Source organism: Molothrus aeneus, chromosome 20 (assembly GCF_037042795.1).
Source record: "Molothrus aeneus isolate 106 chromosome 20, BPBGC_Maene_1.0, whole genome shotgun sequence".
In the NCBI taxonomy this organism is placed as follows: domain Eukaryota; kingdom Metazoa; phylum Chordata; class Aves; order Passeriformes; family Icteridae; genus Molothrus; species Molothrus aeneus.
Genome location: NC_089665.1, coordinates 519,657 through 637,568, shown reverse-complemented (window position 1 = coordinate 637,568; position 117,912 = coordinate 519,657). Strand labels below are relative to the sequence as shown.

At 53.9% G+C, this 117,912-nt stretch overlaps 7 protein-coding genes across 11 annotated transcripts; 4 read left to right on the top strand and 3 right to left on the bottom strand.

Moving 5' to 3' along the window:
• The first annotated feature begins 25,864 nt into the window (after nucleotides 1-25,864).
• Nucleotides 25,865-28,635, top strand: METTL27 (methyltransferase like 27). Of its 2 annotated transcripts, XM_066563401.1 has the most exons (6): nucleotides 25,865-26,045; nucleotides 26,114-26,242; nucleotides 26,405-26,540; nucleotides 26,663-26,755; nucleotides 27,241-27,504; nucleotides 28,312-28,635. In XM_066563401.1, the coding sequence occupies exons 1-5, from the start codon at nucleotides 25,938-25,940 to the stop codon at nucleotides 27,477-27,479; spliced, it is 705 nt and encodes a 234-aa protein (XP_066419498.1). In that variant the 5' UTR covers nucleotides 25,865-25,937; the 3' UTR covers nucleotides 27,480-27,504; nucleotides 28,312-28,635. The 2 variants fall into 2 exon arrangements, with proteins under 2 accessions (XP_066419498.1, XP_066419497.1); XM_066563400.1 differs by having other exon boundaries at nucleotides 27,241-28,635.
• Nucleotides 28,636-29,032: 397 nt separating this feature from the next.
• On the bottom strand, nucleotides 29,033-36,877 carry LOC136565109 (claudin-4-like). Its single transcript, XM_066563551.1, has 2 exons — nucleotides 36,789-36,877; nucleotides 29,033-29,812 (listed from the first exon to the last, which is right to left on the bottom strand). Exon 2 carries the CDS (start codon nucleotides 29,801-29,803, stop codon nucleotides 29,159-29,161), a length of 645 nt encoding a protein of 214 aa, XP_066419648.1. The 5' UTR covers nucleotides 29,804-29,812; nucleotides 36,789-36,877; the 3' UTR covers nucleotides 29,033-29,158.
• Nucleotides 32,118-33,312, bottom strand: LOC136565075 (claudin-4-like). The gene has a single exon (XM_066563499.1). The coding sequence runs from the start codon at nucleotides 33,310-33,312 to the stop codon at nucleotides 32,683-32,685; it is 630 nt and encodes a 209-aa protein (XP_066419596.1). The 3' UTR covers nucleotides 32,118-32,682.
• A 3,949-nt stretch (nucleotides 36,878-40,826) lies between the features above and the next one.
• Nucleotides 40,827-41,471, top strand: CLDN3 (claudin 3). Its single transcript, XM_066563531.1, has one exon. It carries the CDS (start codon nucleotides 40,827-40,829, stop codon nucleotides 41,469-41,471), a length of 645 nt encoding a protein of 214 aa, XP_066419628.1.
• Nucleotides 41,472-42,589: 1,118 nt separating this feature from the next.
• ABHD11 (abhydrolase domain containing 11) lies at nucleotides 42,590-45,557 on the top strand. The gene is made up of 6 exons (XM_066563536.1): nucleotides 42,590-42,678; nucleotides 43,496-43,631; nucleotides 43,729-43,902; nucleotides 44,311-44,481; nucleotides 44,578-44,759; nucleotides 45,041-45,557. Exons 1-6 carry the CDS (start codon nucleotides 42,596-42,598, stop codon nucleotides 45,177-45,179), a joined length of 885 nt encoding a protein of 294 aa, XP_066419633.1. The 5' UTR covers nucleotides 42,590-42,595; the 3' UTR covers nucleotides 45,180-45,557.
• A 3,812-nt stretch (nucleotides 45,558-49,369) lies between these two features.
• LOC136565253 (basic salivary proline-rich protein 2-like) lies at nucleotides 49,370-55,167 on the bottom strand. Its single transcript, XM_066563754.1, has 3 exons — nucleotides 55,155-55,167; nucleotides 50,148-50,443; nucleotides 49,370-50,071 (listed from the first exon to the last, which is right to left on the bottom strand). The coding sequence occupies exons 1-3, from the start codon at nucleotides 55,165-55,167 to the stop codon at nucleotides 49,370-49,372; spliced, it is 1,011 nt and encodes a 336-aa protein (XP_066419851.1).
• MTMR4 (myotubularin related protein 4) lies at nucleotides 49,864-106,333 on the top strand. Of its 4 annotated transcripts, none has more exons than XM_066563389.1 (19): nucleotides 49,864-49,932; nucleotides 70,462-70,535; nucleotides 80,855-80,944; nucleotides 83,421-83,537; nucleotides 84,177-84,259; nucleotides 84,455-84,621; nucleotides 86,449-86,545; nucleotides 92,023-92,136; nucleotides 97,343-97,539; nucleotides 97,744-97,872; nucleotides 98,873-98,984; nucleotides 99,413-99,608; nucleotides 100,019-100,204; nucleotides 100,989-101,159; nucleotides 101,268-101,422; nucleotides 101,775-102,975; nucleotides 103,308-103,418; nucleotides 103,664-103,752; nucleotides 104,131-106,333. In XM_066563389.1, the coding sequence occupies exons 2-19, from the start codon at nucleotides 70,533-70,535 to the stop codon at nucleotides 104,306-104,308; spliced, it is 3,396 nt and encodes a 1,131-aa protein (XP_066419486.1). In that variant the 5' UTR covers nucleotides 49,864-49,932; nucleotides 70,462-70,532; the 3' UTR covers nucleotides 104,309-106,333. The 4 variants fall into 4 exon arrangements, with proteins under 4 accessions (XP_066419486.1, XP_066419487.1, XP_066419484.1 ...); XM_066563390.1 differs by lacking the exon at nucleotides 49,864-49,932 and adding an exon at nucleotides 51,344-51,362; XM_066563387.1 differs by lacking the exons at nucleotides 49,864-49,932; nucleotides 70,462-70,535 and adding an exon at nucleotides 78,408-78,549.
• The last annotated feature ends 11,579 nt before the right edge of the window (nucleotides 106,334-117,912 follow it).

The window sequence follows — 117,912 nt, the reverse complement described above, 5'->3', positions numbered from 1 at the left end:
AGGATGCTCGTCTCCTGCAGCCAATGCACTTTTCATGACATTCCTGCATAGTCCAAAGCAAGAAGCCAGGAAGATCCCAGGCAGGCTTTGGCGCATCTCCTGGAGATGGCGACCATAGGATGAGGGGCACCAGCAGAAGGAAGACATACCCCAGCCCCACTCCTGCCCAACAAATCCACCAGCAGCCCAGCAGAGAGTCTCAGCACAGCCCTTGTCTCCACCACCCCTCTTTAGGCACCCTGGCCTTTCCCCTTGCCAAGACGCCCGGCCAGGCAGGGTCTTCCCACAGCAGTCTCCACCAGAGGATGGAGCAGGTGGCACCTGGATGCTCTCCTGGAGCCTGGAGGGTCCATCAGCAGCTGTTGTCAGTGCCACATGCAGCACTTCAGTGTTAGACAGGCAAAGGCACCAGTTACACTGGAACATGGCACAGACCCCAAGGTGAAACCAGCCCCTCCCCTGCCCCTGAATTTTTCTCTCCAAGGAATGTCTGTCTGCTTTAAAGCGAAGGTTCTCCATCCAGGTGCTTTCTCCAAGCCACTCTGGGCAATTTCCATCCAGCTCCAGCCTAGAGAGGCTCCTGCCTGTGCACATGTTGGAGTTTGTGCTGTTCACAGCTGGAGCATCTCCAGAGCATCTGCTGAGCACCAGCCCCTCCCCAGCCAGGGGCAACCACCACTGCCCACCAACACTCTGGTGAGGAAAGGGGAGAGAGGGAGTGGTGTCCCAGGGCTGGAGTCAAAAACATCACTAATGAAGCATCAGTAGCTCATCAGGGGAAAACAAGGCTGTTCCCAATTAGTTCAGATCTAGATTAGGCAAGAGAGGTGAGTAACAGCGTGGGCTGGACCCATGTAAAGTTGTTGGCTCAACTAAACTAAAAAATAAACTGGGAAAAGGAAGAAAAAAAAGAAAGAGAAGAAATACCACATTCAGGTCTGGTTTGTTTATTCAGAAATAGAGAAAATTAAAACATAAGTACTAGGACAAAATACGCCAGCTCTAAATTCTGCCTGAGATGATGATTTTATTAGCAAAGAATCTGGATCTCAAGTTATGTCTCAAAACAACACAAAACCAGATGCAGAGGTCAATACTCTCCTCCCTAATAACAATGCTTTCAGTGACATCCTTAAGAAAGAGATCGACTCATCAGCATTGTAAGAGACTTGTAAAACAAATTTGGAGAGCAAAACAACAGGATTTCACTCTTAGAATCTGCAGTTCCAGTTGAGACAGATCATAATGGAAGCTCCATTCCAAATACAATCCCGTGACGTCACGAAGACTCAACAATTAACATCAACTGCTTCCCAAGTAGTTTGAAAAACAGAGGTGAAGTCATAACTCATCAACTAAAGCTATCCCGTAAGGAAAACCAGCAGTATTCTGAAAAAAGGGGGCTTGAAGTCTCAACCTAAAGCCATTTCCAAGGAGAATAATAGCAAAGCTAGTAGGAAATAAAATAGGTAGAGATAAGACAAATGTCAAAAAAATAAAACTATTGTAGCAAAATCAAGTCCTGTGGAGAAAACACTCTCGCTACCCACCAAGGAAAAGATATCCTGAAGGTCAGCAGGAGCAGAGCTCAAGTTTCCAGGTCTGGAAGAGATTACCCAGCTCCAGAGAATAATGTGGACATGGCAATAAGACAACAGAAACCGACAAAGCCCTGGGAAAGTGGTGGAGTTACCATCCCTGGAAATGTTCCAAAAAACTTGTGGATGTGGCACTGGGACATGGTTAGTGGTGGCCTTGGCAGTGTCTGGGGGAAAGGTTGGACTCAGTGATCTCAGAGGGCTTTTCCAACCTTAGCAACTCTATGATTTTATGATTAAAAGAAGATACTCAAACAATAAAGCACAAAGACTGTCACAGAAAAGGTTAAGAAATCCTGAAAAAAAACCCAAGTATGGGAGCACTGGGACCAGCTGGCATCTGTTATTTGTCTGAAAGTCCTCACTGCCCTGGTTTGTGTGCAAACCCCAAGTGTTTTGCATTTAATTGCAAAACATTCCAGGAAGTTGTACCAGGGGGTTGCAAAGTAACACCCAGGAATAAAAATGGGGACAGGGACATGAGACTCTGTGTCCATGGAGAGCAGTGGCTCCACACAGATGTGCCCTGGACAACTCCGTCATTGTCCTGAGGGGTGCGAGCAGCCCGCGAGCGCTGTCAGCAGTGCTGCAGCTTGCTTGAACCCAAAACAGCAATTCCAACCCAAAACTGTAGTCAGGACACAGCTCATGGCTGACAGAACATCTCCCAGGACTCCTTGGCTTTGTGTGCTGTTGTCTGTCCTGGAGGAAAAGTTGATGAGATTCCACCACAAAAAAATGCCATTATCAGTTCCTGGCATTTGAGATCCCAGAGCAACACGCCACATACCAAGATACCAAGACCTTTTGGAGTTTGGAACAGACAAATATGGCACTAAAACCATGATAAAGACTCCCAGAGGGAGTGGGAACAGAGTATCCAATGCCATGGGAAACCCTCTCTTATCTTTAAAGAAAGCTACAAGTACATGGCATTTGGCATTTTGGAGAGTGTTTATCAGCAATGCTGATGGCAGATAGAAGCTCTTTTAATTATTGAAAGACAAAAGTTAAAAAAACCCTGATTTGGACACTTTGTACTTCCAGTCATGTTTTACATGCTCAGCTCTTCCAGTCCAGCCCCTGTCCCAGGGGCCTGGCTTTGACAATGTCCTCTCTAATAGGAACACAAAACCCACAGAAACCTTTTCCCACCTTAAAAATACCCCCACTTTGCCTGGGGAGGGAAGGAGAGCCCAGAAGATGGGAGGTGACCCCTGTTCTGGAGGTACCAGGCAGCTGCAGGGCACTGATCTGTGCTTGGCACCTTTCAGATGCACCAAATTCTGGGCCATGAGACCTGAACATGACTTGGACATCAGAGGCCTGAGAGTGCTGTCCTGTGACCATCAAGCCAGGAATGATCCCTTGGCGTAAGCCCCTCTACTGGAAAGGCAGCCAGGCTTCCTACAGAGCAGAATCCAACCTCTGCTCTCTGCAATTAGTTCCAGTCATGGTCAGTGTTGAAATATGTGCTAATCCACACTTGAGCAGGCCTTGCTTTAACTCCCAGGCTTTGGGTCTCATTATTTTAATTCCTCTGCTAAATAAAAGAGCTCCCAAATACTTACTTGGTGTTTGGATTTTGCGAGGCTGATGCAATCTCGTGTCTGTCCCTCATCCCTTCCTGATGTGTGAAGCAGGGAAATTTGAATGACAGCTAGTGGCTTTCTGAGGGAGCTTTTAAGGATTTGGGCCAGGTCAGAAAGGGCTTGGAGCAACCTGGGCTAGTGGAAGGTGTCCCTGCCCATGGCAGGAGGTTGTAACAAGTTCATCTTTGTTCAGGCACCAGCTGTGAGTGAGGGTCCATAGTGACAGAGGTTCCCAGGCAGATGCAGAGCAGAGGGGTTTCATTGCAAAAACCAGGCTTTTTATCAGTTAGCTGGTTATCAGTTACATAGCTTTAAATCATAACAAATGTAATTCAACCAACGACCATACACCACGATGTGAACATGTAATGGTTATATAACTTGTTTTTCTACCCCTAATTCAATTTTCTCTTTCCCACAGTCCTTTTCTACTTAGCCAAAGTAACAAGCCTGAGTCAGGATTTTACAAGGGCTTCCCTTGTTAAGGTTTTACCTATATGCAATACATCTTTAAGGTTCCTTCCAATGCAAACCATTCTGTGCTTCTGTAATTTTTAATTTTTTTTAATTGGGCAAATATGTGTCACGAAATAAGCTCTACTTGTTTCTCTTCCTATCCATAAAATTTCTTCAGGGAAGGATGTGAAAAAAGTTTTCATTGGTGCCCACAGCTTTATAGAAGAGATGATCCTGGAGGAGATCAATTACTCAGACCTCCATTATCTCCATTAAAATACTGACCCAGCAGGAGACATGCACTTGGAACTTTGTGCATGGAACAGGACAGCCCTGTGAGTTCCCTATCACCTCTGATGCACCGTCCTGCTTCTCCCACCCAGCCAAGCCACCTGGATCCAGCTGCTGCCTCCTGCTCCTCTGTGCGTGGTCCCTCATGCCTTTTCCATCACAGGAGCCACTTGTACCCCAGGGATGGTCACTTGTACCCCAGGCTCTCTCTCTTCCCAGGACTCTGGTGCCAGTCTCCACTCCAGATCCATGCATGCATCACTGCTTTTGCAGAGGGGATTTCCAGGATAAACAGTTGGGATGAGCTCATGGAAATCTGGGGCTTGTTCACCCTGGTTAGCGACCCCTGGCACGAGCCCGGGCACTGGGAACCCCCTCAGGGACAGGGTGGGGTGGGGGAGGGCTGCTGGGCACAGGGGCTGCGCAGGTGACTGGGCAGAGAGGCTGGCAGGGCTGCACGTCCTGTTCTCCAGCCCAATTAACAGCACCTCGGAGAATGAGGTCATTGGAGTGGCCAGACAGTCTGGGAAAACACTTTCACAGCTCCAGGAGGATTTCCTTTTTCCTCTTTTCAATTGTTCCTCTGTGCTGCCTCCCTCTGCTCCCCCCTCTCCATCCATGTCCTCAGGCCTCCTTTGCACTCGGGCAGAGGCAGCTGTTGGATGCTGCTCACGCTGTTCCCCTGGGCAGGCAGGAGAGGAAGGGCCCTGCAGAAGCTGCTGGGGGACCCTGGCTGCTGCAGAGGGTTCTGCTCTGCCTTTGCTGGCACGTGGCTGTGGGAAGGAGGGGGCCACAGAGCTGCTCCTGGAAGCCTCTGGCCAGCCCCAAGCCTGTCCCACCCCATGGTGGGGTGACAGGGATGGCAGTCCCTTTCCTACTCTTGGTCACCTGTTTGGGACAGTGAAGTCTGCTCAGCATGGCAGGCAGGAGAACCTCTATATTTTGCCACCAAAAATATGGAAGTCTTTGAAGATGGAAGTCTTCAGAGTAAGTATTTATCCAAAAACATCTCTTGCACCAGCTTTTGCCAGGATTGCAATGAGGTTGCCTTTGCTTCCCCACTGTAGCTCTAGGTCCATCCGTGGGTCCCTCCTGAAGTCACCTCAGGAATCCTGTGACCACAGTTGCTGTTTTCCCCTGGGACCACACTCATCCTCCTGGCTCTCCACACACAGAGTCATGCTCCCACTCCTCTGCCATCCTCCCCAGCCCCAGCACAGCCCCGAGTCCTCCCTGCTTCACCAAAAGCTCCTGGGAGGGACCTCAGAGTTACTGTCCTGTGTGACAGTGACCACCACGTCCCCCATCACACAGGGCAGGGGGTCCCTGCCCTGAGCAGGTGATGGGCATGCAGGACCAGCCTGGAAGGGAAGGCTCTGGAGGACATAAATTTATCTCCCTCCCAGGAGAGAAATGGGGTGTTGGGAAGGAGGGAGGAAGGGTCAGGGTATGAGAGATGGACTGGGTTGTAGAGCAGTACAGCAAGGCTGCCCACGTCCCAAAGAAAGTTCCCTTTGCCCCAGCAGACCAGGATTGGGCACTTGGAAAGAATCCTTGCCTGATCCATCACAAACTTGTCCCTCAGGTTTGGGGCATGACACAGGACCCACAAAGTGTGGGCTGGCTGGTTTTGGGCACGGGAAGGACAATGTTTGGAGAGGCTGTGTGCTTGTGGCTTTCTGATGGATCAGTCTGGCTTCAGGGCACATCTTCCTTCAGACTTTTAAGGGGAACATTGGTTAAGCAAGACTCCGAATGAGAGGCACCCTCAGGACTTGGTGTCTGACACTGACCCTGGGCAGAGAATGCTCCAACACTCCTGGGCCAGGCTGCCCTCGGAGGGGGTTTGGGCCTGCAGGAAAATCCACTCCCCACAGTCACCAACTGATGCTCCATGAGGCATCCAGGGGAGGAAGGTCTCCAAATACACTTTTCCAAAGGAGCTGCCAGGCTTGTCCATGGCTCCACCATGGCCCCAGGCTGTTGCACTCCCAGGCCACCGCTGCCTTATCCTTTCAGTGCTGCAGTGTTTATTCCTGTCAGCACCCACCATCCCTCCTGGCTTTGGAAACTGCTCCCATGTGCAGCATCACCCTCCCTGGCCTTCTCCACACTCAGAGCAAGAATTCCAGAGGGACTTTGCCAGGCTGCTGTAGACATGACCTCAGGGCAATGTGCAACTTGCTCCAGAGGTGCCTGTTTTCCTCTGTGGGGAATCCACAGACCAGGGATACACAAACCCATCTGATATGTTCAAAGAATTACTGAGCATCTGCAAGGAGAGGGAAAGAAAAACAAACACATGGATAAAAGGATTCCTAGCACATGACAAAGAGGAAAGAAAAGGAGACAGGGATGAATAAGGCCACCCAGACAGGTCCCAGGCATTTCTGGGAGCCCACCATTTCCTTGATGAGAGGGACCTCAGCTCAAACTGTCCCTGCCTGCCTGTCCCCTTTGTTCCTCCTCCTGGGAACATGCAGTCAGACGGGACACATGGTGCAACTTCACAGAATCATGGAATGGTTTTGGTTGGAAGAGCCACAAAGGTCAACCCATTTTACCCCCTGCCATGGGCAGGGACACCTTCTACTGTCCCAGGTTGCTCCAAGCCCTGTTCAACCTGGCCTTGGATGCTTCCAGGGATGGGGCATCACCAGTGAAGAGCTCCTTTCTGCAAAGCATGGACACGGCTCCTTAACTCCCAACCTCTGCCCTGACCACTTGGTGCAGCTCATGGATCTGCAGTTCTAAAATGTGCCCCTTTTGCATCCACCCTGAGCAATTCCACTTTTGGGTTTTTTTGCATAAAACACAGCCCAGGGCAGGCTTTTCCTGCTATCCTTGGCATCAATTACATCAGTGCTCCAGGGCTCAATCCAGAATTCAGACATTCAGAAGTCTTCTACATCATGTTAGTCAGCTCCTTTTCCCTGCCCCAATATCAAGCACATGGTTTCATCCATCAAAAAAACAATGTGGGCAACCTGTGATCTTCCAGAATAACCAGAGGAGCTGCAGCTTTCACTCTGCCCAAGGGGAGGATGCTGAGACCAGCTCAGATCCCTCAGGAGATGTTCAGAACTGGTGTACACACTCCATGCTGTAATGCTGAGTGGCCAGGCAGGGATGACACCCAGTTCCTGAGCTGTGGTCCCCAGGAAGAAGCAGGGAAGGGCCTGCTGGTCTCCAGGAAAGCCGTGTTTGGCAGCCTGAAGTCCTGCTTGCCCTGGTGGATCTCCCGCTGCAGCTCTGTCTTTCCAGGGAGCACAAACCCTGCTGAGGGAGGGCTGGCTTGAGGAGTGTCACCTGCCCTCAGGTGTCCTTATCCCTGGGGTCTGAAGTCACTGCTGTTTGCTGCTGTGAGGATCAGGCCAGCAGAGAGGGATGTCTGGCTCACAGGAGAGAGGGATGAGGGAGGATGATCTCCTTGGTGCCCAAGACTGAACCAGCAGGAAGCTCTCAGGACTGGTTTTCACTCTGGGTGTGATGAGACAAGGAGGTGCAGTTGGGATGGATGGGAACCAGCAGGGAAATGAAGCTCTCCAGGGAAGAGAGAGAAGCAGACCTTTCCATGGCTTCAGCCTCTGGACAAATCACAACAGGCCTGAGAAGTGTCTGCTTGGGATCCTGTGGCAGATGGGATTACAGGACCAGCACAGGAATTAAATTAGGAATTAAATTGCAGGACCAGTGCAGGAATTAAAACAGGAAGGGAGCAGCACCAGAGGCTTTGGGACATGTGGAGAGCTCAGATGCCTATGTACCATCCCAGGCTAATGTCCTAATACAGATCCAGGCTCACGTCCATGCAAAGTTCCCCACACCCAGTTCCCTATGTCCAGGTCTCTGCCCAGGTCCAGATCTATGCCCATGTCCAGATCCATGCCCAGGTCCATGCCCAGTTCCCTATGTCCTGGTCCATGCCCGTGTCCAGCTACTTCGACCTCACGAAGGTGAGACCAGCCAGGGCCCTCTCCTGGGAGGGAGAGCAGGAGGAGGAATCCTGCCCTGAAGTGCCAGCACAGGGCACCCCAAGCACACCGGCCCTGGCTGGAATCAGGGCACAGCTGGCACAGGACAAGGACTGAAGCTCAGTGGCTCTTGCTGGGCTCCACAAACATTCTTGCTGCTGAGTCCCAGGCTGAGCTCTCGGGTCAGCAAGTGCCAGGACCATTAATAGTGCAGTGACAGTGTTTAAATTGGAGCTGCCACCAGTGCAGACACAATAACTCCTGGTGCCTGAGAAACTGATTAGCAATGGCCCCAGGCTGCATTTTCCATCACCCTCTGCAGAGCTGGGGGGGAGAAGGGTGAGAAGGGGACCTCTGGGACTTTGGTCCACACTGCCATCACCAGGCTCTTCCCTGAGGCTGTGCCCTGTCCCATCTCCCTCATGTCCAGCTGCTGGAGCCCCTAGTGCAGATCTCCAGGGCTGCACTGACACTTATTGTCGAGTGTTTACTGTCATTGCCGGGGAGACATTAGTTCAGATTATGTCAAAACAAAGTTATTCCAAGCTCAATCCTAGAGAAAAATATTATTGTAAGCACTGATTGGCGAGGGGCAGCATGTCCACCGCCAGCAGTCCCAAAGCCCAGGGGGTGGGGGGAGATAGGATCTTTGTTTTCCAGCCAGGCTCCCAGCCAAGAGCAGCCAAAGCCGAGGTAGAAGAGAGATGTTGTGAGGCAGCCAGGAATTCAGGTCAAAGCTTCATTTTCTCCAGAAAAAAAAAAATCCTTTAAACTGTAAGGAGAAAGTCTTGTTCCAGCCCCAGCCTTGGCCAGAGAGTGTATGTGCCATATTGTCCAGGAATTGAATGTAAGGAATCCAGATATGCCATGTTATCCAAGAATCACATGTAGGAAATCCAGGAGTGACTTGTTATCTAGGAATCACATGCTGGGAAGCCAGACACAGCCTGTTAGACAGTGATTGTATGCAAGGAATCCAGATGTGGCACATCAGCTGGGGGCTGGATGCAAGGAATCCAGATGTGCTGTGTTATCCCAGAGCTGCAGGGAGGGGTGAGAAACAGGCAAACACACAGAGGCTGCACCTACTTTGGGAGTGCAGGTACCCAGCAGACCCTGGCCTTAGCTCAGGAACAGATGAAAAGCCAAAAAGCAGGCTCAAAACCAAGGCTGCAGTTGGGGACAGGTCAGGGACAAGCCCACAGGGTGGGGGGACCTGGTGGCCAGCGAGGATCAAGGCAGGGAGGAACTGGCTGGAGGTGGAGGTGGGCCAGAGATCAGCTCTGGGGACAGGGGTCAGCAGAGAGGGGGTCATGTGGTGGGTGGCCCTTCTCACCCGTGCTGGACAATGGCCCCAGGGCCACCAAGAGAGGGACAGGAGGCGCCTTGAGCACAGTTGGCAGAGGGAAGGGGATGCACCAAGGGGAAGAGGAGAAGATGTAAGGGTATAAATGAGCCCAAAGAGGTGCAAGTAAGGACAGCAAAATGCAAACAAAGTCTCAGGAGAAATTCCCAGACAGTGAGATAGAGTGGACACCTCTCCCGAGGCTGGAAGGGGATGGATGGGATCTGCGGAGCAGCTCCCTGGGGAGCTGCAGGGGACAGAGCTGAGAGCCCCAGCTGGGCAGGGGCCCAGGGCTGCAGCCTGAACCCTGGGGAGCTCAGCCTCAGAGGGTGTCACCAAGACCACCCGGGGGCCCGTCCCAAGCATAGCTCCCTCATCCAGGGACAGGGGCAGGTGGGAAGCTGCCTCCACATGGGTGAGCCAGCACAGGTGCCACCACCCCCAGGAACCCTTCACAAACCTAGGAAGTGCTGGGAGTAAAGGAATCTTCCCCAACACTTGTCCCCTGGGGTGCCCCTACTTTAGAACTCTTCAGAGACACAGTCCTTTCCAATGCTGCCAGCACATCTTCCCACGAGCTGGGCAGAGCTTCGGAGCAGCTGGTACCATCTCCTGGCACTTGAGGCTCCTCTGGTCCCATCCCCAAGGGACAGAGGAAATAAGAAATAGGAAATAGGGAATAGGGAATAGGGAATAGGGAATAGGGAATGGGGAATAGGTCCATGACCACACTGCTGTGGTGATTCAGTGCCAGCCTGAGATCCAGTGCTGTAGATCTAATGCTTCCCATAAAGTGTGCCCTGGGGCTCAGGTGCACTGTTCTGACACATTCCCTCCCCTCCAGGATGTGGTTTCTCATCTGGTCTCCTCTCAGGGTCTATTTTCATCCTGCCCATTGAACAAGTGCCACGGAAACAAAGCTCTGGAGGGCTCTGGGGACTGGCCAAAGCATGAGCTGTGCAAATGGCACCAGGCAGAATGCCCAGCATTATTCCAGCATGGAAATGGCCTCTTCAGAGCCCCCCCCCTCCCCTTCCCCAGAGCTCCTGCAGGAAGAGGCACCCAGAAGGTGGCAGTGGAACATGCCCCAGCCATAGGGGTGCACAGAATCAGCACATTCTCCCTTGGGTTTGGGGAGGATGGATGCCTTGGAGCAGAGGAGGAGGGAGTGGGCTGTGGTGGGACTGCAAGGGTGCCCCCAGGCAGAAGGGCAGCAAGCATCCAAATTTATCCTGGGTTTTCTGGGAAAAGATCCTGATCCTACCCATGCCATCCTCTGGGTGACTCCGGGCAGGTGGGAGAACATTTCTCACACACAAAGTGAGCTCCTTCTGCAGACACATAGGTGGTGTCAGTGTCACCAGCTCTACCCTCGTCCCCTGCATCATCCACCCCTGTCTGTATGGGCACCCTTGGTGGCTGAGATCTCTATCCCAGCCTCCATTCCTCTGCACTGCCTTGTCCATCTCCTGTACCATATCCAGTGCCCACCCCCATGCTGGTTTCATGGTCCCCTGTGGGTGGCCTGTGGTCTGAGCAGCTCTTTGCTGCTGGACATGGAACTGGACCCACTTTCCTGTGAGGACTCTGCTCTTTCCTTAGTTTGGTGCCCCCTACCAAAGGGGAAAGCCCTGACAGAAGGGGGAAGTCCAGGGGTGGGGATCGGGCTCTGCTGCCAGGGAACAGGGACAGGACAAGAGGAAATGGCCTCAGGCTGGGCCAAGGGAGGGTCAGGCTGGATGCTGGGGAAAACTTCACAGAAACAGTGATCGGGCATTGGAACTGCCCAGGGCAGTGGGGGAGTCACCACCCCTGAAGGGGTTTAACAGATGTGTCAGTGTGACACTTGGGGACATGGGTTATGGTGGCCTTAGCACTGCTTGGGGAATGATTGGACTTGATGATCTCAGAGGGCTTTTCCAACCGGAATGAGTCAGTGATTCTGAGAGTTTAAGCAGCCGTACGCGCTCCTGCTGATTCTCCACAAGGGCCACAAAGGAATGGGAAGAGCACCTTGATTTGGTCTTTGCCAGCAAAGCTTACCTGGAGAATTTCTCCTACAAACTTGGCGCAGAGCCTGACTCACAGAAAAACCTTGTGCAGCAGAGCTCCAGGCAGTGGTGAATCCTCCGAAGATCCAGAATCTCCTCCAGTGCCTGGTGACCCTCAAAGAGTGGGAAACTGCAGCTTGTTTCGAGGCTGAGTTTGTCTAAATTAGATTTGCAGCCAGTGGGCCATGGTGTGCATTTGTCAACACTCCCCAAAGCGTCCCCCACCAGGAAATATCTTTATGTGCAATTACCTATAAAAATGGTGACATCACCGCCCAGGCTCCTTGGAGCAATCAGGACCAACCACGCCCTGCATCCTGCAGCTTATTCCCAGCCCCTGGGAGCAGGGTCCATGATGAGTGTCCGGCTCACCCTGTCTGGCTGCACAGCCCCCCCGGGCCATCCCTGCCCCTCCCTGGGCCATCAAGTCCTGGCTCATGGCAAGTGTCCAAGCCCTCAGCACTGTCCGGTTTTTCCAAGACTTGTTCAATGTCAGTGTCAGCATTTCAGGGACTCTTCCAGCAGCTCATTCCCAGCTCCAGGGTATCAGCGAACCAGGCCTGTTGGTCTGTGGTTGCGCAGCCTCCCTTGTTACAGATGTAATTGCTTTACCCTGGTCTCCCTCATTACAGATTTAATTACTTTACCCTGCCAGGATTGAACGTGTCTGCTTTGACCCAGCACAGGGTGGAGTCATTTGTTGAACACTGTTAGGATTAGGCCCCATTTGTTTTACGTAGGGCTGGGATTTGGGGTTGGCTTGGGTGTCCTAAATGTATGTTCTCAAAGGCTTCTCGCTGCCATCAGCCAGTGACAGCTCACTGATTTCTCTCCCCTCCTACCACCAGCAGTTCTGTACATCGCTGGAGGCCTCCCTGTTCCTCATCTCCCTGGGGTGCTCCTCCTTCTCCCGTCCATGCACAGGACCCTTGGGTTTTGACACATACCAGGCTCTCAGCAGAAACCTTCTCTCTGATGGAGTTGTCTCCTCCAGGACAGATGGAAGTGTCCCATGGGCCAGATGGACTCTGTTTGACTTGCCAGCCCTGGGTTTTCCATCACCACTCCTGCAGCCTTTTCCTGCCTCTGTCCACAATCTGCTGCAGCTGCTCCCAGGTGGACAGAGCAGCCCAGCCAGGACTCTGGGTGCTCTGCCGGGTCTAAGGCAGATCCTTCCCAAGGCCTTCACCAGGTGCCATCATCCTGCTGTCCCAGGATATGCCACCAACATCTCTTTTCCCATCCGATGGCCACTCAGCTCCACGCTACAACCTCCTCATCATGTGACACTGCCTGTCAGCATGAGTCACTCCTCCAGAAATCATGGCAGAGGCAGAAGGATGAGGAAGAGGGGAAGGCATGCTGCCCTCTCCAAGGCAGCAAAACAAAGTCAACACTTTGGCCTTCGTTCAGTTCCTTGCCTCTTCCCCAGATGCTGGCCAGGCCCCCGCCTGGTTCCCACCTGCTGCAGCACTTGGGCAGCGTGGTCCTCCCCCTGCAGCTGCAGGCCACCATATTTACATGTCCAAACCGCATCTGACAGCTTCTTCTCTGGGAGAATTATTTTGGGCTATGAAATCATGGCTTTTGGGGCACTGTTGAGATGTCCTTGAACGAGTCCCAGTTTTTGCTAACACCTCCCACTCTAAATTTACAGTCCCAGTCAGTCATGCCAGCAATTGTTTCGAATTTTAGCAAATTGACCTTTCAGATGTCCAAATAAACACTCAGTTCATTGATGGCCAAGACGGGCACAGCCGTGGTGCTCTCTGGTGCCTACAGATCCCCCATCCTGAGCCCAGGAATTCACCTGTCACCAGCAGAGCCACCTCACTCCTTACCCTGACAGTGCCCAGAGCTCTGTGCACAGGCCAGTTCTTGTCTGATTTTAGAAACTTTGGAGAAGTTGTGCTGCTGACTGCACATCACAGCCCTAAAAGCCTCTACCCAGCATCTCCAGGGAATGACTTTCCCTCCTAGAGCGTTTCCTGCAAGCTGAAATCATGTTTCACCTAAACAACCCTGTCTAATGAGAGAAGGGCTGCCTGCAGGGCTGTCTGTGGAATCCAGGACCATCAGTGATGTGTCAGCTCCTGTCCTGCCCCTGGGCTGAGCCACTGCATCTCCCTGGGCTGCTGCTGCCCAGGGTCACAGTGCTCATCCAGCCTCTCTTTCGGCTGTTCCGTTCTTGAACAGCCCCTCCTGGCAACAGCATTTCATTCATTCTTCATCCCATTCTCCCTCCTTGTGAGGCACTTAAAAACTTTACCTTTGAGGCTGGGCTGTTTTGTTCATTATTCACCTCAGAATCCTTCACCACATTTTTGGCAGCCTTGTGGCCCCAGTCCCTCCCAGCCACCTTCATTCCTGAAGCTGATTTGTTTGTCGAAACTCACGCTGTTTCTGGCCATAGTTTCACTGGACTCAGCTGCCACTACATTTGCAACAAGTGTTGGGCAACAGCACGAGCAGACTTCATGTTTTTAAACCCAGCTATTTTTGGGACTCGTGCATGGTGCTGCTGTGGCTGAGGTCACCACCCTACCTCATGCACACACTGGACACACCTCTGCTCCTTCCTATGTAGAGGCACACCTTCAGGTGGCCCAAACCTGTACCAAGGGGCTCAGCTCATCAGCACAGGTCACTCACAGCTGGCACCACCCAGCCTGGTGCCCTCTGCCCACACCATGCTCCAGGGCCTCCGTGGTCTTCAATGGTGGGATCACTTGTGGGAGGACCATTGACAAGGTTTGGGTGACACATTGGAGCTGGGCACACTTTGGAAGTCGTGTGGGTCATCCCTGCTTGTTGGTCACACCAAGATCTGCTGCTCCAGGAGGTGCCAGTCCAGCACTGCTGTGTCCCACACCCAGGTGACCCAACTGGCGCATCAGCAATGGTGTGAACCTGGCTCCAAGCACGTTCCACAGACCATTCCTTCTCAACACACCTCTCACAGCAATGGGATGCCTCCATGGGGATCAGCAGGGCAGGGGTGTAGGCACCTCCTCTCCACGGAACCACATCTCCAGAATGAGGGTCAACATCAAGCCAAGCTTCCTGCACCGTGTGGAAGGGGGTCAAATCCCATCACTCCAGATGGGTGTTGCTGACTGATGTTCCCACAGGTGGAAGGACAGAGGCCATAGCATCCTTTGGATCTCCTTCCCCCCGAGGCAGAGGGGATGGGAATGGCCACTGGCCCCATCTGGTCTCCTCCCGGAGAGCCCTTGTCCCATGGGACAGCCCCTGCCCATGGAAGATGCCGTCGGACTCAGGCCCTTGGAGGAAGAGCCAGGTCCAGAGGACAAGGTGACCAGGGCTGTCCAGGCTGCAGAGGTGTCCGGGGGGCTCGTGGATCTCGACAGACGCCGGTGCCAAGCTGAGCTCCCCATGGGTGTGGAGCAGCTCTGCTCCAGGTGCCCCGGCACGGAGCAGCCCCGGGCACCGCACGGGATCTCGGAGGTGCCGCCAGGCGCCGGTGACTCATGGAATGGGAACAGGCAGTTCCGCGGGACCGGGGAGCCCGGGGAGACGACAACAACATTCTGAGATTTATTCCACAAAGCAGCCTGAAAACAAACCCGAGGAATGTTTATTCTTTTTCCTTTGTGGCAGGGAAATAAAGCCTGATTGTCTCTCGCTTGGAAATGCTGGCACCCCGGCCGCGGCTCCTCCGCAGAGATCGCGGCGCAGCTGGACCCTCCCAGCCCTGAGTCAGGGCTGCACAGGACGGAGATTTATGGAGTGCCTGAATGCCTGGGCCGGAGCCCACTGGGAGAGGTCACAGCGAGCCGCGGCAGCACCTGCCACAGCGGCGGCCACCTGGGCCTTCCTTCCGCCCAGCACAGCCCCCGGGCTGCGAGCGATGGACACACACGGGAGGGAGCGGCCGTCCCCTCCCCAGAGCTGTTTGTCCCCTCCCCGTGGGGGTGCATCGGTGGCAGAGGAGGGCTGGGACCTGCTCTGAGGCCACTCATGTTGGGTCCACACCTTGCACAGCAGCTGCGCTCTCCCTTGACATTCTCCCCCAGAACCCCACCCTGCCCTCCCCAGCATCCCCAAACACCCTCCTGGCTCCAGAGAGGCCAGGCCAGGTAAACACCTGGGGTCTCAATGGTCAAAGAACACCCAGGCCAGCCCAGACCCTCTGTAAGAGCAGCCAGCAGTGCAGGAGTCACTGGGTGAGATGTCAGAGACCTTGAGGACTAGGACATACCCAGCACTGTGCCAGTCACCTCACAGAGAGCACAGAGGCACCCCAAAACCCGACACCACACCCCATCCAGATGCTCTCTTGTTCCTCCAACACTCCACTCCCAAGAGCTACCAGCCTCCCTGGGGAGCTGCTCCCGACAGAACCAGTGCTGAACCATTCCCCAGGGCTGCTCCCTTTCCTGGGAGCAGGAACACCAGCCCCGAGACTGGGGATGGGGCAAACACCGGCGGGAGCAGGGCCACGGGAAGGGCAGCACGAGGAGGAGCAGCTCCTCAGGATTCCAGCACATCCCGAGCAGCCTCAGCCGACCCAGGCTGGGAAAGCCGGGATGGGCTCCCCCGAAGGAGGAGTTGGAGCCACTAAAAGTGGATGGCAGGAAGGTGGAGCCACAAAGCCCTCAGGTGAGGGGACAAAGGACTGTGAGCCCCCCAGCAGCCTTAGGGTTCCCAGGGGTGGGCAGGGATGAGGGGGGACTGTGGGCAGTGCCAGCCCATGCCCCCACTGCAGCCACCCCCAGCTCATGTTTTCCACATGTCTGGCAGGGGCCTTGCTCTTTGATCGCGCCTTGCAAGTTTTTCCAGCTTTGACCTCAGTCCCACTGCAGAACACGCAGCCTCTGCAGGCTCGGGAGGGCTGGAGCCCATCCCATTCCCTGCCCTGTCTCACAGGCCCCAGCCCTTTACAATCAGGAATGTTTATTTAATTTTATTTTTTTAAATGAAACAAAAACCCCCTCACATACAGTTAGGGAAGCCCTGAGACAACAAACAAACATGAGTGTGATACTGAGCTTCAAAAGGGCAGGAAGAACCAGTCTGTGCCTCATAAAATAATGAGTATTAGGAAAAGATCCTTAAATACCACAGATAAAAAAAGCAAAAGCATCTGGCACAGACCATTTGCAAAGAACATCTCTTGCCTGAGAAACTTAATTGTTTTGTCAGGAAGAATTACTGGAAGAGGCCAATTAGAGCTGGATTTCAGTTCAGTGCCTGGCCTGATGGCCCCAAAGATTAGCACCCACACGCATCTCAGTGTCCCAAGCAGTGTCACACCAGCACTGGAGCAATGCCTGGGAACTGCCAGGGACACAGGGATGTGTCCTGGTTTGTGTAACAACCAGCCATCCTAGGAGGGGGTCAGGGTGCATTCCCAAACCCTGGGGACGCTGGAACCAGAGGGGCTGGGCTGCTGCTGAGCAGGGAGATGTGAGAGCAGCAGAGTGAAGCCTTTGAATCCTGGGATCCCAAGGCTGGTCTATGGGGAACACCCTCTGAAGGGTCTGAGAAATCAGACTGAGGGGATTGACCCTGAGACCAGGAGAGGACAGAGAGGGAAGAGGAGTCCTCACCATGACGGGCAGTGGGACCATCCCAAGGGCACCAGGCACCATCTCTGGTATCAGCCTGTCACGACCTGCTCTGGCACCTGGCAGAGGATGTGCAGCTCCATCCAGGAGCCAGGACCATCCTAGTGCCAGGTCGGGAGCCAGAGCCAGACCAGGGTCACATTCCAGGGAAATGTCCCAGCTCTGACCAGAGCCTGCAGTGAACAGCTCAGAGCTCGGGGAGGTCAAGGTCCCAGGGTAGAGCCATTCTTCATCTTGTGCCCTCCTCTTCTGCAAACCTCCTTCATGATTTGGACCTTCTTTTACAGGCCTGCTTGGTGCCATCTCCCAGAGCCTTCAGCCCCTCAGGGACTGTCACAAACATCGTTGTGCTCCATCAAGAACATTCCAGAGTGCCTGAGGTGGGCCAGGCCCTGCAGAGGTGTCTGGCCCAGCCCCGCTCCCCCAGCACAGCAGGTCCAAGGTGATAATGTTCCCTGGGGCCAGTCAAGTTCTGAACATGCCCAAGAGCAAAGCCCCACCAACTTCTCCATTCCCACATTTTGTGACTGTCATAGGGGAAAAAAATTCCACCAGGAGAAATTCAGGCATTCCCTGTGTCGCCAGCCATGGCTGTCACCTCCAGTCCTGCTGCAGCCCAGCGAGCCCAGGTGAAGCAGAGCAGCCTCCAGGGGCTCCTCCCTGCTGGGCCCAGCTCCCCCTCAGCCCACGGCCCTGCTCACCATCCCAGCAGGGTCCCATGCCCTGCTGAGGGGACAGTGGCTGCTGGGGCACTGAGGTTCAGGACTGCAGGTGCTTCCCAGGAACCTTTGCCCTGCAGGGCCTGGGGCTCAGGGCCAAGGGAAGTGCAGAGGTCAGCAAGGGCAGCGTGGGAAGTGGGAGAGGGCAGAGGCAGGGACAGCTTTGGAACAGCCCTAATGGAGACATCCATTCACTCACAGAGACCCCAAGCATGAGTGAAACCAGACCCTGGGGGAGAGATAACAGCACAATTACAGCCAAACTGGAATCCAGACCATGGCTTGCCTGCTCTTGCTGGGGAAAAAAAAAGATGAAAAAATAACAAAGTACCTGCCACAAGCACCAGGTCCTGCCTGCTGGACACAGCCCTGGGGAGCTGGTCCATGGCAGGAGCCAGGGGCACGGGGTTGTGCCTACAATTGGATGGGGCTGGAGGCACTCAGGGTGCTTTTGTGGGGTCCTTATGGCACCCGAGCTCTGCAGAACACTGCCAGCCTAGGATGGATCCCACAGACTGGGGAGAAGGGGCCTGGGGTCCCACACATCCCAGCACGTCCCAGAACAGCTGGGGACAGGATGAGATGTTATTGCAGCCACAGAGCCCTGGCAAGATCCACCCCTGGTGCTTCCCAGCTCTGGCCAGAGGAGGGGAGCTGAGGCAATTCCCCCTCTTGGGTTGTGTCCCATAAGTGCAGAGATCCCTGCCTGAGCAGGAGGCTGAAGGCCCAGCCAGGAGGGAACAGGACACCAAGCCTCTGTCACCAGGCACTGGCAGGATGGGATCTGGAGGCATGTGGAGAAACACCCTGTCCCTCATCCCACCCTCAGTCTTGAAGCACCCAGAGACACAGCTCTGCCTCCAGCCTGGCTTGGCCTTCCCATGGGATGTCTGGGCATGAAGAAACCACTGCTCCCACCAGCTCAAAATACCACCAAACCCAGTGGCCATCATGTCTCCAGCGCTTGCCTTGCCCCCACTGCCGTGTCCATTCCACACCTGCTGAGGGCAACAGGGACAGGCCCAGGGATGGCAAATCCCCCCAGGGACCATGGTCCTAGGGTAGGAGCAGAGCAGCTGCTGGGCTGTGCTGCCCTCAGCTGCACATCCCAGGGGGTTCAGGCTCTCAGGACCTGCTCTGGGCCCTGCAGCCAAGCCCAGCAGCCCCAGCTCAGCCCTAGGCAGCAAAGGTGCTGAGCAATGGCCAGCCTGGCACAGCCTGGCACAGCCTGGCAGCCCCCCCACAGGGCAGGACCCATCACACCAGCCTGGGAACAGGAAAGTAGAGGCTGCCAGTTTGGAATTATGGAGTGTAATCCTGGGATGTTGGACCCCTGGCACTCTCATCATGAGACAGAAAACAAAAAATCCCTGGGAAATGAGGGGTCCCTCCTCAGCCCAGATCCCGCTGGCAGCACTGGTGGGAGCTGCCCCTCTCTGCCAAGGTCAGGGCAGCTCCAGGGGACACGGGCAGCCCCAGACAGCCCCAGTCCCTCTCTCCAGGAGGTGCAAGAGCACAGCATCCCAGGATGTGCCTGTCAGGAGCAGGAATGCAGGCCATAAATCACTGGGGCTGTGATGGGAGCTGGCTCCAGGCCACGGCCATGGCAGCCCCTCGTGCTCCCCTTGCCAAAGGGAACAGGCAGGGCACGGGGTGCTGGCGGCGCTGCCACCACACGCAATCCGTCTGCAATGCTGCAGCCTGGATTTGTATCAAAAAGGTCCAAAGGTTGGATGATTTAATTTTTTCATTTTTCCTTGCAGCACAGCAGGAAATAGCTGGGATAGTTACATACCTGGCGAGATGGCCGAGGAGCCAGGGGCCAAGAAACACAGAGGATCTGGCATGGCCCAGAGCATCTGTGCTGCACACAGAGCCTGCAGGCACCTGGGGCTGAGGGGTCTGCACACCTGACCCGGGAGTGGGAGGTCACAGCAAGGACCCCCACACCAGCCAAGGCTTCAGGAACCGGTAGAGAGTGACCAGCATGACCTGGGTGGCTTAGAAGTACAGACTCATGGAATGGTTTGGGTTGGAAGAGACCTCAGAGCCCACCCAGGGACACCTTCCACTGTCCCAGGCTGCTCCAAGCCCTGTCCAGCCTGGCCTTGGGCACTGCCAGGGATCCAGGGGCAGCCCCAGCTGCTCTGGGCACCCTGTGCCAGGGCCTGCCCACCCTCACAGGGAACAATTCTTTCCCAATATCCCATCCATCCCTGCCCTCTGACAGTGGGAGCCATTCCCTGTGTCCTGGCATAGAAATCTTCTCTGACACTGGTACTTTGTGCCATCTTGACCCCCAAACCCTTGTTCTACCAGCAGAGCAATTGTCCTTCCCTTGCTGAGGGTGATCAGACCAGTTTCCTCCTGATCCTGATCATGACTCTGATCCTGATCCTGGTCCTGGTCCTGGTCCTGGTCCTGATCCTCCTTTCCAGCCTCTGTGGGGCTCCTCCAGCCCCTACTCTCCACCAGGATCAGCCTGATTTTCCTCTTAAGGCATCTCCCTTAGTAAGGTGGGTTGTGGGGGTGACTTTTTTAAAAATATCATTTCTTCAACAAGTCAGGCTCACTTTGAGTTGGTCCTTCAAGGTTTCTCACATGGCTGTGGATTCCAGGGTGTTGAGAATTGTGGGAACCACACCTGCACACACATTATAACAGTCCCAGGAAAGTCATGGTCCTGTGAAACAGCACCAAACCCCTTCCTGCACTCAAGGGTCAGACACATGTCCTTCCCAGCTGCCTTTCCAAGTGCTGGAGGAGGAGGTTCTCTGCCTTGCCCTGTTCTGAGAGGGTGGGGGAGCAGTGCCCAAAGCTCCCCTGCACTTCACCCCCAACAGCAGAAACCCAGCACCCACACAGGGTGACACAGCCTCGAATACTTTCCCAGCTTATAGCAGTTTTCATGGACATCCTGAGCCAGAGCTGAGCCTTTGGCTGTGATAATCCTTGAGGTATTTTTCTTCCATGAACTCGAGCTGAACCCACCCTCTGAACACACGTGAGCTCCTAGTTTAATTGTTACTTGAGATAATCCACAGATGAGATTTCTTCAGATAGTGTTCAAAGTGCCATAAGACAAAAGTCCATCACCAGGCTTTTGGAAATGTGGGATTTACCCAGGCTCCCTGTGCCTCCAGCCCAGCCTAGGCTAAGCTCAGCCCTGTGAGAGGACTTTACCTGCACTCCCCACTCAGTGTAGAAAAGGAAGGTGACCAAGCAGCCACCCCAGACCCAGCCATGGTCACACCTCCCCAGAAGCACAGGGACCACCCTGGGTCAGCAGGATCACCAGAGATCACCTTCCCTTCCCTCTGGACCCTGGGAAATCCATCAGCCACCCCAGCAGGCCATGCTGCCTCTGCTCACGCACTCCTGTTACCCTGTCTCGAATGATTTAAAGTTGTTTCCGCTGTCTGGGCTCCTCCTCCTTGTTCTTGAGATAATTCCCAAGATTTCCATTTTGCCGGATTCCTGGCCTCTCCCTGAACTTACTCCCTTGACTCTGTTTCTGCAGGAGCAGGACCCTCCCTGACTCGCGCTCCCAGGAACTCCAGCCCGCCGCCTTCGCTCCACCACTCTGCCTCCTCCAAGAGCCCCTGCACACCCTCCTCCAGCTGCACTGTCCCTTCAGAGACACCCACCACCAGCCTGCCTAGCCAGGTCATTCGGATCAACACAGGCTGGGGAGCGTTCAGAGGAGCAGCTCCAGCCACCAAACCCAAAGATGCAATCCTCCAGCAAAGTCCTGCGGAGCTGAAATGCTCGGCACAGGGAGGGCAAGCCTCAACAGCCAGCAGCGATTGGCTGGCATCATCTCCAAAACAAGCACAGATGCCATTGGGCTCTAGGATGGATGAACTCAGGGGTGGGGAGCAAGTTGGTCTTTAGGGTCACTTCCAACCCAAACCCTTCTAGGATTCTAGGAACTCTCAGTCCATGGTCATCATCACCCAACCCACTGACACCTTCCCACTCCATTGCTCTCACTCCAAATCCCTTGTGTAACTTCTCAGCTTGCTTTCCCTGCATGGGTGACATGGTCCAAGTCTGGTGATTTGGTTCCAGTTGGAATTGGCAAAGCTCAGCTCAGGTTAAGCTCAGCTCAAGACAGTGATAATGGTTTGACCTGTTTGGCTTCACTCCCACGGGGGCAACTCCTCATTTGGGCAGGATGGGCAAGGGATGAAGCAGCATAGGGATTCTCCATCTCTCCTGCCAGTGGCAATCTGTAGGGCCCACATCACAGCTGGGATTCAGGGATGTCCCTGAGAAAGGAAAGACTGCTCTCCAGAAGAGCCTGGGGATAAAACAAATAACAGCAATTGGGCACAGCAGCCCATCCTCCTTCCTGAATATCCATAGAGTTGGAAGTTGGTGGAGGAAGTAACAAACTGCTTTTTAGGATTCAGATACCCAAACACCACCTCAGCCCTTGTGCAGACAGAGTTGAGGTGGCTTGACATCACCAAAGGTCCAGAAGTGCTTTAGGACCATCAGGATGAGCCCAACAGATAAGGTCCAGACTGCCCTGGGATCACCGAGATCCCTTGGAGAGCAGCCAGCTTTCCCAAAAGCACTGAGTCATCTTTTACAAGTCACAAGAAATCCTTTGTTTATTTCTAGCCACTAGTCCACTCATTAATTCCTGCCCCAGTGAAAGTTTGTACCTTATTACTGAGCTGGGCTTCACTGCAACTTCCACCTCTGGCATCTCACCCAGCCTGTCCCTCGTTCTTCCCAGGAGGTGGCAGTCACTTCCCAAGATGCAGGGACCAAAGAGGGGAGTCCCGGGGAGGGGATCCGGAACGGGGCACAGGAGTCCTCTGGGTAGCCAGGCTGGTGGCAGGGCAGGTGGTCGGGGGGATCTGGGGACATGGTCGGGTGGGCTTGCATCGAGCCAGAGGACTGTGGGGCAGCCATACCTGGAATGACAGGAGTGGCAGGGATGTGACCAGTGAGTCACGTTGTGTCCCAGGGTTGGAACAGGGAGCTCCTGGGGTGGACCTGAGGACACTGAGTCACAAGGATGCTGTTCCACGAAGGACTCTGAGTCAGGAGGGTGCTGTTCCACGAAGGTGATGAGTTCCAGAGGTGCTGTCCCGGGAGGGACGCTGAGTCACTGGCCTGAGGTGTGCCAAGGTGTCAGTGATGTCATGGCACTGCCTGCGGGAATGGGAACAGGGAGGCAGCATCAGGGGAACTCAGCTGGCTGCAGGAAGGGCTGTGAGGGACAGAAGATGGGTCCAGGAGGTGATGGGGTGTGACAGAGAAACGGGAGACGTGTGGTGGGTGGAACCTGAGGTCTCTGGGTGTCTTGGATATGGTCAGGGTGGGAAGTCCCCAGTCAGGGGAAAGGAGCAGGTGACAATGGAGACAAGAGGGAACAAGGGGGAAGGGGAACAAGGAGTGAGGTCCATGAGTTGGGGGTGTGGATGTGGTTTGTGAGGCTGCTCAGAGGTGAGGAAGAAGCTGAGCTCAGCTAAGAACTGCAGCCAGAACACACACTGTGAATGAAGCCACTGGCATTTGGGATGGGGATAAGGAGAAATGGGAATACCACCAGTGTGGGAGCACCATGCCCCTATGAATGTGTGGAGCTGAGGGGCAGAGGAGGTGTGGAGCTCTGTGCAGCAGGAGCACAAAGGGAGGGTGGAGTCCATATGCTGGGAGTTCAGGGAAAAGGAGCATGAAGGATTTGGGGTGCAAGAAGGATCTGCAATGGGGTGCGGGAGGGAGGGAGGGCAGCATGGCCCACGGGGGCTGCAGGGAGGATGGGAGGCAGGCGACACACGTGCAGAGGCTGGCAGTGATGCAGGAGCACACTCAGGGAATAGCCGGGTCAGACACACTCAGGGAAGCTCAGCCCCTGCCTTGGGGGCACATGTTCCCCCAGGTCCCTTTCAGGGACTCCATCAGGGCAGCTGAGCTGAGCTCCAGTGTCCCAGCACCCCATCAGGGCACAGAGAGACCCGTGTCCCCAGGCAGGGGACAAGGACAGCACCCCAAGGAACTGCACCATCAGAGAGGAACATCCTGTGATCCAATGGGAGCCCGCCAGCACCAGGCCACGTGTCAGGACAAAGTCCAGCCTCACACCGGCACTGGCCATGGGACACTCCAGCCTGCCACTACCTGCTGCCACCTCTGTCCCCTGCCCTGAGCAGGGACAGCCCAGGCCATCCAACGCTGGCAACAGGCCCTGTGCAGACCCCAGCAGGGCCATGCTGGGTCTCAGCCAGCCCAGAGCTGTGGGGCTGGCACGGGGTGCAGATGTTTGCACAGCTGTGCTGTGACAGAGCCAGCCAGCCACGGGAAGGGGATGGAAAAAGCACCGGCAGATTCGGGGCTGGATCCGTACAGGTCAAGGCTGCAGAAGGCAAGGCCCGGTGGCCCCTGGGGCCAGCAGAGCAAGGACAGGGGGTGCTGGCACTGCTCCCTCAAGGAAGGTTCACTTAGTGGTGGGAACCATGGCGAGACTGAGAGAGCCCTTGCTGGAGGCCACAGCCCTCCCAAGGACGCCAAGCACGATGGACAGGATTGGGCCCACGCTGGTGGCAGGGGGGACAAAATGCCCATGGACAGTGACAGGAGCTGTCGCAGCACTGCAGCGCCAGCCCGGGAGCCATCCCTGTGCCCTGGGGTGGGTGGCACGGTCGCTGCTGTCCCGGCCCGAGCCCTGGCTGCCCCCAGCCCCGCTCTGTGCTCTGCCGCTCCGCCAGAAACCCCGAGCGCCTCCCGGGCGTGAGTGCGGAGCGCGGCGGGGCGCAGGGTCCGTCCCGCGGGCGGAGGGCTCCCTCTCGAGGGTCCCGGCCAGCACTGACCGGCCGCGGGCTGAGCTGTCCCCGCCTATGACACGGACAGGTCCCCAGGGAGGGACAGAGGAGGTGACGAGGCCACCAGCGCGGCCTCGGAGCGGCCACCGGCTCCGTCAGGGCACCGCATTTTCTTCCCGTCATTAATGAGCAGCTGAATCCGTCAGTAATTAGCGGCTGGATCCGTCTGTTTCGCTCTGGGAACAGCCGGAGGCGATGGGCACAGCTGTGGCTTGTCCCAGAGCTTGTCCCAGGCCCTCGCAGCGACACCAAAGGTTAACGGGGACTCCCGCAGTGACCTCGCAGGGAGAGCCCTTGGAGGGATAACGAAGCTGGATACGGAACCTCACAAACGTTGGGCACCTGGATCAGGCACTCCCGAGAATTGTGACCGGGAGGTGACATCCTGCCCCGCCCCGTGCATCGCGCGGGGTCTCAGGGCTGTTCTTGCTCTGAGCCAAACCCGAACCTCACCCAGGTCACACACTGATGGCACACTGCGAGCTGGAAGGACCCGGTAGCCATCATCAACCCCAGCTCCCCGCTCCTCGCAGGAGCCAGCCCGCGCCTCCTCCCTCCCAGCCGCGGCCCGCTCTTGTCCCCTGTCCCTTGTCCCCACGGGGCAGCGCAGAATGACCCCCGGCCCGAGGGGCGGCACGGGCCGGTCAGGACAAGCAGGAGCTGCCTGGTAGCGGGTGGCCTCCTCCCCGGGGGCAGTCCTGGGTTGTCACTGCCGCACGTGGTGCGACACGGCGGGCGCGGGTGGTGGCCACGCTGGGTGACGGTCGGAGTGGAGGAAGGAGATGCGAGGGCAGGATGGAGATGACAACGCAGCAGCGCTGGGGTCGTGTGGGGCTGGGGCCAGGGCCCGGGCACGAGGTGACCTGTCCAGGACACTGTCCCCGCGCCTGGGACATGAGTGACGCAATGGGCACTGACCCCTGCAGGTGACAGAGCAGCAGGAACAGTGGACACTGCTGGAGACAGGGGCCCTGGGGCCCCCGGTGCCGCTCCCCGCGGGGATTCGGTGTCACGGCCCTGGGGTATTTGAGGTCACCATTGCTGGACTTGGTCAGCTCCCCAGGACACCTGACGCCTCCCTGGGCCATTGGTCACCACTCGGACGCTTGGTCAGGTCTCAGGACACCGGGTCCTTCCCCCCCCGCTGCCCGGCGCACTTGGTCGCTCCCAACGCCCCGAGGGGCAGCTCCGGCGGCCAATGGAGCGCGGGGGCGTGGCCGGGGCGGGCGCCCCCAACCAATTGGCCGGGGCGGGGTCGCGTGTTCTGTGGGGCGGTCCTGGGCGGGGTCATTGTGGAAACGCGCTTGGGGGCGTGTCCTGGGCGAGCAGAGAAGCCAATGAGGCACTGGGGGCGCGTCGCGAGCGGGAGGCGGAGCCAGTGTTCCTTAGGGGCGTGTCCGGGGCGGAGCCTCCGGCTCAATCGGCGCGGGGGGGCGCCCGGCGCGGGTTAGTTGGCCCGGACGGTACCGAGCGGTACCGCTATGGGGCTGCCGGCTGCCGTGCGGGACCGCGTGGCTGCGGTGCACCGGGGCTCGGCGCTGCCCGAACGGCTGCGGCTCTACGACGGCTGGGCCGCCCTCTACGAGCAGGTACCGGGGACACAGAAGGAACGGGGCCGGGGCCGTGGGTGTCCCCGCTGACCGCCGTGTCCCCGCAGGATGTCGCGGCTCTGGAGTACCGGGCACCGTATCTCGCCGCCGCCTCGCTCGCCTTCGCCTTCCCCGCGCCGCGTGCGGAGGCGCGGCTGCTCGATGTGGCCTGTGGCACCGGGCTCGTAGCGCGGGAGGTACCGGCGGGACGGGCCGGGGGTAACGGGACGGGGCGGGCCGGGACGGGCCGGGGGTAACGGGACGGGACAGGGCGGGCCGGGCCGGGGGTAACGGAACGGGACGGGCCGGGGATAACGGGACGGGACGGGGCGGGAGTGACGGTGCCTCTGTCCCCGCAGCTCCACCGGCGCGGGTTCCGCTGCCTGGACGGCGTGGACGGCAGCGCGGGGATGCTGGAGCGGGCGCGGAGCACCGGGCTCTACCAGGAGCTGCGGCTCTGCGTCCTGGGCAGGGAGCCGCTGCCCGCGCCCGCAGGTAACGGGAGGGGGCGGACCCCCGGGACCCCTCGGTGACACCCACGTGTCCCACGGGTGACCGGCCGGCATCGGGCGGGGGAGCCCCGGACGGTCCCCCGGTGATGCCCCGTGTCCTCGCAGAGCACTACGACGCCGTGACGGTGGTGGGGGCCCTGGGCGAGGGGCAGGTGCCGAGCACGGTGCTGCCGGAGCTGCTGCGGGTCACCAAGCCGGGTAAGGGGGGGCCGTTTCCCCTCCGCGCCGGCACCTCCGGCGTGCTGGGATGGGACACCGAGCCCCGGTGGATGTGGGTCCCTCACTGAACGCTGGACCCGTGGCACAGCTGGAACACGGCCTTGTCCCTGCTGCCAGGGACGGGCGATTCACGGGGTCCCTGACCCTGCCCACTGCCAGGTCTGGGCAGCGGGACAAGGTAGGAGGTGGCAGTAAGGGTGTTGGTGTGTGACAGCCTGTGCTCAGGCGGGACATCCCACCCATCCCCTGCCGGCCCCCTGTGCTGCCCATCTCTGCCTGCTGTCCTGCCTATCCCCTGCCCACTGCCCTGTCCGTGCCCTGTCTGTGCCCGTTCCCTGCCCTGTCCGTCCCCTGCCCGCTGACTCCAGGCTCTCAGTGCCTCCCCGTGTCCCCACCCTTTCCGGGGGATGCGGTCCCCAGAGAGGGAAGCTCTGTGTCAGTGTTACCTGTCTCCTGTCCCGCAGGCGGCTTCCTGTGCCTGACGACGAGGAGCAACCCCTCGAACCTGCGGTACAAGGCGGAGCTGGAGGCAGCACTGGGGCAGCTGGAGCAGAGAGGAGCCTGGCAGAAGCTGCTGGCCCAGGAAGTGGAGTATTGGGAGAGGGCCACCTCCGAGGAGGAGAGCACCCAGGGCACTGGCTACATCTCCGGGGTGGTCTACATCTACCAGAAGTGCCCTGTTCCCAACCTCGAGGAGGGCTGAGAGCTAGCATGGCTCTGGAGGGGGGGTGAGCACTTGACCCTTTGTAAAACAGAGCCCAGTGGCCCCCTCCTGCAGCAGGGCAGCTGCTGGGGGTGACAATATTCTGGGGGAATTTCCCCATTCCCTTCCTTGGTTCCTTCTCACTAAGGTCTGGGCTTGGGGCCCTTGTCTGCTGCACAGCACGGGAAGGGTTTTCTGGATTCACCAGGGTCTCCTGGGTGCCACCTTTAGCTCTGACATTTAGGTATTGACCCAAACACCTCAGCGTTCACCGTGACATCTCACAGACCCACATGTCTTGTTCCAAGGCATGTCCAGTCTGGGATTTCTCCCCACCTCGCCCATCTCAGCACTCATGGTCAAAATCTGGATCCTTCTTCATCTCCTACCCCCAGAGTCTTTAGCTGGGGACTGCTGGAGGTGGGTCCACACTGCTGTGTCCTATGGCCTCTCATCCTCCCTAGGGACTGAGCCAGCCCTGAGGTGCAGGAGCCTCCACATCCAGAGTCAAAGCAGCAATGCCAAGGTGACTCCCAGCTGGAGAGGCTTTCCAAGTGCCACATCTGCCTTGCATCCCACAACAGCTGCTTGAATCTCATTTTCCCACAGCTTTGTAGTTAATGTTCAGGGAGGGGAAATGAGTTTGGAAGGGATTTGGGGAGCTGGCAGCTGCTCCCCACCCAGGAGCCATCCAGCACTGCCTGCCCAGCCTGTTCCCCCAGCCCCTTGCTGGGCTGCCTTCACAATTCCTCCTCCACTGCTCCCTTGGGAAGTTTTTTACCCAAATCTCTTCCTGGAATATTTGTTTTTTTTCATTTTTCCCTTCCCTCAGACCTGTTCCTGCTTATCCTGTTCCCATGTTCCTGGAGAAGAGGTTGCATCCTTCCCCTCAGGAGCTGTTCTCAGTGTGAGGCAATGGCTGTGTCTGTCCCTGTTCCTCACCCAGGGCATCCCACATCTTCCAGACTCGCCCTCCCCATGGCTCTTGTCACCCTTCTGCTTTGTCCCCCATGTTTTGAGGTCCCTGTGCCCATCAGTAGCTGTCCTACTGCTCCCTCCCCACTTGTCTCCAACACTGTCCCCTGGGCAGCTGGGGGTTGTGGCTGTCCCCAGCCCTACACTTGCCTGTTCAATAAAGCCCTGTCCCTGCTGTCTATCGGCTGTGTGTTGTTCCCAGAGCAATGGGAATGTGCACCCTCCAGGGTGGGTAGCCAGGAGCTTGGGAGGGGGGATTCAGGCTTTATCTGGGGTCCTCTCCCAGTCCATGGGGGCTCAGAGCACCTGGTGTCCCCCCCATGCCTCTCTTAGCTCTCAGCATCCTCTCCCTGCCTCTGTTTCCTGCTGCAAGGAATGCCAGGAGCTGGCTGACTGCTGCTGATCCCCTTGGGAAGATGGGGATGTTCTAGGTGCTGGAACACAGCAGCTGGCAGGGCACAGCACCCCCAGGACGCGTCACCATCCTCCCCACACCGCGCTGTTCAAAATGAGCCCAGGCAGCCTTGGTGGCACCAGGATGTTTATAGTCCCTGCCCTGGGGAAGGGCACATGTGGGGACCCTGCTGGGGGTCAGCCAGCATGGGGATGGGCAGGAGGAGGCAGTGCAGGGGCAGGGTGTGGGACGGGGATGCAGGACAGGGACAGTGGTGCTCTGCCTTGGGCTGGCACCTGGGCACAGTGGCTCACACATAGTCCTTCATGGCATAGCCCATTGGGCCACAGGTTTTCACTGCCCTGTACTTCTTGGGGTAGGGGTCCTGCTGGGACTGGGATCCTGAGCAGCACAGGACGCCCCCACCGAAGAGCTGCAGGGCACTGGAGGCCCAGCCGATGTAGAGGGCAGCCCCCAGCTCTCTCTTGAGGGCCTCAGGCACCATGGGGTTGTAGAAGTTGCTGACAATGCTGTTGGCAGACCAGGAAACAGGGATGAGCAGCATGATGCTGGCCATGATGAAGATGACACCTGCCACTGCAGAGATCCTGCTCTTGGTGCCATTGTCATCCACACAGCGGGTGCAGTCAGCTCCCGAGAGGGCGATGAAGAAGGCAAGGCAGGCCACGAAGATGGAGGTGACCACCAGGGCACGAGCAGCTTGCAGGTCAGAGGTGAGCTCCAGCAGCGAGTCATAGGCCTTGCACTGCATCTGCCCCGTGCTCTCATAGACGCAGTTCATCCACAGCCCTTCCCAGAACACCTGGGCCACCACAATGTTGGAGCCGATGAAGGCCGTCACCTTCCACATGGGCAGGGCACAGGTGAGGATGGAGCCCAGCCAGCCCAGTGCGGCCATCATCAGTCCTCCCGTCTGCATCGTCATCATCGCCATCAACAGCTCCTGCGGGGACAGGCACGGGTGTCACAGGCACAGCCCACAGCCAGGGACAGCATGAGCTTCGTCTGGTATGTCCTGCTCGCCCCCAGGATGGGAATGGCTGCAGGACAGCATGGGGACATGGGGGACACGGGGACTTGAAGGGCACAGGGACACGAGTGGCATGGGGGGGTGCTGCAGGACAGGATGGGGACACATGTGGTACTGAGGACCCAGGCCCCAAGCAGGCCAAGGTGCAGGAGCCCCCATGTGTCACACTGGCCCCTACACTGTCCCCACAGTGCAGCACAGCCTCTGCCATCACCCCTTTCCAGGCCATGGCAAGTGTCAGGGAAGGCATGGCTTTTGGGGGGCGGGATGGAGGGCTAGGTGGGCCCATCCCCCAGTGCTGCAGAGTGCAAACCCCCCACCTTACACTCATCCCATGTCCTGCCCTGGTGGCCACCCCCCGGTGCCCACCCCATGTCCCACTCCACCACGAGTGCTCAGCCTCCCTGGCCACAAGCCTCGTGCCAGGGGCACAGGGAAGGGCACAGGGCACGGCAGGGAAGGCAGCCCCCCACACCACTCAGCACTGCCTGCTCCCGTTCTGGCTTTGCCCTCACAGCCATCCTACGGTGCCCTTTGGACCCAGGATATCCTCTCCAGGAGAAAAGGGAAATGGGTCAGAGCTGAGCTGTGCCCCAATCCCAGGTCTGGGGCTCGGACCTTCTGCAATACCATCCCAGAGAAGCCCAAGGAGCAGTCCCAAAAGGGCAAACCCTGGTGAGGGGCTATGGGGTCACCACAAGTGGCATCCCTGGGAGAGGGGTGGTTGGTATAGGGACACATGCTGGGCACACTGGCAGCTCCACCATGGCCACGTGTGACTGCTGTGGCCCTGGCTCAGCCCACATCCAGCTCAGCCCCTCAAGGAGCAGAGTTCACCCCTGGGTGCCCGTGCTGTGCTTGGCAGCTGGGACCAGCTGGGGTTTTATGGCCCCGAGCTCAGCGGGTATCGGTTGTGCCTGGCACACCCTGTGGCTCCTGCCAGAGGTTTCACCATCATTTCCCCTGTCTCAGTTTTGGTTTCTCCAGCCTCTCCTCTCCCACTGTATCCCCACTCCTTACCCAGCACCTTTTATCCCTCAGGAGCCTGATGGACACCCAGCACTGGACTTGGCATCCTCCGGGCCATGAAAGACCCTTTGGGCCAAAATCACAGCCCCTTCCCCCATGCTGCAGGTAGGCAGGGGCCGGGATGGTGGGCACCATCCCAGGCACCCTTCCCCAGCCAGCGGGACCTGGCCACACAAGACATCCCAAATAGGGCCTACGACCGCCTGCAGGGGGACAAGTGAGCATCCACGGATCCTCAGGGATGCTCGACAGGGCATTGAGCTCACATTCTCACCTGCCCACCGGCACCACAGGGTTACAGGCATATTTTCCACCATTCCCGGGCCCAGTGAAGGGACTGAGGAGCTGGGAGCCTTCCAGCCCTCAGATCCAGAAGAGATACCCAGACCTAGGCGTAGTCACCCCCGTCCTCGCAAACCCCGAGGTGGGAAGGAAGGATGTTCCCAAGGCAGAGCAGCACTTGCCGTGCCGGAAGCGAGATAGGCAAAGCAGCCGGCGCTGCCCACGCCGGCCGCGGGGCGCTCCCAGCCGGGGCTGGGGGGTGGCACCGGGGCCAGCGCGCCCCGACCCGCCCCGGCCGGCGCCCGCCACCTTCTTCCCGTTCGGGTGGGGAGATCGCAGCGGGTCAGGCGTGGGACAGGCGTGGGACAGCCCTGCACCCCGTCCGGCGCCGCCAAGGCTCTGCGCCGCAGCAGCAGCCGCTGTCACCCCCGGAGCGGCCGGGGAGGGGCACGGGGAGGGAACGCCAGGGCTGGAACAGGCGGCGGGGATCTCAGGAGACTCCGAAGAACAGATTTGGGTGATCTCTCAGGAGGACGGGAGCCCAGGGCACAGGAGCACCGGGGCTGTCCCACCACCGAGGCGGGTGTTGGAGAGCGTAAAGAACACGAGGCACAGCGGGGTCTGAGCAGCTGCCGTTTAATGCGAGAAGGCTGAACACGGGCAGGGACGGCAGCACAGTCAGGGGTACCATGAGACTGCGCTCCCGGCCCCGGGCGTCCCACTCTGGGGCGATGGATGGGGTCGGGTCCGGGAGACGCCCCCCAAGACGCGGGGGCACAGCCCCGCTCCCGCCCTGCCTCCCCGACCGGTTTTCCCAGCACGGCCGCTGCCTTCCCACTCCCAGGATAATGATGCCCCCGCCCTGGGGAGCTGCCGCGAGAAATCACACTCTGTACGGCCGCTCCGAGCCCCGAAAGTAGGTCAAAGTCAAAATTTAGATAACAGGCAGGTGACAGCCCCTGTCACCCCTCAAGACCCTGCCGGGGTTTGCAGAACCACTACGTCCCTGTGACCACGTGGGACAGGTTCGCGGTCCCTATCAGCACCGACACCGCCACCCACCCCGAGGGACAGACACGTCCCGGGGAGCTTCACGCGGGGAAAGAGAGCCCTGTGCCACTCGTGGGACGGGCTCCTGGGAGCTGTGTCACCACATGGCACACCCCGATACCGGGAGCCAGGAAATGCTCGAGGAGGAGATCAGGTGATGTCTCGGAGAAGATGCCTCAGCTGGATGCTCCGGGGGGAGCAGAGCCCCCACCGCGGACAGCCAGGACAGGATCTCCTTGTCCCCTGTCTCAACCGCGATTAGAGAACCGGCTTCAACCCCGGTGGAACAAAGGCGGCTCTGTCTGCCTTCCCTCGCACCGCCCCGGCGCCCGGCCGGTCCCAGCCCAGCCGGGGAGGTTGCGTGTCCTGGGAGGTCCCTGTGCCCTGGAGCGGCCGGGGGGTCCAGGCAGGCGCGGCGCCTCCTACACGTAGTTGCTGGCTGGCAACGAGCGAGCAGCCGTGAACTTGGCCGAGTAGGGCTTCTCCCCGCGGGGGGGGCAGGTGCAGCACAGGATCCCCCCCCCAAGCAGCAGGAGCGCCGAGGCCGCCCAGCCCACGTAGAGGGACGAGCCCAGGTCCCGCTTCTGCGAGTCAGAGACCAGCGGGTTGTAGAAGTCCTGGATGATGCTGTTGGCTGACCACGAAATGGGGATGAGGATGAGGATACCGGCGACGATGAAGATGATGCCGGAGAGGATCATGACCTTGGCTTTGGCAGTGTCATCCTCCACACAATTAGTGCATTTGCCACCGGTGACGGCCAGCAGGGTGCCCAGGATGGCCAGGACGATGGCCACCACCACCATGGCACGGGCAGCTTGCAGGTCCTGTGGCAGGGCCAGCAGCGAGTCGTACACCTTGCACTGCATCTGCCCTGTGCTCTGCACCACGCAGCTCATCCACAGCCCTTCCCAGATGATCTGCGCCACCACGATGTTGTTCCCGACGAAGGCCGTCTCCCGCCACATGGGCAGCGCGCAGCAGAGAATGGAGGCCAGCCAGCCGATGACAGAGAGGGCGATGCCCAGCACCTGCATCCCCATGGAGGCCATCGCTCGCCGCCTGTTCCCTGCCCGCCTCCCGCCGCACAGTGCCGGCTGCCGGGACCACGGCAGGCATTTTATGCCTTTGCCGAGGGAGGAGCGCTGCCGCAGCCGCCAGCCTGCCGCCGGCACCGGACGGAGGGGTAGAACCAGTTTCCCGGGATTCTTCCACTTGTATTTCTCCCTGCAGTGATGACACTTAATATCCCAGCTGCTCCCACAGAGGAGGATGCAGGGGACTGGAACCAGGCCACCCAGGTGCAGGAGTGCATCCCATTGCTGTGGGCAGGCAGGACGTGCCCAGGGCAGCATTGGGGCTCAGCCCGGGATGCTAAAGGGGAAGAGCCAGTGTCCAGGCACCAGGATAGCTCTGCCATCCCTGCCAGAACCCTCTGCTCCATCACTTGGATGGGGTCCCTTCACGTCTTCATGCCTCAACTTCCCTCTAGCTCATAGCCCAGCCTCTGGCCCCCCATGGCCCCATGCCGGGGGAGGAGCACATTGTTCCCTCTGGCTGCTGGGCTCCATGCCCGGCAGGACACAAGCGGCTCTTGTTTGCTCCTTGGCATCCATACCAGCACTTGCAGCCCTCCAATAGGCCTCGGGCAGGAGGTGCCACTGCCCAGACCCACAAACCGGTTGGAGCGGCTGCCATTTCCCCACAAAGGAGAGACGGCACTGCCTGGGGCAACAGGGGGGGAGACCCCAAACCCAGCTGACCTGTGCTTCAGTTCCAAGCCAGGGTTCACACAGCCACCCTCAGCCCCAGCTCTGCCCATGTCCCACTGCCTGTGTGGTGGGGTTGGGTGGGTTGGGGCTACGAGGGGCAAATGCAGCCTCGAGCTGTCCCAGAGCCACACCCACTGATCCTAGTGCTGGTGCCAATACCAATGCCAACACTGATGCCCTGCTGCTGCTGACCTGTCCTCTTTTAATCCATGACTCCCACACGGGCTCCCTCCCTACTCCCTCCAAGCCCCTGCACAGGCACAGCACAACACCAGACAGACGGCACAGACAGACAGACGGACATTGCACTGTTTCATCACCCTAGCTTAATCCTGGGCCCCAGGAAAAGATAAGAGGCACTGAGATAATCTTAGTTTTCCTGAGCACTGGGTTACCATCACGATTCAATCATTTGTTCTTATTGCTTGGTGTGATGGACTCTGGAGCTGCTACTGCTCGTGCCAGGATGTCCCTGGGCATCATGCCCCAGTGTGGCGGGACAAGCCTGGTGGCCCATGCACTATGGTGCCAGGAGGATGCCTGGGGACACTCATGTCTCACAGCAGACCCCAGCCTAAGGAGATGTTCATGGTCCTGCCTGCCTGACTTGTGCCAGGGGAGCTGCCCAGGCTCTGTCCCTCTGTCCTGCTGGAGCGCCCGCATTGTTCACATACCAGTGTGTCTACCCTGCGGCCAGAACCTTGTGGTCAAGGGCTCCCTTTAATCTACAAGGCTCCGGAGCATCCCCGCCGGGGCCAGACTCTGCCTGAGGCTTTCACCTCCCAGCCGGCTGCTGTAACCACCGCAGTATTTGGGGTTGGAGAGAGGCACACGCTCACGTGTGTGTGTGTGGCTCACAGCGGCACAGTGTCCCCGCAGGCGCGTGGGGACATGTCTCTGGGCTGGGGACAAATGGCAAGGTGGGGACAGGGACTCCCCCGCGCACGGAGCATCAAAGCTTGAGCTGCTCATTCTCCCCCTCGGAGGCAGAGCAGGCGCCAGCACAGCCTCTGACAGCCAATTACTGTAATTAATGCTGGAACGTGACATATATTCCACCTGGCAGCTGCCACGCAGGGGCAGCCCCTGTGCCCTTCCCCACATTCCCAAGTGACACACCCACCCGGAGAGCACTGCTGGCCCCGTGTCCCCAGCACTACCGGACAGCAGGACTGACAGACACCGGCTTGGCATGGAGGAGCAGCAGCCGACCCCAGAGCCCTTGGAGCCTGAGGATGGTGGTGCAGCACAGGTGGGATCACCAAGCGCCTCAGGACATGCCATCCAGCACAACCACTCCACAGACACCAGCCCCACACGGACACCAGCCCCACAGCCTTATCCCAGTGCTCATTCCCAGTGCATCCTGTAGGACCCCAGTCCCAGATTTTCCCCAGTGTCACCTGCAAGAAGCCATGGCACAGGCACATGTCCTGCTGGGACCACAGCCCACTTGCTCAGCAGGAAGCTCCTCCACCCCAAAACAGGCTGCTCAACACACTCAACCCATCCTGAGCCTTCACCACCCAGCACTTGCCCCAGCATCTCCAGACAGCTGTGGATGCCCTGCTCCAAATGCAGTGGGATTTGAAGGACATGCAGGAGCCAGGGTTCCCATCCCTGTTACACTGCACTAACAGGGTTTGTGAGGGCAGAGCTCCCATTCTGGCACATCCATCAGGAAACACCTTCTGACACTTTTCTTGTGTTCACTAGCATGGGGACACACTACAGCTCCTCAGCTGGGCAGCGAGGCCATTCCCAGGCAGGAAGGTGACATTAAACACAGTGTCACCACAATGCCAGGCACTGCTGGGTGCACAGCAGAGCTGTGTCACCCTGGCCTTGCTCAGGGTGGAGGACACCCCACAGGGAGAGGGTTTGGGGCATGAATCTCCTGCCAAAAAGGTCTTGGGGACACCTCCACCCAGGACATGAGTGTCAGTCCCACCTCACATACCCCACACCACTGAGCCAAGATCCCCTCATCCCCCGGGACCCACACATGGACCCACCAACCTGGCTACCTCAAGGTCGCAAAGAGGCAGGTGAGACTTGCCAGCAAATGATGATCCACTGAGATCTCTGGTTTCACATCTGCCAAGCAAGGCACGGCCAACAACCCTCCCACTCAGGCTGTGAGGAGCGGGGCAGCTTCTCCCCGCTGGAGGCTGAGGATTAGTTACCGACAGCCCAGAGACTGAATGTTCCCAAAAAACATCCTTGCCCAACATAAATCCCTCCAACCGACTCAAAAATGCACAGTCAGGTTATTTATCGCTAGGGGAAAGCAAAGTCTTATCGGGAGGGGAGCCGCACGCCGGGACCTGTGGGGTCCCTGCAGGGAGAGAAGGGACCTTCGGCCTGAAGTCGCTCTGAAAGTCAAAACTCTGTCCAGTTTCTATGCAACAAGTGGCTCCCGACAGGGAAAACACCCCTAAGCGCTGCCAAGGTAGTTGGCGAAGGGATGGGGGAGATGATGGATCAGGAAGGGGGTCACGGGCGGTGCAATGGGGGTGTCCCCACCGGCGATGCTCGGAGGAAGCGGGATGTCGCGGCAAAGCCCTGGGGAAGACGATCAGATCTGTCGGGGTGGGGATGCCCCAGGCATGGTCCAGCATCCCGCAGCGAACCACCAGCCCCCTGACACATCCCGCTGGTCCATGTCCCCCGCCGCCCCCAGCCCCTGTGTGCCGCAGCCACCTCCCCGCCCCGCCGGCAGACAGAGCTGCCATTGATGCTCGGAGCCGCCTCACCTGCTCCCGCCGTGCCGAAGGGGCTCCAACAATGGGCTGCCTGTGTGCCCTGGCCGGGGCAGAGCCAGCAGCCCCGCGCCTGAAATATAAGCAGCCGAGGCGGCATTTACCGCCCCGGCCCCGCTCCCCCGGGGGAAAAGCGCCGGCATTCCCGACCGCAGCGGCGGGAACACCCCAGCCCCGCCGCACACGTGAGTGGGACGCGGCCCCGCGGCGCCCGGGGCGGTTTCTGCCGTCAGCCCCCGCGCACCCCCGGGGTGCTGCCGGGTGCCGGGTGCATGGATAGGGGATGCTGCAGTGGGTGTCCCCCCTGTCAGGGCAGGTGTCCTTCCATTGGGGCCACCAAACCGGTGATGCTCCCGTGACCTTTGGGTCTGACATTTGTTCGGGGTCTCTGCATCACCGTGGAGCAAACCTGTCCCCGTGTCACCACGGAGTTCTTGCAGCCACCACACTTTGTCCCCATCCCGAGGGACTTGGATACTCCTCATCCCTCCCCAGCTGTGTGGAAGTGCAGAGGGACTGCACTGGGGAGGGAGATGCAGCGGTTGGGATGGGGGTGCTCTCAGGAATCCCCCAGGGACGCTGGTCCTGCTCAGCTCCTCAGTAAACACCAGTGAGCTGGTTTGCTCACCACAAGAATGTGTCCTGCCGGGGGTGGCCAGCACCCCGAAACCCCGGTGATTTGCCCCTTCCTCTGTCGTGAGTCAGGCGGCAGCAGCTGCCCCAGGCCGGCACAACACTGGGCACAGCCTGTACTTTGGGCAATTTGGGATGACAAAGTGGGGACGCTGCGTGTGGGGCTCTGATTGCAGGGTCGGGGGCTGTGGTGTTTCACTGCCCTGTCCCACCCCAGCTCTGCCCCAGTAGCTCCTATCCCATACACCTGCCTCGAGTATCCCACTCTTCCCCTGCCCCACAGCTCTACCTAGAATATCTTCCCTGTCCCATATCCCTATCCAGAGGTATCCTTCTCTCCTACCTCCCACTCCTATGTGGGTTATCTTCCCTGCCTCATGCCCTGCTATTGAGTATTCTCATTGTTCCACAGACCTGGGGGTATAGCCCTGCCCCTATTTCTGTGCCCCACAACCCTGTCTGGGGTGCCAACCCCCCTTCCGTATATCCCAGCCCTCCCAGCCCTGTCCGGGGTATAACCCTGCCCCAAAGCCCTGCCTGGGGCATCCCCACACCCTACCACCCTGCCTGGGGTCCCCTCCTGGCCCAGAGCCCTGCCAGGGGAACCCCTGCCCACAGCCTCATGTGCACAGGGGCAGGGTGTGTATGTGTGCAGCTGTACCACTGCCTGTTCACCTCTGCTTATGTGTCAGTGTCTGTCTGTGTGAGTCTGAGTCTGTCTGTGAGTCTGTGTGTGTGTCTGAATCTACGGGTCTGTGAGTCTGTGTGTGTCTGTGAATCTGTTGGTGAGTCTCTGTGTGTATCTGTCAGTCAATATGTCTTTCTGTCTGTCTCCATGTGTCTGTGTGTCCAAGTCTGTCGCTGTGTGTCTGTGTGTCTACGTGTCCATGTGTTTCTGAGCGCAGCTGCATGCCGGGGTGCTGCTGCCAGCAGAGGGTGTGTGTGTATGTGTATGTGTGCCTGCACCTGTGTGTTTGTGGTGTCTGTGTGTGTGTGCCTGCACCTGTGTGTTTGTGGTGTGTGTGTGTGTGTGTGTGTGCCTGCACCTGTGCATTTGTGGTGTCTGTGTGTGTGTCTGTGTGTGTGTGTGTGCCTGCACCTGTGTGTTTGTGGTGTGTGTGTGTGCCTGCACCTGTGTGTTTGTGGTGTCTGTGTGTGTGTGCCTGCACCTGTGCATTTGTGGTGTGGGTGTGTGTGTGTGTGCCTGCACCTGTGTGTTTGTGGTGTGGGTGTGTGTGTGTGTGTGTGTGTGTGCCTGCACCTGTGTGTTTGTGGTGTGTGTGTGTGTGTGTGTGTGTGTGTGTGCCTGCACCTATGCGTTTGTGGTGTCTGTGTGTGTGTGTGCCTGCACCTGTGTGTTTGTGGTGTGGGTGTGTGTGTGTGTGTGTGCCTGCACCTGTGTGTTTGTGGTGTCTGTGTGTGTGTGTGTGTGTGTGTGTGCCTGCACCTGTGTGTTTGTGGTGTGTGTGTGTGTGTGTGCCTGTACCTGTCTGTGTGTGTGTGTGTGTGTGCCTGTACCTGTCTGTGTTTGTGGTGTCTCTGTGTGTGTCTGTGGGTGTGTATATGTGTGTATGCCTGTACCTGTGTGTCTGTACCTGTCTGTGTGTCTGTGTGCCTGTTCCTGTCTGTGTGTCAGTCTGTGTGTGTTCAGCCACGCACGTGTGCACTCCCGCACCCCGGGGCTGCGGGCCCTCCCCTGCCTGCACAGGTGGGGGCCCTCGGCAGCCCGGCCCCCCTCTGCTGGCCGCTGGCAGCCTGGCGGGCCAGCCCTGTGACAGCACTGCACCGTGGACACCCAGCCTGAGGTGCCCCCGAGGGCCGGGACCCCCAGCAAGGGTACAGAACCCTGGGGGCTGCTTGCACGGGCTGGGCCTGCCCTGGGTACCCCCAGCTGACTGTGGGGATTTTTGGTGTCCTCGGGGGGGTGATCACAGTACAGGGGGGTGCCAGAAGCTCACCCAGCCAAGTACAGGATATTTTTGGGATGCCGTAGGTTGGCAGAGGCTAGATATGGGGGTATTGGGGTGTCACAGTGTGGTGGAGGTCAGACATGGGGTGCTGCAGGGGGCTGGAGGTCAAGCTGGGTGGATATGGGGTGCTGGGGTGACATGGGGTGACAACAGCTGACCCAGATATATATTGGATATCAGGGTGCTGTGAGGTGACCCCGTTGGCTATGGGGGTTCAGGGTGCTGCAGGGCAATAGGTGACCCACCAGATACTGGGTATCAGAGCACTGTGTGGCACCCAAATACAGCCCCTCTGGCTATGGGGTGTTGGGATACTCTGGGGGCACCCAACTCCAAGCCCTCTGGCTGTGGGATGTCAGGATACTGTGGGGTACAGCCAGGCAGCTGCAGGGTTCCCCCCCATCCCAACTGCACGGCGCCAGCTGCCAGCATCCCACCGCGCTCTTGAGTAGTTAATAAGTTGTAGAGGAGATTTTTGGAGCAGGCAGGGGAACAGGTAGGAGCAAGCCTGTGTCCAGCAACCACATTCCTGGGGGAGGGGGACTGGAAGCACTGGCACTACCCCCAGCATGCAAGGCTGGGGGCGGGGGGAAACATGCACCCCACAGCCATGGGGCTGTTGCTGCCAGGTCTGAAGGGATTGCTCATGCCTTGGGATATTTTTCCTATTGCCAGGTGCCAGCTCAGGTTGTCAGGGTGATGCTGCTAGGGTGGTTACGTGCATTATCTGCTTCCTTCAAGGTCACAAGACTTGTGCCGGATGAGTAAAGATATTTATCAGCCAGTCAGAGGATCTCTGACTGTGCTCCTGGCCCAGCAGGGTGGGAACAGGAGGGGCCAGGCTGAAGGGGTTCCTGCAGGGCCAGGAGCACCCACAGGTCCCCTGAAATGGTGACACAAACCTCACAGCATGGCGGAGGGGTTGCACTTTGCACGGTGGTGCAAAGGTGCCCAACGCTCATCGAACCCCAGTTAAACGTGAGCACTGGCAACACTACAGAAATCAACAAACCCTGACCAGCCACATTTCCTCCACGGGGGAAAGATGAACCCTTGGGATTTCCAGGTTCACAGAAGGGGTTTGGTGGGAATGAGCATGGTGGTAGTGCTTCCTGATACCCATCGGCCGAAACCAGGCGATGGCTGTGGCAGGTGGCGTTTCTCCTCCTCCCGCCCTTCTCTGGTTACCCAGCGCCATCTCTGCAAACAAAGGGGAGGGTGTGGGACACAGGTGACGGTGACGGAGGAGCAGAGAGGAGCGTCCAGCAGCCAGCACTGAAACCCCACCCCGGGGCCAGCCCATATAAATAGCACTGCGCACAGGTGTAAGCCGATCCCCCGGCTGCGAGCGGCGGCGGGTGGTGGCGACGGTCTCGGTCCGTGGGTTCTTCTCCGCCATCGCCTGGAGCACGTCACTGAACCGTCCACCATGTCGATGGGGCTGGAGATCGGCGGTGTGGCCTTGTCTGTGCTGGGTTGGTTGTGCAGCATCATCTGCTGCGCGCTGCCCATGTGGAAGGTGTCGGCCTTCATCGGCAACAACATCGTGACGGCCCAGATCATCTGGGAAGGGCTGTGGATGAACTGCGTGGTGCAGAGCACGGGGCAGATGCAGTGCAAGGTCTACGACTCCATGCTGGCCCTCCCTCAGGACCTGCAAGCCGCCCGCGCCCTGCTGGTGGTGGCCATCATCTTGGCCGTCCTGGGCTTAATGGTGGCCATCGTGGGCGCCCAGTGCACCCGCTGCGTGGAGGACGAGAGCACCAAAGCCAAGATCACCATTGTCTCCGGCGTCATCTTCCTCCTTTCTGGTGTCTTGACCCTCATCCCTGTCTGCTGGTCGGCCAACACCATCATCCGGGATTTCTACAACCCACTGGTGATCGAAGCACAGAAACGGGAGCTGGGCACCTCGCTCTACGTGGGCTGGGCAGCCTCTGCACTCCTGCTGCTGGGGGGGGGCCTGCTCTGCTGCTCCTGCCCCCCCAAAGACGACAGGTACCCCACAAGCAAGGTGGCCTACTCCGCCCCACGCTCCGCCGTCACCAGCTACGACAAGAGGAACTATGTCTGAGCCCCCCCGGGGTCCCCCGGCCCCCCTCGATATCCCCCACCCCACCCACCCACCCTGGGACCCTCATTGCCCTCCGTGGGGCCCGGGGGCGGCAGCGCCGGCGCGGGGGGGGGCGCGAAGGAGGGGACGGGGACGGCCGCGGGGTCAGGGCCGGGCTGTGTAAATAGAGACAGTTTCGGTTAAACACGAGGCAGTTTCGGGTCGGCGGGAGAAGCGGCACTCGGCGAGGTCCTGCCATGCCGATGGGGCGGGATGAGGACGGGATGGGGACGGGGCCCCCTGCTGTGTCCCCCCATCGCTGCTGGCCCGGCACCGTCTGTCCCTGTTACGCGTGGTCTGTACCGGTTACATTTGTCAATAAACGTGTCCTGTTTTGGTACCCGAGTGTCCTTGAGATGTGCGGCACGATCGAGGTGGGCACGGGGAGGGGGAACACGGCGGTCCAGCCCCCCAAGGCACCCCCTACACACCCCGCTACGGCGGCACCCGAGTGGCACCGGGCTGTGGGCAGAGGGCTCAGCCGCAGTGCGCCGGGCGTCCCTGCTCAGGGTGGAGACCCGTTGTCCCCCTGCATTCCAGGGGCAGCTCTCCGGGAACGGTCGGGGCGGGAAGCAGCGGAGGAGCCGCTGGATGCCGCAGGGACACTCCCTGCCCGCAGTCCAAAGTCTAGGGCCGCCGGGGGGGCCGCGAGGCGCTTCCCTCGCCCGGGAGCCGCGCTGGGGCGAGGCCGCCCTGCTCGGCCAGTCCCTCCAGCCCGCCGCCACGCTCCAGCGGCCAGGGACAAAGGGGCAGGAGCCGCCGCAGGAGCGCGGGGCCGGTCCTGGGGAAAACGAGGCCGGGGGTGGTGAGTGCGGGGCCGAGCCGGCCGGTCCCGCTGTGCCTACGGGCGACAGCAGGCGGAAGGGACGTGCGGAACCCCCGCCGCCCGCAGGGAGCCGCCCCGCCCGGCTCACTTTCCCCGAGCCCCAACACCCCTGCCCGCTGCCCGCTCCGGGGCGGCCCCGCCGTGACCCTCCCCGTGCGCGCGCTGCCGCCGTCCTGCCGCGGGGGGGCGCCCGCCGCCAGCGGGGCGGGGCGACTCGAGCACGTCGCGTCACGGCCCGCGCGCCACCGCCGCCGCCGCCATGATGCTCCGCCGGCTGCTCGGCGCCCCCGCCCCGCCGCCCCTCCCGCCGCCCGTCGCTGCTGCCGCCCGCTCCGTGGCCACGTAAGGGCCCGGCTGCGCGCGGGGCGGGACGGGGGCGGCGGGAGCGGTCCCGGGAAGGGTCCCCAGGGGGGATCCCGCGAGCAGGGGCGTGGCCGCCACACGGGAGCTGGCCGCGCCTCCCTCAAGCCACGCCCCTTGCACCGAGGTGCCCTACACGGCTGGTGGACGAGTTTGGCCACGCCCCCTGTGGCCACGCCTCCCTCCCTGCCTGCCCTTGGCCCAGCCCTGGCCGCGCTCTCAGAGTCCCAGTGGGCCAGGCTGGAAGAGGGCCCAGAGGGTCCCTGGTGGCACCTCCCTGCTCAGGCAGGGCCATCCCAGAGCACAGGGCACAGCATTGTGTGCACAGGGCTCTGCAGGATCCCCGCTGAGGGAGACTCCAGCCCCTCCCTGGGCAGCCTGCTCAGGGCTGGGCACTGCCCAGGGCAGAAGTTGTGCCTCCTGGGCAGGGGCAGCTCTGGGCTCAGGCCCTGCCCGTGGCTCTGGTGCCACTGCTGGGCCTGGAGCCGAGCCCGGGCCCTGCTCTGCCCCTCCCTGCACACAGGGACACCCAGGGCTGAGGGCCCCTCTCAGCTGGGGCTCCTCTCCAGGCTGAGCAGCCCCAGCTCCCTCAGCCTTTCCTGGGCACAGAGATGCTCCAGGCCCTCCTCATCCTCACAGCCTGAGCTGGCCCCACTCCAGGAGCTCCATGTCTCCCATTTCCTGAGGAGCCCAGGGCTGGACACAACACTCCAAATGTGCCTCATCAGGGCTGGGCAGAAGGGCAAAGCTCACTTCCCCCCTGCACCTCTGGCCTTACCCCATTCCTGTCTCCCTGCAGTGCAGTGCCCCTGACCCACGTGGAAGTGGAAGGTCGCAGGGATCGGCCACCCCTCGTCCTGCTCCACGGGCTCTTTGGTAGCCACAGCAACTTCCAGACGGTCGCCAAGACACTGGCGCGCCGTGGTAGCGGCAAGGTGAGACCCAGGACGTGGGGGGAAGCGCAGCATCAGGGAGAGATCTGGAGTCATGTTGGGCAGTGCCTGGGGTGACACGCTGCTCCTGCCCAGGCAGGTGCTGACAGTGGACGCCCGGAACCACGGCAGCAGCCCCCACAGCCCCGTGATGACGTATGAAGCGATGAGCCTGGACGTGCAGCACCTCCTGAGCCGCCTGGGCATCACCAAGTGCATCCTCGTGGGACACAGCATGGGGGGCAAGACAGCCATGACTCTGGCCTTGCAGCGGGTCAGCAGGCATGGGGCTGGGAGTGGGGTCACAGGCTCAGGAAGTTCCAGGGGGGGCTGTAGGAAGGGGATAGAACCTTCTGAGACTGTTCACCGGGGCCAGCTTTGCCCCCAGCTCCACAGGGACTTGTCTATATCGGGGTGGGTGGTGTAAGCCAGGCTGCAGGAGCAGGAGCAAATCTATGTCCACCAGCCCATGCTCTGCCCTGTCCCTCCAGCACTGATTGTGAGGGAGCTTGGAGATCTGTGCTGAGGACGACTCTGGGAAGGGCACATGGAGGTCTCTACTGAGACAGGAGGGAGCAAAGAGCCTCCAGGGAATCTGACTGGGAGTGGAGCCCTGTGCCCACTCTCACTGGGGAGATCTTGGAAGATCCTGGCATCTGATCTACCCTGCTTGTGTCTCCAGCCAGACCTGGTGGAGCGCCTCATCTCCGTAGACATTGGTCCTGGCTCAACCGCCCCCGTGTCCGAATTCTCTGCCTACATCTCGGCCATGAAGGAGGTGAAGGTCCCAGCGGGGCTGTCCCGCTCAGCAGCACGCCAGCTGGCAGATGACCAGCTGCAGCCCGTGGTCAAGGTAGGAAATCCCGTGAGAGATGGGGAGGATGGAGGGTGCCAGGACATCCTGTTTTGTTGCTCTTACTGAAGAGTGCATGATCCCCTTCCATGGCAGCTCCCACAGCTGAGACAGTTCCTCCTCACCAACCTGGTGGAGGTGAAGGGCTGCTACGTGTGGCGGGTGAACCTGGAGGCTATTTCCCGGCACCTGGCAGATATCATGAACTTCCCTGTGTTCCAAAAGCCATATCCTGGTCCTGCACTCTTCTTGGGAGGGTCCGACTCGCCCTATATCAGGTGAGACTGGATAGAAGCGGTTCCAGGTCTGTGGTTTGACCTTTTGTGCTCTTTGCAGCTGCCAAGAGTGGGAGGAGCCCCTGAGATGAGGAAGGTCCTGAGCAAGGGCTGTTCCTCCAGCAGCCAGTGACACCGACACACTGGAGCGAGGGGGAACCTGGGGCCCCCCTGGGATTTCCCAGCAGGAAAGGAGTCATATCTGGGATCATCCTCTGCTTGGGGAGGGTGAGGGAAGACACCAGGAGGGACCTCTTATCATGGCATGTTCCCTTGTCCTGCAGCTCCAGAGACTACCCAGAGATCCAACGTCTCTTCCCCAAGGCAGAGATCCAGTACATTAAAGGTGCAGGCCACATAGTCCATCAGGATAAATTTGAAGAATTCATCACTGCTGTCCTCAATTTCCTGCCACAGCTGTAGCACTGGGGACCAGGGTTTGTGCAAGGACCATGTGGGTCCTGAGGAGCTCTGGACAGTGATGCAGGACTCGGGCTCTGAGGATGGGCTCAGCTGGGACTGGCTGCCCTCACTGCAGTCTGATCCTGCCTGCAAGACCTTCTCCCATCCTGATTCTCCTGCAGCCAGAGCAGAGAGGCACCTACATCCTGTGAGATCTCCTGCCACCTCTCAGGGAGATGGGGTACCACTGGCTCAGGACACTGTCCTGCCTGCACAGGGGTGCCAGGCACACGGAGGGGGCAGGAGAGCCCTCTTGTTTTCCTGCTGCCAGACCCTTCCATGGATCTGGCTGTGACTTTGCAGAATGTGCAATAAAGCTGAATCCATGCCAAGGCAGAACAGGGGTTGGATGTGACCATGGTGGGCAGGGCATGTGTGGGGGGCAGAGGAGGGGGTTCTCAGTTGGCAGCAGGGAAGCTGGTGGGAGTTGACAGCTAGACTGGGCCCTAATGTGACAAGCTGTGGGAGCAGTGCATGTGAGACACAGGTTTGAGGATCTTTCTTGGTTTCCAGTGGAAATTGCAATTTTGCTCTCTGCCTGGGGGAGTGTAAGGATTGGGGAGTGAGGGAATCTGCCTCCTGAGCAAGAAGCATGTTTGCCCAGGCTGTCCCAAAGGCAGGTGTGGCTTCATCCCTGTGCTCCCAACAATTTCTCCCCTCCCACCTGCTGTGCATCCCCCCGAGGCAGCATAACACCCACCCACCACAGGCTGGAGGCAGAGGAGCAGGGTGTCTGCTGCAAAAATCCCTTTATTGGACAACTGGTAAAGCCAAGGACAGGGCAGAAGTGACCATGGGGGTGACAAATCATCTCTGTAACAACTGGGGACACACTGTGTGTGCGGATAGTAGAGAGACACACTAACCATCTCTGCTTTTGCTGCTCCAGAGCCAGGTGTCTGCTGCTCCCTGGGATGAGTCTGCTTAATTTGGGGTTGTTTGGAGGCCCCAAAAGGGAGGGAGGGCAGAAAACTGAGGATGCTTTATTCCAGGTCTGGCTGTAGTTGCCTAGCAGAGCAGACACCAGGGACTGCTTTGGAGATTTGCTGTGTTTCTGCAGAGCTGTTCTTGTCCCTCTCCCTCTCCCTCTCCTCTCCTCTCTGGAGCTGGGCTGCATTGGCCTTGAGTTTTCTACTCTATCAACCTCAATTCAAACACTTTTGCTCTCTGTGTATTACTTTTTTCCTGTGAAGAATATCAGACCAATAAGCTCCAGAGTCACAAGCTACTGAAATGAGTTCCTTGGGTACCACCAGCCAGCTGGGGGTGGGGTCTGGCCTCAGCTATCAGCACACAAGACCTTTGGACTAAGCCACAAGCTCTGGAGCCCAGGATCTGTGGGGGATTTCTCCCCACTCCTTCCTGCTGGCCAGGTACCAGGTTTGGGGCACAGACAAAAGGCAGCTACAAGGTGCAAGGTGAAGAGTCTCACCATGGCAGGAGATCAGTGGCCTGAGGAGAGGTAGAGCTTTCTAGAGGTAGAGCTACATTGTAGTCCATCCTTGTGATGGCATCTGCTGAGAGAGCACAGGGAAGCATTGTTGGACGTGGGGTGAGAGAGACAGCAGGGAGAAATGAGAGCAACTCTGTTCCTGCATGGGAAGGGTACAGGAGATTCAAGAGATGTCCCAGGGGCATGTCCAGGCATCTGTCTGGTGGCACGAGGGATGCCATGGGCTGCACAAACTCACTGGGCTCTGTGCCTGCCAAGTGTCAGGCTGCTGATGCCTCCAGAGATCCAGCTGACTCCCCAGGCAAAACCAGAGCCCTTTTTGACAGCCTGCTCCCAAGGAGCCTGCCAAGAAAAGACCTGTCCTGGCCGGAGCTCTGCTCCAAGCAGGATGTCTGATCCTTGGCACAACTGCAGTGAACCACAAACGCCACCTTTAGGAAGATCTCTACGTGGCTGTTGCAGGCATGGCTTCAAAACTGCTCTATCAGGCATTGGGTAGAAATAGAGCCTGTTGATGACATGCAGGACATGGGATCTGGGGTGACAGAAGATGTCCAGTATGACTTCACTGTCATCCCTCACTGCAACAGTGATTAATGCTGGGTGCCAGACCGGGACACAGGGACACCTTCTCCAAGATCATTCTATTTGGCCCATCTGGCCAACAGCACGGAAAAAGGACAGGGCATCCTAGGGAAGACACAAGTGATGTGAATGCTTTCTTCAAGCCTCTGCTTTCCTGTTCTCCCAGCAGCCATGATGGCCTGGAGCCATCTGAGACCCAGCAGGAGAAGCCAATTTCCACCGCAGTGGTTCGCGGGGGAGGTAAAATTGGCAGAAGAAGGAGCGCAGGCAGAGCCGGGGAGGGGCGGGGGCGGGAGCCCCGCCTCCAGGGAGGCGCCAGGGCGGGCGGTCACAAAGCTCTGGCCCTGGTGCTGCTGGAGGCATGTGCGGGCGTCCTGAACAGCCGCGGACCCCGGTAGTGGGGTTCCCTGCAGGAAAGGCTGGAATCAATGACCTCAAAGGTCTTTTCCAATCTAATTTATTCCGTGATCTCCTGCCCTGCTCCTTGGTCGGCAGACCCAGATCTCCTGCCTGCTCCATCAGGGGGGGTGGGCTATGCTCCAGCCCTCCTCTCATCTACTCTGCCCACAGCATGTGGGCTCCTTCTGTCCCTGATGTCGCAGAACTCACTCAGGGAGTACTGCTGGATCCAGTGCTGGCCCTGGATGCCAACGGGGGCTAAGGGGGCACCTCAGTGTTAGGAAAGGCCAGTGGCACAGCAGAGGGCCCTGCAAGCAGAAAGCCCCTCAGTTACACTGGGAAGTGTCTGCAGCAAGAGGGGTGATGCAGGGCAGGGCCCCTTGGGGGCTCCTGTTCAGGCCCAGAGGGGGCAGCCACCCCCAAGAGCTCCGTCATCACAGGGTGGCAAGGGGGTCTCAGGGCAGTGATACCCAACTGTGCCCCTTGCCTTTGAGCCTCAGACACTCCCCAGGGCTGTTCCAGCATCCCACTGGAGGCTCCAGCCAGGAGCCGACCACAGCCCTTCATCTCTCACCTGAGTCAGCTCAGACCCAGCTGCTCCACCATCCTGAGGCTGTCCCTGAAGATCTGGCTGGCCTTGGTGCCCTTTCTGAAGCACAGTGTTTGAAGAGCCAAGCCTTATCCACGTGCATCTTGCATTGATCCTGAACCTCTTCCACCTGACTGAGGCTCAGAACCCCTTGAGTCAGCAGATTGTCCAGCATCCCAGAGATCAGTGGGTTTCTTACATGCTCCACAAACTCTTTCTGCACATTCTGGAGCAGCTCCTCTTCAGGATGGCCCCACACCATAGCTCCAGCTGCCCCACCACCTAGCTCCCTCCAGGTGCTGCCTTTTTCCTATCACCTCTCTACCTGCTCCCCCTGCTCTATTGCCAACCCAGGGTGCTGCTCCCTCCTTCATTTTCCAGCTCAGAGGCTTTTCCTGCCATCACTCACCTCCCTATTTTCCCACACATTTTTCCCAGGGAAATTGTCCAAAGCAATGCATTTGCAAAGATTCAACATCTGTGGGACAAGGAGGTAGAGGTGCCTCTGCACCGCCCAGAGGCAGGCCCGGGATAGCTCCACTCACAGCTGGCACCAGACAGGGATGGTTGTCCTCTGTCGAGGACCAACACCCCTTTGTCCACATCCCCAAACCCTCCAGACCCGTCTGGGGCTGGGCTCAGCTCATCCTTTCCAGAGGCTGCAGAGAGACACCACCTCCGGCAGCAGCACCTGGTGCTGGCAGCTGGGAGCACTGGAACAGCTGCCCAGAGAGGCCGTGGGGTCTCCCTCTCTGGAGACATTCCAAACGCACCCAGACGCATTCCTGTCACCTGCTCTGGGTGACTCTGCCTCGGCAGCGGGGTTGGACTGGGTGATCTCCCCAGGGCCCTTCCAGTTTCAACTACTCTGTGATGCAGCCCGCAGGATCCTGGAAGGTAAAATCCAGGCTGTGAGGAAGCCTGAGATTGCCCCCTGACTACATGAGTGGGGCTGGCCCGCAGGCAGGCTGGGGATGTGAACGGCACAAGTAACGGCACGGATCGGGAAACGCAGGGACGAGGCGAGGGGCAGAGGCCATCCAGCCCCGGGGGAGGCACATCCAGGCCGAGAGAAGCAGCAGCTGCCCGAGGCTGAGCGGGGCGGCCTCACGATCTCTTGACCATTCAGGGGGCTTCCGTAGAACGCGAGGCCTGGCCCGGAGGCAGCGACCCCGCGCCACCCTGTACCGGCCGAGGCACCGGAGGCGGCCGCGCCGCACCGATGCCCCGGGGCTGTTCCCTGGGCGCTGCCTGGCACCGAGGAACTGAGGGCTCCGTCAGGCTCCGGGAGCCCTCGGGGGCTGAGGGGGACCCCGACAGCGGGCGATCACGTGACAGGACGGCCCAGCCACCCCCATTCCCGCCGCCCGCCCTGTCTGAGGAGCCGCGCCATGCGGCCGCCGATTGGCTGCGGCGGGACGCGCTGTGATTTCTCATTGGTCGTCGGGCGGCGGGCACCGCCCCCTCTCGTGTCACGGGATAGGCCTGGCGGGAGGGTGGGTAGGCGCGGCCTGGCGGCCAGTGGCGCTGGGCGGGGACGCGTTCTTTCTGCTGATTGGTTGGTGGCGCCGGCGGTGCCTGGCGCTGATTGGTCGGGGCGCGCGGGCCGGCGGGGGGGCCGGGCGGGAGCTGCACGCGGCAGAGGCGGGAGCGGCGCGGCCGGAGCCGGGCGGGACCCGCCGGGACAGGTGAGGCCGGGGCTGCCCGGGACTCTCCGCCCCCGCTCCTCTCCCGCCGCCCTGGCGCCCAGCGCCGCTCCTCGGGCCGCCGCCCGCCGCGGCTCCGCTCCTTCTCCCCGCCGCCCGGTGAGCGCGGCCTCCCCGGGGCCTGTCCGTGAGGGGCGGCACCGCCCGGTGGCAGCAGCGCTGAGGTGGCGGCGGCGGCCCTGCGGGCCGGGCTGCACCGGAGGTTCCGTGGTGTCGCCGGCGGGCGGAGGCGGGGTCACAGTCAGACCAAGGAACGGGGTGCGGAGCTCCCGCTGGGGCCGGCCCTGCCCGCTCCGGCCCTGCTGCGGGGCCTGAGCCCTTCCCCGGGCCGAGGCTGAGGGCGGCTCGCCCGCCTCTCCTGTCCACCCGCGCTGGGGCCGTGCAGATCCCGCCTGGAAGTGCCTGGCGGGTGGGAGATTCTTGTGCAGAGATCCGGAGTAGCGGCACGGAGCTGGTTCTTTTTCGTATGCGGTGGGGCTTGCTCGGTGCCCCCCTGGAGGCCACACACGGCTGTGTTTGGAGCAGGTGCCTCCCCTCCGTGTTGGGTAGGAGCTGGTTCCGTGCTGGTTTGGAACTGTGGCTGGCTGAAGTTTGGTGTGGAGATGCAGGTTTGACATTTATTTAGAACCTCCTCAGCTAACCGTATTGTATACATTGCTTTCCCTAAAGCACCAAAGCAGCTGATGTGATGCCTTTGGGGTTTTCTGCTGAATTAACTGAAGTGGAATGAACTCAAAATAATTAATGTTAAAATGGGGGTCCTAGAACATTATTGAGCATGTTGTGTTAACTGTCCCATAAAGATCCTGATGGTGATTTTGGCAATGACTTGAAGGAAGCTGACAGGTAAAAGCTGAGAAACTGCATGAGCAACTCAGAGTGCTGAGTAAAAAAGGGGAAATGAGAATCTGACACTTTGGCCTGGTAAGTTTGACACTGGACTTCGGGGAGACCACATATGTTTTACCAGAGAAAGCAAAGAAGTAGACTCTTCAGGAAGAGTCTGAAATGGGAGCAGAGAAACAAGGGAGGGGAAGTGGGATCTGTCCTGGGAAACAGGAATTTTTGCCTGGGTTCATGAATGTGTTGAACACAGGGAGCTAGGCTGGAGGTGGTCTTTGGTACCTCACTGAGGAGGAGGAGAGGGAGTGTTAACTCAGCTCCCACAAAAAAGCTGGTGTAAAAGCTGCTGTGCTCAGGTTTGGTGTTTGTGTGTAGTTCAAAGCTGGTGGAAAGCTGGGCAGAGTTTGGACATATATGAGTTGGGAATAAAGGTGAAAAAAGCTGCTATGTGATGCTGAGAGAGCTCCATCTGCATTCTCCAGCAAGAACTTGAGAGAAGATCTGGCCAGTCTGCATCTGCTTGTGGAGAACAGAGGCTGGAGACTGGGAATTCAGTCTGGCTGGTCAGGGTATGTGTACATGGAATCCAAAATGTATATCTTTAGGTGATAGAGATGCAAGCATGAGAACTAACTTCCCTAAGTCATGATGACTTTGTATTGGCTGCCAGCTTTTACATGGAGGCTCCATGTTTTTCTTTTTTTTAATAAAAGCAGCTGGGCTCACAGTCCCAGGAGTTTGGGGTCTGCGAGGTGGCTGTGGTGTCTTTAAGGGAGTTTGCTGGAAGATGGACATCTAAGTAAACTGGGAAAAAAATTTAAATGTTTCACTTATAAATTTCTAGGAACGTCTGAGTTCCCCTTTTCTTTGCTACATTCTCAGGAATCTGTTTGTCTGGTTGTGACAGCTATTTAATTTTTTGAGAGAGCCTTGACTGGGACATTTCCTCAGAGGTGTCACTGCTGTGGGTTTTGTGGCAGGGTCCAGCCCATCTGTCTCAACAATAGTGTCATTTACCCATCAGATTTGGTTGTAACAAGCTAAAAGGAAAAAAACGAAACCCAAAACCCAAAATCAAGGGAAGCGTTAGGGGCAGATCTTGCCACAGAGACTTTGGAGAATGCCGCTGTGCCGGCTTTTTGTTGTGATCTCAATCTGCCAAATATGCACTGGCCTGCTTTTGTTTTTTGTTTACATGGGGCTTCTCAAGGTCTCCCTTGTGCCAGTACTGGGGAGCACAGGGATGATGTGAGCAGCCTTTCCTCAGCCTGGTGGCTGTGTCTCGCTGAGCTCTGCTCACCTGGAGGCAGGTGCCAGGCCTGGGTGACTCTAGTCTGCCCTGTTGGTGAGGATTGCTCTAGGAATTGGGCCTTCTCCTCCAAGAGATGTTCTTTTAGTCTGTGCTGTTTGAGACAGGGCTATTTCCATCCCTCTTTGCTGTCTCTAGTTTGTTTCAGAGGCTGCTGTCGGTGGAGGGAGAGGGTTGTTCTCTAATACTTTGGTAGGTGAGGAAAAAGGAGGGTAGAGAGAACTGAGATTGTTTTGGGGTGTGGGTGGTTGCGCTGAGTGTGTGCAGTGGTGTTGGAAATGACTGAGCATTGTTTCACAGGAAAATCCAGCAGTGTCATCTAACCCAGGTTATTTTTATGAGAGAGAAATGTGAACAGGAGGAAAGAAATCAGTGTTGCATACTTGCACATCATACTCAACTTTCCAGGACATGCTCCCACAAGGAATTAATAATTATCAAAGAGTTATGAAAGCTCATACCTTTCCCCTTCCAAGGCAGCTCCAGCCAGCCAGTTTCCCCATGTGTTTTTGGATTTCTAGTAGTCTCTTACTGTGAGACTTGTCGCTCTTTGCAGAACTAGATCAGGACCCTTTTTAGATAATGATGAATGGAGATGAGAGCTATTTAAAAAATTACTTTGCTCTTAGCAAATTAGTGTAACAGTTTAATCCCTGCTCATAATCACTGCCTGTTCTTCAGGAGGGTGCTGGGGCTGTGATGGAGCAGGGAGGAATTTTGTCTGGTCACTTGGAGCATGCTCTGGGCCGGTGTAATCACTTCCCTCCTGTTCCTCCCTGACATTCCCGCAGTTCCACACACTCCCAACAGCCCCAAAGGGTAGGATTTCCCTCCTGAGAGATCAGATGATTAGCTTATAAATAGCAAATGCCTGCTGAGGCCTACTTTCCAGCGTGATTTGGTCCCTGTTCTGTCCAAAGCAATGAGTACAACTGCATCCGCACCTTGCAGCCCAGAGCCAAATCCAAGGAAAGGGGGATGCTTTCCCTTGAGATGGTGAATTTCTGCCTGGAAGGAAACTGCCCTGGTGCAAGGTGTTTTGGCTTTGCAGCCAGAGCCTCAGAGGGGGGATTGACTGGGAGGCTCCGGCAGCAGCAGTGCACTGTGCTGCTGGATGTGCTGGCACAGCTCCGGGAAACCAGCTCTTTTCTGGGAATGTGAGCTGAAATGAATCTGAGACATGTTCAGTGGCTGAATCCTGTTTGAAATGAGCCTGTGTTCCTGCCGGAGGCCTGTGCTGGTACTGGGCAACCCTTGTACCAAAGCCTGAGCTCTTGGAGTCCTCTTTGCGTTGCACACATTCCCCCTTACCTATTTCCTTCCAACTTTCTTTTCTTTCTCTCTAGGTTAGTCAGTCCTGGGCTTCTGAGAGATTCTGACACACATGCTGAGGTTTGATGTACAGCCTCTGGTCGCTCTGACATACCTGGTTTGCCTCGGAGCTGGAGGAGCCTCTTCCCAGTGGGGTGGGGATGGTTTTCACGGGGTGTGTTTTGCAATGTCCTTGTGCAGTGATCTGTGTGTGGTGGGTCTGGGAGCAGCCTGGGCCTTTCCAGACAGAGGTGACTTTAGTGGGACAGAGCACCAGCAGAACTAATCTGACAGTTCCCGCTTTTAACAGCAGTAAGGCCTTTGTTGTTACTTATTACTTTGTATTGCTCTTTCTCAGTTGGGAGATGCCCTCAAATTTCTTCTTCAAGAGGGAGAAGCCTGCCCCAGGGCCTATCCCAAGAGAGTTATGTGTCAGTATATTCTGTTTCAACATGTATCAAGTTTCTGGCCTCAGAGGTTTCCTTTTATGTTGGGAGCTTTTTAGGCGCTTTATTCCCTTTAGTCTCTGATGGAGAGCATTCCTGATCTCCCTTCCCTCATGGATCCTATTGCTTCACTTCTAGGTGGAGTGTTTGCTCAGCAGCTGTGAGATACAGCTGATCTCAGGCACTGCACACCCAGGATGGTCGGCTGGCCTGGCCACGCAGGACAGAGTTCTGCTTTTGCCAACATTTATTTTCCTGGGGGACAGAAATACTGCGCTGTCTCTTGCAGGGGTGTGGGTCTGATCCTATTGCAGAGATAGGCCCAGCATTGACAGGAAGGATGGCAGTTAGGATTATGGTTTTCCTAAGCCTTGGGAATGGGGTTTGCTAGAAATAAGATAGGTGGGAATGTTCTGATAACAAAGTACAGGCAACATATTGGGTACCTCTGTCTGAGATGGAGCAAGAGCCAAATCTGGTGACTCTTGCTGAGGCTGCTGACCACTGTCAGCTCCTCCCCGCTTCAGAGGAGCCTGTGCCTGCAGCAGGGACAGAGGTAGACATGGCTCACAACTTATCTGCTCGGGGGCAAAGTCTTGTAGCTGAACTTAAGCCCAGAATTGCACTGGGGTATTCTCTGGAGCTCAGCTTTCTGCCATTTCATGCTGTCAGAACAGCACTGGCTGGGAAGTGGAGTCCTTGTTCCTTTTCAAATTTGACCAGTTCTTCACTGCAAAATGAAAATGTGGAATTGTTCTCAGAACGTGCTTGGACATGCACTGCCTGTGAGTGACAGCTTTATGGTAAGGACCTTCAAAGCATTTCTATTCTACAGTTAGTTCAATTGCTTAGGCTCTGCCAGCCTTTCCCTGATGGTCCCTGCTGAAGCTGGGGATCGCTCCGAGCGAGCGAGGGTTGCTGTTTGCATTGTTGCTTCTGGAAACTTCAGAGGGTTTTGTTGGTTTGTTTTATTCTAGAAACTTGTTGAAGTAGATAGCTTCCCCCGAGTGGATGAGTGCCTTGTGGCAATCCAGCATGAATCTATTCAATTGTCTCTGTTGTTTCAACTGTGCTGCCTGGATTTGCAATATTTTTTTTTTTTAATCTTTCAAAGGACTCAGCAGAAGTCTCCTTATAGCAGGAGCATGACTGGCACATAGCACTCAGGGACACCAGTGTGAACCAGGTGGGATCTGTTTCACTATTCTAATGGGAACGAGAGCAGCCGTTGTCCTGTTTAGTATCTCATTTATGGGCACCTACACCCAGTTTGGAGAATGTCTCACTGAGGGTACCCTGGGAGAGCATGGCTGGCTGCCAGCCTGGAGCCTGGGTCATGCCTGTGCCTCCTGCAGCTCAGCTTGGCTGCCAGCACCACCTGGCAGCTTCATCACCCTGCAGGTGCCTCGTGACCTGGGGTGCTCAGGAGGAGCTTTAGGAGGATGTGAGGAGCCCTGAAGTTGTTGCTTCTCACCCCAGTCAGCATCGTTTGGGCTTATATTCACTTCTGCTTTCCAGCCAGACAGCACCCCCTTCCTGCCTCCCCCAGGTCAGGCCTGCAGCTGCACCCATGCCAGAGGCACTTCTGCCTTCCTTCTCAAATGGCAGACTGAACTTCCCAAAGGCTAAAATGTTCTGTTCTTGCCGAAAACTTTGGAGCAAGCCCACGGCATCTGGACACAGGCCAAAAAGCCTGTGCTGCCCTGGAGTTCAGGCTTGGGGCAGTAGAAATGAGTCTCTTCAGTCACGGGGCCCAGAGACACTGAAGTTGGATGTGGGATGGAGCAGCCTGTATGTGCCAGGACAGTGTGTGTGTTGGGATGGGGCAAGAACAGCTGTGAAGTATTTGGAGGTTTAGTGGGAAGAAACACAGCGAAGTGGGAGTTGGTGAGCTCCTCTGGAAACACTAGAGACTTGTTTTTCAAGCTGCTTTATGTACTACTGAGGATGCTGTGTCTGTGGTACATTCCCAGTGACCTGGGATATTAAACTTCCCTCTGGCTGTGCTGAAGTACAGTTCATGGTTTGTGTCCTCTTGTCAACTTTCCTGTGCCCTTGGGTCGGTCTGGACCCTTTTCAGCCATACATTCCCTCTCCAGTGCTGCTTCAGGGTTTCTTACAGCCCGAGACTTATGTCCTCTCTATGTGGGATTTGTTTCATTTGATGCTATAGTTCAGTGCTGCTTTATTTTTTAAAAGCTGTGGCCCTTGTGACTTGGGGAACTGCTGCTGACTTCTGGCATGATGAGTGTCTGCTGTGTGATCCAGGGCAGCCATTTCCCTCCAATCCCAATGGACCGTGGAATGGCTGGGAGCCCTGCAGAGGGATTAACTCTGCCTCTTCTTTCTGGGGTATCAGCTTTTCCTTCTGTGTGTTTGGATCCTTTGTGCTCCTAAAGAATGTGCCTGGTTCTTCTCAGTCCTCTGCAAGTATCTGTCTCACCTGCACTGGGCTCTTCATCACCTGCCTCCTGTGGAAGGAAGATCTGCTGCTCCTGGAAAGTGCCAGTGCTTAATATTTTGTTGTCAGGAAGTCCTGGCTTGTGCTTTTCATATCCACCCCTTCACAAGAGGTAACTTCTCTAAGAAGAGAAGGTTCCTTGTGTCTACATACTTCTCTGACAAACAGGTGATATCTTGAGGCCATGGAAGTATGTGCAAACCCAGCCAGGGGAAGTGGGTACAGTGAGAGGGAGTCTGGGCAATGAGGATTCTCGTCTTGCTTGTAGCAAGAAAACATCTCCTCTAGACCTGGTTTCCACTAAGTGCCAGGGGCTCTGCCTGTTGCCCCTTTCCCTTCTGCAGAAGGGGGAGGGATGAGCTGAGGTCAGCAGTGGCTCTTCCCAAAGAAGTTGTAACGTAGCTGAGCTGATTGGTAAGCAGCTGATTGGGAATTTTGGTACTAATGCCAGCTCTGACAGTGCCAGCCTTGGTTGATGCTACAGCTCACAGGGTACAGTGCCTTTATTTTGTTATTATGTTGAGGGAGTTTTATCATACCCAGGATAACCATTTCCTTCCTCTTTGCACTCCAGCTCCCTCACTGGTGCCCTGCTCAGGGCCTTGCTGCCTCTTAACTCGGGTGAAATTGCATTGGCCTCTGAATGTTTGTTATTGCTGTGCCCTGAGCATTCTTGTTTGGATATAGCTGCCTGCGGGAAGAGAAAGTCCCTTGATTTCCAAGGAGAACTGCTTGTTTGTGCTGTGAAGTCCCTATTTTCTAGGGGATGTTGAACCTTTGGTACATCCTAAAGGGCACATAATGACAGGAATAGAGGATCTTTTCTTTAGAACTGCTATGGTGAGGGAAGGGGCTGTGGGAGATTCCCAGGCACTGAAGGGAGGGTGCAGAAATCCCCGAGGGTGAGTCCCAGGTATTCCCTGCATCTTTGCTGCACCATCCCTCAGGGCCGTGTCAGTGGTCCCTTCAGCAAAGCTGTTGCTGCAACAGCTTTGCTTTGTGACAGCTCCACTTCTGCTCCTCCTGGCACTTGGGATCCTTGGAGTGGGTGTTCACCGTGCCTGGTGAGAACAACAGGGGGTGTTTGGGGCAGTGTCTTTTGAAGCAGTGACCTGGGCACAGTTCATCTTTGCCATAAACCTTCCACAGGGATGCTGGCTGTTTCTGTGTGATGTGGTGATACTTGGAATTATCACTCTGGAAGAGCAGATCCTTTGTCTCCCACAGCTGATTGGGAGCACAAAGAACTGTGTTGCAGAGGAGCTTTGCTGCTTGCTGAAGGTGAGGAATGAGTCTTGGTGCAGGAAGGGGTAATTAGTAGAGCTGCCTCAGGCTGAGATTTGATGGATGTAGGGAGGAGCAGGGGCTGCAGAGAAACCTCTGCAGGACTTTGAGACAATACATGATTAGAAGAACTGAATGAATGGGCCTGCTTTGGCCTGAAGAATTGGTCATGTCCTTTTCTGGTGCCTTTGGCTGACTCATACCACTGAGTGTTCCTCAGGGAGCCGGTAGCTCCCAGCATCCAAGGTACTGTGCTTGTTATAGGGCAGCCTGGAGACATATTGCAGGCAGCTGCCAGAGGGAATGCCACGTTACCGGCAGGCAGCCAGCACAGGCTGGATGCAGATCCATGGGAAGTGGATGCCAGGGCTGGGGTGTGCCAGCGAGCGACTCATATCACTCCCTGCTGTCCTTTGCACTTCCTTGGGCTGCCACGAGGTTATATCTTCCTTACCCTGTTCTTCGCTCTTTCCCCTTTCTGGAATTGCAAAGTTAATCTATCGGGACTCTCCAGGGAGTGCCAGTCTTCCCAGTATGCCAGTGAGCAGATGGATCCCTCTCTGCTGTCTCATGTCTGCATTTCCAAACCAGAGTGGGTAGCTAAGCACCTTTGGATCTGGCTAAGATGATCCTAGACAGAGCCTGTTTTGTTCAGCAAGGAGATCAAATTGAGATTATTTTTTAATGTGAAACTCTTGAATGCAGAGGTTCTGTGCAAATTTAGCTCATTAGGAAACTGCAGAAAGCTTTTGTTGCCATTGCTAAATGAGACAAAAGAGGAAGTAAAAGTGGTTCTGTGCTGTGAAGTGGATTAATAATTTTGTTTTATAATAAACCACAGACTTATGGACAAGTGAATCCCCCACCTTCCTTTCTCTTTGTTCCACTGCATCGTTCCTTCTTCAATGTGTTTTTACTAGAGGAATTCCCAGAATCATGAGAGGAACTGTTCTTCCTGTGAGCTTGTCTTTTATTGAAATACAAGAGGAAGTTCCTTAGACTTCTGTGAAAAGGTTCAATAGGCCTCATGAGAGAGGAAGTCACATTTTCAGCATGTTTTACTAATGACAAAGCACTCAAAACCAAAGCTGGAATGAGCAGCCAGTTCCTCCTTGGAATTCCCTGGGGAGCAGCAGCCCAGCGGGTAGGATCCCACTGCCCCTGTGCTGCCACTCCTGCTTCCTCCTTACAGCAAAGGCTTGATACTGGAGCAATAGGAGCTGGGAGGTGAGATGTTTCACTGAGTGCTGCAACTCCAGCTTTCCATTCTGCCTGTTCTCCAGAAGCTGTGGGGCTGGAGCCCAGGATGCTGGCCTGTGTGCCAGCATGGGCTGGAGTCAAAACACAGCACTGGGGAAAGCCTGGATTCAGCTGGAATCGCTGATAGAGCTGCCACTGGTGTTGGTGACTGTGGGGTTCCATCAGTGCATGTCAGTGATGCACTGTCAGGAGGAAGGGAACTGTGTTTGGGCAAAGATGATAAAAATCCCAGTGCTTCCTGAGATTTGTCTTTGGGTTAGATAAAGCCTGATGCATTGCAGTCTTGCCCTAAACCTTGCAGAGGTAGGAATTTGATCCTTAATGAGTTTTATTATAGTCAACTATGAAGGGGAAGAAATCCCAGGCTCTGTTCCCTCGGTGAGTTGCAGCAGATGAGACTAAATCTTCTGGCTCCTCTCAGTACTGAGCTCAGCATGTGGCCACCTTCATCCCTCGTCCTGCTGGAAGCAGGGAAGGGACAGTGTGTGTGAATTTGAGCAGCTCTTGCTGCTAGATAAGCTGGGGACTTGCTATATATATCAAATTGCCTTCTCTTCCCCTGTATCAATTGGCTGGGGATTTCCCTTTCTATGAGTGTCTTTGGAGCAGCAGGCATGGCCAGTGCTGTTTTTAGAAGCAGTTAAGCTTGTGCTTAGAGAGAGCACGAGATGGGAGCACTTAAGCTCAGCTGACCTTGCTGACCTGCCCACATCCTTTGAGGTGAGGTTATTAATGAAAGCAGGTCAGTGTGCAAGGCACTACCTCCATGGGATTTTCCATTGCTGAAGTGCAAACCAGTTTTGGAAGGCTCCAGATACTTGGAAATTAAAGACCAAAGGCTCTGATTTAACCTTCTTAAACTTTGGGGGCTTGGGGTGGGAAAGGGGAATTGTTAAACACCAGGTGAGGTTTAGCTTGGTTTTAGGAGGGATACCACCCCCAGAAAAGCTTCATGAAGGCCAAGTTTCCAAGTTCTAGTTCATTGCCTGGTTGTGAAGAACAGCTGTGGCAACACAAAACCCTGAGAGGGTTCCTTGGGAAGGAGGATGTTCAGGCTGTAGACCTAACAAACCATCAGGAGATAGTGCCTGCAAACTCAGGGTTTCCATGGGAGCAAACAGCTCTGACCATGCTCAGGTTGGACTTGCAATTGAAAGTGAGCTCTTAGCTTATTAATAACTCAAGGGTTTTCATCTCTTCTTGTGGTCTTCTGTAGCTTGATAGTAAAAGCCCTGAGCAGATGTTCATTGCTCTGTTTTAGAGGTTTTTCCTGTGATGGCACAATTATTGCAAGTTTTGGAGAGGAACTGGCTTTCCCCCAGGAGCGGGGAGGAGTGTTCAGCAGAGCTGCGTGTTCCCAGCCATGTTTCAAGGGTCAGTGCTGCAGGGCCTGGCACAGGATTCTCCTTGTCACTTGTGAGGAGGCTGCTGGGGACACTGGGCTTGGTCTGGGTGAGTCAAGAGAATAAGTACTGATGCTTCCTTGTCCTCTCAGACCTGCTGATGGTTTCGGTCACAGCTTTTTCACATATGTGTTTATGTGGGTTACTAAAAGATGCTTCATTTTATTCCTATGGAAGAAAACTACCCTTGGAGAACACAGGCTTTCCTAGAAATTTTGCCTGTGGTGAATGGTGGCACTTGAGCTCTGGCCTGAGGTCTGCCTCCAGCCAGCAACATGAGCTTCCAGAGCTGAGGAGCCTCAGCCGTACCTGAAGTGTCTGTCACAGGGCTGTGAATCCCAGCAGTGTTATTGTGATCACCTGGAGTAAAAGCAGTATTTTCTGCTTTCAGACACTGTTTCTATTGACTGTCCCAGGGGAGATTCCAGATCCTTGCAGGCAGGCACCACTTTGGATGCCAGAGGTGTCCTGACTGCCCTTTACCTAGTTTCCCCCATCCATCCTGTCCTCTGGCTGCAGTAACATGCCTCAGAAACCTTAGGACTCCTAAAGTAATACCACATGGGTATGTTTATGCACTTGTATAAAATAATAATAGTTACATTTGTAATAATAACAGGACTGACATTGTGTTGCTGCTGTTTGGTTGAAATTATTTTAAAGTACCCACGTGTTGAATGCCAGGGTATTAGACATGGGTGGTTGCGAAAGCCCTGAGCTTGGCTGGGAAAACCTGTAGTGGGGTAGGGAGAGGAAGTGGCACACTTCAGGACTTTGTCTTTGGATTTCAGATGTCTTTGGATGTCTTTGGTGTGTTTGGTCACATATCTCAGGTTTTTTCTGCAGTCACAAAGATTGCCTTTCAGAAAAAACTGTGGCTGTCAGAGACTCTCCAGGCTGATAGGAGTTAAAGGTGATTTCTCCTTGTGCATAATGAGAACTGAGTGTTTGCATAAAGACCAGTTTAGACAGCACTTCTCTGGCCTGGCGACTTGGGATGTGACCTCGGTAGTGCAGGCACCGTTTCCTTGAAGCTGATGCTGCTTCCTTCCTGAGACTGAGCTGAAGTCAGTGCACGGTGTGGAGGGAGGGGCCAGGGCAGCATGTCGGGGAGCCCCGGCCTGCACATCCCTCCCTTCCGAGCTGCAGGACGCCGGGAGCAGGCAGGAGCCTGGATGGCAGCTGGGATGGGTCCATCTGCACTGCTCTGGGTAGGGACCAGGCAATTGTTTGCACTTGAATAAAGCCTTAATTGTGACTTGAAATGTCCCAACTGCTTTTTTAAAGAAAAGCAAACAAAGCTGGAGAACTACAGGCTGGAGTTACAGGGAACTTTGAAAATGTTTGCCAAAGCTGTGCTTCCTGTCTCTGTCAGTCCCTTGGTTATGAAGTTCAGCTTGGAGCCTTGGCTTTTAATTCCTTCTCTTGCAGCTTGGGATGAAAGGCCTGTAGGGTGGGCATGGCACGGGAGCAGCAGGGCTCTCTTGGTCCGTGGCTCTTCCACGTGCCCCCGTGGAAAAGGCTGAGGGGTCTGTCCCTGTCTGCGGCTGCCTCGGGCTGGCTGGGATGGGAAGGAATCAGTGCGGTGATGGCAGCGCCTCCGCCAGGCCCCGCTCCTTCCGAGCCCGAAGGAGGAGGCAGACGCTGAGCTGGCAGGGGACCATCCCCGGTGTGCTGCTGCCACCTGGTGCCACCGGCTGCCCCAGCCCCGGGGCTGCGGCGCCGGCAGAGCCACAGCCTCGGGAGGAGAGGGGAGATGAGCTTCGAAACTCCTGCTCCTGGCTCTGCTTCCTTCACCGTCATTGCGTTCCCCTTGAAACTCCGATTTCACTGTCATTAATGCAAAGAGCAGTGTCAGCTGGCAGGCAGGCTGCTGAAATTAATTATGCTTAAAATCATTGCAGAGATGGATAGCAGTGCTCGTTTGCTGGCAAAGTGCTGGGCTCTGTTATCTTCCCTCATTATCCCATACATCTTGATGGCATCTGGGTGACACTGCTGGACCCTGCAGCTGGGGTCTGTCAGAATCTGCCTGTGCACCCCCATCTCACGGACTCACATAATGCAAGGTTTGAAAAGGACCTTAAAGATAATTTTGTTCCATCTTGCACATGGTATAAACTGTTTTCTGGCTCATGTGTGTATCCATCTCTCCTGAATCCTGGCAGAGCAAGATGTGGCAGAGGAAAGGATGGGACAGACAAAATGCTGCTGGGAACATGGTCCTGGAGCTTGGATGCACCATAAGGATCTCCCCCTCCCTGGTTCCTTCACTCTTCTGCAAAACAAGTTGTCATTACCCTGCTTTGGCAGTGTCCCCAGGCTAAGCTGTCCCCTGAGCCTGACACAGAGGTGGCTGGCAGGTCTTGGCTCCAGGTGTATCCCGGCCCAGCCTGTCGAGTTCAGCATTTTTTAAATTTTAGTGGTGTTTTCCTCCTCCAAGATCTAGTCTTGTTTGCCTGTTTCCCCCTCCAGCTCTTTCCACACCCTCTTCTACATTCCTGCATCTTTCCTTCCAAAGCTTCCACTGTTCTTCCATCCTCAGCAGTCCTCAGTTCTACACTGTTCAACAGCACAAACCCCAAAACTGCCTGTAGCCCAGTGCTGCTCCTGCTCCAGTGGTGCCTGCTCAGCTCAGTGACCCCTGTTCCCTACCAGCAACTCTGCCCCAGAGTCTGCATTGTTCTTCCCAAGCTCTGTGATCTTCAGCTACCTCATGTATTTCCTTTTCCAAAATTACTCCTGTTCATTCTCCCTTTTGGCAGTGGTGAGTCCATGGCAGCTCTGGGGTCCAGGCCTGCCTACAGTTGTGCAGGCTCAGGGCTCCTGGCAGAGCTGCTCTGGGTTTTACTAAACCAGAGCTTTGCTTTTATTGGGCATTAAGCCTGTGGCTGCTCCAGGCACCCCTCTGATTTCTCCAACCTTCTTTCCCCTTCTTTTTTACTGCAGAGGACCTTATTTCTTTAGAGGGGGAAGGACAAAATATGGTGTCAGCATTCCCTCCTGCCTCTCTGCATTCCACCTGGCACTCTGCTCTTTTCCCTGCACCAGGCACAAGTTCTCCTCTGGTTTGTCCTCTGATGTCTGCCCCTGTGCTGTCTGTTCCTTCCTGTTGCACTTTTCTTCTTCCCCCCTTGCTCAGTTTCTCAGCTGCCTCTGAATCCTTCTCCATGCTGTGTAGCTTTTCCCCTGTTAAAAGCAAAGCTCACCTTTGCTCCTACTCACCTCCTATGCCTATTTTTTTCCCCACTTCCATGATAAGTCTCTTGGACGCAGCCCAGTCAAAGTGAAGTCCCTCATCTCCTCAGCCTGGAACTGCTGCTGCAAAAACCCTGAGCTTGGCTAAATCTCCATGTTATTCTCCCCACCTTCACCATTTGGGAGATTTGACTCCATGGCAGTTGTGCTCCTGAAATCCTGAACTCGCTCTGCCCGTTCTCTCCTTTGCTCTGCTGCTCCTCCCGCTCTTCCTTGGGGATTTGCTGTCCCAGCAGGGCTCTGGTTTCTGTCCTGTTGCCCTGTGTAACCTTATCCTCACACATCTCCTGCCCTCCTTTGCAGCTGGCTCAGGCAGATTCTGTCCCTCTCGCCTGTGCCTGGCTGTCTGGCTGTCAGTTACAGGCCTGGATAATCTGTCCCTGTGTTCCCCGTGTCCCTCTGTGGCTGAGCCCAGCCTCCAGCATCCTCCCTGTACAGCTGTGTGTGCTTGCCCTGGGAATGGGCATGAGTGCCCAGCACTGGCCACATGTGGGTGTGTTTTTGAGGGCTTTTCTCCCGTAGGATGGTGCTGTGCAGTCAGGAGCATCCCTGGCTACGGCACCTTTCCCTGAACCCTGCAGTCCTGCAGAGAGCTGATTTATGTGTCCTGGCCTGAGCTCTTGGGAACAATTCCGTGTTTGAAACCTAGATGTTCCCACTTGGAATTCAGCTGAAGCCTCAGCAGCCTTCAAAGAAGTCATGATTACTTTGAAATATGGACAAAAATGCTTTCAGGATATTTTAATTATGACCTGACTCCTGGTTTGAACAGCCAGGAAGAGTTTGCAAGTTGTGACCTTCTCCTGGTGGCTGTGGGTGAGGTGGGGTGGGATGTGGTTCTGTGCCATGGGCTAAGTGAGGCAGTGGCCATGTCTTGCTCTGTGTTGGCCTGAGGCCATCCCCTGGAACTCAGGATGGGCCATGCAGTGTAATGGCAGGTGGCCCCCTCCCCTGGGGTAATTCCTCTTGTCCTCCCCACATCTCCCAGGTAGGATAACTTTGAACATGAGACTCAGTCTGTGAGCCCAAGTCACTGATCCTGGGAAGAGCACCTGGAGGTTGGGGTGTGCCAAGGGTGCCATGGGCAGCTCTGCTTACCCAGAGCCTGTGGAGATTCATGTATTCAGACCTGGACTAAAACCAGCTATTTAATGGAGTTTTAAACACTCCAAGCAATAAAAAGGACAACTTTTCCCATAAGCTTGATGGAATTGATTCCATTCTGAAACTTCATCCACCAGTATTGAGATCTGGATTGAGATCTGTCCTTGTCAGCAGGACCAATACTTAGCATAAATACTGCAGTATATTGAAGAATTCTTTTATTTTATTATCTTTGGGTTTTTAAGCTGCATAGGTGAGCTGGTTTTGCTTTGGATCAGTACATGGCATTGGTCTTCCTGCTCCAAGTGTGCTGGCTGAGCTCTGGCAGTTGTAGCCATGGTCCCAGCAGTGCTGGGGACAGAAGTGCCACCCATCAGTCCCCTCTCTCATCACTGCTATTATATATTTTTGTGGTGGATTTTTTGCCAGTCCCCGCTGAGCAGCTCATATGGGGATGCCTGTGAGATCCTCTAATCTGGACTTCCAGCAGCCCTTCATCCATGGGTAATTCTTCATCCTGGAATTCAGCCCTTCCCCTTGGTTAGACCATATATTATCCCTTCATGCTGCAGAGCAGTCTGAATACTTTGGCAACTTGTCACCATCATCTCGTATTGCTGTGACATTTGGGGGCTCTGGTAGCCCGATCTTTTCTTTTTAATAGTTATTCAGCAGTAAAAGAGTTTTGTTGTTGAAGAGCAGCTGGTCATGGCCATCATTAGAAACAGCCCTCTTAGCTGTGATTTTGTTTAAAATAACAAAGACCAGCCTATACAATCTGCTTTGCATGTAGCTGTGAGGTCTGACAATTACATTTTTAGCCTCTAATTAGTGGGAGGCTTGAGATAGCTGTTTCTGTTTCACTTGGGATCACAATAAGGCTAATAGGTTTCCTGGTTTTTTCCTTCTAACATCCCCTGTTTAATATTGGACTTGTTCTTCCCCTTTAAGTGTACCAGCACCAACTCTACCATTTTAGCTGAAATTAAAGCAAAAATCTCTGCCTGGGGCAGATGCTGAGTGCAGAGAGCTCTGCTCCAACTGCAAACAATGGCTGGAGTTTTATGAGCAATTAAAATCGAGTCTCCTAGCAGGGAGTGAGGAGCTGCCAGGGGCCACCCACCTCGCCTGGGGCACCCATGACACTGCTGCAACCAGGAAGCCTTAGCCAGCTCTTGCTCCCTTTCCCAGCTTCCCACAGCTCCATGTGTGTATGTTGTATGGGCACCCTCCCTCCTTCCCACAGGACCCCTGTTCGTGCTGTGCTGGCAGTGATGGCAGGGATCGGGTGCTGTTCCTCATTATTCTGTGTTCCCCACACTTGTTCATCCCACTGTACTAGAAGCAGGGCTTTGAGCTTTTTTCAGAGGTTCCTGTAAATTCACAGCACCATGCTTTCGTTGCTCCTCCATGAGACCTGAGGGATAGGAAATGATTCTCCTGGGTTTTGACAGCCCAGTTGTTTGTGGGGATTGCTGCGATTCCCAGTTCCTGTCACATCCTGGCTTGGATTGCAGCTGAGAGGGGACCTGCGTGTTGCAGGCCAGAGCTGCCGTTTGGAAAAGGAGCAGTCCTTTCCTGGTGTGTGTGTGACAGTCTGGCCAGGGATGAAGGCTGAGCATCCTGGAGGATGCAGGCAGAGCTTGGTGGTCCTGGCCAGGTTCTTCCAGCAGCATCTTCCACCATCTGCAGGGAACGGGGACAGAGGTTTCCACATTGCTCCAGTCCCTCCCCCTCTGTTTCTCACCAGGAGGGCCAAAGATCCCTAGAGGCAGCAGTGTAGTTGCATAAGGAAGTGTGGTGTGAGTCACTCAAGCAGGAGGCTACAGGAGAGCAAATGAAGAGTTTTACGAGTGTTCTCAACTCTGACACGGCTTTATTATCTGAGGGTTTGTCTCCCAGACTGAGAGTTCCAGAGTAGGTTACAAGCTATAAAAATGCCCAAGAGAAATTAATTATTTTCTCTACTTCCCCTAGCCCAGCAGTGTTGGGTCGCATCACCTTACCAGCCCCACCAGCAGCACCAGTGCCTCCCTCCTGTGCCCCCTCCAGTGAGCTATGGTGAGGGCAGGCGGCTACTGGCCCCATGATCTGCCTGTGACTGCACAGCAGCAGAAAAGCCTGAGGCTCTGGGCTTTGGGGTGACTGAACATGAAAAAACTCGACATGACCTATTGGTGTGCCAGTGACAGGACAAGGAGGAATGGGTTCAAACTGAGAGAGGAAATTTAGGTTAGATATATTGGGAAGGAATTCTTCTCTGTGAGTGTGGGCAGGCCTGGCACAGGTTGCCCAGAGAGGCTGTGGCTGCCCCTGGATCCCTGGAAGTGTCCAAGGCCAGGCAGGATGGGGCTTGGAGCAACCTGCTTTTGCCCATGGCAGGAGCTGGAACAAGATGACCTTTAAGGTCCCTTTTAATCAAAAGCATTTTGTGATTAAGTGATTCCATCTGTGTGTGAAAGGCCATTGTTCTCTTTTATCTTCTTTTCAGTGCTATCCTTCTTGTCTTGGCTTTCTCTGTCCCTGGTCCCTTCTTCATTTAATTCTGTAGCATCGGCCTCCACCTTGGCATAGCAGGTGGCCATCCCCAGCCCATCCCCTGTCACCAAGGTTTTAAGGAGAACTTCTATCCTGGATTTTAGGGTAATCCAGCTTCTCGCATGGGAGGCAGCTCCTTGAGGTGCCAAACCTGACTTCCACAGGAGAAGTTGGTGGGTGCAGCCCAGAGAGGTGCTGGACATCATTGCTGGGTGCAGAGCTACCACCACTCTCCCAAGGGCTGGAGACCCCTGGGCTAGAGCCACAGGGGCAGAGCCAGCAGCCAGTGGGACACAGCAGCCTTTGAAAGGAGGATGGCCATGGCCAGCCCTGAAACAGAGGGATGCATTTGAGATGCCAGCACAGGAGCACGTGGAGCTGCACAAGTGCTCAAGCAAGACTGCCTGGTGGCCTGGGCCGAGTGTCATTCGGGTAAGGCTGGAGGCTCCCCAGAGGTACAAGCAGCACTTGGATTTTGGTAGTATCTCCTGGCTTTTTCTCACTCCATTAATCCTCAGGAATCCCTTCAGTTTTGTCCCTGCTCCCACTGGAGCAGGAAGGCCCTAGGGACACAGGAGCAGCAGCATTCCAGCAGGCTGAGCTCATGGGGCCAGGAGTCCTGCTGCCATGGATTGCCTTCCTCTTGGGCAACTGGCTGTCCAGAGAGCTGGGGGTTGGGAGTGAGGAGGAGCCTCCTCAGTCATGACGAAGCCACAGAGTTTCAGTTTCTGGTCATTACTGACTTGTACAAGGAAGGAACCGAGAAACCGCACTGGCCATTAGCAATGATTGCATAGATTGGTCCAAAGCACACTGCAGGAACAGTACTCCTGTTGTTCAGTGTTGTCAATAATTCAAGTATCTTCAGATTTAGTGAAAAAAAGGATATTTAACATTTTTCTTCCCTTTCTTACCTACAAACTAATTGTGCTTCTCGCATCACTTGCAAGTCACCGGTTGGCAGTGACTCTCCTGGTAGCTCCTGCTGGAGGCTCTTTCCTCTGTGAAGTCTGATAGGTGAGATTATTTGCTAAGTAGTGGGAAAAAGGCCTTTATAGTTCAAAAGAGCCAGACTGATCTGGGTTTGAAGGGTGATAGTGCACTGCTTGTTTTTTTCTGTTTTCATAGGAAATTTGATTCCCAATGTGTGGGAATCACAGTTTCATAGTTTCCTGGAACTTGTTGATCTGCTTTTAAATGTAAGGTAATGTGACAGAATGGTTTGGGTTGGAAGATTCCTTACTTATCATCTTGTTCTACCCCCTGCCATGGCAGGGACACCTCCCACTGTCCCAGGCTACTCCAAGCCCTGTCCAGCCTGGCCTTGGGCACTTCCTGGGATCCAGGGGCAGCCCCAGCTGCTCTGGGCACCCTGTGCCAGGGCCTGCCCACCCTCACAGGGAACAATTCCTAATTCCCAGCATCTCATCCATCCCTGTATTCTGGCAGTGGGAGCCATTCCCTGTGTCCTGTCCCTCCATGCCTTGTTCAGCTCTCCTGGAGCCCCCTCAGGCTCTGGAAGGGGCTCTGAGCTCTCCCTGGATCCTTTCCTTCTTCAGGTGAACACCCCCAACTCTCCCTGTCGGGCTCCAGCCCTCAGAGCAGCTCCATGGCCCCAGAAAGATAAGAATTAAATGTAGAGATACATTGCACAAGACTGGAGTCCTTTCCGACCTCCTATGCCTTTCTCCTGTCCTTTCCTGTCAAGTGCATCACGGGATGTGAGAGATGATCTGAAAGGCCAAGGATAACGATTCCAGCCTGGGCACGGCAGGAGCAGGGTGGGAGCAGCTGCCTCACTGTGGGAATCACATCTCAGCAATGACTCCTCCATGCTGGCATTCAGCTTGGCCTTCTGATGTGTGGGTGTCAAACCTGACTTAATTATGGGCTGGGAAGGAAATCCCTGAGCAAAGGAAAGCCTTCGGCAGGTATTCAGAACTCTTCTGTAGCCAACACAATTCCTGAGTGGTGGAACGAGGGGGATTCCCAGCTGGGATGTGTTGTGTGAGATGTTTAGATAATCTCCAATTGCACGTTTGTTGGCATTTGTATTTCACCTGAGGAGGAGAAAGGTTAAAATTAATGGTGGCAAAATTTACGGAAGACCTTGAGCATTCCTGGAGTTCTGACATGCTACAGGGAACTGGCAGAAATCAGGTTGGGTTGGTGAGCTCTGAGCCATCCTCAACCTACACTGAAATACTGAAGATCCCTGTTTAAAATGTTGTATTTAAAAAACATTGGGACACACACATGCAGATTTCTGTGCTGTTTCACAGAATCCCAGAATGGTTTGGGTGGGAAGGGGCCTTAAAGCCCATCCCACCCCCTGCGATAGGCAGGGACACCTTCCACTATCCCAGGTTGCTCCAAGCCCCATCCAGCCTGACCTTGGACACTGCCAGGGATGGGGCAGTGGGAGGCTGCTCAGGCACATGAGTAGTACCAGGACAGGAGTGCCCAGGGCTCAGCCCATCCCTGGTGCCAGCGTTTAATTGTAGATAATTCCATCCCCTCTGGGGGGCTGGAAGAGCAAAACAGAGGCAAAGTGTGGGCAGATGAGAGAGATGTTGGTGATCAACTGATCTTGGAGACACCTGAAAACTTTGAGGAAGGGTCTCTTCCTCCATGGAGTTCCCAGGATCACCTGTGGGAGCATCTGGTCCTGTTGGAAAAGATCTTGGAGCAGGACCTTGTTCAAGTCTTGCTGCTTGGCTTTCTCCTTCCTACAGATGCCTCATGTAACCTCCCTCAAGCAGGGCAAAGCTGGCAGAAGGACTTGCTGTTTTTTCCTGGTACTTGGAGTGCTTGCATCTTGCCCCACCTCCCAGGCAGGACCCAATTGGTTTTAGAGGTGTTTTCCTCCCAGGACCACAGTGATCTTCTCCAAACACTCAAGTTTCCTGTGGAGGATCTTCCCCAGGTCCTTGAACCATAATGACCAAGTCTTCCTTCAGCTCCCTCCTGTGTTCCCCCAAAGTGGGGGTTTTGTGCTTGTGGGGCACAGGCTCTTGTAGGCTTATGTGACAAGTCCTGGGTGCTGTGTGAGTGAGTGACCAAAAGGATTTGGTGGCTCCCCCTGATGCTGAATCTGGTTTCCAGCAGCTCCTGGAAAGGGCACAAAGCAGAGGTTGGCAGGGATAGGGAGAGACTGGGCACTGGCCTCGGGGGTCTTGATTTTTTTTTTCCCCCTCTGTGTTGACACTGAAGTACCATTCCTGTAAATTCAATTTCTTAACTAAATTCGTATAAGCTAAACTTCTGCTCTGGGTTGTCTCCTCTTTGCTGCAGGTGAGACTTGTAGAAGAACAAGAAGAGACTGAGCTGTGATTGAACCAGGAGGGTTTGGACGGTGTCTGAGGATGGTGAGTCCATGTCTTATTTCATCTCTACAGGATGGACATTGAGGAGCTGGGAAGGGTCTGGAGCCCCAGGAGCAGCTGAGGGAGCTGGGCAGGGGCTCAGCCTGGAGCAAAGGAGGCTCAGGGGGCCCTTGTGGCTCTGCACAGCTCCTGCCAGGAGGGGACAGCCGGGGGCGTCGGGCTGTGCTCCAGGGAACAGGGACAGGAGCAGAGGGAACGGCCTCAGGCTGGGTCTGGGGAGCCTCAGGGTGGATTTTGGGAAAATTTCTCACTGAAAGGGTTGTGCAGACCTGGCACAGCTGCCCAGGGCAGGGTCAGTGTCTCTGTGCCTGGAGGGGTTTAACAACCCTGTGCATGTGGCACTTGAGGACATGGGTTAGTGGTGGCCTTGGCAGTGCTTTGGGGATGGTTGGACTCATTGATCTTAGAGAGCTTTTCCAACCCTAATGATTCCATGAATCTGGTCTGCCTCTGTCCTCTGTGGGTGGTCTTGTTCTTTGTGTGTCCAAATCTTGTACTGCTGCTAAATGTAGGAGAAGAAATACAAGAATGGGCAAGAAGAGTGCAACAGTATTGTGTATTATATACAATAATATAATAGAAAGGATTTATCACTGTCATCAAGATGCTGTTAACAGGAGACATTTATTCCTAAATCTCTTACTGGAATATATTGGAAAAAAAAGTAAGACTGAAACCCCTTCTGCCTCCCTGTACTACTGACATAGTCATCCAGTTTTTCAGTGGCTTACTGATTTATTTTTTCTTTAAAACTTACTGCTGGTGTTTCTCATTGTGTTCCTCTGTCGCCTCTCAGTGAAGGATTTCACAGCATGTTAATAACAGCTCTGGTGCCACCAAAGAAGCAGAAATTTCACAAGAATTAGTCACAGAAAAATGTGGTAGCAAAGAATCTGAACCACAGCCAAAGCAGCCAGATTGCTGATAAACTTGGATAAAGGGCCTCTAATACCACCAGCAAGAAATAACCCAAAATACAAGGGATCTGCTGGGAGGAAAAAGCTGGAGACTGGGAATATTGAAAGATGTGCTGAGAGTGTCCTGAGGGGGGTAGTTTGAAGAGGGGTGATCTGCATCTGGGCTGTGGGTGGGCAGAGCCTGAACTTGCTGCAGTGACATGGACCAGCACCAGCTTCGTGTTGATGTGGGGGAAGAGGTGCTGAGGAGAACTGTAGAGACAGACAAAGGGCTGGAAATTCAGACTGAGGACATGAACATTTAGGTTAAACACATTAGAAAAAAAAAAAGATGAAAATCTGGTAGAGTGCTTGAGGAAATGGTGACGTCTCCTGAGGGATTGTCCCCGATGTATTTTGTTAACAACTGGAATAGGAAAGGAAACATGCTCTCTGCATGAGTTAAGCTCTCAGCTTGAGTAGCTACACACTCAGCATTTTTGCTGTAGCCCCTGTCCTCATGCTCTCTGATGCTGCCTCAAGATTTCCTGTGCTTCTGCTGGGAGAACTGATCCCCACACTGCAGGGTGAGGAACTTAGTCTGGGGTGGGGAGGTGAAAGTCCTCACCTGTCAAAACCTGAGAAAGGGCCTCACACTTCAGCTTGGAGCTGCCCTGGTGTCACGTTGGAGGCGTGAAACCCAATGGCTCCTGTGGGTGGGACTGAGGTGAGAGGGATGCAGGTGTAACCAGATATGAATGAAAAAATGGGAATAAACACATGGAAAATGCATCAAAAATCTCCCCAGGAAAAACAGAGAAGGCCAGACTGAGCCCCCTGAGGGCAAGGCTGGTCAGACACCTGAGTGACAGGGCCTAGTGAATGCTGCAGGGGTTTGTGACTCAGGTGTGTGCTCTCACCTAGCAGGACCTGCAGCTCAGGGACTTGGTAATCCAGAAACTATTTATTGATGTTTTATGAGCCCTTGGTAGGTTTTCCTTCCATGAAATCATCAGGCTTTTAAAAACCAGGTGAAGATTTGCAGCTGTGTCAGAGTTGTGCTGCCAAACACCTCTTGCTTTGTTTTGGAACCAGCCCCATATTGTTTTGGCTGGTTTTGTATTGGGAATAACAATAAAGTGTGGTGCTGCCTGTGAGCATCTCCTCCCCTTTTGTAGATCTCCACACATTCCCCATAGACATCTGAAGAGCCTTTTAAATTCTTTGTAGCAAAGCCATCTTTTGTTCTCATCACCCCTCCCTGGATCTGTGGTTTGTTTTTTTCTGGGGGGGTTTGAAGTTTTTTGGGGACAGGGTTTGGTTTGCTTGGTTGGATTTTTGTTGTTTTTCTTGTTGGTTTTTTGTTGGGGTTTTTTGTTTGGTTTTTTGAGTGCAGAGACTGGAATTTTGGATTTTTTAAAACATGGAAGCTTTGCTTTTCCCTGAACTCCTTTCTTGTGTCTGGACACACCTTACCCTGACCTGGCCCTGCCCACCCTTGGGTGTAATCATTGTTTGATTTCTTCTGCATGAGAGGGTTTCCTTATCAGTACCCTAAGATGCCTTTACCATTTTAAAGGATCTTCTGAGAAGGTTGGTTTTGTTTTTTTAAATATTTCATTAAAATGCTCTTGTGATATTTTAAAAATTATTTTTTCATTTTGGAAAAAATAAACCAACCACCAAAAGCCCTTCCCATTTCACCCACTGTTTTGGGAAGAGACTATGGGCTTTTTGTCTCCCATGGCAAGGGAGAGAAAGCAACTTGTAATTGCAAGCTGTAGAAAAAAGCACTTACCTCCACCCCCTTACCTGAGCTTTTGTCAGCAGCTGAAGGCAGAGAGCTGATGGAAACTCCTGACAGCCTCCTTGGAGTCCTTCTGTGACCTCTCCAGAGGGCTGTGGCTCCTGAGTTAGTCACAGGGAGGGCTGGAGGTGGGCTGTGGGTTAGGGGGTGCCTCGGGGCTGGCTGGATCCCTGTTCCCTGCAGCCACACTGAGTGCTTCCTTAATTCCCTGTGCTCACGGGAGGCTGAGGCCACCGCACCAGGGTCCTGTGGTTAGCAAGGGCAGGCCCAAAAGCTTTGCCCTTACTCAGCAGCACCCCAGATGTGCCTCACAACCTGCTTCCCTTTCTGCTGCTCCACATTCATGGTCTAGTGTTAACAGCTTGGATTGCATAACTCTTCCCACTTTTCCCCAAAACTAGCTGCTGATGGGGATGACCTTGAAGACAGCACTAGTGTTGGTTTAATCCTGATCTCTGGCTAATGGAGCCCCAATAAGCACTTAGTACCTTAATACATTACTTAAAACGAATCTGGCAGGTGGGTTGGTGCAGGTGCTCTGCTGGCACTCAGTGCTCAGCTCCCTCTCCTGACTGCTGGGATACTGGCACTGTGTGCATCTGGTTCTTACCTGTGGAGGGGCCCATGACTTACCCGAGGTGGGCGTTGGCAGCCACCCCTCATCCCCTTGTGCTGGTGCATGGAGCTGACAGCCCATGACTTGTGCCCTTTTGTCCCTCTCCTCAAAGGTTTCTTGCTGCATGTTCAGTTCCATGCTCACCTCTGGGCACCTTTCTGAACAAATACCAAATGCAGTATTACAGATCTATGAATTATTCTATCATTCTATCCAGATTAAAAGATGACACCCACCATCCCAGTCCTGATTTATGGGGTATAAAACAGTAACTTCTGTTTGCACAGGCTTAAGGGTTTGTTTCCACCTCAGGCACAGCAGCCTTTCAGTTCACCCACAAACCTCCCTAGCCTTTGAGGAAATTAACTATTTATGTAAGGGGACCTGAAACAAAGATGCCCTTTGTGCAACAGAAGCAGGGGAGGCAGAACAAGAAGTGCCTTTGGCCACAGCTCATCAGTCTCAGCATCAGCTTATGGAGAGAGAGAAATACATGTCTGAGGGCAGCTCATCTCACCCAATGTAGGCATCTGCCAGGCAGAAAGAGAATGAATTTTAACTTTTAGAATAAGATAAATGATGCAAGTTTCTTCCTTCCCCATCTCACCTGGAAAAAAAAGATCTAGATAACCAGTTCCTATTTTGATCATCACTGAAAATAAATATTCAGACCTGGAAGGATCTAAAGTAGAGTATCCTGATGGCCCCTCTGCTGCTGGTGCCCCTGGCTGTCAGACAGAGCTTCCCTGGCTCCCACTGACTTCTCATGTCCTGGAATTCCCTTTCCAGGGCAGTCACCTGCTCCTGCCAATTTTTCTGTCGGTTTTCTCCAGCTGGAGGCAGATCAGGGCAGTCTGTGCAGTGGATGTGCTATTAGGGACAGGGCTGTGCATGCACATTTCTGCCAGCCCTTGCCTCCCCTCCCCTCCCCTCCATCTGTAGGATGATGGCCTGTGCTGGGGTGAGGAGAAGCCCACCCTTAATCTATAGAAGAGATGGGTGTGGTGCCTTCTAAGGAGAGAGCAATTTTATTTGTGGTTCCAAAAAGAAATAGAGGATAAAGCTACGCCAGGGCTGGGAAGGGTGTACATGTCTGTGGAAGGCTGAGTCAGGTGTGCTGGCAACTCCCTGCAGTGAATGAGAGCAGTTTTTCTCTTAGAATCATGGAATGGTTTGGGTTAGAAGGGACCTGGCCCGGTGGGAATTAACTGCTCCCTCGCCCCCACTTTCCCAAACTTGCAGAAAGTTGGACCAGCCACTGGCAAAATGATTCATTTCAGGATGCTGACTGGCTCCAGACCACAAGAGAGATTTCAGCATCCTGATGCCTGTCCCATGCTCCAATGCAGATTCCTTGGGCAAGTGGGACCAGATGTTCCCTGTGAACCCTGCGCTGCAGGGCTCCTGGTGCATGTAGGTGTGTCTCCATGAGGAATATCATCTCCTTTGGAGGCTGCAGGATGGCCCCTTGAGTGCCAGTCCTATCTTTGCCAAGCGCTGTATCATCTCCAAGCCTCTAAATCCCTTTTGGGACCTTCAGGAGAAGGCTGCAAGCTGTTTACCTGCAGTGTGGATCCAGGGATGTCTGGAGGGGTGGGAGGAGCAGCATAGGAACAGTGGGCATTGCTAGTGGGAGGGAAAAGGGGCGAATCACTTCCAGCTGCCCTTAAGAACATGCTGCCCACATAATATTCAGCTTCTCTTCCTCAGAACTGAGAAACACTTGTAAGGGTGGTTGGGAGATGATGAAGGAGATTACTCTCTGTGCCTACATGAACACACACACTGAGAACACTCAGAGGAGCCCAGTTCTGTGAAATAACTTTCTCTTCCTCTGTGACAGTGGAGAAGAGAGCCCAGCTGGGGAGGCATCCGAGGTGGCATTTAGGAATTCCCTCTGGCTAAGCCAGCTAAGGAGTCTGGAGCACTGTGCAGTCCTGTGCTGGGCTGCCCAGCACCACTCCTGCTTTTGCCTGGGTCACTGGAGGGAAAGGAGGGCAGGTATTTTGGGAACTCTTGAAGGAAGTGAAAGCAGAGTCTGAATCAAGTTCCTCTTGAAAGTCTGTGAAGCCACTGAACTTCAGAGCAAGGTTTCTGCTCTGCAGCAGGCTCAGTGCTTGGGCAGAAGTTTCTAAGTCGTGTGTGTGTCTTTTTCTGATACTAAAAGTGCAGAAATATTTCAGTGAAAGCAGAAGTTCTATTTGTGGACGTTCAGGTCAGCTTCAGTTGGAAATTCAGAGTACTGATCTGACAAGCAGCCCTTTAACCCTGCACAGCTGCAGCTTAGGGGGGTTACAATGCAAACAATTCCTGTGCCAAGCCCTGAACTGAGCCTTGGCCCTAAAAATCTTACTGTTGGTTGGAGCAAACCTCTTACCTACCTTGTCAGTGGTTTTGTGTGTTAGAGACTGGTCTTGTGCTGTGTGCACTTAACAGCTATGTGTGCTCACACTGCCCAAGAGACTCCCGGACTTCAGCTGTTCCCCAAATGTGCTGTGTTGCTTTTCCCCGATACATGTCAAAACCCCAATAAATATTGGCTTTACAGTGTTTTTAGCCACACTTTCTCTCTAGTATAAAAGGTTCCTTCAGCTTTAGCTGCTCGGTCTTCTCTCAGCATTCCCTCCAGTGACCCAGGCAAAGGTCACCTGCAGGGAGCAGGGCACCTCGCCTGCCACTCACTTTTGGCCAAGACAAATCTGTAACCTCATCCATAACCCTCTGTCCTTATGTGTAATCCTCTGTTTGTGTCCATAACCCTCTGTTCTTGTGTTCTGGTTTGTGGGTGCTGGCTGGTTCAGGTGCCCCAAGGATGAGCAATGCCTAACATCCACCCTCTGTGCTCCGTGTAAATGGTGGAGTGGGGCAACACGAGGGTGAAATGGGATTTCATGGCTTATCTGCAGGTGTGGCTATGTGTTCTTCTAAGTCTTTAATCCTAAGTAGTGAAACTAGTGTAACCATGTGAGTCTCTGGGATTGTTTTGTCAGCAAGGGAGCTCATGGAACTGAATTTTGCTCTGCAAGTAACAGTGGGCAGCATGTCTGGGTGTCACAAAGCTGTCCCTTTAGCCAAGGCAGCTCTGAATAATGTAATCTTGAACAATTTTGCAGAGAAATGCTGAAGTCTTTTATCTGAGTTGAGAAAAGCTCTTTGAGATCCCATTGGTATTGCTGGGGAGAGCTGTCTGTGGTGTCTTTGGGGCAAACACATCTAAGAGGAGCTCAGGGGCTACAGGCTGTGCTCTGTTTGCATTTGTGTTTTGGGAGCAAAAAGTTGTGATTTGAGCCAGATAGTGGGGCCTTTGAGGACTGATGAAGGGTCAGGTTTTAATTTTGCATTTTAACAGAGATTCTCCCTCTGGCTCAGTGGTGGGGGCAGAGCAGCAGCTGATGGTAGAAATGAATATGGGTTTGCCCAAGAAGCTGCTTCTGTGGTTCCTGAGATAGACTGTGACCTGGGAGCTGTTTGCTCCTGGGCTTGATGAACAGCAGGTAGTAAAAGTGAGCTTGTAGGGGGCTGGTGTGGGGAGATGGGTGCTCAACCACAGCATTTCCTATGCCCATGGCCTTACCCTGTGTCTGTGAGCATTTCCAACGGGAGCTGGAGAAACTTCACATGGGAGCTAAGTGTCCAAGTGGTCAGCAAGAGGAGCCTTGTCCACTCCAGAGCACATGCTCCAGCACACAGGTGCTGGTGGGAGCCAGGGACATCTGACTAGTCCCTGTGCACATGAAGCTCCTGGAACGGAGGACTTATAGTCTTGGGAGTGTTGAGTGGTGAGATGCAGCAGGCAGCCCCTTTATCCTCATCTCCCGGTCCATGCACAGAGGACTGCTGGAGGAGAGCAGGCTCAGGGGTGCAGTGGCACATCCTGGCTGAGCTTCTGCGAGCAGGGCCAGAGCTGAGGGCTTGGCATTGGAGTGCAGGGCTGGGGGCAGAGGGGTCGGTGCTGGTGCCGAGGCCTTGCGCCAAGGGCTTGATGCTGGGGTGGAAGGGTCGGCACAGGGTTGAAGGGCTCAGGGCAGAGGGCTTCATGCCAGAGTAGAGGGCTCGGAGCAGAGGGCACAGAGCTGCGGCCGAGGTCTTGGAGCAGAGGCCTCAGTGCTGGTGTGGAGGCGTTGGTGTGGGGTCAGTGGGCTCGTGTCAGAAGGCTCCGTGCCGGGGTGCCAGGGTGGAGGGCTTGGGGCAGAGGGCGCGGTGCCGGGGCACGAAGCAGCCCTCCCGCTATTGTTCCCGGCGCTCCCAGTGCCGCCATCAGTGCGGCACGAGGCAGGTGCCGGCGGGAGCAGCGCCATGGGCCGGGAATGCCGCTCCCGGCCGAGGAGCGGGCAGCGCCCGCGATCCCGCCGCCCGCTCCATTTTCTGTCTCGCCCGTCACGGAGACGCTCAGATGGCAGAGCCGCGCTCGGCGGCCCTGGGAGGGAGGTGGAGTCTGCCCGTCCTCCGCCCGCCCTCCCTCCATTGTCGGCGGCGGCACCGGCACCTGCTCGGGCCGCCGGCGGCCGGGATGCTCCTGCCCTTCCCGGCGGAGCGGGGACGCTGCCGCAGTGCCGGGGCCGCAGCTCGCAGCCGGAGGGAGGAGATGCTGCTTGTGCCTGCCCGGCCCTGCTGCAGTCTCGGAAAATGAACATGAGTCTGCCAGGCCGCGTCTCCTGCTCCATGCTCAACTGCTTTGTAAGTGCTGCTTTTTATTCCCCTTCTCTCCTCCATGGAAGCGGGGCCATAAGCCAGCTGCGCTCTCCAACTCACATGCCGGTGAAGGCATCCTCTGTATCTGCCCGGGGAGAAGGGGGATCCCCTTCTGGCTCCCACATGCCGCCGGAGGACACCGTGGGCCGTCCCTGCTGCCCTGGCCGGGCCCAAGGGCACAGCAGTGCCCGGCGCCGCGGGCTGAGCCCCGGCAGGCCTTGGCCACTCTGCTGGGCCCCGCAGGTTCTGCGCCCTGCCTGAAGCTGGGAAATTACCGTGCGAGAGCATCCCAGCCCCGGGAGCCCCGCGCCCCCTCCCTGGCTGCGGCTGTGCAGGACCCCTTCGGTGCTGTGCTGAGCTGAGCTGAGGGGTCCTGCACTCGGCACCTTTTATACCTTCAGCGAGAGGGGGTTTCCTGCTCTGACCCTTCCTGCAGACCCACCCTCCACCCCCCCAGGGCACTCCTGGCCAGATGGGCTCCGAGGGCTTCAAGAGGCTTGTGAAGAGAGCAGGATGCTGACCCCCGCCCTGCCGGTACCGGGGATGGGGCTGTGGCGGGAGGGGATGCTCAGCCTCCGCCTGCCCTGTGCTGCAGGCGAGGAGGGACTCAAGGACACCCAGGCGGGTGGAGAGCTCGGGCCGCCCTGTTCCAGTTCCTGCTGCTCCCTGGGATTTCCCTGCAAACTACAAAGTGAGGATGGGAGAGGATCTCTGCTTCCTGGCTGCTGCACCGGCACACGGGCACACACCTTCCCTTTGTGCTCCCCTGAGCTGGTGCCTCAGCCTTGGAGTGAGCCACTGGCAGGAGGGGCCCCGAGCCCCCCGTGGTCTCCAAGTGAGCATTGGCTGCTGCTGTAGCTGGTGCTGTGCCCTGTGTCTTCTCAGAGCATGGTGACAGGGGCAGTGCCTTTCCCTCCAGCTGGGGCTGATGCTGAGTTTTATGAAGGCTCTAAGAGCATGTTACATGTGTGCAGGTTTCTTGGATGTGAGGTGGGAGGGGTCTGGCTGCCCCTGTCTGAGGTCCAGGAAGCACCTCAGGCCAGGCTCTTCCTGCAGGCGCTGAGGTTTCAGCCCCTGTCAGAAACACAAGAGAATTCAGCATCATTTGAAATATTCCTGAGCCAGAAGGATTGGGATCTCCTTTTTTCAGGTTGAAATTGGGATTCTGGCTTGGGTGACATATCCAGAAAGATATGTCATTTTAAAATATTACTCAGTGCTTGCAGAACACAGTGTTTCCTGGTAAATGCTAGAGCCTAGAGCTAGAGTTAGAGAGCAAGCAGCCTTCTGAAGAAGACCTTTCCACACCAAATACATGTGGAATTAGCAGCATCCTGGACTCCCAACAGTGAGCATCTGCAGCTGAATGTCTGGGTGCCACTCCTTTGGCAGCAGTTCAGTGATGTGACAGGGCCTGGGTGAGGGCTGGTGAAAATTGGTACCAATTGTTCACACCAGAGCTCAAGGAGCATTGGGACAATCCTCTGAGACACATGGTGGGATTTGGGGTGTCCCGTGCAGGGCCAGGAGTGGGAATTGATGATCCTTATGCTTTCCAGCTCAAGACACTCTGATTGTAGGAATGCATGGAGATTCTCATGTTCGAAACTGAGACATACACTCCACTTTGTCAAGGATGGCATGTGCAGGTTCTGTGTGACCATCCTGAGGCCTCTGTAGGTTTTCTTGGGTGTCCATCCAAACAGACTGGACATATCCAGCTGCCCTGGACTTGGTGCGGGCACCAATCAGTAGTGCCTGTTGTGAATTATGTGCACTGGGGTGCAGTTGTTATAGGGTTGTAGGTTGTTCACAGTTGTATCTTCTCCTGCCGAAGATTCAAGCTCTTCCCAGACTTTGGTGTGAGAGTGAAAACGAAAACTCCTAAAACAAAGCGGTCCTTAAGAGGAGGAAGAGTAGGCTGACATTGGCCTGTGGATGGAAACCCTCTGTGTCATGGTGTGTCTGCTCTGGTGCCATGTAACGGGAACAGCTGATGTGACAAGTTACTGTCACATCAGTATCGCCTGTGGCCAAGGTGTGTCTGCTTGGCTTTCCAAACACCACTCAGCTGGAAGAGGTGGGACTTGGAGGTTTCAGCATTTCACTGTGCTGTGGGCACTCTGAACAGCCAGAGGAACTGCTGGGGTCTGGAGGCAGAACAGGCATTTCCATGCACAGGTATCCCCAAGCTCCTGGGCTGCCAAGAGTATCCAGCAGCTTCAATTTTTGGCTTTCACAGTGTGTTCTGGTCAAGGCTGTCTGACTGTGTGCTCTGTTTGCAATGCAGGGTGAGGAAGGCCCTCCCAGTTTGGAGTACATCCAGGCCAAGGACTTGTTCCCTCCGAAGGAGCTCATAAAGGAGGAGGAGTCACTGCAGGTAAGGAAGTAAAAACACCCAAACAGCTCTGGGATGTGGCAGGCTGGGCTCTGCAGAGCAGCTCTCCGGCCCAGCACATCCTGGAGGCCACGGGCTGGGAGCACTCTCGGGGCAGCAGCTCCCTGTGCATGGGGGCCAGGCCAGCTCTTCCCAGGCCCTGGCCCTGGCTACCCAGCCCTGGCAGGATGCAGCTGGAGCTGCTGCAGTGGCACAGCCAGCCCTGGCATTCCCCGGGGGAAGCACTGCTGCCTGCCCTTGCCCTGCAGCCTGCATCCAGGGAGATTCTGGGACAGGGGTAGTGTGGGGGCCGTGCTCTGTGCAGCTGCACTGCCTCACTGCCTGCTCTCCCCTCGAGCACCTTGCCCCTGGCGTTTTCCTGCTGCATGGTGGCTGGAAGAAGGAACCTCCATATGGTGCCAGTCTCCTGCTGCAGAAAGCCCTGGGAAGAGCCCTGGGTGCTGTTGCTGCTGTGCAGCAAGGGCAGCATTCCCTCCTGGGAATTGGTGCTTCCTTTAACACGGTGGTGCTCACCGTCCTCCTCCTGGGGCTGGAGCCAGGCTCACCTTGTTCTTGCTGCTGCAGTGTTTTGAGTTTGTTCTGAGACTGTCACTGCCTTGGCAAACAGTGCTGGGGAAAAGGAGGACTGAGAGCTATTGGCTTGAAGGAACAGCTGCAGGCTGGGGGGTTGTGCAGGGTCAGGCCTGCAGGGCTGTGGCTTTGGGGGGTGAAGCTGCTGAGGCAACTCTGAGCTGAGACTTCTGGAGAAGAGCACACTCTGCCTTAGTTTGCTGTTTGGAGAAGTAAAGTTCTACCCTCCCTAGAGTAATTTGCCTTCAGTAAATTGTTAATTTATTGTAAAGCAGAGTGTTCAAGACCAGCTTGGATGGGACTTGGCACCTGGCCCAGTAGAAGGTGTCTCTGCCCATGGCAGTGTGTGGAACTGGATCAGCTTGGGTTGGGATGTCACTCCCAGCCCAAACCATTCCAGGATCCTGTGGCTCTAGAGGGATGCCAGCAGTTGATAACAAGCTGTATTGGGGCACCTGCTGGTTTATTCCAGGATTTCCCTCCATCGCTTCTTGCAGCCTTACCAGCCCCTTCCTGTTCTGTCTCCCTTCTGTTGCTGTGTGAAAGAGCCACGTAAGCAGGAGAGACACATGCCAGATAAAAACAGCTCTGGCAAGCCTGCAGAAATCAACTGCAGAAATAAAGAGAGCATATTCTCTTAGGCAAATAATTAATATTTTTCAAGAGTGTTCGGACAGATGCCAGGCTAGGATGGTTATTTTTGTACAAAGAAAGGAGAAGTTGTTAGTACACTTGTCACTTGAAGTTTGAAGTTCAGGTTTTTATACCCAAGCCATAGAAACAACTTCAAAATAAAGAGAAGGTGGTCTGACTTGTACTAATTACAGCTGATGAATTATGTCATCAGCTGCCCTGTCTGGCAGGTTTCAGCTCTGTCTGAAATGATAAATTGTCATGACATTTTTTGCATAATTGGTTACCAACATGACCTGGTGTAGGTGGCATTCAGGGAGCAGGAGGAACCTGATTAGCTAAGGACAAAGAGGCCTGGTGAATTTTAGGCTGTTCTGCCTTTTTTTTTTTAATATAAAAAAAGTCAAACTTGACTGTCTGCCAGGATCCCGTGTTTTAAAAACAACTATGACGTGTCCAGACTGATGGGGAAAAACAGATACTTGATTATGGAGGTAACTTTAATGAAGCTTTCTTGCAGTTTAATCAGGACAAGCTTCCTCAATCATATAAATAACTATACACAGAATCCCTGAGAGCCTTGTTAGCAGAAACTGGGTACAACTTCTGTTCATTTGTTTACCTGGATGGTACTACTGAGTCTCACAGGGCAGCTGAGGGCACCCCATGTTTAAATGGCACAGCAGGATCACATAAGTGACACTGCCCTGGGACAGAATCCCAGAATCACTGAGGCTGGAAAAGACCCCCAAGACCATCATGTCCAACCTGTGGCTGATCCCCACATTGTCACCCTGCCCAGAGCTCTGAGTGCCGCATCCAGTTGTTCCTTGGATACCTCCAGGGATGGTGACACCACCACCTCCCTGGGCAGCCCCTTCCAGTGCTTCCCCACGGTGCTGGGCTCTTTCAGGAGCTGTGCAGGGCACTGCCCTCTTCTCTCTGAGCTGTCCTGCAGTCATGTCCCTCTCCATGCCTCTTGTGCCAGAGTTGGTTTCCCCTCTCTGAAGAGCAGTTGTCCCTCTGTCCCCCGCCCCCCCCTCGCTGCCAGGTGTGCCTGGCACACAGGTGATCCTTCAGGAGCTGCTGCTGGCTCCGTGTGCGGGGCTGGGCAGCGGTGCCCGTGGTCCGTCCTGCTCTCAGGGCATGGGGAGCATGTGGGAGATGCGCTGTGGAGGCAGTGGGAAGAGTGGCTCTGGGAGTTCCAGTGCACAAGGTACCTGTGCGACCTGACCTGGTGCTGTCTCCCTTCCAGGTGCCATTCACTGTGTTGCAGGGTGAGGGGGTGGAGTACCTGGGCCATGCCAACGACGCTGTGATCGCCATCTCCAACTACCGCCTGCATATCAAATTCAAGGACTCTGTGATCAATGTAAGTCTGGCTCTGCCTGCACCATCACCTTTCCTAGGGTTTCAGAGCAGGGAGGGGTGGGAATACCCCGTTCCTGGGGGCTGTGGCACAGGAGGGTACCTCTTGGAGGATGCCAGGCCTGGGCGTGCGGTTGATGTTTTGTTACTGTATTTAAGTATGAGGATGGGGTTTTCCTTTGGATAGTAATTAGGTCTTTCCTTTGCTGTTTTCTTTAAATTCAAGCAATAACTTTGATAGTTTTAAGGCTGTTGAGGTCTCTTGCAGGCCAATTTTAATGAGACATCTCGCCAAAGCAGAGTCAGGCACTGGGAGTTTGAGGCTTTCTCTCACTGCCTTGATTTGCTGTCCCTTAGTGCAGCTGTTATTTGGCTCAGTTACCTGTGCTTGACTGGATGTGGTTGAGTCAGGAACTGGCCCCAAGTGGGAGATCACCAAGGGAGAAAACAGAAATCAGAATAATTATCATGGAAGAGCTCTGTGCTGACTCATGGAGCTCCATAACCCTGGGAGTGGGATTGTAGTTCACAGAAGCAGCTCGTGACGAGTGGAACTGTCTGCAGCATGAGGAGCCTGCAGGCATGGCTGCTGGGGCTACTCTGGCCTGTGGTGTCATGCCCTACATCTGTCCCTCCCTTGCAGGTGCCTTTGAGGATGATGGAAAGTGTGGAGTGTCGGGATATGTTCCAGCTTCACATCATCTGCAAAGACTCCAAAGTGATCAGGTATCTGGTTTATTGCTGTGGTGCAGGTGCTGGTGCTGCAGGCTGGGACCAGCTCTGGTGGCTCCCCCTGTGATGCCTTTGGAATTGAGCTGCCCTTGGTCAGGGTTTTAAGGCTTGGGGCCGTGTTCCTTTTCCTGTCTCAGTCCTGGCTGGGTGAATGTCCCCACTAAGGGTGATTTGCCTTTGGGTTTGCAGGTGCCATTTCTCCACCTTCAAGCAGTGCCAGGAGTGGCTGAAGAGGCTGACTCGAGCCATTGCCCGCCCTGCCAAGCCTGAGGACCTCTTTGCATTCGCCTACCATGCCTGGTGCTTGGGGGTGTGTGTGGATGAGGAGGATCAACATGCACATCTCTGCCGTCCTGGTGAGCTCCTGGCCTGGCCCTTCCTGCTGCTCTGGCAAGCAGCACTGCACTGCAATTGAGCTCTTGTTCATAAACCCTGTCCAGTTTCAAATTTGCCTCCCTGGGTCATCCTGTGCCTGGCCTAGAGATCCAGCTGATGGCCATATCCTGCTGGATAAGAAGCACAGTGAAAGGAATTAGTAACAAACACAACAAAAAACTTTCTGAACCAGCAACACAGAAGCATCTTTTCCCTTTCTCCTTGAGAGAAAACATCCCATGCTTAAGTTCTCTAATCACAGTGATAGAGACCTCAGGCAGTCCTGTCCTGGAGTGGCAAACAGCATCAGTTTTGAGGCAGCCTAATTAATATGAGCCCATCCGCATCTCTTCACCAACACCCAAAAATGCTGTGACATTCCCAGGATCAGGTCAGTGGAGAACTCTGGCTCATCCTCACACAGGATGAGTCCATGAAGAGAAAATCAAAGCAAATCAAAGCTTTGAGTCCATGAAGAGAAAACCAGAGCTGTGCTGGTGCCCTCGTGTGGACTGGGAGTTTCCCTTCCTGGGAACACAAAGTTGGCTTGCAGTTGCTTTGTCTTATCGATGATGAAGTTTTTTAAAAATGGAATTAAAATGAGTGAGAAACCTGGCTTTAGACTGAAAAATGAGCTGATCCTAGAGGAGAGCAGCAGTAGCCTGAATCAAATGTCCAAAGACAAGTGAGATGGAGGGGTGGGGTTCAGTAGTACAGCTATTCCAAGAGAAGCTGATAGAGGAAAGGTAAGCTCTGTCTCCTTACCATGCCCCAAACAAGGTAAGCTCTGTCTCCTTACCATGCCCCAGCAATCAGAGATATTTGCTGTGTTTCCTTTAGGGAAAGTGTTTAGTGTAAATAAACTCACCAATTCAAGTTGTTGCTGCAGGATATGGCTGAGGTAAAGAGCTTTGCAGTATTTATTTATTAATAAGATTTGACACTGGAGCAACAAAGGCATCCAGAATTAGTCAGGCAAGGCTAAAACATGAGAGAGGAAACCTTGAGTCAGCGTCTGAGAGCAGTCTGGAGGAAGGAACTGCCTCAGGTGGGTGCTCAGTGCACCTTGCCATAGGGTTCCTGACACCCACTTTGGAAGCTGTCTCTGCCAGATGGGCAGAAGTAGGTTAAATTAAGCCCCTTGACATGGAGAGGCTGTTTATGTGCCCTGAGATGAGACCTGACTTGACAAAACGAGCACCGGTACCCCCTGTGAGGGTCAAGTCTTCCTGGCTTCTGAAGCACAATTATTTCTGCCATCCAGTTGCCCATGAGTTTCACCTTGCCAAAAAGATGCTCCCAGGGCTGGAGCTCCTCTGCTCTAGAGCCAGGTTGAGAGAGCTGGTGGTGTTCACCTGGAGAGGAGAAAGCTCCAGCTCAGAGCCACTTCCAGGGCCTAAAGGGGATTATAAAAAAGAGGGAGAGATTTTCTATATGGGTGGGTAGTGACAGGACATGGGGGAACAGTGTTAAAGTGACAGAGGGCAGGGTTAGATGGGATGTTAAAAGGAATTCTTGAATCAGGGAATGGAGAGGCCCTGGCACAGGGTGCCCAGAGCAGCTGTGGCTGCCCCTGGATCCCTGGAAGTGTACAAGGCCAGGCTGGACGGGGCTTGGAGAAGCCTGGGACAGTGGGAGGTGTCCCTGCCATGGCAGGGGGTGGAACAGGATGAGCTTCAGATCCTTGCTGACCCAAACCTTTCTGTGGTTTTGTGACTCTCTTCAGCATGTGACAGTTGCTGTGGAGTTCCACAAACAGGATCAGATTCCTCTGTGCTGTCAGTAACTTCCCATGCTCTGTTCCTCAGGGGACCACGTGAGGTTCCGGTTTGAGATGGAGCTGGTGAGGATGGGCTTCGACCTGCAGAACGCCTGGCGTGTCTCTGACATCAACAACAACTACAAGTGAGTGTTTCATCACAGCCCCTCCCCGCTCTCCTCTTGCCTTACTTTTCCCTTGGTAAACCCCATGCGGAGCAGTGGGTGAGTCAAACTCCAGCTAATCCTCCTTCCTAGCCTTGACAGCCCCCAGGCTGATCAGAGTATGAGCCAGATCCCTTTTCTTTCTGCCTTTCACATCGTGGATTTGGAAAGAGAATACAGTCCAAACATCAGAGCTAGCAGGAACTGTAAATGCTGTCTCAGGTAGTTTATCATGTGGTGGCTCTTATTCCTCATGGAAAACATTGGGAGTCTGGAGGTCCATCCATTGTGGGTTTGTCTTTCTGGTCAGTTCTCCTCTCTAAAATGCTCAGTTTGATATAACAGCCACAGTTTTCATACATTCAGGCAGATGTTCAGCTCTGTGAGGAGCTGGGGTTAGCCAGTGGAGAGCTGTTGGCAGGCTCAGGAGTCTGGGAATGAGCGAGGCTTGTTCAGTCAGAGCAGGAGAAGCTGAAGGGTGATCTGTTCAGCTACTGGCAAGGCATTCAAAAAAGGGCATGGAGTAAAACTTCTGGCAGTGGCACATGGCAGAACAAGAGGTGGCAGCCCCAAAGTGCAGCTTGGGAGCTTCACAATGTGGAAGGGAAAAGAGCATTCCCTGGGAACATGGTGGTGTGCTAGGCACGTCCCCACAGGGGGTTCTCCGTCACTGTGATGTCACGTTTCAGTTGAGCCAGTGTTGAAAGTGTTCCCTGTGGGCATTGGGGTGGAAATCTCTGCAAGGTTTTCCCACTCTCACAGTAGAAAAGACCTTTTGCTACTAATCAGTGTTTCCAACCCGCCTTCTATTCTGGCAGGAGCACAGGACTCTCTGAAAAGGGCAGCTGCACTGTTTGCAGCAGGTGGCATTAAGCCAATGGGATTTCAAACTTTGATGGACATACTCATTTGTGCATTTCCTATAATCCTGTTCTTGAAACCACTAGTATCCCTCAGCCTCTCCTCTCTGTCCCAGCCAGTCCAGACATCCCCATCACCTATGGATTGGACAGTTCTAGGTCACTGGTTTCCTGTGGAGACCATGAGAAATCTCAGACACACTGGACTGTGGAAATCCCAGTTTTGGAGCTTGCTGCCTCTTCTCTTTTCCTGAAGAATCCAGGCCATAAGCACTAAATTTGGGGGGTGATTTCCATTTTACCTCTGCCCTACTGACCACATCGTTGCTTTGGGACTGTTCACATGACTTTGCTGGCATTTACACAGTTTCTCCAAGGTTGTCAAATAAAAGTTGTTCTCCTGAACTGCTCTGTTTTAGAGTGCACAGCCTGTGGGTTCCTGCCCTAAACAGAGTCTCTGTATGTAGGGTCTTCTTCCCTGCTGGGCCTTGGGGTGTGGTTCCCTCTGACTATTTCAGAAAGTTCAGTTTCCATTGACCATCTGTGCTTTGCTTCATGGCCAATAATCCACAGCCATTAACCACCTTCTCTGAAGACAGGTGTTTGATTTCCAACCAAACTAGGGAAGAAAGGACTTAAAACAAACCTCAGCAAGCTGGGTGTGGCCCTGGCTTTGCTTCCCTCCACCTGCCAAGTTCCTCCCTGGAGATCCTCGCAGGTCCCAGCTCCCTGCAGACATCCCGGGATCTCAGGGGTGGTGCAATTGCCTTGTGCGACTCAAACCAGTTCTCTCTTGCTGCTGGGGGAGTGTGGCTTTAAATCCTGCCCTGGCTTTTGATCATAACCACCTGCCTCTATTCACAGGGATCAGGTTACTTTTTAACTGTTTATAGTCCTTTTATCTTTTATTTCCCTGCATTGGCAAAACAGTGTTGTTAAAGACAGGATACTCCAAGGTAATGGCTTTGTTCCTTGTCTTTCAAGTCTGTTCTGAGATGTCCTTATCTGGGAACTATTATCTCCTTCCTGGCGACAGCCATTGTAAAGTGAGAGCAATACAAGCTTATAATAACCACTCCTTCAGTCTTGATAAAAGTCTACAGTGATAATAAAATTATTACATGGTCTCTCCCTGGCGCTCACATCTTCAGGGATGCTATACCTAGGGAAATGGGATCACTCCAGCATTGCCCATCTGGTCCACACAGGCTCTCTGAGGTAGTTGTTTCATATCAGCCTTAGTACTGGTGCGTTTGGTACACATGTGGTTCCTTCAGAAAAAGGAAAACACCAAAACCACTTTGCCTCCAATGTTGACGCTCATTTTTAGGTTTCATCTTTTTACGGTTGTGATTTTATTTAACTTTTGAGTTTATGAGGAGAAAGTTTGCCTGGAATTCTGTTACGGCTTCAGCCAGATGGTGTTTCCTACTCGTCTCTGAGACTGCTCTTAATTCAAATTTTGTCTTTTTTACACTTCTCTATAAATTTTAATAGTATCCATACCATTGGAAAGGGATAATTACTGTCCTTGCTTGGATTTGCCACAGGAACACGCGGATAGTAAGTCTGTGAGGACTGTTAGTGGTACATGTGTTTGCCTTCTGTAAAACAAGAGCTTGGACAAGGCTCTCAGGGACAGGATGGGCTTGTTGGGGTGTCCTGTGCAGGGCCAGGGGCTGGACTCGATCCTCATGGATCCCTTCCAAACCAGGGTATTCCATGATTCCTCTCCCTCATTGTTATCTCTGTGGTAAGAAGGTTCTCCATCGATCCTCATTCACAGGTGCTGATTCCTGTGTCGTTCCAGCCGCCCTCTCCTGCCATCAAACCTCACAGTTCAAGGCTGTTACCCTTTGTTGTCTGGCTCAAGCTAGTCCCGGGGCTTTCCAGGCCACCCCACTGCAGGTGGTTCCCTTTAGGACTCCCATTGTGGTGAAAAATGATCGTTGAGGTTCTGAACTATTTTTTATCTTCTCAAGAGCAGCTGTTTCCTAAGAGGAGCATTCTTCAGCTTTGTGGGGACATACCTGTTAAAAAACACAGGCACACAAAAAATTTCAAACAAGCCCCTCTGAAAATCTAAATTTGCCCTGTCTGCTCATTCACTGATGTTTCAGGTAGCTCTCACACAGGAGGAGTGACCTCCCTCCCAACAGCCATGTTGACTCAAACCCCAGGTGCCCTGAACTTAAACCCTTTGTGTTGTTGTTGCTGTTGTGGGAGCCTTATCCCCTCTAAAAACATTACTGAATCTACTGAGTGATGAATGCTGTAACAAAGGGAATTTTCAGTTATTCTACTTTGGAGCAGCTTAGGTCCAAAGGAAGAGTCAGAGACTTGATGGTAGCACCAAGAAACATCTGGGTGTGTCTGAAAATGTCACCTTTGGTTCAGACCTGTGTGGAAGCAAAACAAGTCTCCCATGGGAATTTCTGCCCTTGCAGCCTTTCTGCTTCTCTTCCAGCCCCTGTGGATGCCATTACTGTTACTCCAGGGGTTGGTAGTGTTGCCTCAATGCTGTCCTGTTTCTCTTCAGTCTTGGGATTTGATCCATGCGCATTCTGGTGGATGCTGGTCACTCTGAGCATCACACTGTCACTCCCACCTTCCCCTGGAAGTTGCCCACACTTTGTTCACAAGCTCAGCCTATTTAGGCTTTCCTATAAAGCTTGTACCCTGAAACTTAAGGTGCCACAGATATCCTTCCTTGTATCAGTTTATAAGATACTGTTAAGCCAACAGAGTTGCTTATCCTGGGTTTTCACTTCCTCTACTGTATTCCTCTGGAATTCTAGCCTAGAAAGACATGTCTCTTTGTCTTAACCTTATTCCCTGTTTCTATGCACCCTGCTTGAATTTGGCTTCACTTCTTAAAGATGTCCTGTTTCCTACCTGAATTTTATTGATTTCTATCTTACTGTTTCCCTAAGGCTACAGAGTTTTAGTGATTTAACTCTTGGAAGATACACTCCTGAGCCTCTTCTGGACTACCTCTCCCCAATCTGTACTTTTAAGACATCACCCATGTTTCATCTGAGGTGCCAGGGAACTGTTTGCACTTCAGCAGAGCTTGTTCATGTATAGACTCAGCTATTCCAGAAGTTCCTCCAGACCTGAACAGGTGCTAACCCTCTCCCACATTCCTGCATCTTCAGTCATGCTTCACTGCTTCTCTAATTTCGTGACCACCTTTACTTATGGAATCTTAGGCATTTCAGAGATGTCCAAGCCCAGACATCCTACCACAAATAACCTGGACTTCACCTTCTTAACTGACAGCTTTAATTTTGCTTCCTGAATTCCTCATCCTCACCCAGTTGTTTTTATCCCTTAGCCACCATTGCTTTCTGCCTGGGGCTCTCAGAGGAGCTGTCTAGACACTGGAGTGCCATTTTCCAGCGTGACAGGCAGTTCTTCACTAGCACTATAAACTAATACTGAATTGTGCCTGTTGCCATCAGCTGGAATATCCTGGGCTCAGGAACACCAGACCACCCTCCGGAGCTTACTGGCTGGATCCTTTCACCCTCCTTACATTGCTCCCCATCTGCCCTGAAACATTCTTGCTAAATGATGTGGGATAACCTCGAGCCAGAGCTGCTCTTTGATGTTCCTTGCCGTGTACCCTCCTGTGCCTGCCTGGCTGCAGGGGCTCAGCTGGTCCAGCTCCCAGGCACTGCTGTGTCTGAGCCTGCCCTTGGCCTGTGCTGGGAGCAGCAGGGGCAGGGGAAGAGCTGCAGGAGCCAGAAAGCCTCCCCTGCACTCCTGGAATTTTGTGTGTGCAACAATTCCAGAATGGTTTGTGGTGTAAGGAACCTTAAAGCCCATCCAATTCCACCCCCTACCATGGGCAGGGACACCTTCCCCTATCCCAGGGTGCTCCAAGCCCTGTCCAGCCTGGCCTTGGGCACTGCCAGGGATCCAGGGGCAGCCACAGCTTCTCTGGGCACCCTGTGCCAGGGTCTCTCCACCCTCCCAGTGAACAATTTTTCCCTAATATCCCATGTCACCCTGCCCTCTGGCAGTGCTCTCTCTTCTCGGAGTTCTCCTCTCACTGCTGGTACATGTTCAGATAGCTACAAGAATTTGATTTCTGGCACCCAACCAAACAAGTTATGATGTAGATATCACTCCTGTCACTTTATTTGCATACCCCCAAGTCCCCACTGCTAAATTTCTGGGCAGATTTGTGTCTTTCTCACTGAACAATGTATCCTGTTCTCTCAGGCAGAAAGTGGTTGGCCATTCTTTACCAGAAGCTCTGTGTGTACCTGCTGCAAGAAAACAAAAACTTCATGTAAATTATTGACTATTCCCCTAAAGCCTCATGAATTCTTAAATCCAGTGGTTGTTCCAAAGGCATCCTGAGAAGTACTAGGATACTTAGTAGGAGGCCAGAGATGAGGCCTGGGGTGAAAGGAGGTTGTCTTCTCTCAGCTCATTCCTGACAGCACATTTTGTCTCACTGTCCTGAGACAGATATGAGGAGGAAGAGACAAAATCCTGCATGTTGAGTTTGGGGAAATGTGAGCTGCTCTGGGGCAGATTTTTGATTGCTCAGTCCTCATCTTGCCTTTCATGCTTTCTCTTCTCCAGACTTTGTTCCAGTTATCCCCAGAAGCTGCTGGTCCCTGTCTGGATCACTGACAAGGAGCTGGAGAATGTGGCTTCATTCAGGTCATGGAAGAGGATCCCTGTGGTGGTGTACAGGTAAATGCAAACCCAAATTCCCTCCCCCAAACCCATCACAGCTGCCGTGTCCTCATAGTCTTGCAGGGGCTTTGGACAGGGATGGCAGGAGAGCTGTTTATCCTTTGCCTCCTGCCTGCAAAGGAGACACTCCCAGGGCTCCTTCTCCTAGCACCATCTGCAGCAGGGTGTTTTCCAGAAGAGAGAAGCAGTATTCCAGAACTGTCCTTTGCTGTTCTCAGTCAGATTTGAAGGTGTGGGTGACTTTCCTCCTACGGGAGATGTTGCAAGATGAGGTCAAAATAAAGTTCTCTCAGAGTTTCAAAATCTTTCCACACGTTGGTCCTTGTCTGGCTGCTACTTTGAAAAGAAATCTGAGCCAAAAGGAGCCTGCTGGGTGCCCTGTGCTCAGTAGGGTGTGCAGGCCTGGACAGACCTGGGAATGCCCAAATCTGCAGCTTCTCACAAGGGGCAGTGGAGGGGCAGCTCTGATCTCTGCCCTTTGATGACCAGGGACAGGACCCAAGGGAATGGCTGTGTCAGGGACATTTAGGGTGGATCTCAGGGAAAGTTTCTTTCTCCAGAGGGTGCTGGGCACTGCACAGACTCCCTAGGGAATGGGCACAGCCCTGAGGCTGCCAGAGCTCCAGGAGCTGCCAGGATGCCCAGGGTGGGATTGTTGGGGTGTCTGTGCAGGGCCAGGGGTTGGACTGGATGATCCTTGGGAGTCCCTTTGAGTTTAGAATAATCTGTAATTCTATGAACTATTCCCTGACCTGCCTTCCAGAAATAATCTAGAGGGGGATGCAGGAGGCCACACAGTCAATGGAGCAGGGCTCTGCAAAGTAGGGGCTGGTTCCTCATGAAATGTGTCTCCCAGGAGACTGATGTGTTTGAAACCAACAGGAGGCTGATGGAAAGGGGCACCCAGGCAGTTGTGCTGTTGTAAAATGTACATTATGGTTTGTAGCCTTAGACTGTGTGTTAGCAGACACCAAATCCAAATATAAAAAAACCTTAAAAGATCAGAGCTGTATTGGAAAATAGGAAAGTCAGGAAGCAAAGCCAGTGAATTTACAGGTACCTTAACTCTGCATCAGCACACTTCTTGGCTTGCTGTTGAATGTGGCAAAACACTGTGTGTTCCTTCTAGAACTCAGCTCTACAGCAGAGTGGGAATGAGCATAACTTATCGGATGGAGCCTTTCCCTCCTTGTAGCCAACTCAGCTAAGAACTTAATTGTATTTGTGATTCCTTTTGCTAAAAATGGCCTGGTGCTGGAGCTTGTCCCACTGTGCCTACCCACCCAAGGGCAAAGCCATGTCTTTTTCCTACTCCAGCAATTATTTTGTTCCTTGCTTTACATCTCTGTAATGGTACCCAGTAATTTATGAGCTGAGTACAACCCTTTGCAGTCTGGGATCAGATTAGAAGACGCTGACAAGTGATGTTACAAGATGGGGCAAGTGCTTGCCCATGTGTCTCTGATTTTCATGCACTTTTTTTAGTCTTTGTCCTCAAGATTGAAGTCTTTGGAGCAGGAGGGTCCTCGAGGGTCAAGGCTGCTTCTGCGGTGCCTTGTGCTGTGTGGAAATGAAAAGCCTGACACTCAGCTCCTCCTCCTCACTCGGAGCTCAGGAGAGAATGGATGGGTGCCTGCATCCCAAGGGACTCTGATAGACCTCAGAGCTTTTGGATAAGGCTGATCTCACTGGGTCACAGTCAGAGCTGTAAAACATGACACCAAAGGTATCCCATTATCAGATTTCTTGAAAAAAGTATAAATTAGCTATTAAGTAAAACAGAAATTCAGGTCTCCATCTCAGTCCTCAGTGGAGACGCACAGGAGAGATGCAGAAGCCTCCAGGCACAATCCACTTCTAAAACAAGACAAAGGATGCAATCAATTATTTAGCTAAGTAGAGAGGCAGACGGGCATGGTGTGGCAGTTCTGGCTGTGTCTGCTCAGCCACCTTGAGGAGACCTCGGGCCTGTGGCAGCAGGAATGCTCCTCCCAATGCTCAGCATCCCCTGCCAGGGGACAGCGGGCACTGCTCCACCCCATGGCTGAGCCTCGCTCTCGGGCTCTCACATCCTGCGACAGTGAAACGGGAGTTTATCCCAGTGATGTGGGAAATGGAGCATTTATACACACACACATCTCAGTTGGGAACCTTTAGGCTCAGCTCAGTAAACCCTCTCCAGGCTCTTTCTTGTGCTTTAAGCCGAGCTCCTTGACTTGTCCAGGAAATAACAGAGATTCCTGGGAGATCATAGAATCATGGAATGATTTGGGTTGGAAAGGACCTTGAGAATTGTCTACTTCCAGCCCCCCTGCTGCTGCCTTCCACTAAACTAGATATTAATCCATTGTGGAGGATTGTTGGAGGTTAAATGGCACGTGCTGACAGTATCAGATGTGCTCTAGCCTTGTGCTCAGAATAATTCTGTGAGGAAAAACTCAACTGAAAAACTACAGAGGCACTTCATATTGCAGCTTTGGACCATGAAAGGGTCTTGAGTCGTTTAGACAAAACTAAACTGAGGATCTCTAAAGAATCATTTGCTCCATATTAGTTAAAACACTCTGGCACTTTCTGACATTCCAGTTTCAAGAAAGAAACTTTTTCCTTTGAGAAAAACCTCCCCAAAACTCCCAGGTAAGAAAAGGCCTTAAATGGTTCCTGTGTTCGTGCTGGGGAGATGTGCAGGGAAGGCACAGTCAGGTTCTGGTGCTCCCCTGCCCTGGGAATCTCCTTGCAAGCTCAGCTGTGGTTTTGGTTCCTCTCCTGGCACCTGCTGTACTTTCTGCTTGCTGGTGGCTTCACACGCATTGGTGCTGCCACATTTCCTTGTTTACTGGCAGGTCACTGTGTCCCTTGAAGGTCCCCAGCCGTTGTTCAGTGCTCAGAGGTTTGTGTTACCAAGAGTTTTGTGAGTTCAGTGCGACCGTGGCGACATTGGCAGCTTTGCCCGGAACAGCTGCAGTGCCCCGCACCCTGTCCTGCTCCCCGAGCTGCCCGCTGGGAGCAGTCCCTGGCACAGCACCTGCCCTTCCCAAAAACGTGCTCAAGCGCTGTCTGGGAAAGTGTTGCTTGGCACAGGCCAGGAACTGTGGGTGTCTCACAAACAGGCTTGGATGATCACAGGCTGGTGCTTAAGTCCACACCTTGGCTCTGTTTCATTTACTACTATAAACAAAGCCTTTGCTGCTCTCTGTTATCCATCCTTGAGTGATCCTGAAGGCAGGAATAGATCTCCTGGGAGCGACTGCTGTGCAAGTCACCTTGCAAAACAGAGCAGCACTTAAAGTAAAGGGTCCCCAGGGTGTTTTGACTTGGCCAAACATGAACTTTATTTCTTTGGAAGGCTTCAGTTTAAAGTCTTCATTGTTATTATCAGTGAGATGTCATTAAGAAAGCTACATAAACTGACAGAGAGCAGGGTGACATGAGATATTGGGAAGGAATTGTTCCCTGTGAGGGTGGTGAGGTCCTGGCACAGGGTGCCCAGAGCAGCTGTGTCTGCCCCTGGATCCCTGGAAGTGTCCAAGGCCAGGTTGAATGGGGTTTGGAGAAACCTGGGACAGTGGAAGATGTCTCTCCCCATGAAGGGGGTGGAATGGGATGGGCTTTAAGGTTCCTTCCATCACAAACCATTCCTTGACTCTGTGGTCTCCAGATAAATGCTGCAGGAGGGGTGGTGGGATGGCTGAGCATGGTTGGTATGTGGGTCTGGTTCAGGGCTGTTGAGTTCATTTTCCCATCTCCAGGAAGGACCAGGCAGCAGGAGCAGCACCTCAGGGAAATGTAACAAATGAGATAGGGATGCAGGTGCTCTTTCCTGATGCATCTTTGGAGCATCTGTAGGAAATCTTAGATTTCCTACACCCATTTGGGAGAATGGGTGACTGTCTCATGGTCACTTGGTGAACCTGCCACCAAGTGTTGGAACCAGTTGGTAGTTCCACATTGCACTGTGGCTGTGAGTCCACTCTTGGTTTAGTTTGTTGTCCAAGAAATACTTGTGTTTCTGAAATATGGCATGACCATTCCAGTGCTTGCTTGTGTCTGTGCCACCCATCTCTGGAGCTTGGTTTGACTACAACATGATCCTTTTTGAGACAAGTTTGTGTCATTTTAGGATGGCTAAGATGTGAAGCCATAATATTTTTTTTTCATACTCCTTTCCCAGTAACTGTTAGCACATCCTTAACCTTCATGCTTCTCTTGAGCACTGAGTTGAGGCTTTTGAGAGCTTCCCAGTGACTTCAAAGCCTTTGGGATCTGCACCAAACTGCTCCATGTCACAGCTGGGGTTATGCTTTGATCATCTGTAAATACTCTTCACTTATTAATGCTAAATTTCACACTCTCTGGGTCATTCTCTATCAGCAGCTTTGTCACATCACAGTCCCTTCCCTTCCCAGGCCAGTTGGGAATGACTTGACCAGTGTGTTCATGTGTGAAATGCACTGATTCCTACTTCAGGCCTCCTCGTCAGTAAGCACAGCCAGGGTAGGGTTCACATTTAGGGGTTGTTGATAAACACCAGCTCAGGCCTCCACCCAGAAACTCCCTGGTCTGATGCCAAGTGAGCTCATCTTCCCAACTTACAGGTGATAAGTGAAATGGTTTAACAATGGGTCTGGAATTGGAGGAAGGCAAAAAGAAGGAGAAGGAGAGAACAGAATAGCCTTAAAATAAAGTGGAAGGTGTCCCTGCCCATGGCAGGGGGGTCAAACAAGTTGATCTTCAACCTCCCTTCCAACCCAAATTATTCCATGATTCTATGAAATAACTATTACTTTCCCAAAATACAACCATAATGATTTTAAGTTCTTCTCTCTGGTTTAATTTATAAATACAGTCATATCTATATACAAAAATATCTATTTTATATATTTATGGGTTACAGGATATATTAATATATATAAATAGAAGTCAGAGATGGGACTTGAGATCTTGAAGGTCTTTTCCAACCTAGATGATTTTATATTATTGTAAATAAAAGTATGAGGCTGGTTTAGCCTCTCTGTCAGTGCTGCAGTGATGAAAAATTGTTATTGAGATTCCTTGCTCTCTTTCACTTCTCAGTGAGAGTCAGTGCTGTAGATAGAGCAGCTGCAGCCAGGAGTAGCTCAGGTGTGGCTGTGCACAGGGAGCTGTCCCGGGCCGGCCCCCACTCCCGGGGGCTCAGCGAGGCTCTGTGTGTGTGTCCCTGCAGACACGTGCGCAACGGGGCGGTGATCGCGCGCTGCAGCCAGCCCGAGATCAGCTGGTGGGGCTGGCGGAACGCCGACGACGAGTACCTGGTGACATCCATTGCCAAAGCCTGTGCCTTGAACCCCGGGGCGAGGGCGTCGGGCGCCGCGCCACAGGCCGGGAGCAGCGACGGCAATGAGCCCTGCGACACTGACTTCGGTGAGATGGCTCCTGCCAGCCCTCCTGAATGGGGACATGGCACAGGGGCTGCCAGGGCTGTCCCAAGGCAGGGCTTTACCCCAGTGTCCAGGGGGAGAACCTGTGCCACATTAACTGTGGTGTGTGGGTGGCTCTCTGGGCTCATGGTGGCACTGGGGGGAGGGAGGGAGGTGCCAGGAGCTCAGTCCTTGTGTGTTCCTGCAGACTCGTCCTTGACTGCGTGTTCGGGCGTGGAGAATGCAGGAACCCCTCAGAAGCTGCTGATCCTCGATGCCAGGTCCTACACGGCAGCCGTGGCCAACAGGGCCAAGGGAGGCGGCTGTGAATGCGAAGGTACCAAGGGCCAAGAACATCCCAGAGCATCTTCCTCTTGATCGTGGCAGTGGCTCTTAGGGCACAGCTGGGGACCGGGGCAGCATTTTGGTGCTTGGTCTCTGGGAGCATGTTCCCACACAGGCATCTGGAGGGGCTAGATCAACACGCCAAGGCCAGTTGGATGAGGTTCAATAAGGCCAAGTGCTAGGTCCTGCATTTGGTTCAAAACAGCCCCAATGGAATGTTCCAGGCTGGGGCAGAGTGGCTGGAAAGCTGCCCAGTAGAAAAGGACCTGGGGGTGCTGGTTGGCAGCAGCTGAACATGGGCCTAGGTGTGCCCAGGTGAGCAGCAGGTCAATGGCACCTGAGCTGTACCAGCAATAAAGTGGTCACAGGGCAGTGACAGTCCCCCTTATCTGGCCACAAGAAAGACCACGAAGAGGAAATGGAGCTAGGGAAGAGTCTAGAGCACCAGGAGCAGCTGAGGGAGCTGGGGAAGGGGCTCAGCTTGGAGAAAAGGAGGCTCAGGGAGGACCTTGTGGCTCTGCACAACTCCCTGACAGGAGGGGACAGCCAGGTGAGAGTTAGGCTCTGCTCCCACGGAACAAGGCACAGGATGAGCAGAAGTGGCATCAAACTGTGCCAGGGGAAGTTTAGGTTGGATATGGGGAAAATTTATTCAGTGAAGTGTTGTCAGGCCCTGTCACAGCTGCCCAGGGCATTGTTAAGAGTCCCCCTCTGTGGAGGGGTTTAACAGGTCCATGGATATGGCACTTGGGGACATGGTGGCCTTGGCAGTGCTGGGAAATGGTTTGACTCAATGACCTTGGAGGTTTTTCCCAACCTTAGTGACTCCATGAGCACCAGGGGTAGTGTGGGAGGGGTGGCTGCACTGGGGTGTGGAGGCAGTTGCTGCAGTAGCAGCAGAGTTGGATTTGATGACCCTTTTGGGTCCCTTCCAGCTCAGAATGTTCTGTAGCTCCTTAGCTCTCTCTGAATGTTCCTGTCTCTTGTGTCAGAGTATTATCCCAACTGTGAAGTCGTGTTCATGGGCATGGCCAACATCCACTCCATCCGGAACAGCTTCCAGTATCTGCGTGCTGTCTGCAGTCAAGTGCCAGACCCCAGCAAGTGAGTAACTCTTCTCTAGCTGAGTTTGATGCCATATCTGTCAGTGACCTAGGGGGGGGGGTTTCCACTCTGTTTTCCTTTTTTTATCCCCGGTTTCTAACTAAGAAAATGGAGGGATGGGAAAGTGTTCACAGTGCTTGAATGCTGCTAATTTCGATCCATTAATCCAGAACGGATTGTGGCACTGTCTCAGCATCACCTGGTTGAGTGTATCCTCTGGGGGTTTCTAAATTGTGGGTGTATTTGAGAAGAATTCAATTTGGGGTTGGATTCTTGGCCCTTCTTTCGAGGCTCTCTGGCTCCTCTGGGACATGTTTTAGAAAAGACTGATTTTTGCTGAGGACTCCAGGAAAACTGAAGGTAAAATGTATTTTTTTTTCTACAATAGAGAGCTAAGCAACCATTCTTGCCTTTTTTCCCCTTTGCAGCTGGCTTTCAGCCCTGGAGAGCACCAAGTGGCTGCAGCATCTGTCTGTCATGCTGAAGGCAGCAGTGCTGGTCTCCAGTGCCGTGGACAGAGAAGGGCGTCCGGTGCTGGTTCACTGCTCCGACGGCTGGGACAGGACTCCGCAGATTGTGGCACTGGCAAAGATTCTCCTGGACCCTTACTACAGGACCATGGAGGTAGGATTGTGCTCTGGTGCAGTTCATGTCTGTTCAAAGGCAGCTTTTATCTTGGAATCCCCGTGGAAAGGAGCAGCACTGCATTTGGGAATAAGCTTAGTGGTGTTTTTGAGCTGCTGTGGTGGGTGTTGAGTTTTCCCTGTTCTCTTCCTGCTTGTTTTGGGTGAACTGTTCCTCATTTCTCTGCCCAGACTGAGGAAGTGCTGTGGGAAATACCTTCTTGTGCTCAAAGTTCAGCTGCTTCCCTACTCTGAATTCTCTGAGCTGGTTACTGCATAGACATAACAACTGTTAGTTTGTGTGTGGAAACCTTCAACCCTGGTGAGCTTTGCTCCCAAACCAGGCACAGGACATGTCCTGCCACATGTCCTCGGCAAAGTCTCTGCAGTTATTCTTTCTTTTAATCACAGGGCTTCCAGGTGCTCGTTGAATCGGACTGGCTGGACTTTGGTCACAAGTTTGGGGATCGCTGTGGACACCAGGAAAAGGTGGAGGATCAGAACGAGCAGTGCCCAGTTTTTCTCCAGTGGCTGGATGCTGTTCATCAGCTTTTGAAGCAATTTCCCTGCCTCTTCGAATTTAATGAAGCTTTTCTGGTAAGAAATACATGTGAGCAGAGACAGAGGGAAGGTCGTGATGTTTGACAGTTCTGGAGTTGAAAGAAAAGAGGTCTGCAGAACCTGGGACATCGTGATGTGATCACAGAATCCCAGAATGGTTTGGGTTGGAAGGGAACTTAAAGCCCATCTCATTCCATCCATCCCCTGCCATGGGCAGGGACACCTTCCACTAATCCAGATTGCTCTGTCCAGCTTTGGACACTTTCAGGGATGGGACAGCCACAGCTTCTCTGGGCAGCCTGGTCCAGGGTCTCACCACCCTCACAGGGAACAATTTCTCTGTAACATCTCATCTAAATTTATTTTCTTTTAGTTTAAATCTGTTCTCCCGTGAAGGGGTGGTGGAGGGTTTGTGTACTCTGGTTTTCCTGAATCCCTTCTCCAGTCACTTTCCACCCCAGGGAATTCAGATGCCCAGCAGCAGCAGTGGTTTGATTTGCATACCTCAGAGCCATATGGGTCTGAAATATTTTTTAAAAAATAGGGGAAAAAAATTAATCTCTGTCTTACCAAAAAATGTGGAACAAGGTTCTAGAGAGTCATTTGGTTCTAGAGGGATGGGTTTGGTATCAGCTGAGTATTACTTTCCCTTCAATTGAAGTGATCCCTGTCCTGCCCAGTGTGGAAGCAAGGATAGCAGTGAGGTTACCCAAGGTAGGCAGTGCATGAGTCATCCCAGAGGAGGGGAAGATATGTCTCCTGTAGGCAGGAGCCCCCTTTTCCCCGTGGCTCTGAGTGTGGCTCCCCCTCCCCGCCACAGGTGAAGCTGGTGCAGCACACGTATTCCTGCCTCTACGGGACCTTCCTGGGGAACAGCCCCTGCGAGCGTGAGATGCACAACATCTACAAGCGCACGTGCTCCGTGTGGTCCCTGCTGCGGGCTGGCAACAAGAACTTCCACAACCTGCTCTACATGCCCGGATCCGAGCAGGTCAGTAGAGCTCCTGACCCCGCTTTCCAGGTTTTTCCCCTGGCAGGCACTGGGGAGGGGCTGAAGGGGTTTCCGAGGCATCGGGCTCTGACGCGGGCGGTGTCGCAGGTGCTGCATCCCGTGTGCCACGTGCGCGCTCTGCACCTCTGGACAGCCGTATACCTCCCGGCCTCCTCACCACATCCTCTGGGACAGGAGGACATGGACATCTACATGCCCCCCGGATCTCAGAGCCAGGACTTCAGTGGCAGGTGTTTGGACAGGTAAGAGCTTAAAGCTTCAGGCTCAAGATGTTGCATACCCACAGATCTTCCTGCCCTTCTTGTAGTTTCTTGTAGTTTCTCTGTTGTTGTTCTCATCTTCCTTGTGGGAGCAAGAGCCCTGTAGCAGTGCCCCAGCCACTTAGAGAAAGAGTTGAGGTCCCTGCTGCACCCCAAAGGCAGGAGGCCACACTGTGGTGTTTTGCATTTTAGCTCCTGTAGCTGCACTGCCCATCTCCACTGACTGCTGGAGCTGTAATGGGGAATATTTCCCTGTCCTCATCTCAGTTTTGAGTGAAACCAGGCAAGTTTTGGGGGGGTTTATTGTGAGATTTGCTTTGCTTTTGGGTTCTAGATTACCAAAGACAAGATCTATGGATGACCTGCTCTCAGCCTGTGACTCCAGCAGCCCTCTGACCCGCACATCCAGTGACCCCAACCTGAACAACCACTGTCAGGAGGTGCGGGTGGGCCTGGAAGCCCGGCATGCCAACACTGAAGGGGGTGAAGGTGCTGCAGTGACCACAGGAGAGGCACAGCCCAGGGAGGAGGAGAACCCTCCCCTGCAAGGCAGCAGCCATGCTGAGCATGAAGGACCGAGCAGGCAGCTGGGCAGCCAGTCTGCTGTGCCAGCCAGCAGTGTCCCTGTGGAGGTGGAAGAGGGAAATGGAACACTCATGGAGCAACTGGATGGCAGAGGTCCAGATCCTAATCCTTCTGGACAGGAAAACAGTGACAAGGTTTCCACCAGTTCTGGAAGGCAGTTGGAAACCTGTCCTCAGGAACCTTTGAAGGCTGCTGGCACTGTGTCCAACAGAGGAGGCTGTCCTAGAAGAATCACCACCTGCCCAGACATTTCCAGCCAGGAGTCCCTGGCACCAGGCACCCCTTCTCAGGACATCCCAGGCCCTGCCCTGGGTATCCCATGCCCAGATGCAGACAAGGGCAGAGGTGATGCTGGCCAGAGCATGCCCTTCGAGGAGCCTGGCCAGCCGGGGAGGCTCCCGCTGGAGCAATGGCGCAAGCCCATTTCCCAGAGCCAAAGCAGCGAGTTTTCCTTCCTGGGGTGCAATTGGGACAGTTTTCAAGGCATGGTGACATCGCTCCCCAATGGGGAGCCCACCCCCAGACACCTCCTCTCCTATGGCTGCTGCAGCAAGAGGCTGAGCAGCAAACCCCTGCGGGCCCCAGGCCTGTGCCTCAGTGGCCCATGGTCTAGCAGGGAAGGTGGGAAGCCCTCGGCCTGTGCTGGCCATGTGAGTGCACATTTCGGGAAGCCCAGCCGTTTGTGGCTGCCCTGTCACCTGAAACAAGCCTCTGGTCCCAAGCACCTGCCGCCAAAATGTCCTTCTCCTGTGCCTCCTGTCTACCCGGATGACGACGGGCTGCCCTTCCCCACGGATGTGATCCAGCACCGGCTGCGGCAGATCGAGGCCAGCTACAAGCAGGAGGTGGAGCAGCTGCGCCGGCAGGTGCGGGAGCTGCAGCTGCGCCTGGACATTCGCCACTTCTGCGCCCCTCCGGCCGAGCCCCCCATGGACTACGAGGATGACTTTGTGAGTACAGGCCGCTCACACCCCATGCCGGGTCCCTGTACCTCTGTACACCTCCCTCTCCAACCCACAGCTCTCCATACCTTTGAGAGGGGGTTGGAAAGATTGTTCCTCTGTCAGTCGTGTCCCTGTCCTGGCCATGTCCTCCTCCACCCAGAGGTATCTCTGCTGCTCGAGGACCAAACTCCTACACACTCCTGGATGCTTTGCCCCATGTCTGGAGGCTCGAGAGCCACCTGGGTGCCCCTCACCAGCACAGAGTGTGTGGAGCAGGGCACGCCCTGGAGTGTGTGCCCAGCAGCAGAGGGGATTGGTGACCTGGTCTTGTTTTGCAGACGTGTCTTAAGGAATCAGACGGCAGTGACACGGAGGATTTCTGTTCGGACCACAGTGAGGACTGTTTGTCAGAAGCAAGCTGGGAACCTGTGGATAAGAAGGAGACTGAGGTATGTGTCCCATGATGGAGCTGTGATGCAGTGGGAGGGAATATTTTTTGCAGCTGACCTGGGTGGGCACAGCTGCAGAGAGTGGTCTGGAAGTGAGGCAGTGAGCATGTCCTTGACACATCCTCTGCTGCTAATGGCTCAGGTGGGGTAGGCTCACTGTGAGGTGTGGCCCAAGGCCACCCCCAGTTTGCCCAGAGCTGTCACTGGGGGTGTTACAGATGGAAGCTAATTGGTGTCTGCCCTAGGTCACACGGTGGGTCCCAGACCACATGGCCTCACACTGCTTCAACTGTGACTGTGAGTTCTGGCTGGCCAAACGGAGGCACCACTGCAGGTAAAAATGTCAGCGCTCTGGCCCATCCTCCTTTCAGCCTGGTGTCACAAAATGCCCCTCTGCCAGGTCTGTTCCCTCCAGCTCCCAGGAGAAGCTTTTAGGTCTTTCCACTACATGCCAGGCCTCATCAGTTTCCTGCAGAGTTCCATTCTACATTGTCCTTGTTTCTGTTTTTCCAAGGCCTTTGATCCCTTTCTGGGACAGCAATGAGTCCCTGTCAGCACTAGCAGTTTGCTTGCACTGCTGACCACAGTATAAAAAACACATTTACAATCCTCAGTCAGGCTGGTGCTTTGACCTGACCTGGACCAGAACTTGCTGAAGTTCTGCTGTGGTGGTCTCAGCTCTCTTCTCACTGGTTTTCTTGCTCCTTGACAGGAACTGTGGGAATGTGTTCTGTGCTACCTGCTGCCATCTGAAGCTGCCCATCCCTGATCAGCAGTTGTACGACCCTGTCCTCGTTTGTAACTCCTGTTTTGACCATATCCAAGTGTCTCGTGCCAGGGAGCTCATGAGCCAACATATGAAGAAACCCATTGCCACAGCTTCCAGCTGAATGCCAGACAAGGGACCTGTCTAAGCCCAGCCTTTTCTCTCATGGGTTTGAAGGGTGACTCTGCCTCCAGGGTAACTGTGAAGGCCTTTGGTGCAACACTTGAACACCAAGCTGGAATGCACTGTCTGCAGCAGCCTCGCTGCCAGGCTGGAGCAGAGGAGCTCAGATCAAAGTTTGCTGTGTCCCCACCCTGGAGCTGGTGGGCCCGTCTGTTGTAGCCCTGATGGCCTAGGGCTGAGAGAAGATCACAACCTCTTCCTTTTGTGGTCTGGAAAGCAACGTTTTCACAGCTGTTTGCCTGTGCAAAGTCCCCCCAGAGCAATAGAAAGGCATGTTTAGAACCACCTCCCCCTCCAAAGGCAGGCTGCTGTGTGAGAAGGAAGAGGGCAAGCTCCTGATGGTCCCATGGGCGTTGGAAGGGCCTCAGCCTGGAGCAGATCTGTAGATTTTCTTCCCATGAGTGTGATTTGCGATCAGCTTGGTGAACAAGACTCACTAGCCATCACTAATTGATTTTCTCTCGGGCTCTGAAGAGAAATTCATTCCAGCTGAAAAGGGCTGAGCAGATTGTGCCCATTTTCAGGCTCCGCTGGGATCAGTGTCGCACTGGACTTTGTCCCTGTCCCCAACACCATGGGGAGATGGGAGATTGGCTTTTCACTTCTGCTCTGCCCCTTTGCTTTGTCTGCGGTTGTGCACAGCCTGGTGCTAACACAGGAATGGCACCCCGATCCTCTCCTGGCATGGAAACAGAACTCATGTTCCTGTGTTGCTCCTCCTCCCCTTTTCTGCCCTCAGCTCTCCACTTCCTACTGCTCTTTATCCTGAAAACTTGATACCTTGAGGGTATAGGCCATGTGTTGTTTTACCTCCTGGAATGTGCTGTCTGGTGTATGTGAGGGTTTCAGTCCAAATGCTGCTATATATTTCTGTGCACTTAATGTAACCCGAAGAAGGGAGAATGAAGCATCGATACCAAATTGGGGGTGGGGAAGGACACTGGCTGACATAGACACTACGGTCTGTGCTTTTCACTTTAGGATGTACAGCTGCAGTGATAACCATGACATGTGGCATTTGTTCAGTGGTGGAAACAATCTCTCTGACTTGCCCCAGTGCTACCTGAAATGCCTCTTGAATTTGACTTCTTTTTTGTCTCCTTGTACAGTGGTCAAAGTTCAGAGTTGCCAACTTGTAAATGCCTCTCTGCTTCTTTAAACTAGAGAGCAGGAATCCCAACTCATCCTAAGGACAAAGAACTGGGTTTAGAAAGGAAGAATGGTTTATAAAGTGGGTTTCAGTGGGCTTGTAATCCCTGGATCCCTTGAGGAGAATCCATCCTGCCTCCTCTGAAAGGCATCTGTGGATACTAGTCAGGAAGAAGAGTTTGAAAGTGAAGCATTTCTTTGCAGAAATGTAGGTTTTCTTTCCAATATATTCTGCACTTCAGGAGCTGAGACTTGGTTTGTGGCAGGGAAGACCTTGGTCTGCTAACAAGGCAAAGGATTTGACTCTGTTGTGATCTCCCAGATCTTTCAGTAATGGTTTGTCATCTCCATCAGAAGGAATTAAATAAGGACCCTTTCCTGCACTTTGACTTGTCAGCCTCTGGTTTTGTGTAAGTGAAGCTCACCTTCTGAAGACCCTGTACTTAGACTCTGCTTCTTTTCCATACTGGGAACAAACATCGTGGCTCTGGGAAGAGAAGGCACCTTGCTTCAGATTCTCCCCTGCCTTGTACCTTGCAGTCGTTGCTGGACATGGAAGCGTGATCATTGGCCTGGCAGAAGGAACATGGATTTGCTCCTGTTTTGCACATGTTGGAATGACTGCAAGTGATGAGGAAGCCAGAAACCAGGTACTGCTGGCCCTCCCATTCAGGCCATTAGTCCAAACTGCTTTTAGCTCTTGTGAGTCTCAGCGTCACAATGTGCTGGCCAAAAACTCCAGTCAGTTTGATGGCATTGTGACAAACAAAATGTGCTGTACAACTCGATACAGTCGAAATAAAATCTCTATATTAGTGCTGCTGGGTTTGGCCCCTTCTTTCCTCTGTGGGGAGTTCTGCTTGCCCAGGGGGTTTCAAGCTGCTGTTACTCACCACCTTTTCCCTTGATTAAGGTGTGTTAGGGATTTAATATCCCTTCTCACAATCAGAATCACAGGTAGGGCACAGAACACCTCTGCCCTCTTCCAAACAAACCTGCAGGATGTCCTTCCCAGGATAACCAGGGCCTTCCAGCCTCTCCTATAAGGACTCAAGGAGTTGTTTTCTTTCTAAGGAAGCATTGTTAGGCAGGATTCCCTGCTATGAGGAAAGGTTGAGAGAGTTGGGATTGTTCATCTGGAGAAGAGAAGACTCCAGGGAAGACCATAGAGCCCCTCCCAGTGTCTAAAGGAGCTCCAAGAGAGGGACTTTGGACAAGAGATGGAGGGCCAGAACACGGGGAATGGCTTCCCACTACCAAAGGGCAGGGATAGAGGGGATATTGGGAATGAGGAATTGTTCCCTGGGAGGGTGGACAGGCCCTGGCACAGGGTGCCCAGAGCAGCCGTGGCTGCCCCTGGATCCCTGGCAGTGCCCAAGGCCAGCCTGGACATTGGGGCTTGGAGCAGCCTGGGACAGTGGAAAGTGTCCCTGCCATGGCAGAGGTGGCACTGGATGGGCTTCAAGGTCCTTCCAACCAAACCATTCTTTGATTCTATGATCCCCTCACTCCTTACTGATGTTTTTCTACCACCTGTTCCAGGTGGGTGTGTGGGTGGTTCATCTGTGCAGGATAGTGGGTGGGAGAGTTGTGCTTTGTCAGCTGGATGGTGCTGCAGGTCAGTTATACTTTGTGATGGAGCCAGAGAGAATCTCCTGGAAAGTCTGTCCTCAATTCAAAGATCCAGGGATACTGAAATTCAGATCCCTGGTAAACTACTCCCTCAATTCGGCTCAGGTGTTCCTGTCAGACAGGTGATACCTAAAGGCCTTGTATCAGAAATGTGGGGAACAGGACAGTTTGTCACATTGAAATGTGAACCATTGTTCCTCATAGTCACATGAGGTCAGCTCGGGAAGCTGCTTTTGCTGGAGATTGTAAAACTGTAAAATTGTAAAATCTCATTTAAAAGGTGTTTAAATGAGATTATTTCTAGAAACCAGATAAATTGGTGAAATGATAGCCCTGCAAACACTTGAATACAGATTTGTGATGTAAAACGGAATTGGTACTACCCAACTGACATGAGAATTATGAAGAGTTTAGAGGGGTAGCCTCTCTATGGAATGTGCAGTCACTGCCCCAGAGAGGCAAGGGCTCGGCTTTGAGGAATTCCCTCAGGCAGCTGCTGACCCTCAGAGAGAATCCCTGACTGCTGACCCTCAGCAGGGCTCCAGCCCAGTCCAATCTGAAATGTGGTCAAACAGGCACATTAACCATGGCTGGCCAGCATTTGACCTGCTGCCCACCACAGCCACCACAGGTGTGACAGGCTGGTCACATTGAGACTGCCTGTGGCAGGACACTTGGAGGCGCTGGTCCCAGCTGTGGTGGGTGCTCTGCCACAGCAACACTGCTCAGTATTAGTCATGACCAGCGTTTTTGCAGGAAAAGGCCATTTATTATTAACTTCCATCTTTAGCAGTCCCAATGTCATCTGGAGAGTCAGCGAAAGGCTGACTGCTGGGACCTGTTGGCTTCTTATCCCCAGCAGGGAAAATACCACAGCAGAATTCCCCCATGCACAGTTAAAAGATAAATCATTATTTATAAACAGTATTTATTAAGTAACAAGCTGCTAGGACACTTGTGGCTAGTGTCACGTCAGCCTGGCCACCCCAGCGAAGGGCACTGAACTCTCCTGCTTATTAAGCATGGAGGGAAGTGTTATCACTACAGGAACATAAAGCCCTCATTGCCAACACGTTCAACCTGAGGTAATCAATATCTGCCGAAATGGGTCTGAACCCAGCACAAACAGGGACATCAAAGCCTTCCCCATCCATGCACCAACTGCCAGGAATCCTTGGTGAATTAACAACTGGGGCTGCGTGTGATGTGCCACACTATCTCAGCAGCCTCTGAACAAAATAAACACACATTTCAGTGTAGTGAGAAGCCAGGTCAGGCTGCAAGGGCTGGGGTTGCTCAGGTGTGTTAATGGATAACACTGAAATGGCTGGGGATGTGGAGGAAGAAGAGGAAGAGGAAGGTGATGTGTGGCCTTGTGAACTCTGGGAGTCCTGTGCAGGAGACAGTTCAAAGTGAGGGACACAGGCAGGAAGGATTTCCGAACTTTCTGAAGTGTGTGTCCGCTTTCAGTGATAGTTCACATATTTCACTCCCAAAATCTTGGGCTTCTGTGAAAGTGAACTTGGGGTGCTGCCATTTGTTTATGGGACCTCTGGTGTCTCTGTGTGTCCCTAGATAAAATAATTGTCTGTAGATGAAAGATCCTGCAGGCATCCTCCAGTATGTTTAATTGAAACAAAAAAAGTTGACAAAAGCAGTGCACAGCTTCAGCCTCACCAAGCTTAGGCTGCTCATGCAGCTTCAGAATCACAGAATAATTAAGACTGAAAAAAACCCTCTGAGATCACTGATTCCAACTGTTCTCCATCACTGCCAAGGCCACCACTGACCTATGTCCCCAAGTACCACATCCACACGGCTGTTAAACCTCTCCAAGGGTGAGGACTGCACCCCTGCCCTGGGCAGCTGTGCCAGGGCCAGACAACAAATTCCAGGAAGGAATTTCCCCAAAATCCACCCTGAGCCTCCCCTGGCCCAGCCTGAGGCCATGTCCTCTCCTCCTGTCCCTGTTCCCTGGGAGCAGAGCCCGACCTGACCGGCTGTCCCCTCCTGTCAGGAGTTGTACAGAGCCACAAGGTCCCTCCTGAGCCTCCTTTTCTCCAGGCTGAGCCCCTTTCCAGCTCCCTCAGCCGCTCCTCATGGCAGCTCCCATTTCCTGCCATATTACCTCAGCCCCTTCCTCAGGGCGCTGAGCACCCCCGGGCCGCGGCCAGCGCGGGGTGGGGGGGGCGATGTGGCCTGAGGGGACAGCGGGGCTGTGAGGCGATGGCGGGGTTATGAGGGGATAGCAGGGCTGTGAGGCCATGGCGGGGCTGTGAGGGACGGCGGGGCTGTGAGGCCATGGCGGGGTTGTGAGGGGATAGCAGGGCTGTGAGGGTATGGCGGGGTTATGAGGGGATAGCAGGGCTGTGAGGCCATGGCGGGGCTGTGAGGGACGGCGGGGCTGTGAGGCCATGGCGGGGTTGTGAGGGGATAGCAGGGCTGTGAGGGTATGGCGGGGTTATGAGGGGATAGCAGGGCTGTGAGGCGATGGCGGGGTTATGAGGGGATAGCAGGGCTGTGAGGCCATGGCGGGGCTGTGAGGGACGGCGGGGCTGTGAGGCCATGGCGGGGCTGTGAGGGTATGGCGGGGCTGTGAGAGCTGCTCGGGTCACCCGGGGAAGGGAAGGAGTTGTTCTCCATGAAGGTGGATGTGCAGGTTACCGGGTCAGTCTGTCTGTACCCTACAGGGCCGTGTGCTGCTGTGACACCTTCGCCCTGCTTCCTGCAGCACCATCCACCTTTAGGACTGGTCAGAGTATCCCAATCCTTAATTTTGGTTATTGTTTAAGAGCAGGAATTGCCATCTGATTCCTGAGGTATTTTCTCTGGTATATGTGGGACTTCACCTGTAATATCAAGAAAATAGAACTAAGCATTTGAGAAAGCAAAAAACTACCCTCAATACCAAGTTAGGAAGAATTTAAGTTAAGATTTGATATTAACATTGTTAAGATGAAGATGAGTCATTAGAGACTTCAGTACCACCTGCTCTGCCTGATGCACTGCAGGGCAGTGGTCGAGCAAACCCTATGACAGGGTCTTTTGATTTTTTGGCCTCTCTTTCTATGGGGATGCAGCTTTAGGGAGCTTTGGTTCTCAGAGTCACAGTTTCTAGAAAGACACAACAAGGCAAACATTGGGTTTCATGCGCAGCCAAGTTCCGACAGGCTGACAGTTCCGTGTCCTGATGATTTAGGCATGGCTTTGCTGTAAATGTGAGGTAATTTGAGAGATAAAAGATATTTTTGTTTGCAAAGTGTCAGTCTGTTCCAAATGTCTTGCAACATGAAACTAACTTTCTGTTAAACATCCAGGAGCAACTCCTGTCAAGCAACTGTTCTTCCTAGCTTGGCATCCTGTGGTTTCTTGTTGATATGCTAAAACTAGACAATCATAATTTCCCTATCCAAAAGAAAAATATAAACAAGGGAATTTTCAGATGTCTGGTCATTCTCTGTTAATATATGGTAAAAATACTGATTGAAATAAAAATGTTTACTTTCTGCTCTTTCTGAGCAGGAAATAATCAGTCCTAAATATTAACTCTAAATAGATTTTCAGGACCAAGTTCTATTTATTTAGTGAATTTTAATGATTTAATGTGAACTTGCAGAATGATGACTGTAAGTTGTCCATCTTGAGTTAGTTCCCATTGTAGAATCATGGAATGGTTTGGCATGGAAGGAGCCTTAAAGCCCATCCAGTTCCACCCCTCTACCATGGGCAGGGACACCTTCCACTAGACCAGGTTGCTCCAAGCCCCATCTAACCTGGCCTATCAGAGGACAGATAGAGGTAAATGTGAGGCTATTTTTAAAAATTCATTTAAAACTCCAGGGTGAGAAAGCCTAGCTGCTGGATGAACCGTTTTGGTGTAAACTATCCTGAAATTCGTACTTGGCATGTGACATCTCTGCAGAAAAGGCACGAATGCAGGTGTGTTTGTAGGAATTCAGCAAGCACAGGGATCCTGGGTGTTGCTGTCAGTGACTGAACAAATTCACTACAGCCTCTTATAGGAATCAAAGTGTCACAGATTATGAGCTAATTTAATTAAATAATCAGCAAGAGAGGAGGTTAAGAGAAAAATAAAGAGAGTATCTACAAAATTGCAAAGTTTTGGATATTTTTGTCTAAACTGAACTAGTTGAGCTGACTGGAAAAAAAGTGGACTTTGAATTTTTATTCTTGAGAAACTGCTTTGTCATAAAGTGCTGTCAGGGTCACCCAGAGGATTTGGACATTGCTCTTCCTGAAGTTGTCCAGGAGCTGCTAGCACTGGTGTTCTGGTGAAGCCTGGCTTTGTGATTTCAATTGGTTTTTACCACGTTGTCGGGTTTAACACCCATCACTTTGTGAATGACTGCTTTGGTTTAGTGGCTCCTACACTGTGGGATTTCCAGCGCATTTCTGAGTACTGCTGACTTGTTCCTGAGGTTGGAGGAGACTGAGTGCTGCACAGAGGTGGGCTGGCACTGCCCTCCTGCCACTGCAGCAGCACCATGTGCTCAGGGTGGGGACACAGCCTGGTCCTGGGTCAGCTGCAGCAAAGGTGCTCCTGCTTCCCAAAAGCTTGGTGGAGCCTCAGCTCCTCTTGCTGCCTTTCACTGCCTGGGAAAAGTCCTCTCCCCAGCACTCGTTTCACTGGCTCGTGTACCCCTTGCAGCACTGTGGGCTCAGGGCGCTTTTATTCCTTTCTTTCCATGCTTTTACATAACAACCTCATCCCAGAGACAGGAACATTCCCAAACTTTTCCAGATAAAGGAGTTTCTACTCCAGCTGTGCTTCAGCAATGGGCTCAGCCCACCTCCACTTCTGTTCTCCAGCCCTGCACATCCTCAGGGCAGGACTCAGGCCCATCAGGTATGAAAACAATTTCTGTACTTGCTTGTGAAAAAGAGAGTTAAAAGTGATATTTTTGCATATATTTCTGCAATGCTCTGTCGTGTGTATATCAAGTGAGAATTGGATAGAAAGTGGAAAGTCTAAACAGAAGAGAAACCTTTGAAGCCAAAAGGTTCTCTGTTTGGTGTTCCTGTCCTTCCTCCATGTTGCAGTGTGATTTCCTGTTTCACCTATCCCAACCTCTCAGGTGTGCCAACCTTCCCCCTTCCCCTTTTGCCCTCCTGCTAAGAGCTCTTAACATTCCAGCAAGGGCGTTGTGTGGTTGGCAGAAGTTCAAAAGATGCCCCTCAGGTCCGGGCTCATTGGCCTGTCCAAGAGTCTATATCCCTTGAGCCTTCCCCTCCTCACGCCTGGTTGGCCCTTACCTGTCCCTTCCCCCACCCCGGTCCCCGGGGCTTAAAGGACACGAGACCACGCGGCCCGGAGTTCTACTTGGGAGCTGTTTCAGAGGTCTACCATGAAATAAAACTCTAGATTAAGACTCCACGATAGAACCCTCTCCTTTCTCTTCACTGTCACCTGAACCTTTTCCACCACAGGTAAACTGAGTTCCTACTTTGCCTGGATTTGGTTCGAGTGCCCAGCTGCAGCATCCAGCTGGCCAAAGGTATCTCTGAGGTGAAAACGCCACAGCTGTCGCCTTTGGCCCAGCAGCAAGGGTCAGAAGAAGCCAGGCACCCCACACCTGGAAACATCGGGACCTCCAGATTTTTATCATTCCCTGGTGATTTCCAGACAGTCCCTGCTGAGGATTAAGGGCAAGGAGAAAAACATTTGTCCACAACTAGTCACTGTTAGGTTAACATTAATATTTTTTTTAATTAAGCAAAATTAGGACAATAAAGAACTGATGACATGTTGAAGAGTTCTTGGTCTCATGTTTTCCCAGGTTATGTTTTTAAAGGCAAAGATTAGTCAAAAATATTATGTAGAACAGTTCATTCTGCTAATATTTCTTTTTCTTGTCTAACTTCTTTTTGTATTTTTTATGCACTGAAGAGCTGAAAGTACAAAAATAATGACTTCTTTCATCCAAAATGGTTCTGCTAAAATTTTCAATCTCACTGAACTATTTTTATTCTTCAGAAGAGAAGCTGAAGCAAGTTACTAAAAAAAAGCTCTTCCCTGTGAGGGTGGGCAGGCCCTGGCACAGGGTGCCCAGAGCAGCTGTGGCTGCCCCTGGATCCCTGGCAGTGCCCAAGGCCAGGCTGGACGGGTCTTGGAGCAGCCTGGGACAGTGGGAGGTGTCCCTGCCCATGGCATGGGTGGAACTGGATGGGCTTTAAGGTCCCTTCCAACCCAAACCATTTTTAATTCTGTGATTTCATGTATCCCTTAATCTCTCAGCTCTCCTTCCTTCTCTGCAGTGTTACACACAGAATGCTGAAAGCTTATTAATTCTTGTGTTCACATAAAAACATATTCCCTTCATTTTAAGGGCACAGCACCAAAATTAGCTTATTTGCAAAGTGATACTTCAAATATGTTTTTCCTAAGTGAGGGGACTAAAGGATATCTTTTCAATCTTATTCTTGACTCTTTTCATATCACTGTTGAAGTCTCAGTAAATTAATTCAGAGTAGAACTTTGTGAAAAGGTTTCTTTTTATGTGTGTTCAAATTTCTTTGTTGACTTCAACAACAAGAAGATTTCTCTGGGTTTTTCACTGTGAGAGCAGCAAAACAAAAGATGCCCACCTGGGTCTTTTAGAACATAATTATTTGAAGGATTTAGTTCTGTTTGCTTTCTACTATTGGCAAAACCTTTGCTAGAGGTAGGGCTGGATCAGAGAAATGCAGTGAAGCTTTATTATCAGAGAATAACGAAAAATCAGTCAAGGAGGCTATGTGAGAAATTGGAGTTATTGGTTCCACCTGACCTTGCAAGTCCAGTCATGCCTTCAAATGCATCAGTGGCCGAGGGTTCTTTTGCCCATGATCACCTTTATGGTGAGTGGTAACCTCAGAGCAGTCGTGGTGCTCTGAGTGATACACCCCTGCTAAGATAAATAATTGTCTTTGTATGTAGGGCTTAAAATTCACATGGCCAAAAGGGGATTATTAAAATAAGAAGCAGCTGAAAACATCTGCTTTAACACAGCGTGAAGAGCACTACATTTTCCCTTGAGAAAAGCAGAATAGCTGCATTAGTAATGCACTTGCAAAACTCGTTGTAGGATTCATCTTGCCTAAGATTCATCTGAATGTGTAATAGTCAGTTGGATGTGCCTGGGCTTGCACAGAGATTGCACAGAGAGTCGGTGGAGAGAAACAGGCACCTCCCAGAGCTTGAATCACTCCAACTTTCTTAGATGGATGCCTTTGGAAGACAATTAATTTCTTTCTGATGAGCCTATTAATTCATCAAGTGTGCAGGGAGTTGACAGCTACCAGACCGCTGGGGCTGTGGCAGGAAGGCATTAATCCCACCTGGCTGTCGAAGTGCAGACAACACTGTCTCTCCCATTTTCTCTTCTTGAAGAGACTTTCTTCATTTCAGTGAAGAGATAATTTTCATTTTCATCAGTCCTTTGGTTGGTACAGAACCAGAGCTTGCAGATTTTGTATGCAGACCCATTCCGAGTGTTCATTGATCAGGCAGGAACAGGCACAGCTGCATTCCCTAATTTCCTGCACAGCTTTGAGTTCTGTTAATCCCAGATGAGTAACTACCTCCCCTTAAGCATAACTTTTGGGCCTGACTTTATAAGTTCCCGGTGAAAGGATGGTCTTAAATTGCTTCCTCGGTATTTCCCATGTAGTGTGTGCTTGAGTGGGATGGGGGATGCTGGAGAGGGTCAGTCTTGTGTCCTTTGGCCCAGTTGAGCCTGTGATAATCCCTTTTTATGCCTATTCCTACCCACGATGCCTGGAAATGATCTGGACATTCCTTCAATTTCCAGATCTTTGGAGAAATGAGGTAGCACGTGCTACTTTGAGCTTGGAACACATCTGATGCCGGTCATGTTGGATTTGCATTTATTATTTAGAACCATAAAAACATGGAATGGGTTGATTTGGGAGGGACCTTAAAGCTCATCCCATTCCACCCCTGTCATGAGCAGGGACACCTTCCACTACCCCAGAGTGCTGCAAGCCCTGTCCTGGCCTTGAACACCTCCAGGGATAGGGCAGCCACAATGTCTCTGAGCAGCCTGTCCACCCTCACAGCCAAAAGTTTATTCCCAAAATCTCATCTATCCCTGCCCTCTGGCAGTGGGAAGCCATCATCCCCTCTTCTGTGACTCCAGGCCCTTGTAAATAGTCTCTCTCCATCTTTTTTCTTGTCTCCTTCAGGCACTGGAAGGTCACAATGAGGTCACCCCAAAGCCTTCTCTTCTCCAGGCTGAACAATCCCAACTCTCCCAGCCTTTCCTCCCAGCAGAGCTGCTCCATCCCTCTGATCATCTTGGTGCCTCATCTGGACCTGCTCAAACAGGTCCATGTCCTTGCTGTGCTGGGACCCCAAGGCTGGATTTCTGGGCTTTCCAGTTTCCTAAGCTTGCAGGTAGCCCTGGGACCTGTGAAAAGCCCTCAGTACGATGTGGGCCCCTCCTGAGTGCAGACCCCACGAGGAGAAGTGCCTGGAGGTCTTGCTCAGCCTCATCACTGGACCATTGGACTGGCGAGAGCTCTCCCCAAAAGTGCTGCGCTTAGTATAGTGCTTGGCATGGGGCCATTCCCACTAGGCTGTTTGGATGTGGCAGTTCTGAAATGGAAGAGTGAGAGATTTTCCCAGTATTAACAGCCTCTGTGCCAGAGAGTGGAACTGGATACAGTCACTGGTAAAGCTGCAGCCTTTGTGTCTTCAGCTGAAGTGATGATTGATTTGTTCTTTACTGGAACACTGAGAGACACAAAATAATGTTGTCTCAAGAGGAAGGTGTCTGTAAGAATGTGGTGTTAGTGTTATCACCCTCCAGCTAGATTTCACATGCTTATTTCTATCCAATTAATCCAGTTTTTTCCAGTTTTGAGAAAGCAGAATTTAGTGAATGTCTGAATAATTCTCCAATGAACAGATCTCTGCTTTGAAGATAAGAACACTGGCCTTGGTCAGACCAAACTCCCATCCCAAAGCTCACTGTCTCTTTGGACAGCAATGCCCAAGGAGGAGGCAGGAGCACAGCAAGTGGGAACTGATGCATTCCCAAAATACCTCCAACAGAGTGTATTTCCTCACTGGCAGGGTGGTCAGGCACTGGAAGAGGCTGCCCAGGGAGGTCTGGAGTTCCCATCCCTGGAGGTGCCCAAGGAAGGCCTGGACATGACATTCAGCACTCTGGGCTGGGGAGAAGGTGGGGATTGGGTGCAGCTTTGATTCCATGGTCTGGGAGGGCTTTCCCAATCCAAATGATTCTGTGATTCCATGTGGGCTGAGGGAAGTAATAAACCATAAGTTGTATGTAATAGCCCTTGGTGTATTTAATTTCCATGAATTTGTTTGTCCCAATTGATGCGGACAGTGGCACATGCATGACTGTGCCAAGGACTTCACCATGGGGCTGTTGTGCCCAGAGCCACCTTCCCCTGTCCCTTGAGCCTCCTGCATTCAATTGCCACTTGGCTTTGGTGTGACTGGGTCTCCATCCATGTCTCTCTCACGGCCCATGATTTTAAACACTTCTGTCTCAGTTCCCTCAGTTGCATTTTCTCTGGAATGGAGATCCTACCCTACTTTGCTGTTCTTCGGGACAGTGGTCTGTCCACCATCCATGTGCCTTCTCTGGTATGTTCTTGCTGAGATGCAGGGTCCATCCAGAGCTTCTGTGGGCCCAAGTACATCTCCTTTCTGACCCAAACCAAATTTGTTTTAAGGATGATCTGTTTTGTCTGGAAGAAGGAAGGGGCTGTGTTTTTGGTTTTTTTTTGTAATTTATTGGTAAATATTGATTTATTCCATAAAATGCCATTCATCCCTGTTTCCATAGTACTCAAAGGAGATCATTGTTCCCTGTCAGGTATTTCATGACAGCTGGTGAGAGAATGGGCTGTAGCTGGTAATTTCTCCTGGGTAGGTCTGGATCAACCACAAGCTCTTAGACAAAAGAGCTTAGAAACTTCTCTCAAATTAAGAGGGCAGGATGAGAGCATGTGAGTGAAGTCTCCTGGGTCTGTTTGTTGACTCTTGCTTCAATCTTGAAGTCAGAAATGAATTGCCACCTTCCCCTTTGATATCTCTGCCCTCAGCAAACACTTCCTTCAGTGGTTTTGACTTTTTACTTATAGCTTTTAATAGCATATGATCTGGATTTGATGTCTAACACTTATCTCCTATTCCACAAGCACTTTTTCCCTTCAGATCTTTCCTTTTCTTTTCTTAGAAGATTGGTTTTTTCTGTAGTATCTGTTTGTTTTCCCTTGGAATCATTCCAACAAGCGACAAGAAATTTCTCCCTTGCTATTGCTCACTCACTTTGTCTTCACTGGAGCCCTTCAAAGGTTTCTTTTGTTGGTTTCTCAGGTTTGCTGGTACAAACACACTTTGGAGTTTGCAGTGAGAGATTCACAGATATCGTTTAGGGGTTCTGGCAGTATCCAGAATTGTGTTCTGTTCACAGGTCACAGAATGTTCTCAAAGATGCCCAGATTTCATCATAAAGCTGCTCAGAATTAGCTTTTGGGTAATGTGAGTCATTCCCACATCTGCTGCTTTGGAATGATGGCCACCAGCTCTTTCTGTGTAGTTCAGCTCCCTGGTTTGTTGCTCCAAACAGCACAAAAATACAGCAACATCCTATAAAAAAGGGCAATCGGCAGAGATACTAAAAACCTTGGCAATCGTAGCAATGATCTCGTATAAAATCTCATGTAAGTGTCAGGCATTGCAAGTTAATTATCTGAGCTGTTTGCCAT

Bases quoted from the DNA above. Each gene is read 5' to 3' on its own strand.
- LOC136565109 (XM_066563551.1), bottom strand. From the start codon at position 29,803: ATGGCGATGATGACGATGCAGACGGGAGGACTGATGATGGCCGCACTG.
- LOC136565075 (XM_066563499.1), bottom strand. From the start codon at position 33,312: ATGGCCTCCATGGGGATGCAGGTGCTGGGCATCGCCCTCTCTGTCATC.
- METTL27 (XM_066563401.1), top strand. From the start codon at position 25,938: ATGGGGCTGCCGGCTGCCGTGCGGGACCGCGTGGCTGCGGTGCACCGG. The intron at 26,046-26,113 runs GTACCGGGGACA...GTGTCCCCGCAG, and splicing joins GGGCCGCCCTCTACGAGCAG to GATGTCGCGGCTCTGGAGTA. The intron at 26,541-26,662 runs GTAACGGGAGGG...GTGTCCTCGCAG, and splicing joins GCCGCTGCCCGCGCCCGCAG to AGCACTACGACGCCGTGACG.
- CLDN3 (XM_066563531.1), top strand. From the start codon at position 40,827: ATGTCGATGGGGCTGGAGATCGGCGGTGTGGCCTTGTCTGTGCTGGGT.
- ABHD11 (XM_066563536.1), top strand. From the start codon at position 42,596: ATGATGCTCCGCCGGCTGCTCGGCGCCCCCGCCCCGCCGCCCCTCCCG. The intron at 43,903-44,310 runs GTCAGCAGGCAT...TTGTGTCTCCAG, and splicing joins TGACTCTGGCCTTGCAGCGG to CCAGACCTGGTGGAGCGCCT. The intron at 44,760-45,040 runs GTGAGACTGGAT...CTTGTCCTGCAG, and splicing joins TCCGACTCGCCCTATATCAG to CTCCAGAGACTACCCAGAGA.
- MTMR4 (XM_066563387.1), top strand. From the start codon at position 78,499: ATGAACATGAGTCTGCCAGGCCGCGTCTCCTGCTCCATGCTCAACTGC. The intron at 97,540-97,743 runs GTGAGATGGCTC...GTGTTCCTGCAG, and splicing joins GCCCTGCGACACTGACTTCG to ACTCGTCCTTGACTGCGTGT. The intron at 97,873-98,872 runs GTACCAAGGGCC...CTCTTGTGTCAG, and splicing joins AGGCGGCTGTGAATGCGAAG to AGTATTATCCCAACTGTGAA.
- LOC136565253 (XM_066563754.1), bottom strand. The intron at 50,072-50,147 runs GTGCAGCCCGGC...CCTCACGGACAG, and splicing joins GCGACACCACGGAACCTCCG to GCCCCGGGGAGGCCGCGCTC.